The 130,917-nt window shown below is 39.6% G+C and overlaps 1 protein-coding gene and 1 long non-coding RNA gene across 2 annotated transcripts; both read right to left on the bottom strand.

Annotated features, from left to right (window-relative positions):
* Positions 1 to 9,309: 9,309 nt before the first annotated feature.
* TRHR (thyrotropin releasing hormone receptor) lies at positions 9,310 to 62,894 on the bottom strand. Its single transcript, XM_070382827.1, has 4 exons — positions 62,806 to 62,894; positions 55,481 to 55,699; positions 54,091 to 54,964; positions 9,310 to 10,397 (listed from the first exon to the last, which is right to left on the bottom strand). Exons 3-4 carry the CDS (start codon positions 54,877 to 54,879, stop codon positions 9,990 to 9,992), a joined length of 1,197 nt encoding a protein of 398 aa, XP_070238928.1. The 5' UTR covers positions 54,880 to 54,964; positions 55,481 to 55,699; positions 62,806 to 62,894; the 3' UTR covers positions 9,310 to 9,989.
* Positions 62,895 to 78,303: 15,409 nt separating this feature from the next.
* On the bottom strand, positions 78,304 to 98,667 carry LOC138990748 (uncharacterized). The gene is made up of 3 exons (XR_011466849.1): positions 98,580 to 98,667; positions 97,041 to 97,155; positions 78,304 to 78,413 (listed from the first exon to the last, which is right to left on the bottom strand). It is a non-coding gene; the product is annotated as an uncharacterized lncRNA (long non-coding RNA).
* Positions 98,668 to 130,917: the final 32,250 nt, after the last annotated feature.

Raw genomic sequence — 130,917 nt, 5'->3', positions numbered from 1 at the left:
TTTTAGAATTACAATGCTTACAAGGCAAATAGTGTAATATAGCTTCTATACATAATAAAAAAAGCTGACCTATATGTGTTTTAACTCTATATTCTAGTGTATAGGTGAATATTTCCTCAAATATAAGCACATGTAGGTCCTTGACTTCCTTTACTTTTCCTTTCCTTGGAGCTTTATTGGTGGTGGCAAATATTAAAAGACAGCCTGCCGCTTTAATCTCCCATGAAATGGACTTCGGATGCATATCCTTAATATCCAGAGCGTTACTCTAAAAGTTATTTGTATCTTCCTGGGCTCATTTATCTTATTTCTCTCCCATGAACTGTCTTTCCTTTAACTGCCTAAATCAAACATATCCTTGAAAGAAGTCCTGTGTTCTCTGCACAGTCCTCCTTAATGACTCCAAGTGCCAAAGATGCCACTTTTCCTCTGAAGAATTCAACTGTTTGTAATCTGAAATCACACAATTTGGCTTCCAAATATTTATTCTGTATTTCTTACATTTCCATGTTAATATGTTATCACTAGACTGTAATCTTCTTGAGGGCAGAGGCAATGTATCAGTCTTAAATTATTAAATTAGGATGTGGAAGTGCCATTGAAATTGCCAAGCACTATGCACATGTAAGAAATTGTTCAACTCTCATGTAGCACACTTAATGTAGTACCTTTCACTGAGCTGGGCGATGGATGCATGGCCTGGGTGCTCAGTCATGTCCCGCTCTTTGTGACCCCATGGACTATAGCACACCAGGCTTCTCTGTCCATAGGATTTTCCAGGCCAGAATACTGGTTTGCCATTTCCTACTCCAGGGAATCTTACTGACCCAGGGATTGAACACATTTCTCTTGTATCTCCTGCATTACAGGCAGATTCTTTACCGCTGGCATCACCTGGGAAGCCCCAAGAGCTGTTTAAAAAATAAAAACCAGGTAGAACTAGTTCTCTTATTGTGTAAACAAATCTAGAGGCAAATTGGACATCAGCAGAAAATTTTAAAATGTATTTCATAGCTTGGAATTCATTGGTTCATTCCTACATTTAACACTTCGGGACATTATCCAAGTTTAGATGATTCGTGGAATACAACAATGATAGATGTATTCTCGAAGAGTTTTTCACATAGTTTGTTTTTTAAGAATTATGATAAATAAGAGCCTTGAAGATCTCCATTGGGGACATGACTCAATGGCTTTCTTTTTATAAAGTGTATTTTATTATTAATGTTTTCAGGTGTGGTCAGAGGACCACAGGCTCCAAAATTACCTAATAAATAAGAATTTGGGGGCAAGGTCAAATAAAGCACATTTTAAGATAAGCTTTCAGATAATTCTTATGTATATTAAAGTGGGAGTAGTTTCTTATTCTTGGCTAAGGAATAAACATTTAGCCTCCTTATTAGGGCATTTTGGGTCATCTCAGGAATACAGATGTTCTTACTAGCTTCTGAATTAAGAACTGTGGTTAAATGAAAGCTTACTCTACTGCCACGCTATATTCTTTTCTGGAGAGTCTCCATCTTTATCAATATCAGTCCATAACATTCTTGAGAAAGTTCATCTGCTCTTTTTTGCAAGTCAGAGAATAGCCACATGGACAAGAACCAAGGCCATTGTTCTGTGAGGAATGAAATAATCGTGCATGGGTGTGGCTTCGGGCTCAAGTAGGTTGCAGGAGCTTTAGCCAACTGAATTGCTTATCCCATTCATTTAACTTGTATAATTTTCTAAGTGCTCCTATTTCCATTATATCAGTTGAGAATGTGTAGTATGGACTTGACACAGATGCTCCTCCACAAGGATATACAGGTGATTTTGCCGTGGATTTGCAGTTTATTGGCCATAAAACTGTTTTTGTTTTCTTGCAGGATCCAGATTTGACAGCTCTCACAATGTGTTGTTCCAAGTGAACCATCTCATCCAGATTTTTAATTTTTCCAGACGTAATTTCTAAAATATAAATCAGTCACCTCATATTGAATTTGCCATAAATGTGCTCGGTGTAGAAGAATGTAAACAGGTCTGAAAACATTGTCTACAAACATTCTTGGCAACTCTTTTCAAAGAGATTGCTTGAATATTAAAATCAGAACCATATGATTTAGTTTATATTAGAATAGTCCATTTGGTTCTAATCATCTCCATAACAAAACTATTCCCCAATGGGCATTCTTGTAAATGAACTTTTCTGCTGAATAATTTGAGATTATAGACCAAACATAAAAACAAAAATATTACAGGGCCATATCTAAACTTTTCCCCCTTGTGATCAATGAAGTTAAGAACTACATTAATCAATACTTCCAGTTATAGTTCATAAAATAGAATCACAACCTAAATGATCCTAATTGCTTCTTTAAAACACTTCTGATGTCTCTAATTCATAGTCTAAATATTGCCAAACTGTTTCATCTTGAGATAATATCATATTGCTTTGTCATGGAAGTCAATATAGTTTCCTCATTGGGTTGTGAAATTCTTAGAAATGGGAAAAGCCTTTTATTTTCTTAAATTTCTGTGGCAGTTCATCACATGTGGAGTTTTCTTTTATTTGTTTCTCAATGAAGCCCTGAAATGCCTTACCTCTACTTTAATCTGTGAGGGAAAAATCTATATCAAACAGCTCAACTCTGTACATGACTCCCCACCATGAAACTGAGGACATAACTTAAATAGAAAATTTAGAAGCATCTGTTTTTCCACAGTTTGAACATGACTTTATGAAACAGAAGTATTCAGAGCAATAAGATATATATTTATATATACATACATATATTTGAAAGATTTGAATATATATCTTTGATACACTTTTACTTAAGACAGTTCATGTCCAGGTTTAGGCTTCAATGAAGTCAGATATAACTGACTGCTCTGAGGAAAACCATTATTTGTGGAAGGAGAAGAGTTTGATGTGGGAGGTGGAGAAGGAGAGAAGAATGTATCTATTACTACAGAATACAGTAAGACTTCTTCATGTGTATTACACTAAAAACACACTTGGCCAAATCTTGGTTCTGATGGTCATTTACTATGGACAACTACAGATAAACAGAAAACAAATTGCTAAAGATGTTCATCCTCTGCTTCTTCCAAGGAGAACAAGTAATTCAAACGCTAGAAATAAATGTTCTTAGAACCTGGATGGACTGATTGTCTGTGGTGACTCCATAACTTACACCCAGTTCTCTTAGTCCATGAAAAAACATTCCAACTCTTTTGTGAGTTGCAGTTGAGAGATGTAAATAATGTTGAATATATTATTTACAGAATTCATAGAGCCATGGGCAAACTATTTAAAATTTCTTTTTTTCCTCCAAAAATTAATCTCTTCCCCCTTCTTTCATGTCTATATATTTAACACAGTTTAGAGTGATGTATCTCTTCATGGACCACAGCCTTGTTGTGGCAAAGAGCCATGTGTAGCTCAATGAAACTATGAGCCATGCCACGCAGGGCCACCCAAGATGGATGAGTCAGAGTGAAGAGCTCTGACAAAACATGATCCATTGGAGGAGGAAATGGCAACTCACTCCAGTATTCTTGCCATGACAACCACATGACACTATGAAAAGACAGAAAGATATGATACTTGAAGATGAGCGCCCACCTCCTGCCACATGATCAGGTGTCCAAGGTGCTACTGGGAATGAGCAGAGGCCAATTATTAATACAAAAAGCTCCAGAAAGAATGAAATGGCTGGGCCAAAGCAGAAACGATGCTTAGTTGTGGATGGGTCTGGTGCTGTAAAGAACAATATTGCATAGGAACCTGGAATGTGAGGTCCATGAATCAAGGTCAATTGGGTGTGGTCAGGCAGGAAATGGTAAGACTGAACCCTGACAACTTAGGAGTCATTGAACTAAACGGATATGAATGGACAGATTTACTTCAGATGACCATTATAGCTACAACTGTGGGCAAGAATCCCTTAGAAGAAAGGGAGTAGCCCTCATAGTCAACAAAAGAGTCTGAAATGCAGTGCTTGGGTGCAATCTCAAAAATGACAGAGTTATTTCAGTTCATTTACAAGGCAAATCATTCAACATCACAGTAATCCAACTCTATGCCCCAACCACTGATGAAAGAAGCTGAAGTTGAACGGTTCCATGAAGACCTACAACCCCTTCTATGATGAACAACAAAAAAAGATGTCCTTTTCATCTTAGGGGATTGGAATACAAAAGTAGGAAGTCAAGATATAATCCTAATAACAGGCAAATTTGGATTTGGAGTGCAAAATGAAGCAGAACAAAGGTGAACAGAGTTTTGTCAAGAGAACACACTGGTCATAGCAAACACCGTCTTCCAACAACCCAAGGGATGACTCTACATATGGACATCACCAGATGGTCAATACTGAAATCGGACTGATTATGTTCTTTGTATCCACAGATGGAGAAGGTCTATACAGTCAGCAAAAACAAGACTAGGAGCTGACTATGGCTCAAATCATAAGGTCCATACTGCAAAATTCAGGCTTAAGTTGAAGAAAGAAAAACTACTAGGCCATTCAGGTACGACCTAAATCAAACCTCTTACAATTATACAGTGGAGGTGATGCATAGATTCAAAGGATTAGATCTGGTAGACAGAGTGTCTGAAGAACTATGGACAAGAGCTTAATAACACTGTGCAAGAGGCAGTAGCCAAAACCATTCCTGAGAAAAAGAAATTCAAGAAGGAAATGTAGTTGTCTGAAGAGACTTTATAAATGGCTGAGGAAAGAAGAAAAGTGAAAGGCAAGGAAGAAAGGGAAAGATATATCCAACTGAGTGCAGAGTTCTAGAGAATAGCAAGGAGAGATAAGAAAGCCTTCTTAAATGAACAATGCAAAGAAATAGAGGAAAAATTAGAATGGGAAAGACTAGAGATCTCTTCAAGAATATTGGAGATATCATGGGAACATTTCATTTAAGGATGGACACAAAAGGACAGAAATGGTAAGGACCTAACAGAAGCAGAAGACATTAAGAAGAAGTGGCAAGAATACACAGAAGTATACAAAAAAGGTCTTAATGACCTGAATAGCCATGATGGTGTGGTCATTCACCTAGAGCCAGACATCCTGGAGAGTGAGGTCAAGTGGGCTTTAGGAAGCATTACTATGAGCAAAACTAGTGGAGGTGACAGAGTTCCAGCAGATCTATTTAAAATCCTAAAAGTTGATGCTGTTAGAGTGCTACAGTCAATATGTCAGAAAATTTGGAAAACTCAGCAGTGGCCACAGGACTGGAAAAGGTCAGCTTTCATTCAAATCCCAAAGAAGGGTAATGCCAACGAATGTTTAAAATACAGCATAATTGTGCTCATTTTACCCGCTAGCAAGGTTATCTTCAAAATCCTTCACGCTAGACTTCTGTGAACTGAGAACTTCCAAATATAAAAGCTGGGTTTTGAAAAGGCATAGGAACCAGAGATCAAACTCTCAACATTTGTTGGATCATGGAGAAAGCAATGGAGTTTCAGAGAAACAACTACTTCTGCTTCACTGACTAAGCTAAAGCCTTTGACTATGTGGATCACAAAAAAACTGTGGAAAATTCTTCAAGAGATGGGAATATCTGAGCATCTTATCTGCCTCTTGAGAAACCTGTATGCACGTCAGTTAGAACCGGACAATGGACTGGTTCAAAATTGTGAAAGGAGTACATCAAGGCTGTATATTGTCACCCTTATATTTAACTTCTATGCAGAGTACATCATTTGAAATGCCAGGCTGGATGAATCCCAGGCTGGAATCAAGATTGCTGGGAGAAATATCAACAATTTCATATATGCAGATGATACTACTCTAATGGCAGAAAGAGAAGAGACACTAAAGAGCCTCTTGATGAGAGTGAAAGAGGAGAGTGAAAAAGTTGGCTTGAAACTCAAAATCAAAAAACCTAAGATCATGGCATCTGGTCCCATCTCCTCATGGCCAATAGGAGAAAAAGTGAAAGCAGTGACAGATTTTATTTTCTTGGTCTCCAAAATTCTATGAACAGTGACTGCAGCCATGAAATTAAAAGACACTTGCTCCTTGGAAAGAAAGCTATGACAAACCCAGACAGTATATCAAAAAAGCAGAGACATCACTTTGCTGATGAAGGTCCCTCTAGTCAAAGCTATGGTTTTTCCAGTAGTCATGTACAGATGTGAGAGTTGGACCATAAAGAAGGCTGAGTGCTGAAGAACTGATGCTTTTGAACTGTGGTGTTGGAGAAGACTCTTGAGAGATCCTTGGACTGCAAGGAGATCCAACCAGTCAATCCGTAAGGATATCAATCCTGAATATTCATTGGAAGGACTGATGCTAAAGCTGAAGCTCCAATACTTTGGCTACCTGATTCAAAGAACTGACTCATTGGAAAAGACCCTGATGCTGGGAAAGACTGAAGGCAGGAGGAGAAGAGGGCAGCAGAGGATGAGACAATTAGATAGCATTACTGACTCAATGGACATGCATTTGAGCAAAACTCCGGGAGATAGTGGACAGAGGAGCCTGGTATGCTACAGTCCCTGGGGTCACAAAGAGCCAGACATGACAGACACTGAACAACAATAACAACGGTGATGTAACTCTGATTCTTTGAGTAGTTGAAAACCGTGTGGATTCGGCATTACTAAGATATGTCTTCATTGTCATTTCATTATAAAAATGAAACAATTCAAGTATCCATTTAGTATTGAGTTACACTTGTTTTATGACTGTAGTTTCCTTTGATTCAACTAATTGTTTAGCTCAAAGCAGCCATTTGTTTTGCTTTATTGTCAAGTTACATTGTTTTATGCATTTGGGTTGTTTAAGAATAATTGTAGAGTTTACACTTTTCTCATTTCTCTTCATCATTTAGAATATTTATGTTGGAGAGAAGTTCTAGAAATATAATACTGATGGAGAAGTCTGAAGTGGAAATTTATGTCTGCTTGTTTTATTAATCATTTGTGCCCTTTACTTAATTACCTTAGGTGCAAGATCTAACCAAAGACACTCAGCAATTAATGGTATCAGAAGTAATAAAATAACTCAAGGAATTTTATTAGGTGAGGCCTTAATAACATTACTTCACTCCATCAATTTTTAATGTAGCTTTTTATTTTTCATTTGATCGTTTGTTAACTTTTGGTTATTTAAGGCAATATTTTTGATTTAGTACAGTGTAATAAAGAATACCTTAAAAAGTTAGATTGCTGCTGCTACTGCTGCTGCTAAGTCGCTTCAGTCGTGTCCAACTCTGTGCGACCCCATAGATGGCAGCCCACCAGGCTCCCCTGTCCCTGGGATTCTCCAGGCAAGAACACTGGAGTGGGTTGCCATTTCCTTCTCCAATGCATGAAAGTGAAAAGTGAAAGTGAAGATGCTCAGTTGTGTCCGACTCTTAGTGACCCCGTGGACTGCAGCCTACCAGGCTCCCCTGTCCATGGGATTTTCCAGGCAAGAGTACTGGAGTGGGGTGCCATTGCCTTCTCCGAAAAAGTTAGCCTGATGCTGTGTAAACCCAAATATCTATTGGATATTGCATGGGAACATTTAACTTCATAATGGCATTTGTTTTAGAGTGGAAACACTATGAACTGTGTTTTTCATAATGGCATTTGCTTTAGAATTGAAACACTATGAACTGTGTTCTTTTGAATTTCCCATGTGGTCTAAAACTAACAGATTATTAGCAAATAACTTTTTAAGCATTAAAACAAAAACTGAGCCCATATATTAGGGTTCCAAAGATAGGAAGAGTATATTATATTCTGTGACTAACATATAAAACTAATCATAATATTTTTCAACATCTAATTATTATCATTCTGCAAAGTAGATATATATTTTTATTACTTATGCCATCAGGTCACAAGAATGTTAATCATCATGCTAGCTTGAAAAAAAAGGAAAAGAAAAAAAAAGACATTTCGTCATTTTCTCTCCCTAACATTTACACAGTTTAGGCAATTAATCCCTGATCCCTGGTCTTATCATAAGAAAATCACAGCTGTAGTGAGACTGTGATGAAGACAATGTTGATTAAATATCTACTAGCATGCCTGAGACGTAGTAGATGTTCAAAGACAGTAGTTCTTTCCTGTTATCAAAAAAGCCTAGCATGTTACAACCCCCTGTGTTAAGTAACTTATGGAACTACAAGCATGTGTTCGTATGCACCCACACACATGCGTGTGTGATGTGGGGTTGGGTCACTCTAGTGCTCTATCTATACGATTCCAAATTCAGTCTTTAATCCAGGATGAAAAGTCAGTTAAAATAGATTTCTTCGTGTCATGCATATAGATTTTTAGGGCATTTTCTATAAATGTTTGCTTGCATTTTTTTACTGCCACAGTGACAGGATAAGAATGTTTTCATGGAGTAGATGAGGCCAATTTTCACCAAAGCATATTCGGGGTTGAGGTTTTAGATGGCAGAGTCTCCATGAAGTGGCATTTAAAAGCTGAAGTTTCCAAAACTGAGTCACATATTCCTCAAAACAAGGTATTTGTGTGGGTAATGCTCATTAGCAATAGGTTTCAGAAAAAAGTCACAAGGTAGGGATATACCCTGGAGAGGGAAAATGCCATTCTTTGCGGGCACTTAAAAGTGCCCAGTACTTTTCAACCCAATCATTAAAATTCAGCTATTCCTGAATCAACACTGAGGGCCATTTTGACACTGGGAGATACTGATTAGCCAGATCTTAGTAGATGAGTCAACCGAAAGGGATTAAAGCAGGACCTGAGAGATTCATATTTACATCTCTCTAATAATCACGGAATAGAAGAGCAGGCCTAAGTTGTAACTGTGAAGACATATTAACAGTGAGATGAAATCAATTTTAGCTCTATTGAACATAAAGCTGACAAAATTTTTCATTGCTTTGATTTAGAATCTGTAAACAAAGCATCACAATCACAAGCATTTGGGAAAAGAAAGAAAAGAAGAACCCATAAAAGACAAGCAGGAAAGACACTTGCAGACAAGTTAAAATCCAGTGACTACTATGCTCAGTGGGGTCTTCATCTGGAAGTGTAAAAGTCAGTCTTTGGTCACTTAGCATAGCAACTGAGCTTTTGAGAATGTTTCAGACTTTTAAGCTAGATTCAGCTAGAAGGATTTGCTTGACATGGCTCAGTAGTTTATACATGGGAATGGTCAAAAATAGGATTTTCTTCCTTAAAAGTTTCAGAGGAAAAAGTAAAACCTTGCACTTGTCTTGGTTATACTTTTCAATATTGATTATGTGTCTGTATCTTCACAGTTATTTAATCTAGTTATTTCTCCTGTCTTACCCATCATTTTGAAGGCTTGAAGAGTATAGAACCGGACTTATTTAAATATCAAATATATATGTATTCTCAATTAGTAATTTTGGTTATGTTGAGGTTTTGGTTATTTATACTAAAGCTGAATGATGACCATCTACTTTGTAAAATATAAAAAAATCAACTCAGAATTTTATAGGCATTATGACATTTTTCAAGCAGTGAATATATTTGTCTGAAATCTCACTTTCACTCAACAAATAAAATGTTTTTTTCTATATTTCACTGTAGTTTCAGATATTCATGAAGACAGCACTGTACATTATTAAAATTAAATGCTAAATGAAAACATTAAAATTTTTTATGTTGCCAAATTCTCAAATGTATAAATAATCTGGAGGGGGTGATAAAATACATTTGATAAAGTTATACTGAATAGGTAAATCGATGCCTTGATTTTATCTAAAATTCACAGCCCCAGAATATACAGTGAAACGTCACTAAATGGCAAGTTTCCACCATCTGGATCTTTCACAGATCTGCTCAATTTTTTTTATGATGTATATTTTTTGATATGAGAATGAAACAGAATCATTCTCACGGGATAGAGTACCTTGGGCCAGGATTTATTAGAGCATCGGCAAAGAATTTGTCTGCTCTGTCGTCACATACGCGTATTGGCTGTTTCCTCTCTTGGGTTGATAACTGCACAGATTCTCATTTTCTTTATCATCCATTTTCTCTACTCTATCAATCAACTTTGGTTGAAGGTTATTTCAGAAGCCAAGCAGGTGTCATCAAAAGACACCTTTGTGGCAGACAAGTAAGTGTCAGTGACGGTGACGTCATCCAGCTCTGTGCTGAAACGGTCGGACTCCTTGATGACGCTGTAACTTAGGGCCACGCTGTAGTTAGCCGGTTTCTCCACTGGCTTCTGCTTACAGTTGCAGAGCTTTCTGAAGGCCGCACGAAATTTCTGGGACATGAGATTGTAAATCACTGGGTTGATGGCACTGTTGAGATAAATGCAAATTCTGCAAAAGAGCAAGAACCAATTTTCTTGGAAAGGGCTGGAGAGAAATGAGTTGACAACCACAAGGGTTCTGTAGGGCATCCATAAAAGGGCAAACAGGATGACAACCACTGCCAGCATCTTGGTGACCTATGGAGAAACAGAAATGCAGTGCAAATACAAATTAAAACAAAACAGGACCAAAGTATGAAAATAAGACGACTCCCTCTCTGCCCTCATCCAAACTTTAGTCCCAAGGCAAGGACTTGGGTGAGGGCAGTTTATTTGGGAGATGAACCCAGGGAGCAGGATTAAAGGCACAGAGGACAGAGTGACAGAGGAGGAAAAGCCAAAATAAGGTGTATTTTTGACAGCTCCCACTGTGGAAAATTTTGGGTCAAGTGATATATTTGGATTATTTGTCCAGCTTGGGAGGCATTTATTCACCAACTGCCCTTTGTTGAGAGGTGCCTTATTTAAATTGCCCTGTACCTCCAGGATTCTCCTGCCTGGAAACTTCTGGGGGCTTTAAAGAGAACCTTGAGGTAGAGAAGACCGAGAGACAGTCAGAGGACCATGGATAAAGTGCAATGTTCTCTGCGAGCAGGGACCACCCCCGATAGCCATGGAGTCACGGCTGAAATCCCAGTCTAAGAATATGACTCAAGGCATGAGAAGTGTCTGCAGTAAGCATTAGGAGACCTTGGATCCAATCCCATCTTTACTCACCTTTTCTTCAAGAGCAACACTTTACATATTTTAAAATCAGTTTTCAGTTATCTTTAGTCCCTTGCAGTGTTTGAAAAAGTTCAGCTTCCTCAGCCCAGACTTTCTAGATATTCTGAACTTGAAAATACTTAAAATAGGAGGGACTGATGCTTCCTCCTTTAACCTCCCAGCTGCTTTTCTGAAGCCCCCACTGCCAGCCTCTAGCTTGTTCTGGCATCAAGAGAGATCCCACTGTGTAGAAATAAGGATTCCACAGCTAGACATCTACTCTGTTATTAGTATCCACTATAAATTCAGCTCCTTGTAGTTAATACTGATGACAAAATCCATCTTACTCTTCTCTGTTAGAATGCCTTCCTTTTCCCCACTAGTACTCTTTCTGATTCTGGGGCTATGTCTTACCCTTTAACCATATCTTGTCCACCCCAGGCACTACTACAAATCCTGCATTGTGGGGGTAATGCTGTACTCTTGCTGTTATTCTATAGCAGTTGTCTTCTTTCTGAGCTTTCCAAATACCCTTTGCTGTAGAACTTCTAATTTTTATCTGACTCTGTGTGACCCCATTGACTGTAGCCTGTCAGGCTCCTCTGTCCATGGAATTCTACAGGCCAGTGTACTAGAGTGGGTAGCCGTTCCCTTCTCCAAGGGATCTTCCCAACCCAGGGATCGAACCCAGGTTTCCTGCATTGCAGGCAGATTCTTCACCATCTGAACCACCAGGGAAGCCCACTTAGGGACACGCATAGCCTTTGTAGCTTTTTGAACCACTAATATCTTTTTTTTTTTTTAGCTCCTACAACTTCTCTGCAACGGTACCTAAGTGCTATCTATCCACCCAGTCTGAAGTTACTCCATGGCTTCCAGGGCCATTTGATCACTTTCTTGAAGCTCTCTCTGCCCTTGAAGAATGTCCCCCAAGCCCTCCTGCTCTACCTCACGCCCTGGGTGATCACTGTTCACTGTTCTACCGACTCGGTGCTGGTAGGATAATTACATTTTATATTTGGCTTACTGGGGCACAGAAGTTGTTCAGTAGAAAGTGATATTCCCATTGACTAATATGATACCAAGTAAAACATTCCAGAGATCCTGCCTTCTTTCAGAGATAAGGAGGATCTATTCAGACAAGAGGTTAGTGGAAGCCTGCTTTTTCTTAAGATGACATTGAAGATTAGGAGGAAATACTTTAATTGATCCTAGGAAATTAAAAGCTTAATTCAGTGATAAATATTCTGAGCTTTGGAAGGAACCATAGTAATTATCATCTTTGTCATCATCGTCATCACTCACATCTCTGCTTTGTCCACTGCCTGGTACTTCAGGTTCTCTGACATCAGGCCACTGCTTCACACTTGCCAACATCCTTCCACTCCTTGCCAAGGACTGAGCATCCTATATTTGAGCCCCTGGCTTAATTTACAGTTGGAATGCCAGCATTACATTTGAGTCTTTATAACGGTCTCTCATAAAGATATGTAAACATGATCTTATTTAATGCTTATTAATGTGTAAGCTAGTATTTTGCATCTGAAGAAATTGAGGTTTAGAGAGTCTATGTGATTGTCTAAAGACACATAGCTAGAAAAGGACAGCCATGATTCAAGCTAAGTCTGCTTAAGCCAAAGCCCATGCTCTTTTCTTTATAGTTTTCTCTCACTGTGAGACTCATTTTCATTAATGAGATTTCTACTATGTTATCCCCATATGGTGCCAAAAACATTCAACTACTTCTAAGTATAATTCCAACTAACTTATTGCTGCTAAATTTCTGAACTTTAAGACTGAATTTTATCTGTTCATTTTTTCCCTACAAAATTTTCGGGTAAAACACTAAATCCGCATTTAATATCTTCCTACATGTTTTGACTTAATGTGAGTGCGGGAGCAACTTCCATCATCTTAGAGGAAAGCAGTCAGATTTTAGGTTGGCACCTCTGCCGTGTGTTCCCCATGTATACTCTGGCATCACTCCCCACACTTCTTATTTCAGTGAGTTGTATTTGACCACCTGTCCAATAGACGGTGAACTTTCTTCAGGACATGAGTAAAGTTTGTTCATTTCTCCTTCTTTGGGGATTTAATTCAGTATGTGACATAAGAGAGGGCTTCTTAGGTGGCTCAGTAGGTAAAGAATCCACCTGCAAAGCAGGAGATGCCAGCAGATGTGGGTTCAATCCCTGGGTCAGGAAGATCCACTGGAGAAGGAAATGACAACTCCAGAATACTCCAAGAATACTCCAATATTTTTGCCTGGGAAATCCCAAGGACAGAAGAGCCTGGTGGGCTACGGTCCATGGGATCGCAAATAGTCAGACACGACTGAGCGCACAGACACACGCACACGTGTGACATAAGATAGCCCTCAATAAATGCTGAATAAATTCAGATATAGAAATAAGTATTTCAAAACATGTAAACATGATCCTTTTCTGTGTTTTAACACTCCAAAGTATTGGTAGAGAATTTTTGTAAACACTTAATTTTTTTAACATTAAAAATCCCTTTTAAATAGAGATTAGTTAATTAGTAAAATGAATCCTTAATACATTTCAACTTTTTGTTTGAAATATATTTTTAAAAATTTTAAGGTGAGTGGAATGCAACAAATACAATGATGTTTCTATGACTGACCCAGAGGAAAAAATGTCCCCAGTGGGCTGATAGAGAATACATTTTATTTCACTCAGAACTATTTTAGTCAATTCCAAATATCTCTAGTTGCATTTAATCACTTTCTAAAATGTTCACAAGTGTTTAGTGTAGCCCTAGCTTGGATTTTAACAGTTTCTTAATATAGGAGCAAACACCTAGAAAGGAAATGTCCTGGAGACTGTCTTTCATACCCAATTAATTTCGCTGTTGGTTTTACTTCTGTTGTGATTCTAAATAAGTGACAAAAATGCAAATTTGAAAATATCTTTGGGCCATTGTTTGTGTGTGTGTTATTTTATTTTTTAATTAATTTATTTATTTTAATTGGAGGCTGATTACTTTACAATATTGTAGTAGACCATTGTTTTTAAGCCCTGACATTTTGCTGGGGAAGTGCATGGGATATGCAATGAGTTAGAAGATTACTTCTTTATAGAAGCCTCTTCCCCAGGACCTACTGGTCTTTGAGAAATAGCATGAAACAGTTTTCAGGGGGAAATGATCTTATCATATATTTTTGATTGGGAAGGAATTTATTTATCCATTTATTTCAGGAGATTCATTTGCATTCCTACAGGTACCAGCTAATCTTCTGGCTCTTAAGGATTTGACAGTAATCCAGAGACACATTGCCAGTGGCTTCATTTATTTTACGATCTGATATAATGCGATCAATGCTAAGAGAGAGGAAAGTTTTGGTTCTGTGACAGCCCTTGATCTGGATTTGAGGTTGAGGATTGGTGAGTAAGGGTTTGGTGTCAGTGATAGTTAAGACAAAATCTGAAGGTAAAGAGAGACAGGACAAGTGTTACTGCAGAGATTGGGTGTGTGTGACAAGCTGGAGGCATGAGATAGTGAGGCATGGCATGAGGACCAGAAGTAATTTAGTGTGCAAGTTTCAACTGCAGACCATGGAAGGAAGTGGAGTGACCTCTTTCTCTAGGAAGCTTGTGGAAACCACTACAAAAGCCATCATTTTCTGTGGGGTACTTGGTATACCCTCTGTTAGGACAGCTGCCAAAGGAGATGCAGTGTTGAGTCCTAAAAACATCAGCTTCATGGAGCTAAGAAGTCAATGAAGAAACAGGCAGCCATTTTTGCAGAGTATATTGAGGACCAGGAAAAGAGGTCATAAGAATCAGTTAAGTAAAACATAGTGTTTAGCTTGGGAAGCTGCCTACAGAGGCGGTTGAGGAGAGGAGGGTGGGAACAGGAGGGTCTAAACTGGGCAGGCCTCTGTCCTTGGCCACATGGTGAACGGCTGTTTTTTTCATGTGGACCAGCTTGAAACTTTAAAATCAAGCCCTGGCTATAGATATTTTGGGCTTCCCTGGTGGCTCAGATAGTAAAGAATCTGTCTGACAATGCTGGAGACAGGGGTTTGATCCCTGGGTCAGGAAGATTCCCTGGAGAAGGGAAAGACTACCCATTCTAGTATTCTTGCCTGGAGAATCCTATGGGTAGAGGAACCTGGCGGGCTACAGTCCATGGGGTCACAAAGAGTCAGACATGACTGAGCTACTAAGCACACATGCATGAAACCTGCCCCATTAGCCCAACAGATGTTTTACTCTTTCAATATTTAATTATATGGAATAAGTGGCATATTGTTCTCACAAGGAAGTTTTAACTCAATCCTCAAAACCTCATTTTGTTATCTTTATAACATCTCTAGATAAAAACTTTATTCAGGCATTTCTTTTCTTCCTTTAAAATTTTTTTAAACAAAGATGTGAACTGGATAGGTGTCTATCTGATTGTCAAGGTTGAGAGTACAGCTCCTTGAATGCATTCAAGCTTAACTGCATATATGTGCTGCCTGTGAAAAGCCAGAGGCTAACTAGGTTCTCTATTCTAGACTGCTGAAGAAACTTGTTTTCCTAACTACCATCTCTAGTACTAGTAATATGACTCTTACTATAAGTTCTAAAGCTATTAGCTAACATTTGTATCTTGCCTTTAAGAAAACAGTGCTAGATTTATAGAAAAAGTCACAGTGTCCAAATACTCGACATCAAAGTTCCACTATTACTAAGACCTTACACTAGTCTGGTGCATTTACTTCTTTGTCACAATTAATGACAATTCTTACACAGAATTAGCTAACTCCATACTTTATACAGATTTCATGCCCTTTTTTCTGTTCCAGGATCCCATGCAGGATATAACATTATATTTAGTCATTATGTCTCCTCAGGTTCCTCTGGGCTGTGACCATTTCTCTAACTTTCCTTCGTTTGATGTTCTTGATAGTTTTGAGGAGTATTACTGGTGAGGCATTTTATAGAATATCCTTCAGCTTGAATTTGGATGATGTTTTCCTCATGGTTGAAGTGAAGTTATGGAGTTTTTAGAGGAAGGCCACAGAGGTTAACTGCCATTCTTGATACAACATATCAGAGGAACAGGTTACCAACTGGACTTGTGACTGATGACATTAAATTGTACATTGCTTAATAGGATATAATTTACACACAATTAAGTTCACCCACTTAAAGTGTACAGTTCAAGGGTTTTGCAACCATTATCACAATCTAATTTTAGGACATTTTTATCATCCCAAAAAGAAACTCTATACCTATTAACAGTCACTCTCTACCTTCCCCCATCCTTCCCAGGCACTAATATACTTTATATTTTCATAGATTTGCCTATTTGAACATCTCATATAACTGGGATCATGTAGTCTTTTGTGTCTGACTGGTGTCTTCCATTTAGCATAATGTTTTTTAAGGTTCATCCGTGTTGTGGCATGTATCAGTACTTCATTTCTTTTATTGCTGAATAATTCCATCCTATGTATATACCACATTTTATTTATCCACTTCTGATAAGTTATTACTATAATGCCTAGTAAAAAGTACTAACTGATTTTACAGATCAGGACTCAAGGAAGTGAAAGAGCAAAGACAAAATATACACAGTTAAAACAACCCTCTTAGACTATTTTTGTAAACTTGGAGACCAACTACAAGACAGAAAAGCCTGAGTAAGAGGAAATAAGTATTTCTGGAGAAAAGCATTATTTATTTATGCAAATAAAAACTTTCATTTATTAGGCAAGCCTATTTGGAGTGGGTTCAAGGGAAGATGGAAAAAATGGATAAGGTTATAAGCATATCTTTTGAGAGTTTTTCTGGGAAAAGGAATAGAAAAGCACAAGGGCTATCAGAGGGGGATGAAGAATCAATTTTTTTTAAGAGACGAGAGACATTACAGCATCTTCGTTTGCTTAGGGAACAGTCCTCATGGAGAGGGGAAATGCTATGATCCAGACGGAGAAAGAAGACAATCGGAAGAGCTATGTTCTTGAATAGGGAACAGAGTCCAGTGCAGAAGTGGTATGGTTGACCTCTTCTCAAATGTAGACACAAAATTACTTTTTCAATATCTATTTTTTTGTTGTTGTTCTTAGCTGTACTTAATCTAAATGATCAAGATCTTCCAGGGGAAAAAATGCCACTTTCTTGTCAATACCCTGAATCCTGAGTGTGTTGTTCTTAGCTGTACTTGATCTAAATGTTCAAGATCTTCCAGGGAAAAAAATGCCACTTCTTGTCAACACCCTGAATCCTGAGTGAAGTCCTGATAGCAGTTAATTGCTTAATTTTTTGAAATTAACAAAATACTTTCATTTCCATTTTCTGTTTGTGTCTCAGTGAGATCTGTGGAACAGGTGTTATTATTCCCATTTCATTGATGAATGGTAACTGAGCTCAGAGAAGCAAAGTAATAAGGTCATACAGCTCACATATAAAAGCAAAGCTAGTTATTAAACTAAGGTCTGTTGAAAGTGATTGTCTCATTTTCTTTCAGATAATTACAAAAATCAATATATATGGCAAGCTGAAGCCTTCTAATTGCTGTAAATAAAGTTTATGAAGTATTTGAAAGGATAATATTGTGAAGGACAGGGAAGCCTGGCGTGCTGCAGTCCACGGGGTCACAAAGAGTTGGATCAACCCAGCTACTGAACAAGAATGTCAGCAGGAATTAGTGGTAGCCCTGAAATTATATATGATTTTTGCCCCAAATTGGAGCGTTACATTTAGGAAGTACTGATTAGGGAAAAATTGTCATAACAAGGCAGACAAGAATCCTTCATACTAATGTATTTCCTAGGGAAAAAACAAACAAGAAAATTTTAAATGCAAAAGTAATAAAATTACATAAAAAATAAAATGGAAATGTCTGTCTTTTGGGGTTATAGCCCAATTATGAGGATCTGGTTATATAAAATCTGAGGAAATTTTGATTAATCAATGATTAGTTTATTAGTCCATCTAGGAAGTCATGGGCAATTTATCAATATCTCAGAGTACTCTGGGAGATTTAGTTGAAACTCTTGTACTGATAAAGAAAAATTTTTTTCTGATTTTTGATTCTGTATACAGTTCAGAAAAAAATCCTGTGCTTGGCCATGGGTCTTGCTATTATCCAGACACTCCCTCCTGGTAGATAAAGGGTGTGACACGGTCCTTCTGCCTGTGGGTGAGGGACAAAGTACAGTGGGCCTCTGGCATCTTGGTTTCACCTCTGAGCTCTGAGGAGACTGGACAGGTCACGTGACATGTTTGAACCTCACATTCTGAGCCAGTAAATAGACAATCTGGCTTTCTTTCCAAATCTCTCCAATTTGAACATTCCACGCAAATCTAACTTACATGCTACTAATGATGAGACAATATTAGACATGTTTGTGATCATTTTCACATGACTGGGTTTTGTTATTGGGGGTTATGCAGCCAGGCAAAGGGAAACAGCCCCTGGGGCATATGTATCCCTCCATTCAGTTCCTAACCACAGTGATTGTTGATACTCATCTTAATCGCTGCATTCAGAGAGGTGATGCAGTTTCTTGAAGTGTTGAAGAAATGACTAGAATTTATTTTAATATCCTGTAGCTAACTAAGAACACAGTGCTTCTCCAGACTCAGGACCCTGGCTTCTAGACCTACTATTGTTTCTCTTCGAAAGTTCATTATAACTGAAGTATTGTTGGAGACATGGCATTATAGAAAGATACAGGTGTCACTTGGAGAAGAAAGCAAATAATTGAATCCTTTTTCAGGAGTACTGTTAAGCTAAAAACTGAATCTATAGAAGTTTTAAAAAGAATGGTTAGACAAAAATTACTTAATAAAAGGCCCACTTAAACACTTAGCTGTCATTTAGTGGCAGACTATCTAAATTGCAGGGCAATTTGAAAAATCTTTCTTAGAACTGAAAAGGTAAAGTCATATAACAGGAGATGACAACCACATCAGCAAATGTATTTGAAGAATATTTACCACTTTTCTTTTATAATGAATGATTATCAAGAGCATAGTAACAGGTAACTTTAACTTAAATAAGCTCTTTATCAGGTTGGATCTCACATTCTATAATGCTAAAGTTCTGTTTTAAGCTTCATGAATAAAGTAAATCAACAACTAACTTCCGTAGGATTGTACGACAGGTTGGAAGAACACATGCCTGTGATGCAATGTGTTCATGCACAGCTGAATTATTACTGAGTAAATATTTTTTGAAAATGTTAAAATATAATTGTGGAGGTCTGTGTGGGGGTCAGTCAGTCAGTTCAGTCGCTCAGTCGTGTCCAACTCTTTGCAACCCCATGAATCGCAGCACACCAGGCCTCCCTGTCCATCGCCAACTCTCGGAGTTCACTCAAACTCATGTCCATCGAGTCGGTGATGTCATCCAGCCATCTCATCCTCTGTCGTCCCCTTCTCCTCCTGCCCCCAATCCCTCCCAGCATCAGGTTCTTTTCCAATGAGTCAACTCTTCACATGAGGTGGTCAAAGTACTGGAGTTTCAGCTTTAGCATCGGTCCTTCCAAAGGTAGTGGGGGTAGGGCACTTTAAATTAGCAAAGTGCTCTAGTTCTTGCGCTTCTGGCTGGAATACTCTTATTTCCAGAAGTGTACTTCCTCTGGACACATTTGTTGGTTAATGGATATAAAAGTTAGCCTTTAATCTTCTAATGCCATTCTTTGAAGGGTAACAATACGTTCTGTGTTTGGAACTTATCCCATTCTCCGGTATAGCTGCATATTAACAAAATGTTCTGTTACTGGGAATATTTTTCCTCCCAGATGACCTGTGATCAATGTGATTGATGATCCTTTGCATTTCGTGACATTAATTGGCACAGTGGAAGGAAAAACTTGACTAGACAATTATGCAAATCTGAATTTAGCCAAGCCTCAACACTGACTGGGGGCCCCTGGGATTTTCCACTTTCGGCCTGTTCTGCTTTGTTTTGACTTACTGTCTTCACAGACAGTTTAAAAAAGACAGTTATCCTCAATGTGGATGTTTCATATCTTGGAGTGAGATCATTGATGGGATTTAAAAACTGAATGATGGGGCCAGAGAAGGGGTTGGAATCAACTCTAAGTCAGCAAAAGTATAATAAAAGTGAATAAAGTCTGAGTGGTGATTCATGGTGGAGAGGTTGTGGACAGCCGTAACCTGTGTTGTGGATTACTTGCAGATTTCTTGACAAGAAGCCACACAGGGATGCTAAGGCTTAGGCTTCTTGACTCCACCTGTCAAGTACTGTATCTAAATGTTCCACTCAGAGTAGTCATTCTGGTAAGAATTTTGAAGAGTTTTGGGGCTCTACTCTGATTTTAAAGGTCCATGAAAGTATTAGCAGGGGTTCCCAGTAGAGACACTGTGGATGTCTTTGGTGATGGCTATGGGTGGAGAAGGAGAAATTAAGTGAAAATAAAAAAATGGTGATACAAGACTTTTCAAGTGTGGTATATCCAGGGAAATTGAAGAAAAGTTTTTTTCTTCAGTGTTCTATGGGTGTTGAGGACTTCCTCAGCTCTTTTGAGCAGAGCTGTTTCCTGAGTGAGATGATTGTGGGGACAGAAAACCAGACTCTGCATCCCAGGGGCGCTGCGTGTGCCAGCAGAGCCTCGAGTTGGCCCTCTGTGGGGGAGATCCGAGAGCAGCGGTGACAGTTGGTGTCACAGGGTGGCACACCTCTGTGTGTAACACGATGTGGCCTTTCTGCTGTGACTCCTCCAGTTCTCCAGGATAATCACTGAGCATCACCAAATCCCAAGTGTGAGTCACCTCTTGTGGAGAATATTCAACACTCTGCACCCAGCTTTGATGTGGGATGAACCCTCAAAGTTTGTACTTTCTCTCAAGAGCAAAGATAGGGAAAGGCATGGACTCATTAAGAGTGGGAAAAAAAGGTGGAAGGTTGAGCTGTTCCAGTTAGTAGGGCCAGGGCTCAGGGCAAAACTATACCAATGCCTCTCAGGGTGAGAGAGACCTGAGTGGTTGTAAGCCTCACTTTCTGAGAATCTCTGAGAGGCTGTGTGAGGAGGTAACTGTGCAGTATTTCTTCACATGCTTCAATCTGGAATGAAGAAAACTGGATGAAAATGAAAGGTATTCCAATCTAGCAAAAGGAATTGGCAGATGAAAGAGAGGAAGAGAATGAAGATGTATGAAGTGCCTACTGTGTAGCAGGCAATGTGCTTGGCACTTTCTTCACAACTGCCTTACTTTACCTGCGTTTTATAAAGGATAAGACTGACGCTGAGAAAAGTCATACACTAAAGAATACAGCCACACTTTAAGGAGATGTATGTTTGGCTTGAAAATCTCCTTATCCTCTTTAATATAATGCCTAGAATTTGGAGAAGAAATATTTTTTTTCCCCTAAAGTTTGCAAAAAACAAAAGAATCCAAATGAATGAATGAATGAAAGTTGCTCAGTCATGGCCGACTCTTTGAGACCTCATGGACTATACAGTCCATGGAATTCTCCAGGCCAGAATACTGGAGTGGGTAGGCTTTCCCTTCTTCAGGGGATCTTCCCAACCCAGGGATTGAACCCAGGTCTCCTGCATTGTAGGCGGCTTCTTTACCAGCTGAGCCACAAGGGAAGCCTCAGAATACTGGAGTGGGTAGTCTATCCCTTCTCCAGCAGATCCGCCCAATCCAGGAATTGAACCAGGATCTCCTGCATTGAAGGCGGATTCTTTACCAACTGAGCTATAAGGGAAGCCAAATTAAACAAACAAACAAAAAACCCAAAACCTGTGCTTAAAGGTTGGAACTGATGAAGGCTCTATGTGCAGAAGAGTAGGGAGAATGAAAAACTAATTCTTAAGGGAACCCTCCTTCACTGTTGGTAGGATTGCAAACTGGTGTAGCCATTGTGGAAAACAGAATGGCAGTTCCTCGAAAAACTAAAAATAGTTACTATATGATCCAGCAGTCCTAGCGATTTGGGGCATATATCCAGAAAAGATGAAAACTCTATTTCCAAAAGATACATGCCCTCCACTCTTCATAGCTGCACTATTTACAATAGCCAAGACATGGAAGCAAACTAAGTGTCCAATAACAAGTGGATGGATAAGAAAATGTGGTATATAATACACATGGATTATGACCCAGCCATGAAAAAGAATGAAACAATGCCATCTGCAGCAACATGGATGGATTTAGAGATTATCATACTAAGTAAAGTAAGCCAATAGAGAAAGACAAATACCATATTATATCACTTCTATATTATGTAGAATCTAAAATATGATACAAATGAACTTATTTATGAAACAGAAATAGACTCACAGATATAAAGAACAAATTTATACTTACCAAAGCGTTAGGGAGGAATAAACTGGTAGTTTGGGATTAGCAGATATAAACTATTATATATAAAATAGATAAACAGCAAGATTCTACTGTACAGCACAGAGAACTATATTCTGTATCTGATAATGAGCCATAGCGGAATAGAATATGAAACAGAATGTATATGTTCTTCAATATATATTCTTTATATATCAGAATCACTTTGCTGTACACCAGAAACTAACACAACTTTGTAAATCAGCTATACCTCAATTTAAAAAAAGAGCCCAGATAAGGTTTAAAAAAAAAAAAAAAAAACAAAACTAATTCTTAGTGCTATCCAGGGTTTATCAGCACTTAACAAAGATATTCATATTCATACTGTGATACCAAGTCCTGATGGAACATATTTTTGGAATGTTTCTGATTTCAGGCTCTTCTGCTAAGAGTAGAAAGCAGCTGTGTGCTAGGTAACCTTTGCAGCTAGACCTGAGGATTAGCTGCAAAGCTTGCCACAGTACTAGCAACTATTGTAGGGGGAGGTTTGGGTATTGATAACCGTACATGCGGAAAAGCAGGCCTCCCTCCTGTTGCTTGGATGTTTTCTTGCTCACAGGAGGTGGATATTTGGAAACATGCTGGGAAGGGAAAAGCTCAGCTGGCACAATTGGGATTCAAATTATAATGACATCTCAGTTTAGAAAATAAAATGTCAGTGAATTCTTTTATGAGGCATGCTTGAACAATGCACCAGTTCATCTGCCATGGGTTGAGTGTCCTAATTGGTCTTTTCTGAGTGTTTTCTCTTCCAGGTGAATTACTGGTGAATGGCTAAGCACGTGGAAAAGCTTATCTTAATAAGTCCTACTTTGGTTTCCTTACCTTTGTGCCGAGGGTGTGTTTATGCGACATTAGAAATTCTGCATGAGGCATCTTGGCTGGGTCTTAACTGGGAATCCAGTTACGAGCTATCTCACTTCTATGAAGATATCGATCCTTTCTGAAGAAGAGATTCCCAATCTTATTTCCCTCATGCTTCTCTGGCCCCATACGGGTGACACTGTAGACTGTAATACAGACAAGTGATCCCTCAGCTGCTCACCTGGCAGGGATGGGAAATCAATGAGAATGTCTTAAAATGTAAAGTGTGAGTGATGGAGGGGAAGAGAGGTGGTCTCTAAATAGCAATAAAGCTCTCAGGACTGCCAAACTTTGGGCATTTTGTTGTCTTGTTCTAAAGGTATTGGACAAAGTCCCTGATTACAGGGCGGATGGCACCTGAAAGGCAGCCAACTCCTTCTCTACCTGTTTTCCTCCCTGGAGAGACAGCCCGCACCAGGCTTGGGCCCCTCAGAGTTACAGTTACTTACCTAGCCATCCCAGAAGAGCCCACAGCGACAGCCAAAACGGGGGAGGTATAGCCATTTTCATTGACTCTAACTTTCTGATATGTTAAACATGGGACTTAGAGTGAGAATCAGAAGATATGGTTTGAAATTTTAGCTTCACTAGTCATTACCATTCAAAGCTTTCTGAGCCTTGGTGTCTGCATGTAATATAAGAAAATGTATGTTTGAAGATTAATTGCAAGGAGGTCATGGAAACAAGTTGTAACATATACTATACCTTCCTAACATAAGGGGATGTTGTATTCCTTATCCTAACTTGAAATCTGCATCCTTGGTAAGGGTTGCTAGTTTTATCACCAGGTGTTAACCTAACTTGACCTTCCCAGGTGGCCAAGTGGTAAAGAACTTGCCTGCCAAGCAAGAGACACAGATTTGATCCCTGGGTCAGGAAGATCCCCTGGAGGAGGAAATGGCAACCCACTGCAGTATTCTTGCTTGAAGAATCTCATGGACAGAGGAGCCTGGCAGGCTATAGTCCATGGGGTCACACAGAGTTGGACATGACTTAGCAACTTAACAATAACAGCAGTTAACCTAACTGAATGGAGTCACTTTACATTTATCTGCTTTTTGTCTATTTGACTAGAAACCCAAATGAATCTACAAATCTATGAGGCAAACTATGGCATACTGGCCCTGTGCTATGAGGCCCATGCTGTCGCCACAGATTATTACATCTTTAGAGTCCTTTTTCAATGACATTGCCCAGGAAGTGCTGGTATAGTGGTTAAGAGAACAGGTTATGAAGCCAGATATAGCTGGATTCTGATTCTAGTTCTGCCTCTTTCTAACTGTGGGTCACTGAGCAAGACATCCCAGGCTTCTAAGCCTCAGTTTACTCAACTGTGAAATGGAAGTAAGTATAAAGAATGAATGAAATTATTTACATACAGGACCAGCAGTCCTGAATAAACAACAGCTAATTTTACAATTAGAGTGGTGAGATTTCCCATGTCTTAAGCATAATGCAGGGGGCTTTATTGAGTTATTTTATAGTATTTATGAGGTAGGTATTCTCTTTATAGATGAAGAGACAGAGATCCAGAGAAGTCAATATTTTTAGAGAGAGTGGTTAGTACTAACCCTTCCTTAAGTCACTTCCATCTCTCCCTGTTTATTTCCTCTGTACTAATAATCACATTCTGGAAGGATTCTGTTGCTTCATTTGGTTGTTTATTTTAAACTAAACAAATAACAAAACCTCCTTAGAATGATGATGGCTCCTTGAGCATTGCTGTTCTACCTTACATGCAAAGAACAACACGAATGTCTCCACCTGGTAGGCGCCATAAATGTTCAGGAAAGAAAGGACTACATAAATAAAGAAAAAAATCACTAATGCTATTCCACGTGGAATCCATGGAGTTCCACATGGTTGTTTGATACTTCTAGCCCTAATTGCAGATGTCATTCTTATTTTGGATTTCTTTCTTTCCTGGTCCACAAGGTCTTGGTGGTGGGAATAACGTGAGTACATATTTTTATCTCTAGCTCCTCAGGCAAGGTTTGGCATCAAAAAAAAAAAAAAAAAAAACACTTGAAATTAAAAACTAAAATCAGTGTATAAAGATTCAGTGTCCAAGAGAAAGATGATAGATCCAACTGGAATTACGCTGAAGAAAAATTTTCGGGGAATAGTCTGTAGAATTAAAGAAATGTTGGATATGTGGTTATGAAGAACTTAGGAAATGTAAAGAGCTAAAGAGATGCTAACTCAGTATGATTCATGCTGAGTTCATTTCCCATTACTGGATGTTGATTGATACTCTGCTAATGTTCACCAAAGTAAGGTGAAGGTTGCCTCCAAAAGATATAAATCTCATTTTGACAGCCATTCTTGTTCTGTCTTATCTCCTGCTGTCAAAGTTAGTCATCTGTGGTTTCTTTGTCACTTATGAAACTGTAGAAAACTGTTTCTTTAGATGTCATTCTGCATCTTAACTTTGCATGTTTAGAGCCTATTGAAATCAAAGATTCTCCCATGGAACAGGCTCAGCATGTTCTTTAAGGGGATACAGAGTCAAGATGAAGGAGGAAATATGCTAACTGCTAACTTAGCCTGTCTGTGATAAGCTTGAACTTTTCAGCTTTGAGTAATTTTGTGGAATTCAAACATACTTATTTACTAAGTATCTATCACTTATTTTTTAACATCTGCCATTTACCAGTGCCGAGTTGGTGATGGACAGGGAGGCCTGGTGTGCTGCAATTCACGGGGTCGCAAAGAGTCGGACACAACTGAGCGACTGAACTGAACTGAACTGATACTAGATATATAGGGGCTTTCCCGGTGGCTTAGTGGAAAAGAATCCACCTGCAATACAGGAGATGCATGAGACACAGGTTCGATCCCTGGGTTGGGAAGATCCCCTGGAGTAGGGCATGGCAACCCACTCCAGTATTCTTGCCTGGAGAATCCCATAGACAGAAGAGCCTGGTGGGCTACAGTCCATAGGGTCTCAAAGAGTCAGACATGATTGACATGACTTAGCATGCTTACTAAATATATTATTGTTTTAAAGATAAACTTTTAAATAGGAATAGTGTAGGGGTCAGCAATCTTTCACTATAAAGGGCAAGAGAGTAAGCGTTTTAGCCTTTTTGGGCCATACAGTCTCTGTCTCAGCTGCTTACCCTTACTACTGTAACACAAAAGCAGCCATAAACAGCACCCAAATGACCAGCACTGCTGTGTTTCATTAAAACATCATTTAGAAAAGCAAGCAGCAGAACTAGATTTGGCACTTGACTGTACCAGCAACTGAAGAGTTGAACACTTGAAATAAAACATCAAATGGCATATGGCCTATTCCAAATTATTGTTGTAATTTATGACTAATTTTTTTAAAGTTCTTCATCTAATTATTGATGAGCTTATGAGAAATATTAACCAAATAATGCTGGCTCTCAGCTCATGAACCAAAGATTTAATTTAAAATTTGATGTCTCTTATGACAAAGGTCCATATAGTCAAAGCTATGATTTTTCCAATAGTCATGTATGGATGCGAGAGTTGGACCATAAAGAAGGTTGAGTGCCAAAGAATTGATGTTTTTGAATTGTGGTGTTGGAGAAGACTCTTGAGAGTCCCTTGGACTGCAAGGAGATCCAACCAGTCAATCTTGGAGGAAATCAACCCTGAATATTCATTAGAAAGACTGATGCTGAAGCTAAAGCTCCAATACTTGAGCCACCTGATGTGAAGAGCTAATTCCTTAGAAAAGACCCTGATGCTGGGAAACACTGAGGGCAGGAGGAGAAGGGGGTGACAGAGGATGAGATGGTTAGATGGCATCAATGATTCAATGGACATGAGTCTGAGCTAACTTGAGGAGATGGTGAAGGACAGGGAAGCATGGTGTGCTACCGTTCATGGAGTCTTAAAGAGTAATACATGACTTAGCAACAGGACAACAACAACAGAATCATGGTTAGCATTACCTCTCTAAAAAATATCACCTAGAAAATGTAATGTTAGCACTGTATTTTGGGGACTTCCCTGTTGGTCCAGTGGCTAAGACTCCTTGCTCCCAATACCGGGGTTCTGGGTTTGTTCCCTGGTTAGGGAACTAGATCCCACATGCCTTAAGGAAGTTAGAAGATCCTACTTGCTGCAGCTAAGACCTGGTGCAGCCAAATAAATAAATAAAATTAAGCATTAACCACCCCAACCCCCCCCCCCAAAAAAAAAAAACAACACTGTACTTTCAATAATCCTGGGAGTTACTTTTCCAGAAGATATGCACTCTCATGGGTGATTAAGTCAGGAGCTGTAGAAACCATCCCAGGAGCCAGTTGGAGGAGATGCATTTACACATTGATTAGTAGTTGGCCCTCCTGTCCCTGAGCAAGCCAGTCCTTTGGTTTTTATACAAAACTCCTAATTTACTAATGCCAAAGACTCCTCTTTTACAGCAGTTTCTCTGTGTTGGTGTCTTGGCCCCTCCACTTACCAGCTGTTAGACTTTGGGCCCTATTGGCACTATTTATGAGTCTCAGTTTTCTCTTTAGTGAAATGATGAAAAAAAATTTTACCTAACTCCCAGGGTTTTTGTGTGAATACATGAGACAATGTATATCAAGTGCTAATGCTAGTGGTTGGGATATAGCAAATGCTAGAGAAGCAAAAGCTGTTTTTAAAACTAATACAGAAAACATTCCTTACTATGAATCAAGTCCTGTTCTGTCAGGAAGCATTTAACAGGAGGCTTCCTGTGTGCTGTTTTGGATCTGTCAGGAACCCTCTGTTCCTTATTAATTCCTGAATACTCAGGAATTAAGAGGAGAGGCAAGCCTCTTCCAGGGCAGAGGAATTCAGGCATTTCCTTCGTTAGTTTTTCAATATGGTGATAAGTATCCTCTTCCTTCTTATGAACCATACGGTAAAAGTGATTGTTTACAACTCTCTCTCTCTTTAATATGGATCACCTATGTTTTGTAAGTCTGGAATTTTAATCTTTATCTTTATTGAGAATAACTACCTTGTAAGACAGTATAAATACTCACACCATGTTAATTAAAACACCTTTGCTCCATCAGAGCTTTGGTCCCGTGTCTTGCTTTCTCTCTCTCTCTCTCTCTCTCTCAATCAGGCTACTTCTTTGGGCGCAGAGTCCCTCTGGGTTCACTTTTCTGCCCGGGCTTTTAAGACCCTCTGGTGAAGGGCCCTAAAGAGGGCACCTGAGGCCTTCGTGAACAGAGCAAGCCCCATGTCAGGGACTTTATTGGTTTTCTGCATAAACCAAGGAATATCAGCCTCATTCTCTCTCCTTTACTTTCTTATCGTCGACTCCAGACCACCAGGTTCTGGTCCATTAAAGGACCTCAACACTATTCTAAGTGCTTCATTTACATATTAGCTCTTTTGATCTTGACAATAGTTTTATGAGGAAGGTACTCTCATCTCCCTTGTGGCTCAGAAGATAAAGAATCTGCCTACAATGCGGGAGACCTGGGTTTGATCCCTATATCAGGAAGATCCCCTGGGGAAGGGAATGGCACCCCACTCCAGTATTCTTGCCTGGGAAATCCCACCGACAGAGGAGCCTGGTGGCTACAGACCATGGGATCACAAAGAGTTGGACATGACTGAGCGACTAACATTTTCTTTCTCTCTTTCCACTTACCAGTGGAAAACTGGGATTTGATTCAGGCAGTTTGTCCCAATCTTCCTTTTAACCACTCTGGCTTCCACCAAAAAAACGGAAGTCTCTTATTCTGTCCTAAAAATTGTTTCTTCTTCCCGGTTGAGAAGGACAAGTAGAGATTGTCATACTTTAGTTTAGAAAATGAAGGCCTGGCGTGCTGCGATTCATGGGGTCGCAAAGAGTCGGACACGACTGAGCGACTGAACTGAACTGAACTGAACACTATTTGGACACAGAAATGTTTATCACAAACCCCCCTTAATCAATGGCCTACCTAGAGGTCTTTATTTCCACCACTGAGAAATATTTCAATTCTGAATTAGAACATAGAATACATTTCCTTTTGGAATAAGTGTTATACAAGTTTATGAAATATAATTAAATAGTATCACTAATGCTATACTTCCTGCGCATAAAAGCCAAATGACTAATGTAGGCCAGCCTGTTTTAACATTTCATCGCCGGGGAAAAAACCCTGTTGTTTCAGGCGTTGATTTACAAATGACATTGACTAATGCCTGCATATAGAATCAAAACAACACTACTCTCTAAAAATGGTCTATTTATTTGATTCCTCTGATTGTCCTGTTTAAAATCATACCCCTCCTATTTCAGCGTTTCATATTCTCCTTATCTGCTTAATTTTTCTCTACATTGTGATATATCACAATCCGATATACTACGTGCATTTATTTATATACTAAGTAAGTGAGTGAAGTTGCTCAGTCGTGTCAGACTCTTTGCAATCCCACAGACTGTCACCTACCAGGCTTCTCCATCCATGGAATTTTCCAGGCAGGAGTACTGGAGTGAGTTGGCATTTCCTTCTCAGGGGATCTTCCCAACCCAGGGATTGAACCTGGGTCGCCCGCACTGCAGGCAGACGCTTTACCATCTGAGCCACCAGGGAAGCCCTATTTATATGCTATGTGTATTTATTCCCTGATTCTAACCCCGCTCCTTAGATGTAAGGTCTATGGGTCTGCTGTAAAAGAGAAGTCTTTGATCTTAGTAAATTAGTTGTCTTATTTACTCATCACATTTCTCAAGGTTTTTTCACCTTGATTCTGAAGGTCTAAACAGTGTCTAGAACACTCAATCAGGTATTCAACAAATTTTACCTATCAATAATATTACTTACCAGAAAGGTTAATAAACCACTACCTAGGCAAGTGGGACAGACTACTTGCCTGGTTACATTGGTGGCAGGAAGATATGACAAGTGGCCTGGGGGCATGATACTAATTGAAGAATCTAAGGTAGCATTGAAGGCAAGAGGAGAAGGGGACAACAGAGGATGAGATGGTTGGATGGCATCACCGACTCAATGGACATGAGTTTGTGTAAACTCTGGGAGTTGATGATGGACAGGGAGGCCTGGTGTACTGCAGTTCATGGGGTTGCAAAGAGTCAGACACGACTGAGTGACTGAACTGAAGGTAGCGTTATATACACAGTGACTCTGGACCTCAACTGGGGAGGCTTTGAGGAGGGTTGTAAGAATCTCTTGGAATTTTTAGAACCCTCCAGGCTCCTGGAGAGCTGGTAAAGTTGCCTTCCCTTTAGAATTTGTGTTGGGATGTGCTTCTGCTATTGAAGGGGAAATGTCCTGCTTTTTAGGGGTTTTGAAACCCAGTAGGACGGTATGAGGCTCCTGGGCACAAAAGTCTTTCTGGGCCCCCATTTCTTGTTTTCAGGAAAAGGGCTTCATCTAACCTCCATGATCGTCCTTGAGTTCCTACAGGCCGATTCAAACAGGTGCTAATCAGGGAAGGAAGGAGATGCAGAGACAGACAGGAGCACACAAGAAACAGTAGTGCAGCCTTGGGGCAGGGTCTTGGTTCCCCCTCAAGGGATACACATAACAATATCTTTGAGCTGTGTTGAAGATATTAAAACTCCTACCAGGTGAAAGAAGTTAACTGTATGCTGTCCACAAGCACACAGACCCCCAACCAGTTGGAACCCCCAAAAAATAAAGCTATTTTTTTCTGTGTGTGAAGTTGCTTCAGTTGTATCTAACTCTTTGTAACCCTATAGACCAGAGCCCACCAGGCTCCTCTGTCCATGGGATTCTCCAAGCAAGAATACTGGAGTGGGTTGCCATTCCCTTCTCTAGGGGATCTTCCCAACCCAGGGAGTAAACCTGCTTCTCTTACATCCTGCATTAGCAGGCAGGTTCTTTACCATTAGCACCACCTCACCCAAAAGTCTGTCTCTGAGACTCAAATTGGTACAGGCTGAATTTTGGCTACAGACTTGGAGTGGAAAAAAGGTTGATAAATTTACAATACATTATTAAGATATCCTGGCTTCCCTGGTGGCTCAATGGTAAAAAAATCTGCCTGGCATTGCAGGAGATGTGGGTTTGATCCCTGGGTTGGGAAGATCCCCTGGAGGAGGGCATGGCAACCCATTCCAGTATTCTTGCCTGGAAAATCCCATGGACAGAGGAGCCTGGTGGGCTACAGTCCATTGGGTTGCAAAGAGTTGGACGCAACTGAAGTGAATGAGCACACGCATTAAGATATAGTATGTTCAAATCTTTATGATGATGATGGTAAACATGGAACACATACGAAATATAGGCTAGTTAGTACATAGGGAAATCAGTCCTTATTACAGAGGCTTATGTGTACACTACTTTCCCTGGCACTGCTACATAACTGTTTACCAAGATGTTTTACCTCTAAAAGCAGAAACTTCTATTTCTCTTTAGGGAAAATGGTTTTGTGAATTTTAGCCTTGCTAATCACCATGATTCATTTTCATGATAAAATTACTGGTGTTTTTGAATGAATATTTTATATTCCTCCATGTTACTAAATAACTTTACTCTATCCCTAATATTTGGGGCTTCCCTGGTGTCTCAGCTGTAAAGAATCCAACTGCCAAAGCAGGAGACACAGGCTCAATCCCTGGGTCAGGAAGATCCCCTGGAGAAGGAAACGGCAACCCATTCCAGTATTCTTGCCTGGGAAATCCCATGGACAGAGAAACCTGCCAGGCTACAGTCCATGGGTTGCAAAACAGTCAGAGATGATTTAGAGACTAAATAACAACAACTATCCTTAATAATGGGATTGTATTGGGTCAGTTTAGCTGAGGCAGGAAGGTGGCCTTATTGAATAGAATCCTAATAGCTTTTCTCTGTAACTCTTCAAAAAAAGATAGCAGCAGCATCTGAAAGTGGGTCTACATTTGCAAAACTTGAAGGGCGACCAAGAGTTTCTTAATAGCCATTAAAAATTATTTGAGAAGATAATCCATACTATCTCAGCCTAGAAATGTCTCTCTTTTGAATAAGTTTAATAAGATTGTGAGGTTTTTTTCTTTGTGTATGCCTTAGTCTTCATGATTAAAAAAAAAAGTTCCAAAGTGCTTTTTCTATTTGTGGTTTATGCATGGATAATTATCTATTTTAAAGCATGTTTAGAAGGGGACCATAAGTCTGATGTGATTTAAAAACCTCTTTTAATTAATTTTTCTGAGGATTTGGGTGGAGTTGGGGAGGAGCCAGCAACAGAAGCTTTTATTCATTAGCTTAAAAGCCATGGTGAATAACAGCAGTTCCCACCTGTCTGAATTTGGGTCTGCATTGGATTTTGAGTGGCTGGCACAGGCTTCTTGAGATGGGAGAGCTCCTCTGAGAAATAAACAAACTTTCTGCATGATGCTAAAGTGTAAAGTGTAGCACTGATAGAAAAAAGTGTCGTTATGTGAAGCCTCTCTGGTTTTGCCTTTAGCATCTCAAGGGTCTCAGCGAGGCACAAGAACCCAGTATACTTGCATTTGAACAAGAAGGGTCAAGCACCCTTGATCGTGTGGATCCCTGTTTATTAAGGGTGTCTGTACTTCATTATACCCTCTTTCTTTGAGATAAAGTCAATAGCAAAGTTAAAGCCAAGGACTGTGTGCAAAATGGAGTGTGTTGGTTTTGTCTCAAGGCTAATCATCTTTAAGTGTGTTTCCAAAATCCTCCAAAGATAAACTGGACAAATGCCATGTGATATTGCTTATATATGGGATCTAAAAAAAAAAAAAAAGTACAAATGAACTTATTTACAAAACAGAAGTCACACTTGTTGAAAACAAACTTATGGTTACCAAGGAATAGGGGCAGTGAGAATTTGGGAGATTGTGATTGACATATACACACCAAGGAGCTTTGTAAGGCGCTCAGCCATGTTCAACTCTGTGACCCCGTGGACTGTAGCTTGCCAGGCTCCTCTGTCCATGGGATTTCCCAGGAAAGAATACTGGAGTGGGTTGCCATTCCCTTCTCCAGGGGATCTTCCGGACCCAGGGAGTAAACCTGCATCTCTGAAGTTTCCTGCAATGGCAGGCAGATTCTTTACCACCAGCACCACCTGGGAAATCCATACACATTACTATATATAAAATAGAGAACTAATAAGAACTTTTGTGTGGCACAGGGAACTCTGTACTCTTTAATGATTTATATGAGAAAAGAATCTAAGCAAAAGGGTGGGCATGTGTATATGTGTAACTGGTTCCCTTTTTTGTACACCTGACACTAACACAGAGTTGTAAATCAACTATACTTTAATAAAAACTCAGAAGTATCAATAAAAACTCGGAAGTATATAAAGTGGAAACAGCCAAGATGCTTGAGGGGAGAGAAAAACAGACTGAACACTAGGCACGTCAGCTGAGGATGCTGATAAAGGAGAGGTGAGGAAGGAGTTACTGCCCACGAACTCATCCTGTCCACAATGTTTTTGATGAAGGGGTTTATCAAGGCACCTGGCTCCTATCAATATGGAGGCAGAGCTTCCCATGGCAATTTTGGTAAATGTGAAAATCCCTGCCCTGTGGCAATGCGTCACGTTTGGTCTGATCTGACTCTTTGTCTTAAGATCTTTGCCTCAGTGAAAGGGAATGGAGTGCTAAATGTGAAATTGTACCCGTTGTGGGGGTGTCCCTTGCTGCAACTGAAGGGAAACAAACCTTGAGGACAAAGAAATGGCTCCTCTAAACAGGGCAGCGTGAGTAAAGACCTCTGCTTGTCCAAACAAAGGGATGGGTTTTCCTAATTTGCTGGAGATGTTTATTGGGAATAAGTCTTAGAAGAGGCCCACTGCAAGTATTCAGATGTCATGAAGAAATCAGACCGCCTGTAATTTACTATTGGGCTTCCCTGTGGCTCAGTGGTAAAGAATCCTCCTGCCAATGCAGCAGACATGGGTTCAGTCCCTGGGTCAGGTAGATCCCTTGGAGAAGGAAATGGCAACCCACTCCAGTATTCTTACCTGGGAAATCCCATGGACAGAGGAGCCTGGTGGGCTACAGTCCATGGGGTCTCAAAAGAGTCAGACACGACTTAGTGACTAAACGGCAGGAACAATTTTCTAGTGCTCTGGTTCACCTTTTCTAAACAAGAATGCGACTGAATCCTGTTCCTGCTCTCCCTGCCACTGACCTTTCCCATTTTCCACAATGAACTTCGTGGGAACTTTCCCATGTTCCCTCTCTCTGCCATTGCTTGTTCATTCTCAGTTGATACTGTCCATCCCATTACTGAGAAAATACAGACCAGCTTGTGAGAACTCTCTACTTCCTGCCCCAGCACTTAAAACTCATGCAACATGGTCATCATCTCTTTTTTTTTGTATCTTATTCATTCCTTCTTTCATTCATTCATTTATCCATTTATTTATTTAATGAACACCAATGGGATACTTTTATGTGCCATACATAGTGCTAGGTGCTGTAAATGGGTCAGTGAATTAGACACAGACCCTGCTGACAAGGGAAACAAGGATGCCCCTTTCCTCTCTAAGTCTGAGAGCTTTGCCTACACTCTTTATGGTTTCCTTTTTTGCATCCTCAGAAACTGGGCTCTACCAATACTTGGACTGGCTTGTGTATCTACAAATAAATCCTCCCATTCAACTACCTCTTTCCCATTATGATTTAAACAGGCTCGGGGTTCTTCATCTTAAGAAATAAAATACAAGTAAAACAATTATAAAAATACCCCATCTTGTTTCTCACTGTCATTATTGTCTGTCACAGTCAAGCTTAGGATGGCTGTTCATTCTCTCTTTCCAGTTTTCTTCATCTCATCAACTTATTCACCAACTGCATGAGATCTGATTTATTCTTCTTCCCTACACTTTTGTGGAAATGCTACTCACAAAGATTACCAATACCTATTTTAGGTGATTATTCAGTTCTTATCTTTGTCTCTTTTATTGATCCGTTATTGAAAGTTCTCTCCTTTGGCTTCTGTGACTCTACTTCCCCTATTCTTTTTTCTTCCTCTTTGGAAGTGGCTCAGATGGTAAAGCATCTGCTTGCAGTGCGGGAGACCCGGGTACGAGCTGTGGGTTGGGAAGATCCCCTGGAGAAGGAAATGGCAACCCATTCCAGTACTCTTGACTGGAAAATTCCGTGGACTGAGGAGCCTGGTAGGCTACAGTCCATGGGGTCACAAAGAGTCGGACATGACTGAGCGACCTCACTTCACTTCACTTCTGTTAATTTCATAGGCTGTTCATCCTAGCCTTCCTATAATTCAAGCTACTCCAGGGTATCTTTTCAATTCCACAAAATTTCCTCCTATAATTACACTTACTCCAGAGCCTTCCAAAACCTGATTTGTTCTCAAATCTATATCTTTGGGTCAGATGTTTATTCGAGCTCTAATTCCGTGGTTTTGACTGTGCCTGTGTATTCTATCGGCACTTCAAACACAATGAAGGCAGAACTGAATTTAACACGTTCACCCTCCTTGAAATATGTTCCTCCACTAATTGTCTTCATTTAGACAAATCACACTATTCAATTAATAATAATATTTATTATTTTCATGGTCCAGGCACTCACATGGGCATGAGATCCAGAATGCAGACTCTCAACTGTCACACCACTTTTTATCTCAGTGGTTCAAGTGTTGGAGTCATTTCTCTCCCCTTTTCTACATACCTAGATCTATCAAGTCTATGGATTCTATTTCAAATATATCTTACTATTTTCACTGCTATTTCCCTCAGTGTATTAGGCCTTTGCAGAATTACTCAGATTATCTCACTCATATCATTCAGCATTCTCCTAACTAATGTCTTTGACTTTGGTCTAATCTTTTGCCAACTGAAAACAGTGATCATCCTCAAGCATAAATTTAACTATAATACACCTTGCCTTACAGTCTTCCAATGACTTTTCATAGCCTTTAGAATATTGTCCAAATTCTCAGTATCCTGTGAAAGTGTTAGCCACTCAATCTTGTGTCTGGCTCTTTGCAACCCCATGGACTGCAGCCTGCCAGGCTCCTCTATCCATGGAATTGTCCAGGCAAGAATACTGGAGTGGGTTGCCATTCCCTTCTCCAGGGGATCTTCCTGACCCAGAGATAGAACCTGGGTCTCCTGTACTGCAGGCAGATTCTTTACAATCTGAGCCACCAGGGAAGCCTTCTCAGTATCCTAGACTAAGACTTCATTCCTGGTTGTCTCCACTTTTGTTGCTCGGGCTTAGTGAGCTATGTCAGTTCTTTGGACTGATTCTGTTCTTTCTGGACCCCTGGCCTTCACCTCTATGGTTACCTTTGCATAAGTCACCTTCTTTACCTTCTTCACCTACACAGCTTCCATTAATTTCCATCATCCATTTAATTTAGGAATTTTCTTTTCCAGAAAGCCTTTTTGATGCTCACCTTTCCCCAAAACTACCTGGATCAGGTAACACTAATCGGTGCTTCCCCCCATGATGACACTTGTTCCTTTATGGCGTTAGTGACCAGTTTACTTTCTTGTTTTTCCTTTTAGACTATGATATTTTTGTGAGTGGGAACTCCTGTTCATGTGTATATCCTAGTGCCTAACTCAGTGCCTGACATACAGTAGGTATTCAACTGAATCATAAATGAGTAGATGCACATCTGTCCTTGTGTCAGTCACTTAGTCATGTCTGACTCCTTGTGACCCCATGGACTGTAGTCCACCAGGCTCCTCTGTCTGTGGGATTTTCTAGGCAAGAATACTGGAGTGGATTGGCATTTCCTTCTCCAGGGGATCTTCCTGACCCGGGGACTGAACCTTAATCCCACTATTTTCCCATTCCATATAATAATGAACTTGAAGGGATTATAAAAATTGAACAAAGCCATCCTTAATTCCAGGATAATACCTCCACTGTGGACTGCAGTTGGTTTATACAAAAGTATTGACTCGATTGCTCTTAACTTCTTCAGAGACATGCCTAATGGATTTGTAAAGAAACTCCTGGTGGTTCATTCTAGCACTTTATAATACCTAGTTAAATATTTCTTCTGTAAATTCATCCTGAATCCGAGTCCCTTTCTATCTTTTCCCCGTAGAACAAAACTGTCTCCGTGCACTCTTCTCTGACTCTTCCCTCAGATTTTTCTACATGCGAAGTATTGCAAATGTTTGTCAGGCAGAATCAGTCACAAAGCTGAGCTCTCATCAGAGGAACCATGGCAGGATGTCAGTCCTGCACATGGGGCTTTAGTCACTTGACTCTACAAATGATCTTTAAAGATCCATGGGGTGCTCTGCATTTACTCTGCCTCTTTCCTTTCTCACTCTCCCAGTGGTGCCACCACTCTCCTTATCTTCCCAGCTAAGAGCTGCTGCCTGCAGAAAGGATGCTGAATTCTCCCATGGTCATAAATCCCCATAAAACTCAAACAACAAAGGCACAGATTGGAAAGGCATAGGATGCTTTACTTACTTGCAGCTAATTTATAATTATGCTCAGGCAATTTATCCAAGGGATATAGATTTTGGCTCAAAGTCACCTGTGTTGTTTATAAAAGGTTGTACTATTTTCTTTTCCAAAATAATATTATCTATTTTTATTGCAACTAAATATGGATGTCAGGTGCTTTACATTATTCATCCTATTCCATGAGCACATATATTTAGCTTTGTTTAATCTTCAGAGCTAATTTAATTTTTAGTTTATTCAAGTTCTTTTTAGGTGCCTCCCATGCAGCTCTGAAGAGCTGTGTCTGACTCTAGCATCAAGGCCATGACTTCCCAGTTTTAGATAAATCCACTGGTTTATTTAAATGAAACTTCTCACTCTTCTTGGCTCATTCATATTTCTTTACTTTCCCTTGTAACTGGAATCACCCACTACAAATATGACTTTGGCCCTCTGGCTGTTCCAAGGAGGGGAATTGTGTGTTTTTTTAATCTCTAGCAAAGAACCCAACCCTCTTCTAGCCTCTTAAATGCAGTCATTGCTCCAGAACTTGGATTTTGTCCATCTGTCCTTCCCTTAAAAAAAATTCACCTCTAGTCAGAGTCAGAATCAAGACGGTGGAGTAGGAAGATTCTGAGCTCACCCCTTCCCAGAGATGCTCCACAACTACATACACAGCAATCGTCTCTGAGGACAACCTGAAGACGAGCAGAAAAGCTTCTCTACAACTCAGGACATAAGGAAAGGGCCATGCTGAGATGGGTAGGAGGGGCCGAGATGCGGTCCAGTCAGAACCCCCACCCTCAGGACAGTGATCCACAAGTGAGAGGGACACAATGTTCATGGAGAACCCCCTCCCCAACCCTGAGGAGTGAGGGGTCTGAGCTTTTCCTTGGGCTCCCCAGCCCCAGGAGTCCTGCACTGGGAAGATGATTTCCCCCCCATAACATCTAGCTTTGAAACCCAGAGGGGCTTATGTCCAGGAGAGCTGGAGGGCTGTGGGGAAACTGAGATTTCACTCTTGCACATAAACCTATTCCCTCTGAGTCCCAGCACACAGGTAGCAGCTTGAAAAGAACCTGGGCCTTACACAGAGGAGATCACTGACATAGGGACAGGTGCCACAGGTACGGGGGTTCTGGTGGCACTTTCTCTGGGGATGAAAGCACTGGTGGGTCCCAGATTTCTTTCACTCTCTTTCACCTAGCTGGCTCAGGGCTGGCACACACCATGCCTGTCCCACTCCATCACCTGAGCTAAAGCCGTGTCCTGGTAGCTAAAGCAGCTACCCTATCCTGGTGTCCCCTGGGACCCATCTCACCCAACCCACCTGTCTCATCTGGCCCCTCCAAAGTGGCTCCTGACCCCCCTACCTATTCAGTTCAGTTCAGTCAGCCTTAAAAAAGAATAATACCTTGCCATTTGTAATTTGTGGATGGACCAGAGGGTAAATATATACTAAGTGAAGTAAGTGGGACAGAGAGACAAATACTGTATGATTTCACTTACACAGGCACATCTCAGAGTAATTGTGAGCTTGGTTCTAGACCATAGCAATAAAGGGAATATCACAATAAAGCAAGTTACATGTATTTTTTGCTTTCCCAGGGCATATAAAAGTTATGTTTACACTATACTGTGGTCTATTAAGTGCATAAAAGCATTTTGTCTAAAATAAACCAATATACATACTTTAATTAATTCTTTATTGCTAAAAAATGCTATCATCCAATAGTACGGGATTGCCACAAAATTTCAATTTGCAAAAATTGCAATACCTATGAAGTGTGATAAAATAAACTGTGTTTGTATGTGAAATCTAAAAAACCAAACAATCAAATCAAATAAAAACAAACTCATAGATAACAGAGAACAAACTGGTGGTTAGCAAGGGATAGGGTGATGGGGTGTTGGGTGAAGTAAGTAAAGAGAATTAAGAAGTATAAATTTCTAGTTATAAAAATAAATGTCATGGAGATAATTACAATAGTAACTTTGTATGGTGACAGAAGGTTAGCAGACTTGTCATGGTGATCAATTCATAATGTATATAAATGCTGAATCACTCATGTTGTACATCTGAAATGAATATAATGTTAACTGTAGTGCAATAAAAAGAATAGAAAGAAAGAAACTGAAGTCGATCAGTCATGTCTGACTCTTTGCAACCCCATGGACTGTAGCCTACCAGGTTCCTCCGTCCATGGGATTTTTGAGGCAAGAATACTGGAGTGGGTTGCCATTTCCTTCTCCAGGAGATCTTCCTGACCCAGGAATTGAACCTGGGTCTCCTGCATTGTAGGCAGATGCTTTACCATCTGAGCCACCAGGCAAATATACAAATAAATTCAATCCTAGTCATACTTGCTTTCTATTATTCTACTGGTTTGTAAATGCACATATCTGTTCCTGACTACTCACTTAGAGTCTAACTTTTTCCAAATCCTAAATACTTACAATCTAAAATTTCCATATCCTTATTGTAAGCTAAAGATTTCTGACAATGTTTTTTAACATCTGTCCTTTAAGATTTCTTTCAACAAAGCACACAATCTGGTGGGAGAGACATGTGAACAAATGGCTCCAGCAATGTGGTGCATGCGGGTCCTCATCAGACCTGTTACTTCCCATTCACCCTCTCACAGATCAGCTTTCAGAGCAGGCTTTCCTTCCCTCCAGGGGCAGGGATTGGTGCTTGTCCTTCTGTCTGTAGCACTCTGTTCTTGCACCTGTTTGGAATGCTTGCTGCGGGGAGAGTATGTACACTGGCTTGAGGGAAGGAGAGAGTGTGGCCAGATAAAGGACACTGCTTGTGAAAGGGTATGCTGGGGACAGAAAGGAGATGAGCTGGAGGAAGTAAGCAGGGGGCAGAATTTAGCTGTCCCAGTGTGATAACACCTTGGATGTAAACCTATAGGAAATGAGGGTATTGGAAGGCTCGGGCAGCATAGCGATGCTATCTAGTGTGTGTTTTAGCTCATTCTAGCAGCACCCTGGGGGCTGAATTGGAAGAGGTCAACCAAGAGGCAGGGGAGTGGTTAGGAAGGAAGCTTATGCAATGGTTTGTCCAGGCAGAGAGACTGGCCTCCTGGTCTCCAGTGCAGAGAGGACATGATGAGGCTGGAATTAGGGAAACAGCATTAGAGAGAAGAAGGTGGGTGCTGGGGGGATTTCAGAGGAAAAAAATTCCAGGTGTGATGACTTGGAGAGCAGACTTGTGGAAATTTACGCAAGAGGAGGGCATTTACAGCCCAGAAAAAGGGAACTGATGATGGCCCTGTACATGGATGAAAGTGAAAGTTGCTCAGTTGTGTCCAACTCTGCGACCCTATGGACTATACTGTTCATGGAATTCTCCAGGCCAGAATATTGGAGTGGGTAGCCTTTCCCTTCTCCAGGGGATCTTCCCAACCCAGGGATCAAACCCAGGTCTCCCACATTTCAGGCGGATTCTTTACCAGCTGAACCAAATACCGGAGTGGATAGCCTATCCCTTCTCCAGGGGATCTTCCAGATCCAGGAATTGAACTGGGGTCTCCTGCATTGCAGGCAGATTCTTTACCAACTGAGCTGTCAGGAACATGGATAGGCAGGGGTTAATGAGGGCCCACTGGAAGGGAAACTCCGAAGCTGCACCCTGTGGAATGTGACTTCCTTGGTGCTGTTCACCAGCCTGATGGGGGACTTGGGAAGGCAGGCGCCAGTGGGGGCCCTGTGCTTGGCTTTCTGGCCTCACTGATCCAGCCCCAGCTTGCAGGTCCTCCGCATTTATTTCCCATAAACTTTTGGCTCACATCTAGCTAATTGCATTACTACTCCTCAGACAGAGCATGCTTTATAATAAAATTCTGGGCTTTTTCTCCCATTGATAATACCATCAGATCCTTCTCATCTCCCTCCTTTATCTGGAATGACCTCTTTCCGCTCAGTCTCTTTAATGTGGCCCAAACCTCCAGCTCCAGGAAACCCTCACTGATCTCTTCTTTGATTTTTCTCGTACTCTATGGTTGAAATGGAGCAGGTGAGATGGGTTAAAATCTTGGCTTTGACACAACTGGCACATCAACTTTGTATTCCTATGCCTCCAAGTCCTCTTTTACAGTTAGTTCCTACTCAGGATTCTGGTGATGATATATTGAATCAGTTCATATAAACTTAATGTGCTTACTATATTTCTTTCTGGGCATAGAGCAGAAGACTGAGAAATACTTACTAATTTGATCTTATGAATATGCTGCTAGGTAAGCCTGGAAGATCTATCTACTATGACCTCTAAACTTTGTCTTCTTCAGGAATGAATTACTAGTCTAAAATTTTTGCTATTTCATGAATAAGGTGGGGATAAACAATATTCTAATTATGACATGTAATGTAAGTATAGTAAATAAGAATTATGGAATGCTTATTATGTACTAGGCATTTCCTCACAGCAACCCTATGAGTGGGTATCATTAGTATCCCATGTTACCCTTGAACAAACAAGTATTATGAAGTAAAATAACTTATCCAGTTAGAGAGACAGGATGTAGAATTGAACTTACATTTTTTGACTCCAGAGGTCATGCTGGACTCTGCCTTTGGGTAGATGTTCAGCCTATGGGATTCCTTGCTCTAATGCAGCCTGAACTGGGACCTTGAGCTTTTCAGAGAGGTGGGAGGTATTGACGGTGGGGAGGGCTTTACAGGTGGGAAAAATGACACCAGCAAGGTTGCAAAGTTAAATGAGCTTGGTATACACGGGAGAATCTAGTGGACACACCTGCAGCTATGAAGAAGGAATAAATATAGGTAAAGGCCATTCATCCTCTTGTATTCTGTGCCATGCTTCCTAACACCACTGCCTGTCCACTCATTCCAGCTGAAAATCTGGGACTCGATTTAGGAACTTCTTCCTTTGTCATTTGACAAATTAGTAGTTAAATCCCACTGATTTTGCTCTATACATCCATCCTAGCCTTCTCTACTTACATCTTAATGCAAGTCTTTGCTTTCTTGCTTGGATTCCAAAAGTGTCATTTCTGTTTCTCAGGTTATAGGCTGGATTCATTGTAAAATTTCATGAGTAAAGTTTCCAAAAGTCAAATCCAGTTTGCCACTGTCCTTGTTAGAGTCCTTCAGTGGTTCCCTGGTGCCTTAGAACCAAATTTAGATATTTTTAGTGACACACAGGGCCTTCCAAAGTCTTACCCTGGGCTCTGTTTGGCTATGTAAATGACTAATCCTGCTGGTTTCATGTAAGCCTGGTGAATGCCTACTTGTTTTTCAAAAGTGCAGTGACTCTTCCCTGTTGGGGGGTGCTGCTCTCCAGCATCATGTGCGGTGTTCACCACTCCTTGTGTCTCTTCTGCACATTGTACAGCCTAACTTTGTATTTTCCTACTGTTTTGTTCAACTCCTGTGTACGAGACAGCAAAAGAGACACTGATGTATAGATCAGTCTTATGGACTCTGTGGGAGAGGGAGAGGGTGGGGAGATTTGGGAGAATAGCATTGAAACATGTGTAATATCATGTATGAGACGAGTCGCCAGTCCAGGTTCGATGCACGATACTGGATGCTTGGGGCTGGTGCACTGGGATGACCCAGAGGGAGGGTATGGGGAGGGAGGAGGGAGGAGGGTTCAGGATGGGGAACACAGGTATACCTGTGGTGGATTCATTTTGATATTTGGAAAAACTAATACAATATTGTAAAGTTTAAAAATAAAATAAAATTTAAATTAAAATAAATAAATAAAATAAAATAAAAATGAAAAAAAAATAAAAAGTTATAGTTGATGTACAATATTATATAAGCTACAGGTATACCATATAGTGATTCATAATTTTAAAGGTAGCAGAGACATCACTTTGCCAATAAAGGTCTGCAAATCAAAGCTATGGTTTTTCCAGTAGTCATGTATAGATGTGAGAGTTGGACCATAAAGAAGGCTGAGCACTGAAGAATTGATGCTTTTGAACTGTGGTGCTGGAGAAGACTTTTGAGAGTCCCATGGACAGCTTAGAGATCAATCAATCCTAAAGGAAATCAACCCTGAATATTCACTGGGAGGACTGATGCTGAAGCTGGAACTCCAGTACTTTGGCCATCTGATGTGAAGAGCTGACTCATTGGAAAATACCCTGACACTGGGAAAGATTGAAGGCAAGAAGAGAAGAGGGCAGCAGAGGATGAAATGGTTGGTTGGAATCATCGACTTCGTGGACATGAGTTTGAGCAAACTCTGGGAGATGGTGAAGGGCAAGGAAGCCTGGTGTGCTGCAGTCCATGGAGTCTATACACAGAGTGGGACACAACTAAGCGACTGAACAACAACAACAGTTATTATAAAGTATCATCTATATTCCTGTGCTGTACAATATCTTTGTAGATTATTTTATACATAGTAGTCTGTGCCTCTTAATCCCCTAATCCTAACTGGCCCCCCTTCCTTTCCTCCTACCACTGGTAACTGCTAGTTTGTTCTCTGTATCTGTGTCTGTTTCTTTTTTTGTTATATTCACTAGTTTGTTTTATTTTTTAGATTCCACATATAAGTGGTATCATACAGTATCTGTCTTTCTCTGACTTATTTTACTTAGCATAATACTCTCCAAGTCTATCCACGTTGTTGCAAACTGCAAAATTTCATTCTTTTTCATGGCCGAGCAGTAGTCCATTGTATAGATGTACCATATCCTCTTTATCTCTTCAACTGTTGGTAGACGCTTAGGTTGCTTCCATATATTAGCAATTGTAAATAATTATTCTATGAACATTAGGGTACATGCATCTTTTCAAATTAGTGTTTTTATTTTTTCACACCTGTCAGAATGGCTATCATCAAAAACACCACAAATAACAAATGTTGGCAAGGATGGAAAGAAAAGGAAACCCTCGTGCACTGTTGGTGGGAATGCATGTTGGCACGGCCACAGTGGAAAACAGTATGGAGGTTTCTCAAGAAAACTAAAAATAGAGTTATTATATGATCCAGTCCTGGTTATATATCTGAAAAATCAAAAATACCACTCAAACTGCTTTTGAATTGTGATACAGAAAGTTCCACAAGACAGCGACTATTATTTGTTCTCCAGAGTAATGCCTGGCATGAGATTGGTGCTCAGTAATTGTTCATTGAATTAAAGAAATAATGGCTGAACAAAGCAAGAAAAAAGATGAAAAGGTCAGATTTTAGAGGGCTTTGAAAGCCAGTCAGGGGAAATTGGGGTTATTTCTCTTTGAAATAAGATGATGTGTGCAAATTGTTTTTGGAAAATTAGTCACAGAGGAGCACTCAGATTTATTCTCATCTTAGTACTTTTGCTCACATTGTTTCCTTCCCTAAGTTGCCATCCCTCTGCATCTCTGCATATTCTGTCCAGTGTAGTTCACTTATTGGGAAGGATATTTGAAAGGCTTGTTGGAAAGCCAACAGGACTTTGTATAAAAAGTAAATTATGATTTGAGTATGCCATGTTTCTAAGTCAGCCTGTTCTGTCTGAAAGTGGGGAATCCTCAAATTCTTATCTACCAACAAACTCACTATTATTCTAGCTGGTTGCTAGTTTTGCTATTTTATAATTCAAAAGACAGTCAATAAAAGAAAATAAATTTTAATTAAAACCAGAGAAGGATATGGAATGGCAAACAATACTTTTTCAGGGAGCAAAATAGAGTGCTGGACTTGACTTAGTCTCAGCTATGCATGTATGTACTCTTTTCAGTTCAGTTCAGTTCAGTCGCTCAGTCGTGTCCGAAAACAACAGAATGGGAAAGACTAGAGATCTCTTCAAGAAAATTAGAGATACCAAGGGAACATTTCACGCAAAGACGGGCCCGATAAAGGACAAAAATGGTATGGACCTAACAGAAGCAAAAGATATTAAGAAGAGGTGGCAAGAATACACAGAAGAACTGTACAAAAAAGATCTTCACGACCAAGAAAATCACAATGGTGTGATCACTCACCTAGAGCCAGACATCCTGGAATGTGAAGTCAAGTGGGCCTTAGAAAGCATCACTATGAACAAAGCTAGTGGAGGTGATGGAATTCCAGTTGAGCTATTTCAAATCCTGAAAGATGATGCTGTGAAAGTGCTGCACTCAATATGCCAGCAAATTTGGAAAACTCAGCAGTGGCCACAGGACGGGAAAAGGTCGGTTTTCATTCCAATCCCAAAGAAAGGCAATGCCAAAGAATGCTCAAACTACCGCACAATTGCACTCATCTAACACGCTAGTAAAATAATGCTCAAAATTCTCCAAGCCAGGCTTCAGCAATATGTGAATCATGAACTTCCAGATGTTCAAGCTGGTTTTAGAAAAGGCAGAAGAACCAGAGATCAAATTGCCAACATTCACTGGATCATGGGAAAAGCAAGAGAGCTCCAGAAAAACATCTATTTCTGCTTTATTGACTATGCCAAAGCCTTTGACTGTGTGGATCACAATAAACTGTGGGAAATTCTGAACGAGATGGGAATACCAGACCACCTGACCTGCCTCTTGAGAAACCTATATGCAGGTCAAGAAGCAACAGTTAGAACTGGACATAGAACAACAGACTGGTTCCAAATAGGAAAAGGAGTACGTCAAGGCTGTATATTGTCACCCTGCTTATTTTACTTATATGCAGAGTACATCATGTGCTCTTTTACAATTCATTTATTGTGTATGATACACATGCACACACATACACAGAAGTGTATTGATCAACATTTAACAACTGGCTCTCCACAAAAAAGGGAGGGGCCCTGAAATGTCATATTTTCTGATTTCTACAAATTAGTACTCCAATCATGACCAATTTTAAGCAACCAGTATAAAGTCACTGAATGTAGATTTGTGAAGAAATGCTAGCCACCCACTCTTGCAAAGCTTGTATTCCCTGGCTGCAACACATGACCTGCCATATATTCTTTGGGGAGCTGCTGCATACCAAGTTCAGTGCTGAGGGCACTGGGAATAAGGGCCCTACCCTTACAGACGTTAGTGGCAATGGGAAGACCAACAGGTAACAATTATGATACATAAGAATTACTAAACCAGAAGTAAATACAAATTACTGTGGAAACAGGTAGAATACCTAACATAATTATTATAGCTAGGCATTCAGTTATATAGATCTGCTTGAGAAATGCAGGGAAGGCTTGATGGGGTGCATGGGGGGGCACCATTTGATCTGAGACTTGGAAGATAATTGGGAGCTTGCCAGATGAAATGTTTTGCAGCTGAGAGAAAGTAGCAAGTTCAGAGAACTACAAATAATTCAGTACTGCTGGGGTATAAAGTATACATTAGGAGAGCCATAAGCGATAAAGTTAAAACATATAAAGGAGTCAGGATCACATTTGTTATGCTAAGAGGTTTAAACTCTAGGCTTCAGGGAACTACAAAAAGCATTTCAATAACATACTTGTGTATTAGAGAAACCTCCTGGTGAGCAGTGTGCAGGATGACCTAGGAGATGGTGGAATGGGAGAGGCTTGGTGAGGTATGTCCTGAAATGGAGCAGATAAGAAATGGTGACTAGGGCAATGGCCGTGTGAGGGAGTAGGTCAAACATGAGAGTTTAGGAGCTAGAATCACTAGCATCTGGTTATCACTTGGGGTGGGTAGATAGGACAGAAAAGTGCTATAAGGCCTCCTAGATTTGTGGTCTGGGAATCTAAAATAGGAAAGAAGAAAAGTGATATGGATTTATGAAGGAAATAAATGGATTTAGATGTAGTCATATTGGATTTGATGTACTTACATGATGTCCAAAAACCAGGTAGGTGTATGGGTCAGATGTCTTTGCAAGAGCTGTGTCCTGGGCTCTCATAGGCAGGAGTTGTAACCTTGGGTGTGGATGTAAGTAGGTGGAGTGACAAAGGTCAGGGCTGGGAAAGAGCAACCACAGTCTGGTTCAGGCTTCCCTCCATAGAGAATGCCCTTCCATTGTCCCACTTCATGCTACTAGACTATTCTCTCCCTGGACGTGCCCAGTCTTCCCCTATTTACTACTCTCTCAGTTGAACTTTCTTCCTTTTCTCTCTGTTCTCCTTATTGCTGCTTTGAGACATTCCACCCATCTTCACAGGCCCAGATCAATGCCACGTACCCCACTGAGCCTTCCTCCACTCTTTCCCAGCTTTTCTCCTCCAGGATGCTGTGTCCTCTATTCTAAAGCATAATAGTCTACTCAGAATTATTTGTGCACACGGCCAATAGTGAGCCCCTAGAAGGTGAAGAGTTTGCTTTTAAATGTCCTGATGGCCTCTATATCTAGGAGTGTTAGGTGCTTCTGGGGTTATGAATGAATGTTTCATTAAACTGGGGAGGATATTGAATCTTCCCCAATACTGGACTTCCCTGGTGGCTCAGATGGTAAAGAATCTGCCTGATATGCAGAAGACCCAGGTTCAATCCCTAGGAGGGAAAGATCCCCTGGAGAAGGGAACGGCAACTCACTCCAGTATTCTTGCCTGGAGAATTCCATGGACAGAGGAGCCTGGTGGTCTACAATAGGGTTTCAGAGTCAGACATGACTGAGTGACTAACACTTTCACTGTTTTCACTTTTCTTTGAATAGAAAATGATCTACCATAAAATTCTGCTTAATGTTGGCCTAGCTTTAACTTTACACCTTTCACCTTCCCCTAACTCGTAACAAAAGTAAAGGAGACTAAGAACATGGGTACGGCCCAGCCTTCATCTGTCTGGAACTTGGACTGTTTGCAATTTGAAGAATTCACAAGAGAATGCATAAAGAAATATAATTTTTTATTTTCAAGGTTAGCTGATTTTAAGGGGCTTTTTGGTATGTGGTCAAATTGAGAATTCTGTAGGAGTGCAGGTTTTTCTTTTTTGTAGGCATATAGAAAAATTTATTTTTCTCTACCAGTGAAATTATAACTCAAAGCTGCAAGTATAAAATTGGGAATAAACAATGTGTGTTCATCTAACCAAAGGGCACAAAACATGAAACTGCACTTTCAATGAATCAATTTATGGCAGAAGGAGTTTTTCCTTATATAGGATGTGAATTAGAAAATGGAACACTTTTCTTTAATAATAAAAAAATAAGATGGCACACTTAGATATCTGTGTGCTAAATGCAAAAATTGCACTCCCCCCTTGCCCATCTTAGAGATCTTTATATTATTAAGAATATAGTTGGGCCCAGACAAATAGAGCAAATAAGACAATTACAAATGAAAGATGGACCTGTGAGAATAGTACAAAAACACTCCCAGTAAACTTGAGAAACCTCTGATTTAGGCCTAATGCTGAAGAGTTTGGGATCATTAATTTGCCTTTTGAGGTTAATCATTGTTTAGCCCACCCACACAACTTGAGGGATTTCATGTTTGCAAATGTCAGCCCTATGGCCACTATTATGCCTCTTTTCCTTTGTGTTCTGTTTTTCTTGTTCAGGGTTTCTTCTTTAAAAAGGTAAGAGTTGGAGGGAGGCAGGGGAGAAGAGACACATTTAAGCCCCTTGTCTACCCAAGTTCATCATTTTCCATGAGCACAGCCTACTCAGATTGCTCCGTCAGAGTCGGAGTCGGGAGACTGCAGAGGGCGTGGAGGTCACTGGGAAGGACAGGGACGTGGGAAGGGTAGCTGATGGTACAGGTGAGCAGAGACGAGCCATGGATTTTGTCTGATGCCTCTCATTTGATTCAAGTCACTCCATGAGGAATTGTTGGTTTCATTTTATTAATGAGAAAACGGAGGCTGAGAAAAACTGACTCACAATCTTATCCATTTTCTTTTACTCTGTGCTATTCTTGGGAATATTAATTTCAACATTTTGTGTAAAAGCAGCATGTAAGGTTATATATCTATGAAGTGAAGCGAAGTGAAGTTGCTCAGTCGTGTCCAACTTTTCCCTACCCCATGGACTGTAGCCTGCCAGGTTCCTCTATCCATGGGATTTTCCAGGCAAGAATACTGGCGTGTGTTGCCATTTTCTTCTCCAGGGGCTCTTCCCGATCCAGGGATTGAACCCGAGTCTCCCACATTGCAGGAGGATTCTTTTCCAGCTGAGCCACAAGGGAAGCCCAAGAATACTGGAGTGGGTAGCCTATCCCTTCTCCAGGGGGTCTTCCCTGCCTAGGAATTGAACCTGGGTCTCCTGTATTGCAGGCAGATTCTTTACCAACTGAGCTATCAGGGAATCAGCAGTATATCTATCTATCTATCTATATATCATATGTCATCAATATATATATATATCTATATATTGACTATTGGAGAAGGCAATGGCACCCCACTCCAGTACTCTTGCCTGGAAAATCCCATGGATGGAGGAACCTGGTAGGCTGCAGTCCATGGGGTCGCTAAGAGTTGGACACGACTGAGCGACTTCACTTTCACTTTTCACTTTCATGCATTGGAGAAGGAAATGGCAACCCACTCCAGTGTTCTTGCCTGGAGAATCTCAGGTGGGCTGCCGTCTCTGGGGTCGCACAGAGTTGGACACGACTGAAGTGACTTAGCATAGCATAGCATATATTGACTATAATGATATAAAATAAAATCAAGCAAAAATGAGAAAAATATTACTAAATGCTAATATATTATGGTTTTGAGAGGTAGGATACAGGATGCTTTTTTTCTTATGCCTTGTGTTCTATGTTTTCCATAATATATGATTGCTTTTCTATCATCCACAGAAATAATAGCAACAACAGCAACAAATAAAGGGCATGTATTTCTTTAAAAGGAAGACTGCTTTTGTCTCTTGGGTTACCAACGTTCCTCTTGGGAAGGTAGAAGGCTTTTAAGAAATTTATAGAAACAAAGACCGTTTGACCTTTTAAAAACTTGTCCAGTCAAACAAAACCCATAATGAAAAATTTGCACAACTCTTGGAGTTTCTATTCAGACTAGGTTACACAGTTCCCCACTAGCTATACTGTTTAAAAAAAAAGTACATTCGAGTGACTCAACTGAAAATGAAACTGGTAGCCTGATCTATAAAATAGTCTGCATATCCCTGTGTCCTATGGAAAGCAAATATTTGAATTCAATGTGTTTATTCACAGTGTTGTCCTTCAGCAAGATACTCCTGTGTCTCCAAAATGCCAAAAGATCCAATCAATTCCTCAGCCAATGATAAAGACATTTTATCTATACAATGCTGAACACTTGAATTGACTGAACAGAGAGAGATCTTTTGGTATTGTGTAGATGGAGCTGGAATGTGACAATGTGATCATTTAAACTAGGGCTCCAGCATCAAAACAACCAATTGTAAAGCAAAAGATGTAGTCTATCAGATAATTCTTTTGTCTACACAACTCCAAGCTATTATTTAGAGTAATTTGTTTTATCGACTTGACCAAATATTTAGTTGAATCTGAATAACAGAAAGAAAGAAGATTCTGGCCTGAGTTTTCTGCATCAGAAATATAAGTTAAAAGTAAACAAATCAGCAAACACAAACCTCACACGTGTCCCTCACATATAAATATTCTTTATATTTCCTCTAACATGTAGTTCTAAGCTCTGCACATTTGACTTTAATTACTTGTTAGAAAGACCTGGTCCAGACAGAATATTTATTAAAATGTAAATTAAACTTGCCCCAAAGAAAAAATGTGCAGAAAAAATAGTAGAATCAAATCCTGGGGCTAGAGGAGGTAGAGGTTAGAATCTTTTCAAGATTTAAGAAAAGAACCATTTCAGAAGAGGAAAAAGCCAGACCAAAGGGTCACTGATTTTGGACAAAACTGACTGCCCTTCATGGCTCTCATTCCATTCATCGGGAGACACCTCTGTTCTTCCAGACTCAGAACCGTCAAACTGTCCCCTCTTCATCTTTTGTATCTGACATGTTCACATCTCACCTCCTCTTTCTTTGCAACTCCTCTCTGGTTCACACCTTACTTTAAATTCTCCTGATAGAGAATCTTGCTACAATACTTCATGCCTAAATTACTACCAACAGCTTGAAAAGTGGTCCTTCTTCAAAAGTGGAGGCAGAGTCTCAGCCTCCAAGCCTGCCTCATCCACAGCTGTCAGATTTATTGTCCCCAAACACCACTTTCCTCACTGCTGCTTCCTGCTCACCACTCACACTCTTGGTTGCTCCTGCACTAAGTTCAAACTTCTTCCTTTGCCTGATATTTGGGATCCTCCACAACCCTTTCTCTCATTCTTCTCTCTCTCTTTCTCTCTCTCTCTCACAGATATACATATACACTAGCAATCCAATCTTACTTTCTGCTGTTCCTTCAAAGACTTCATTTTAATCAACCAAGTCACTGCTGTGTGTGCTTAGTCACTCAGTCATGTCTGACTCTTTGCAGCCCTATGGACTGTAAACTGCCAGGCTCCTCTGTCCGTGGGGATTCTCCAGGCAAGAACTGGAGTAGGTTGCCATGCCCTCCTCCAGGGGATCTTCCCAACCCAGGGATTGAACTCAGGACTCCCACATAGTAGGCAGATTCTTTACCATTTGAGCCACCAGGGAACCAAATCACTGCATACTCTAAAAATTCCCCCATAGTACCCTATCCTGGTCCCCTCTCCAAATCCATACCATTCTCTTTCCAGCCATATCCTCATGACAACCCTAAATCCTCTGAACACAATTCCAAATGCCCTAATTATTAAAAGTTCAAGAAGTTGCCAAATCCTATACACACCTGTTCAACCAATGATCTTTGTTTAAATGGTGCATTATAGTTTAAAGAATAAATCTATTTCCCTTAGAGTTGCCAACATATTAACAGACTCAGAATGAGGCTAATTAAACACTCAGATGAACCAACTTTAGGTGTCCTTCATCAGGTATTTCATTGAACCTTACACCAATTCTGGTTGCTATTTATCCTCATGCTTAAAGATGAGGAAACTGAGGCTCAGAGAGTTCTGCTTACCCAAGGTCATACATCCAAGATTATTAGAACCCTAGAATTTTAAAGCCCAGGGTTTTTTGGAGCCTTTGGCTTTTTGTTTTACTACTCGGCCTCTTTGAGGACAGCCTATCTGTTAACAGCTTTGAAATATGAGTGTGAACATGTAACACAATTAGCAATTTAAAGCACATTATTAATGCTGATAGGTACTAATGACTGTAATTGAAAGGGAAGAGATTAAACCAGACAAACAATTTTTTAGAATTTATAACAAGAATATAAATGAGTCTAATGAATGAATTTACTTCCTGACCTTCTTTGCTACAGACATTAACCCATGTTTAGTCTCTAATTGAGATGTACATATTCTTTACTGTCTTATTGTATTTGTTAATGTTTGCCTTGGCAGATGGCCAACAGACCTCTCTGAGTTTCCCTTAATCAAATTTTGGGTAATAGATGGCCAAATATGCCTTGTATTAGGTAGCACTGCTAGATCCAAAGCAACAGAAATCTAAGAGCTGGCAATAGTTTCTCAAGTCTTCCCTTTTATCATCTAGGCACCTTTAATAATACATGTTATATAAATCAAATGTCGTGATATAATTTAAAATGTTGTATATATTTCTTTTTAGTGATAGTTCATTATTCATTTCATGCATGCCTAAAACACCACTATTTATTAGTAACTTACTTCACTATGTGCCCAACATTCAATACAATTCTTCATATTTCAGCCAATCCAGAGATTAGGAAGTGATAGTATGAATGATTCACCTGCATACTTTAAAAAGTACACTCAGTTTCTGTTTATGTACATAGGAAGAACTAAATGCCTACAGGATCAAAAAAAAAGAAAGAGAATTCAACCTGTTTGAATGAGCAAGTCTTGCTGATCACCTGTTCTTTTTTTCTGTTTAACAAAGAAAAGGATCTGAAAGCCAAGTTCCTAGATGACTTAGGTGTGTAACTATAGGTAAGTGTGCACATGATATAAAGTATTCCTGCACTGTCTTACAAACTACACCTACTGAAACACAGTTACACTTCACTCATATGAAACCACTGTTCAACAGTAACTGCCTGAGCATTCAGGTGATCTGAAACATAGCTATGCTTAATAGGAAAAAGACGTGTGAAGAATGCAGTCATTCTTTGTCACAAATTAAGCTTGGTGTTAAGCCCTTTTATCAGAACACTTCCTGAGCAGAGTGCACTGTGAGCCTGTACATGCCAGGATATTTTGTAGGGAGCTGAAGGAGAAAGTGATAGAATCTTTCTCCACTAAGACTGAAGAAAAAAAAAAAAAAGTCCAGGAACCCTTCTCAGTTTCAGTATTGTTTTGACTCATCTTTTCTCAAACTATCTTGTCAGATATTTGTCAGACGATAGAGTTCTTCAAAATATCCAGCTGCTACCTATAGAAACCAGAAATGGCCTAAATATATTGATAACATTTCTCAGAGGGGCACACCATTTTAAAGGTAGAATTCTAGGGTTTCGGTTTCTATTTCCTTATATTTTAATTGCACACAAACTGGTACCTGCTGGTGTGCTGTCAACATTTCCCCATCTATTTTTAGATTCTCAGTTGTTTTAGAGATGGATTTAATATGTAAAGCAGAGGCTTACACCAGTGAAACGCTTGTATGATTGTGTTTTAGTTTTGCCACCAGCTAAGTAGGGCAAAGTTGATCCTATCTCACAAGGAACTCTCTCCCACATTTTCTCTGTGAACTTGGACGCTCAGATTTGCTTACCTGCTTCCTTGAAGATACTGTGCTGTTGAAATATCTATTAGAGGTCTTTGAATTCAAATTCTTATTCTGATGAGTCGAGTCATTTTTCCACATGTTAGAGTTTTCTTTAGGATCTGAAGGAATGGGATTTAAGAAGAGGATCCTAGCTATGAATCCGTAGAGGACAGTGGCTAGGATCATTGGCACAACATAAAAGACACCAAAGTCCATTAGGTAAATAGGTGAGTAGTAATTCCTGGAGATCTTGTAGCCACAGGACACTACGATAGCATCTTTATAGGTGCTAATATTGAGATCCAGCAGGAAGAACCAGAGCATACAGTAAATGGATGTGAAAGCCCAGACAAAGATGATTATCTTTTTGGCTCTGGAAAATGTGCAGAGAAACTGGGCTTTGATGGGGTGACAGATCGCTATGTACCGCTCAATGGTAAAGGCTGTGATTGAGCAAGAGGATGCATTAATGCCCAAGTACTGGAGGTAAGTAATGCAGAGACATCCAACGTAGCCGTAGACCCAGGAACCGTAGATGCTGTCCGTTATGTTGGGGAGGCCTGCGGCCACCAGGACCATGAGATCAGCTACTGCTAGACTCACCAGGTAGCAGTTTGTGGGGGTCCTCATGTGCTTGGTCCTCATGACCACCAGAACTACCATGATGTTGCCCACAATGCCCAGACCACAAATAATGAGCACAAGTAAGATGGTGACCACTTGGTATTCGAGGGCCACCACAGCTCGAGGCTGAAGCTGTGTTTGGTTCAGTTCACTTCCTGTCTCGTTTTCCATCTTTAGTGGCTTGAGGTTTCTCTGGAACACTTCTCAACACATCTTCCTTCCGGCGCCCTGCCTTTACCACACTGGTTCTCTCCCCCTGTGAAGAGTTATAGTCCATATTCATTCACAGGGTCACAATCACTTACAGGTAATTCTCATGTTCTCTCATATCACCTCCCATTTTTCTCCAGTAATAGGGCTCATTTGTACTCCTGAAAACTCCTTTTATTGCAATCTAGTATAGGATGGAGTAACAGTTTTGACCACCTTACAATAAGAGGGACTGTTTTTTTCTTAATGGACAAAAATGCTCAAGAAAAGAAACACAGAAAATGCTCCCTGTTTTGAAAGCATCCTCAATAGGGGGAAAAAAAGAAACAATATCAGCTACCTGAAAAATAAATACAAAGAAATCTTTCAGATGCTTGGGGAAAGTAAAATAAGAAAAAGATACTGGGTGGGAGGCTGGGGGTGGCGGGGAGCCAAAAGCTTGACAGAAAATTAGCATCTGCCTCCTTGGCTCTCAAAGGGTGAGATCCCTCTGCTACAAAATAACAAGCCTCCCCAGGCCCCCTGCCCTGCAGACCCAACAGAGAATAATTTCTCCTCTTACCTTTTGCTCTGTAGCGCTGCCCCTTCTTCCAGGTAGATGGAGCGGTAATAAGCCTGAGTTTCCAACCTTGCAGAAAGCCTCCTCCACTTTGGCAGGGAGACCACTTAGCAGGGCTCCGTCTTCAGAACTGCGGTTCCTCTAAACCCTCACAGCCTTTTCCAACTGATGACAGACCATACAGCCGCAGCAGAAGCAGCAGCAGGAGCAGCAGCAGAGAGCCTGGCAAATCATAGATCGTCCCCTAATGAGAACACGCTCAGCTCTCCGTCTCCCCCCTCCCCTCTAACACACCCGCCCCACACTCACATTCACACACGCCAGTCAGTCCTCACTGATTCATGATTTCCCCTCTGAGGATTTTCTTATAAATGTGCTAACGATATAGTTGTAATCTGGAAGGCTGATGGTGCCAGCCAGGGGGTTTGAAGCAGCTGGTCTTATAGTTGTTTATAGTCTAAGTTCTAGGGAAACTCAGGCACCTGCGTAAAGTCCTGGGTAAAGTCCCACTCCCCTGTGGGATAGGACTTAGGGAGAGCGAAGCCATCTCAGTCCAGACACAGCCCTGAAAGACTGAAATATCTGTCTGGGCAGAGAGCACACTTTTTTCTCTATGATAGAAACCTGAGGACTATTTCTCTGGTGAACCAGTGAGGTCGGCTCCCTTCTCTCATGGTATATGAATGGAGAATGAGTTAAGACTGATTTTAAACCATTTCAGCTGCAATCTTCTGAGGCTTATACAGATTATTTTTTTTTAACCCATTTGAGATAAGAACATTGATTTAAACCTACATATGATCTGTGAACTTTGTTTTTCAACTCTGTTTTAGCATCACTTACTAGAATCTTTCTAACTGCTCTGGATACCTCTCCCCTCTTCACCCACCCTCTGGACTACAGCCACATGTACCACTCAGCAAGGTTCTGTGTCAATTTATTTCTAGGTAGAAAACATACCCAGTGGAAATCTGAACTGAGGCCACTCTGATAACACACCTCTGAAACAGACTATATAAGCCATCTTTTTTAGAAAAGTGTACTTCGGCTTGATTTTTATTTCTCTAAAGTAGCCCAGGAAACAGTGGAAACAGTGACAGACTATTTTTTGGGCTCCAAAATCACTGCAGATGGTGACTGCAGCCATGAAATTAAATAGACGCTTGCTCCTTGGAAGAAAAGTTATGACCAACATAGACAGCTTATTAAAAAGTAGAGACATTACTTTTCCAACATAAGTCTGTCTAGTCAAAGCTATGGTTTTTCCAATAGTCATGTATGGATGTGAGAGTTGGACCATAAAGAAAGCTGAGCACCAAAGAATTGATGCTTTTGAACTGTGGTGTTGGAGAAGACTCTTGAGAGTCCCTTGGAGTGCAAAGAGCTCCAAACAGTCCATCCTAAAGGAAATGAGCCCTGAATATTCATTGGAAGGACTGATTTTGAAACTGAAACTCCAATACTTTGGCCACCTGATGCAAAGAACTGATTCATTTGAAAAGACCCTGATGCTGGGAAAGATTGAGGGCAGGAGGAGAAGGGGATGACAGAGCATGAGATGGTTGGATGGCATCATCGACTCAATGGGACTGAGTTTGAGCAAACTCCAGGAGTTGGCGATGGACAAGGAGGCCTGTTGTGCTGCAGTCCATGGGGTCACAAAGACTTGGACATGACTGAGCAGCTGAACTGAACTGAACTGAACTGAAAGTAGCCCATGGGCTAATCTTTATACTTTTTAATGGAATCTCAGAAAATATGTCTTCCTTCTCTCAGAACCAAGTGAATGCACCAAATGTTAATGTCTGTCCACTTTTATTTCATACTGACAACGAAAAGCAGCCCTTAACTTAATTCCCCATATGGTGAACAGGTTGATTCTCCATTTTGGGAAGTGTAGATATTCTTTTTTCTAGAAGATGTCAATGGAAGGACAGATTTGGAGTAGACAGGACCATGGAGGTATCAGAACCATGTTCAGGGCTAGGTAACAATGGGATGAAGGTGAAGCTTGGATGACGCTGCATGAATTCCACCCTCGGAACCATTGAGGGCTCCTTGAGTATCTAACTTCTCCTTCCAAATCATCCAGAGTTACAAATTAGTGACGTATGACCCAGATTCAGGTTTCAGAAAGGTATGGTTTGGCCTGTACAATGTAGGCTCAAAGGTAGACTATTTAGACAATTTCTCAATATTGAAATGGAAATCAGTTCAGTTCAGCCGCTCAGTCGTGTCTGACTCTTTGGGACCCCATGAACCGCAGCACGCCAGGCCTCCCTGTCCATCACCAACTCCCGGAGTCCACCCAAACCCATGTCCATTGAGTCAGTGATGCCATCCAGCCATCTCATTCTCTGTCGTCCCCTTCTCCTCCTGCCCCCAATCCCTCCCAGCATCAGGGTCTTTTCAAATGAGTCAGCTCTTCACATCAGATGGCCAAAGTATTGAAGTTTCAACTTCAGCATCAGTCCTTCCAGTGAACACCCACAACTGATCTCCTTTAGGATGGACTGGCTGGATCTCCATACAGTCCAAGGGACTCTCAAGAGTGTTCTCCAACACCACAGTTCAAAAGCATCAATTCTTCTGTATGGATGTGAGAGTTGGACTATAAAGAAATGGAGATATTGCATACTAAATCTAGATTTCTACGTCTCATAAACATGGAAAGATCTGGCAACCAAGAGTCCATATTCCTGCTAGAAATAATAACCATTGAGTATTGTTGTGGGTAGCAGTTTGTGAGGTATAGGATGTGTCCTTTCCTAATTTCCTCCCTCTTTTCTGTCACATGCCAGCTTCACTCAGTATCACACATACCTGGCCTCTTTGTCTTCCTTTACCCAGGATAGGATTTCTGTCCACATTCTAGTTTGTTTGACCAGCTGATTTAGCAGACTGGAAAAAGGGTGCCATCTTTACTTCCCTCCCTGCCCTCGGGGACAGAGATTACTCTGACTACCTTGTTCCTGGTGGAATCCTCTCCATTTTGGAATAAAAAAATGCCACCACCTCCAATCTGAAAGACCTCTTGAAAAGTCACACTTTATAAAACACTTCTTCCCGTCTCCCTGTCCCCAAGATTTTAGTCAGCTTTCAGGCCTCCTTAAAAGTGTGAAACTTCACTTCAATTCTTACATGTGGGTAGTAAAGACAAAGGGATATCCATCTACAAGCTGTCTGCCTTGGCAACTCCATCTCCCGGTAAATCTGATCACATCCTTCAGCATTTCTATGCAAGGACGCCATTCTGAGTCTCCATTTTGTCTCTATTCATTTTTTAGAGCTTAATTGTTAAGCACTTACTACCACCAGGAGAAGGGGACGACAGAGGATGAGATGGTTGGATGGCATCACTGACTCAGTGGACATGAGTTTGAGTAAACTCTGGGAGTTGGTGATGGACAGGGAGGCCTGGCATGCTGTAGTCCATGGGGTCGCAGAGTCGGACACGACTGAGTGACTGAACTGACTGATTGACTGACGCACCAGGAACCTAGTACATAACATTTTGTTTTACCTTCAGATATGTTGTGGTCTGTGTGTCACACAGAGTCGGACACGACTGAAGTGACTTAGCAGCAGCAGCATGTTGTGGTCTACTGGGAGAAACCGACTCACCAACGGTTACAGATATGCACAGATCTGTCGAGCGGGTTTAGGTTGTGAAGGGAAAGCATTCATAGGTGGTGGGGGCAACGGGCTGAGGGGCCAGAGCGGACTTCTGAGGCCAAGTAACACCTGAGCACAGTCTGAAAGAGAAGCACAGCTTCTTTTTGAAAGGTGGGCTGAGTGAAGCTATTCTGACTGGAGGAGATAGAATATATAAGGCCCAGCTGTGTAAGATGGCAAGGATTGTGTGTGTGTGGGTGGGGGGTGTGGGAAAGTAACTCTATAATTCTGCTTTGGCCGTGAGGTGTATGAGCTGGTATGAGACAACCACTGATGACCAACAGGCAGCTTTTGTACTAAGGAGGCTCCCACCTCTGACTTGGATCATCGTCAGCTCATCCTTCCCTCCCTCATAACTAGCTCTTTCACCTCTGCAGAGGCCAGACTTCTGCCTTCCCCATCCCAGACTTGCCGTCCATTATAGTCCTGTCTGTTTTCAGTCTAATTCATGTCCTTTGCAAAATTGTATTTTCAAAGTATCTGTGATTTTATAACAGAGGTTTATTATTTGTAAACCTCAGTTAGATAATATCTAATAAATATTCCCATGTGTAAAGAATAGCACAAAATAGTGTACAGCTAGACTACACAGCTGGGTTGACATTTTCCCTATACTAGCTTAAATTCTGGAGAAGGCAATGGCACCCCACTCCAGTACTCTTGCCTGGAAAATCCCATGGATGGAGGAGCCTGGTGGGCTCCAGTCCATGGGGTCGCTAAGAGTCGGACATGACTGAGCGACTTCACTTTCACTTTTCACTTTCATGCATTGGAGAATGAAATGGCAACCCACTCCAGTATTCTTGCCTGGAGAATCCCAGGGCAGAGGAGCCTAGTGGGCTGCCGTCTATGGGGTTGCACAGAGTCGGACACGACTGAAGTGACTTAGCAGCAGCTTAAATTCTAACCAGCTCTGACTTTCCTGTCTTTTGAGTAATTCTGACTAGAGAAAAATGCATCCTTTGAAAACTGTCCAGTGGCATCTGTTTTGAAACAAGGGCAAGTCGTGGCTACAGCATGTAGACTGGTGCACGCACTTCTCATCATCCACTTTCAGTTTGCCCTGTGTCCTCTGAGCTTTCAGTCTTGCCCTGTTTCTCTGAGCTTTAGCCAGGCAGGCCTTCTCACTCACTTGGCTGGCATCAGTAAAAATGAGCATCACACTTACAGGCTCCTTTATAAGAATGTCCTTGGACTTCAAGCTGGGCCTTTTTTTTTTTTTTTTTTGCTTGGACACAGACTTGACCTTTGAGTTTAAGGAAAGATTTAGCACTTCTACTTCCCACCCTTGGCATTCCCAACCAGACAGCTTGCTCTCAGTGTCTGGCTACCCCAGGAAACCATCTGCTTGGCCAAGTCTCTGTCCTTGGGACACAGTGGCTGAATGGTTCCACACATGCTTCGTTCTACACAAGGGGAATTCTACAAGAATTCTACACAAGAGGAATTTAGGAAAATCCTATGCTGGCCTCTGACAGTGATCTCAGCTGTCTAGGTAGTAGGTGACTGTCTTTTGGTTGTCATGAACCCATTAGTAGAAAGATGATTAGTTATGCCATCTTAAATGTTAGCATGCATCTGGATCTCCAGGGCAGTGTGTTAACTGGGTAACACCATCCCCAAGCTGCTGTTTCAGTAGCTTGAGGGTGGAACCTGAGCATATGCATTTACTATAAACTCCAAGTAATGGGACACTGCTTGTCTGTGTACCACAGTTTGAGTAACGCTGTGCAGTACAATCTAGGTCAGTGATTCTTGTGTGGGAGGTGGGAACAATGATGAATCTGAATCACCTGGAGAGAGTTTTAAAAATGTACATGTCAGCTTAGCTCTCTTAATTATTTTGAGTTTTGGTATATTTCCTCAAATTGGACGAGGGCTTGAGAAAGAGACTGGGGTTCTGGACAAAAGCAACTGACTTGTTCTGCTCCTCTGTATCTATCATTCCCTCTCATCTCTACCGTCATATCTGGAGCTTGGTTCAGCAGATGGGGGATTGTTGGGAAAGAGAATATCTGTGTTCACCGTGGTCAAGTGGCCCTGGGGTCAGAGATACTACCGAGCATCCAGCTAGGTCCATGGTTTGCAGGACCCTGGCCAGGGTGAAGGGAGGGTAAAATTTAAGGGGTTGCCAACAACCTCACTAATTAATACCATTAATATTTTAATGTAATATTTTAAAAATTAAAGTTTATACAAAAAGTCTATGATGAATAAAATATCAACATTTTAAATAGAGACAGAATCATCATTATTATTATGAATTGTCCCTTTCACCTCAGGTTCCAAGTATGGATTCTTTACTTAAATTTTGATCTCTTGTTTACTCTGGATTATTTTGCATTCATTTTGAGTTTTAAAAAAACATTGCATTAAATCTATATCCTGATTATTGTTTTTTTGGAGTCCCCTGAAACTTTGTACCCTCCCTTGCTTCTGTCTATTCATCCCTGGTTGAATTTCAGAATCACCTGGAGAGTTTTAAAAAGTATAGATACTCAGGTCCCTTTCCCAGATATTCTTATTTAATTAGGCAGGAAGTGAAGCCTAAACTTTGGTATGTATAGTGATGATTAAGAACCACTGAACTACACCGAAAAACCGCTGGTCTCTGGAGAGGCGGGGGTAGGGGTACATGGGGGTCCAAGCTGCGGGAGTGCCAGGGAGGTGAAGTAAACTAGATACAGGTAACCCGCCAAGCTGTGGAAAGGGTGACGACATCAGAAAACGCTGGCAACAGAACACTGGCATAGACTCTGGTTCCTGAGAGAAACTGTATAACTGTGCAGGTTGCTTGGTTTAGAAGAACAGAGTGAGGTGCAGGCTATCAAGCTGAGACCCAGACGTAAAGACCTGGTCACTGGGATTGGGGTAGAAGATCTGGGTTCAGGAAGTAGCAAAAAAGGTCAACTCAGGATTTGATGCTGAGTCATCTAGATACTAAGCTAAGTATCCTTCAAAATTTCTTCTATTCAGGAATAAGCTTTATCACAGAGCCTGGGGTAGAAGAAGGCACTTGGCAAACTTGATAGAGATGTCAAAATTTATTTTGGCTGAAATTTATATATTAGCTAGAGAAGACTGTTAACTCTTGATCAACAAAGAAAAGTACTTTATGAAATGGAATTATGAGTTGTGTTTGTGCTCATTGAAAAAGGCACAGAATCTGAGAGGCAAAAGTAAGTTGCATAGTAATAAAGTGTATTTTTTTTTTTTTTTCCGCTGAACTTTGTTGGCTCAGCGGTGAAGAATCCACCTGCAATGCAGATGTATGTTTGATCCCTGGGTCAGGGAGATTCTCTGGAGAAGGAAACAGCAACCCGCTCCAGTATTCTTGCCTGGGAAATTCCATGGACAGAGGAGCCTGGTGGGATACAGTCCATGGGGTCACAAAAGAACTGGACATGACTGAGTGACCAAACCACCATCACAACAACAATGTGTATCTTAGGCACAGGTGCACTGCCTTTCTATTTCTCAACCATATATCCTCTTATATTTCCATTCCCTAGTGTCCACATTTGTGGGGAAAATAAGATCTTAGATTTTAAAATGAAGTACAGTAGAAGTCAACCTAAAAATATTCTTTTTTAAAAAGTAGAAACACATACATACACATAGCTTCTTACCCTCTGCAGTCTACCATTTGTTACCTGGTTGAGTGAAACATGTTCAGGAAGAGTTAACATCAGTTACTAAAATTTCCCAAAGCATCATGGCCTGCACAAAAGATTGAAGAGTGAGAATTTTAATCAAAACTTCTAAGCTTGTAAATCAACTATACTTCAATAAAAATAAATTTAAAAGTTCATATAATATAAAAAAGTTATTGCAATTAAGTTTTTATAAAATTCCATTTTGTAAGCTGAATATGGCTTACTCTGGCTGCTAGGAATTTCAAGTCCAAGTCTATATCCTTACATAAATAGTTGTGTAAGACTTTACCAATAAAATGCCTTTTTTTTTTTGCTAACTAAGTCTATCAACTTTGTATTTGACTTTCAGTCCCTCTTCTGCTCTTATTTATTATGTCAGACAAACAGATATAGACATATAATACTGCTTCCCAGCTAAGTATATACCATTTAAAAATAAATTTTATTGAGATACAATTTATGTAAAATAATTCACTTCAGCTGTAGAGTTTTATGAATTATTGCAAATACATAAAACTTTGTAACAACCACCATAATTGAGATACAGAAAACATCACTACCACAAAATGTTTCCTATGTTCCTTCCCATTCAATTCTGTATCCTCTGAATAATTCTTAGTTCAGATAAATATTGGTCGGCTTTCTATTTCTAGACTATATTTAACTTTTGAAGAGCTTTATATAAGTGCACAAAACACAGAAATTATATAAGTGGAATTATATAGTATGTACTCTTATATACACATAAATCAGCTTTTTATACTTACCCATTTTGTTGCATGAATCAGTGGTTTGTCCCCTTTTATTGCTACAGTATTCCATTGTATGGCTATATGAATATATCATATTTTATCCAATCACCTGTGGATATTTCAGTTGTTTTCAAGTTTTGATAATTATGAGCAAAACTTCTATACATAGCATGCAAATACAAGGTCTGTGAAAACATTTTGTCGTTTTTCCTGGATAAGAATTACCAAATTCCAAGAGTGAAACTGTTGGGACATAAATGTAATAGATGTTTACATTTCTAAGAAATCACCAAATATCTTCCAAAATGATTGCATCATTTGCATATGAATTTGCATGTTTTATTTTCATACAAACCTACATAATGGCTACCAGTAAAAAATTCAAAGCTTCAAGAAAGTAACTGTATACATTTAGGGTGAACTCTGCTTTATGCATTTGTGTCCCTCAGTATGCAGCAGAGAAAATATGTAGACTACACAGAAAAGGCAGTTCATGAACAATAAAAATTTGGCATGTAAATGAATGAATGAATTTTCCCAAATGATTGACTTAAAATATAATTCATAGAACAGATATGATGAATAAATGACACAATATGTATCAAGTACTCTGTCCAGTACTTGGCTCATACTAGAAGTTTAGTATATTTATTATTCTATAAATGCAATGTGCTCATGGAAAATAAAACTGGTATCATTAAATTTGCTAGAACACCACATACCACCTTTAAAATTTCTAAGTTATAAAATATGTCTTACTGTATCCAATGGGGTTTTTTAGTGGCTAAGATATATTTCCATGGGGGCTCCTAGTACTATATTACTTTTATTCTTCTAAAACTGAGTAAATGTGAAATACAACATTAAATGCTTTCATGCCTCTGTAATTTTATTAATGAATTAACAAAATGCAAGCATTTGCTCAATCACCATAATTATGTCTATAACAAATGAGAGAATTTATAGAATCAAAATTCTTACCGATGCTTTTGAAATTATAACGATTGTGATAAAGAACCTTAAAAAAAATGATTTGTTTTAGTTGTCAGGAATTGTTGGCTTGGAATACTGAAACTGTATATATAATAATTTTTTCTAAAGGAAGGAAGAGAGTAAGTAGTTAAGAATAAAATCTAGTTGCCTAATTACTAGGTTGCAGGGGCAGCTAGCTATTTGTTGTTACTGATGTAATCATCTGAGAGCAGTGATGTGCAGAAGGGACCACATCTCCCTTTGGAAAGCTTTCCTGATACTTCCACAGGTGGCTCCAACCTCTGGAGAAGTGGTGGGGCTTGTTGGGAGTGATGGAGATAGGAAACAGGGGTTTGTTTGAAGGAGATAAGTGAGATCTGCCAAAAATCAAAAGTATAGCATCTTAGAGAATCAAAGGCCACCTCAATACTGGAACTGATTTTTTTTTTTTTTAAAGAGAGGCATTAATGTGGAACAAATATTCAGTTTGTGAAGTCATCATAGCAATTTCCTCTAAGGTGAGACATTTCTGAAGTATTTTATTATAATTTTTCTTAAACTTTCCAGTCTTCTGAGAAATCCCTTTCAAAGAAGAATGGCAGGAAAGAAGTGTGGTGAATGAATTAAAAGGCAACATTACCGAGGGATTTCTCACCTTCACTGAAGAGGTGCATTTGTCCATCCACCTGTTCATCCGTTCACACTTGTTAAATGTTCCCTTACTGAGTGCCAGTTATTTGACAGGCTCTCTGCCAGCCACTATAGACAGAAATGTGAATATGAAAAGCACAGAGGAGCTCCCAGCCTAGGAGGGGTGACTCATGCAAACTGCCAGTGATAATGCAGTGTGCTTGTTGTTGCTGTTCAGTCATTAAGTTGTGTGTGACTCTTTGTGACCCCATGGACTGTAGCATGCCAGGCTTCCCTGCCCTTCACTATCTCCTGGAGTATGCTCAGATTCATGTCCATTGAGTTGATGATGCTATCTAACCATCTCATCCTCTGCTGCCCCCTTCTCTTTTTGCCTTCAATCTTTTCCAGCATCAGGGTGTCAGCTGCTATAATTGAGCCGTGCACGCGTTTTAAAAGGTGGACAACGTTAGGAGTGATTAATTCTATGTGAAATGGTGTGGCGTAAACTCATAAGACCAAGGAGAAGTTCAACAGGACTCAGATCCAGGAGAAATTAAAAAAAGCTATAAACTGTTGGATAAATAGCCCCTGACCAACGAGCTAGGATACAGGGAAGGTATCAAGCATGGAAAGTTGTCAGTGGACAGCAGGAGGTGCCACGTTTCTCTCTGAGGTCGTCCCATGGTGAACACTACTCTATGACACACACATGCTGTACTTGACTCTAGAAGGTGTGAGGTACATGGTGATGATGTAAAATTCACATCTTACTGTGAGTCTGGGCCAAAGAGTTTGAAAGCCACTCTGATGAAGAGAAGATGTGCAACTCCAGCATCCTAGCATCCCTGGGCAAAGGCACTAGCTTTGTAGACCTTCCAGCCTCTTGGCAGTCACAGCCAGTGTTAATGTTCAGGTTACTTCTGAGTTTTAGCCAAATGATTTAGTCAATTTAAGAATGAAAGAGAAAGGTAAGTGTATGCAAAAGAGTAAGATGTCAGTCTTCAAGGGCACAAAACACAGAAATTAAATCTTTACTTGTGCACCTCCTTATTCGAAGCATTGTGGGGAGCAAAGATAAAGAAAACAGGGTCCCATGTTCCCAAATGGTTTATAGCCCAATGGGTGAGACAAGCAAACACAAGTTATGAGTTACAATATGACCTTGTAAGTTCAACAACAGAAATGTGAAGAAGCACAGTGAGCTGCTCAGTTGTACATAAGAGCGGCCATCAGCTTGGCCAGGAAGATGAAGAAAGTTCATGGAGGAGTCGGTCCTGGACCTGAAACTCGAGAGCAGGAAGAGGAGAGAAGGTTTCAGCTGAGGCAAGAATGTGTCTAACAAAGTGAAGGGGTGGGAGGGTGGAGCATGTATGTAGAACTATGGGTTGTTCCACCTTACTCGCGACCACATTTCCTAGTAATAAGAATGTCTTTGGGAATCAGCATTCTATTTCTTCTTTCCTACAACATCCTAACAGTTGAAGACATGCTGAACCTTACCAAAATAGCTGTATTCTCCTAGGCTGCATTGTGTATGTGTAATTGAATACTAATGCAGCCAGAAAAAGAAAATTTCTACAATATTATGCCTATCCCTAAAAAATTCTGGCTGAATCAGCTTACCTAAGGGCTTAATGTACCTCAAAGATAGAACCCGAATTGACTGATCTTTTGCCTTCTGTGGGAGATGCTACAGGCAGCAACTTTCCTGGGTTTTGTCTCAGATAGGTTAGGGCAAGTGTTTGCCTCCTCTCCAGGGCAGAACAAGCCCTGGGGTTATCTTCTCCTCATCCTAGACAGACGGTTTTAACAACTTGTTTCAACAAGCAACATTAGCTTCTGGCAAACCAGGTTCAGCTTAATATGTAGTGATCTAGTGTCATTTTTAAAAATAATTAGTTCCATGCTCAGAGGAGCAGAGAGGCAAGGTGTGTGCGTAATGGAAAGGAAAGCCAGGAGTGTCCCATACATCAGCTGGATGATCCTGGACAATTTATTTCAATTCTCTGAGCCTCAGTTTCCTCATTTTTAAAATGAAGGTGTGGGAATAATTGACATGTTCTGATTTTAAATGTTTGATTTTTGAGGGTATTTTAGACTCTTCTTGAGAATCAAAAGAAACAATGTTTAAGGTTCAAGTAGCCCAGAGTCTTATTACAGCGTCTCTCCTATCCTGACATCTGGAGGGAACCAAAACGGAAAAAGTGGCTTTTCTCTCTGCAGTTGGATAAAGCTGTCCTCTGGACCCAGGCTGGGAAGTGAGACCCTCTGCTTGTGCCCCTGATATTTAATCCCATCAGTAAAACTGCATTTACTGGCAGCCTGCAAGGCTCTCTATCTGGCTTACCTCAGCGTGGAAAATGTCTAGGTTCTTGTGCACCACACACAAGGCCACTTGCTTGCGGAGACTGCAGAGGCTAAGAGCTGCATAAGGGAACAGAGCAGAAAACCCATATGATGTCAAAGATTCAAGCTCTTGGGGACCTGTAAACCCACTATACACATGCAGATGAATCCCCTTGAGAGTATAGGGTAATATCCCCTCTTTGGTGATAATCATTATATTTACTTTCTTTGCTTTCTCTTCTTGTGGCATGCATATTAATACAAGAGAAGACCAAAGCTCTGCGGATCTAATAATGTATATTTTAGGGATCTTTTGTTGAAAATTCACCTCTTTTATAGGTTACTTCCTTGACTGTGGTTAAGAAAATGCCAAATCCTGCTCCTGTCCTGTTGCTATAGCGATTATGAGAGATAAAAGCCACGCATGAAGTATTCAGGTGCAATTTTTATCAAACTAATGTTTAAATTAAACATGGATTTTAATTTATTTATTAAAATATTTGAAATCCGGTGAACACAGAGGCTGAAGCACTACTTTCCCAATTACCTCTGCCTTTCCCTTGATTGCTAGTTCATGCACACAGGTGCTTGCAGCGAGTGACTCGCTTGCATTTTCTTATTCTCAGGCAAGAACCACTGAGCCACGGTGAAGGCAGTTGAGTGACTGACTCAGCAGAAGGGACCATCTTTTTTCTTTTTCTTTTTGCACTAGTGATGGGGGCCATATAATTAATTTTAAATATTTAAAAATGCTTCTTTCCCTTCCCACTTGAGTTAGTCTCTCAGTTGCATCCGACTCTTTGCGATCCCATGGACTGCAGCTGACGAAGCTCCTCTGTCCGTGGGATTTCCCTGGCAAGAATACTGGAGTGGTTTGCCATTTCCTTCTCCAGGGGATCTTCCCAACCCAGGGATCAAACCCAGGCCTCCTGCACTGTAGGCAAATTCCTTGCCAACTGAGCTATAGGGAAGCCCACTTAAACACTGGTTCAGTTTTCAGTTCAGTTCAGTCACTCAGTCGTGTCCGATTCTTTGCGACCCCATGAATCGCAGCACGCCAGGCCTCCCTGTCCATCACCAACTCCCGGAGTTCACTCAGACTCACGTCCATTGAGTCACTGATGCCATCCAGCCATCTCATCCTCTGTCATCCCCTTCTTCTCCTGCCCCCAATCCCTCCCAGCATCAGAGTCTTTTCCAATGAGTCAACTCTTCACATGAGGTGGCCAAAGTACTAGAGTTTCAGCTTTAGCATCATTCCTTCCAAAGAAATCCCAGGGCTGATCTCCTTCAGAATGGACTGGTTGGATCTCCTTGCAGTCCAAGGGACTCTCAAGAGTCTTCTCCAACACCACAGTTCAAAAGCATCAATTCTTTGGCGCTCAGCCTTCTTCACAGTCCAACTCTTGCATCCATACATGACCACAGGAAAAACCATAGCCTTGACTAGATGGACCTTTGTTGGCAAAGTAATGTCTCTGCTTTTGAATAGGCTATCTAGGTTGGTCATAACTTTTCTTCCAAGGAGTAAGCATCTTTTAATTTCATGGCTGCAGTCACCATCTGCAGTGATTTTGGAGCCCCCCAAAATAAAGTCTGACACTGTTTCCACTGTTTCCCCATCTATTTCCCATGAAATGATGGGACCAAACAGTTTTAAAGTCACAGTAACTATGCTTTGGAAACTTGATTTTGTTTCTAGTTCCATGCCCCCATCAAGATTTGCTGATTATGCCATGTTTATGTTTCTAACCATATATTTCAAGACAGAATAAGTGAACCTACTGGTGTTAGGTCATAAATGTGGTCCTGTGTCAACTTCACACACAGGAGCAAGATTGGAGAATGAAACAGACGGCAGTAGGTGGCATGGAAGCTTTGCTTCGACAGCAGGTTGTCGCTTGGATATGGCAAATTTGGAAATTCATCCCCAGCCCCTTGCTCCATATCACATAGATGCTTTTGCCTTTGTAGGCCATACAACCTCTGTTGTAACTGCTCACTTGTGCTCTCATAGCATGAAAGGAGTCATAGGCAATATATAAGTGAATATGCATGGCTGTGTTCCAATCAAACTTTTGTTTATAAACAATCAAACCTGAATTTCATGTGTCACAAAACATTATACTCCTTTTGATTTTTTCCCCAAACATTTAAAAATGTAAAAACTATTCTTAGCTTATGGCCACTGAAATAACAGGCCGTGGGCTGATCTGGCTAGCAGGCTACTCTTTGCCAACCCCTAGCACGGAATGTTAAGACGGTGGAATCTGGGGTTAGATTGTCTTTGAATTCTAGACTCTTCCATTTTACCTGTTTTACCTTAAGTTATTAACTCCTCCCTGTCTTGGTTTCTTCGTGTGTACAGTGAAGTTGGTAATAGTACCTAGTTGTGGAGTTCTTAAGGTTTAAGTAGGGGGTAGATAGAGAATGATTAGAACTGTTCTTAACACAGTAGGAACTCACTGATAGGAGTAATTAGCATCCACATAGGACCTTGGGGAACTGGGGGAGATGCTGTAACCTGGTGGGATGGGACAAAGTCAGTTGTAAGATCTGATATCCATGGAAAGAGCCAGCATGACTTCCAGTGAGAGTACAATCGTCCCTCCTCTCTTCTGCAGTCACCAAGGCAAGAAGGCTGCCTTTCACTCACCTGCCTGGCCACCATCTATGGCCCATTTATGATAAATGCTTCTCTGTGGAAACAGCTGTTGGTGCTTTGCATGCCGGCACCTTCTGTCACATACAATTTAATCATTTTTATTTGCCTTCCACAGCACTTTCTAAGTGTTGACACGGTCATTTCAGGACTGGTCTCATCATTTTCGGATATTATGATGGCCATTTTTTATGCCTCATAAATCCAGAGAGGCAGGTTCTGCTGAATATCACACAGCTGTTGGGCAGCAGAGAGCGCCCTCCCAGAGTTGTCCATGACAATACAGAGTTGTTTTTACGATGTTTGCCATGTCTCTCCTCATTTAACTGTTTCCATTTATTTCTGGTTCCTGATCCTTTAGGCGAGCTTAGAGCTGAGGAATTTTTGTTTTGAGAGGGAGGAATTTTTTTTTTTTAATATCTGGAAGTTATCCTTCTGATGATTTTTCTTTTTTTGATGATGGTTTTCAAATTGTGAAAGTCAGTTTTCCCCAGAGACCAAACCATAATGAGAATTTTTCAGTCACTGAATCATGTCTGACTCTTTGCAACTTCATGGACTGCAGTACACCAGGCCTTCACTATCTCCTGGAATTTGTCCAAGTTCATATCTATTGAATTGGTGATGCTATCCAACCATCTCATCCTCTGCCACCCTCTTGTCCTTTTGTCTTCAATCCTTCTGAATTAACTTTATTTTAAAGACACAAGCCATAGAAGAAATGATGTACCTTAATATTCTAACTTAGGAAAATCCAGGTGTCAATTTGGAGAATTTCATAATGGAGACCACTGACAACAGATTTTATTGTTTCTTAAAAATGGTGTCAGACATTTTCTATGATTAATGTTTTTATGTGTGTGATTCATATGAAAATTTTCTTAGGGGGAGTCTACTGAGTTGTGTTGTAATTTGTTCTGTTTCAAAAAAATATTCATTCAAATAGTAAAAACCTGGGTTCTGGAGTCAGTTCTAATCCTGGCCCCATCATTTACTACTTTGTGACTCTAAATGAGCTATTTATGCTCCCTTTGCTCAACTTTCTTCTCTGTAAAAAATGGGGGAGGGCGGTAATAGTCATGCCTATCTCACAGAATTGTAAAGAATAAAAGTCATAATTCATAAAAAGTGCTTAGACTGTTTCCTAGCACAAAATAAGAATTCAAGAAATGTTAGCCCTTTTTACTCTTTAATTAGTCATTAGGGAGTTCATTTGTCCCTGGTATGCTTAGACCTTGGCCCTGTTGACCTGAAAGAAATACAGTGTCACATATTTTTCCGGCAAAGATGGGCTTATTCAAGATCAGCAGAGAATTGCAATTCAGGCTCTGCAAGCATGGCAAGACACAAGCCAAGCACCCACAGGGTAAGGGAAAGAGCATGTTTTTATAGAGGGAAAAAGAAGATGGGAGGGCTGCAGTAAACACAGAATCCATGGCTGTTCATTGACTGAGTTGTTGCCAGGAAAGAAGAGTCTTTCTTCTTCCTCTTGGGCTCTGCTATCCTCACAGGGTGTGGGAGCTCCCTCTTCTGGTCTCTCAACTCTTATTTTACAGAGGTTTCTGTTTATTAATTTTTTACAGCCCCCTTTACTTACCCATCTGTGTGACCTTGGGCAATTTGCTGTACTTCTCTGAGTCTCAGACATCTCATCTGTAACACAGAGATAATAAGTAATTACCTCATGTTGTTGGTGTGAAGAGGAAATGAGTTAATATAGCTGAAGCATTTAATCAAGATCTGACACAAAGGAATTGTTTAACAGTGTTGAAGTTAAGTGAAAAGTCACTCAGTTGTGTCTAACTCTCCATGGAATTCTCCAGGCCAGAATAAGCCAGGTCAGTGGGTTCCCTTCCCCAGGGGATCTTCCCAACCCAGGGATCGAACCCAGGTCTCCAGCATTGTGGGCGGATTCTTTACCAGCTGATCCACAAGGGAAGCCCCAAAATGCTGGAATGAGTAGCCTATTCCTTTTCCAGTGGATCTTCCTGACCCAGGAATCGAACTGGGGTCTCCTGCATTGCAGATGGATTCTTTACCAACTGAGCTATCCAAGTTTAACAGTATTAGGTCTTATCATATTTGTAATTTTAAGCTTCTATTCATGTTCTGAAAGTCAAAATATAATATCATGCCAGACACAAAAGTGCTCTTCACATCTTGTGCAACTTGCAGGACTCCTAGAAATTTTCCCTTGAACTCCCTACAGTGAGTTCATACCGAGCATCTCAACAATTTTTTAAGGAAATTTTCTCAATGCATCAGATTAACACTTTGAAACAGGAGAAAAAAGCAAATAATAGGAATAAAGGAAAAGTGACAGTTGAAATCTATTTCAAAAATACACCCCAAAATAGTCTTTCATCTAGGATTTGAAAGAATTCTGTTTTGTGCATTAAGGTTTCCCTTCAGTCTGATTCAAGCTCATGATATGAGTGACTTTCAGGTACTGCTCGTACAATGCTCATAATCAGAAAGAAGTGTTATACATGAGGCATATGCAGGAATGTCCTTCCTGAAAGCAAATGTTCCTCTTGAAGAAGAGTGAAGGGAACAGCCATGGCCAAGGCCAGCCACACCAGCACATCCAGCCTGTGATCATGTGTTGCAAAGTGCCTAAACAGACAACCAAGAACCCACTTGAACTCTTCAAATCCTAGTCTACCTGAAAATAAAGAAAAATATTTCTGATCAGTATTAATATTTTCCATAGCTATTCACAAGTCTGAATTCACATACTCGTGCAAAACCCCAAATGCAAATGAACATTTCAAAAGCACATGGACAGTTTTCTGGCCAGCATGCTTGATCAGGACAGTAGTGTCCTGGGCTCTCGTGAGTCCTGGAGCCCAAGGGACCCATCCACACTAGGCTTTGTGGCTAGAGCAGATGGCAGTCTTATTTCTACATGGCGGTTTGGGGATAACCATTCTGTTCTTAATGGAGAATAAAAAGAGATTTAATAAATTCAGTAAAGGCTGTAATTAAATAATTTGAAAATCTTTAAAACTATCCAATAACTGATTCTACTTTTTCAATTTGTTCCCTCAAACTAAATTTGACCTGTCAAGCTGACTCAACTTTATGTATATTGGATTATTGAAGGGAAGAAGTAAAATAAAATCATTCCAAAGCATAGAGCTTAGACTGCATAGTCGTGAAGGCAAGCTAATGAGAATCTAGAGATTGCCTTAAATTTCTCAGGAATCACGGTTACTACAGTTCATGGGGTTGCAAAGAGTCAGATACAATTTAGTGACTAAACAACAATAGCAACAAATTTTTGATTTGTCTTTAAACCAGGAATGCTAATTTAGAAATGCCTTCTTCTGCTCTTTATTTACATTATTGAGACTCTGTAATTTTTAAAAGATGTAAAACAGTAATTACAAAGCTGCTACATTTTTTTTTACATTTTTATTTTTATAAAAACAGGAAGTACTTGGTTGTTCAGATTTAACTGAATTGCTTAAGACTATTTTGTGAGTCTTAATTTGCCAAATTCAGACTTAAATTGAAGAAAGTAGGGAAAACCAGTAGACCATTCAGGTATGACCTAAATCAAATCCCTTATGATTATACAGTGGAAGTGAGAAATAGATTCAAGGGCCTAGATCTGATAGATAGAGTACCTGATGAACTATGGAATGAGGTTCGTGACATTGTACAGGAGACAGGGATCAAGACCATCCCCATGGAAAAGAAAGGCAAAAAAGCAAAATGACTGTCTGGGGAGGCCTTACAAATAGCTGTGAAAAGAAGAGAAGCAAAAAGCAAAGGAGAAAAGGAAAGATATAAACATCTGAATGCAGAGTTCCAAAGAATAGCGAGATAAGAAAGCCTTCTTCAGTGATCAATGCAAAGAAATAGAGGAAAACAACAGAATGGGAAAGACTAGAGATCTCTTCAAGAAAATCAGAGATACCAAAGGAACATTTCATGCAAAGATGAGCTCGATAAAGGACAGAAATGGTATGGCCCTAACACAAACAGAAGATATTAAGAAGAGATGGCAAGAATACACAGAAGAACTGTACAAAAAAGATCTTCACAACCCAGATAATCACGATGGTGTGATCACTGACCTAGAGCCAGACATCCTGGAATGTGAAGTCAAGTGGGCCTTAGAAGGCATCACTACGAACAAAGCTAGTGGAGGTAATGGAATTCCAATTGAGCTATTCCAAATCCTGAAAGATGATGCTGTGAAAGTGCTGCACTCAATATGCCAGCAAATTTGGAAAACTCAGCAGTGGCCACAGGACTGGAAAAGGTCAGTTTTCATTCCAATCCCAAAGAAAGACAATGCCAAAGAATGCTCAAACTACTGCACAATTGCACTCATCTCACACGCTAGTAAAGTAATGCTCAAAATTCTCCAAGCCTGGCTTCAGCAATACGTGAACCGTGAACTTCCTGATGTTCAAGCTGGTTTTAGAAAAGGCAGAGGAGCTAGAGATCAAATTGCCAACATCCGCTGGATCATGGAAAAAGCAAGAGAGTTCCAGGAAAACATCTATTTCTGCTTTATTGACTATGCCAAAGCCTTTGACTATGTGGATCACAATCAACTGTGAAAAATTCTGAAAGAGATGGGAATACCAGACCACCTGATCTGCCTCTTGAGAAATTTGTATGCAGGTCAGGAAGCAACAGTTAGAACTGGACATGGAACAACAGACTGGTTCCAAATAGGAAAAGGAGTATGTCAAGGCTGTATATTGTCACCCTGTTTATTTAACTTATATGCAGAGTACATCATGAGAAATGCTGGACTGGAAGAAACACAAGCTGGAATCAAGATTGCTGGGAGAAATATCAACAACCTCAGATATGCAGATGACACCACCCTTATGGCAGAAAGTGAAGAGGAACTCAAAAGCCTCTTGAGGAAAGTGAAAGTGGAGAGTGAAAAAGTTGGCTTAAAGCTCAACATTCAGAAAACGAAGATCATGGCATCTGGTCCCATCACTTCATGGGAAATAGATGGGGAAACAGTGGAAACAGTGTCAGACTTTATTTTTCTGGGCTCCAAAATTAGTGCAGATGGTGACTGCAGCCATGAAATTAAAAGACGCTTACTCCTTGGAAGGAAAGTTATGACCAACCTAGATAGCATATTCAAAAGCAGAGACATTACTTTGCCAACAAATGTTCATCTAGTCAAGGCTATGGTTTTTCCTGTGGTCATGTATGGATGTGAGAGTTGGACTATGAAGAAGGCTGAGCACTGAAGAATTGATGCTTTTGAACTGTGGTGTTGGAGAAGACTCTTGAGAGTCCCTTGGACTGCAAGGAGATCCAACCAGTCCATTCTGAAGGAGGTCAGTCCTGGGATTTCTTTGGAAGGAATGATATTAAAGCTGAAACTCCAGTACTTTGGCCACCTCATGAGAAGAGTTGACTCATTGGAAAAGACTCTGATGCTGGGAGGGATTGGGGGCAGGAGGAGAAGGGGACGACAGAGGATGAGATGGCTGGATGGCATCACTGACTCGATGGATGTGAGTCTCAGTGAACTCCAGGATTTGGTGATGGACAGGGTGGCCTGGCGTGCTGTGACTCATGGGGTCGCAAAGAGTAGGACATGACTGAGAGACTGATCTGATCTGATCTCATCTGATTTTGTGAGGTAAAAACAGAAGTTTAAGGTTTGTGCTTATTTGTTTGCCATTACCATATTCCTCTTCTGGTTGCTCCCATGGATCTTACTCCCACAGTTAAAATTACTTAAACCCCAACTGAAGCTTCAGTCCTGCCTTAGGCCCTGTGATGTGGAGCTGTATTTAGTCCCTCCCTTTGCTGGTGAGAAAACTAAGACAAGGGGATGGTAAGAAACTCACCCAGGATTGTCTAGTGCATCTGGAGCGCAGCTTGGATTTGAACTTGGGGGCTCTGTCCTCAGAGCCTGGGCTCTTAATCATATTCTCTGGGTCTTCCCAAGGCCTAACTTGGAGAACAGACTCATTCTTCGGGTCTTTCTTTAACAAAGCAGGACGGAAAAAAAGAAGCACGCATGAAAGTGGCAAAACAAAACAAAACCCCACAAAAATCAAGGAATGAAAAAAATTGGTACAATCTCTGTTGAATTCTAAAATATGAACTCCCAAACTGTTTGGAACTGTAGCAGCCACCATGCTTGCCTTCTGACCCCAAGGCACTTTGAAGGGATATGGCATTCCCTGGGATGCATAAATGCCACCACATTTGTGAGACATTAGTCTATGACACTGTAGTCACACTTTATATATAGTAATTAGCAGGGCTAAGTGACAAGCAAATTTTGACAAACCAACTTTCTCTCTCTCTCTCTCTCTCTCTTTAAAATGCCTGAGGGAGATGGCAGTAAAAGCAAAGATAGAACATTATATTGGTTTCATTAAGGTTATGCTTTGTCTGGTAAAACTTTCTTAATAATAAAGACAAAAATGTTTGATGAAGTGTTTTTGATCAGGTGGATGAATAATTATCTTTGGTGGCTGGGTAGTTCAAGCTCACATGCTGTGATATTAAATAGACACCAATTCTGTGACCAAAGTCAAGCTTGCATAGCTTCCTCTATTTCTGCAGGTCCTCAGAATTCTTACCAAATTTTTCTTCTTAGAGCCCCTTCCTTCTATTAACTACAAAAATGCACTCTGGTAAACTAATGAACCCCTGTACTCTCCAAAACTTCCATGGTGGGAAAGCTGTGGAGAGAATCGCCTGTTAACGCAGGAGATACAAGAAATGTGGATTTGATCCCTGGGGCAGGAAGATCCCCTGGAGAAGGAAATGGCAATCCACTCCAGCATTCTTGCCTGGGAAATCCCATGGACAGAGGAGCCTGGCAAGCTATAGTCCTTGAGGTCACAAAGAATCAGACATGGCTTAACGACTAAACAGCAGCAACAAAACTCTTCACAATCTGGTTCATACGATGGTTTCATGTGGATCTCGATATGCCAGCCCATCTACAGCCCTGTCTGAATCAGTCTCCAGTTTCTGTGGTGCCAGGCACCTGTGTTCCCACTGAGTCTAACACTTTGCACAACTTTCAAGTAATTAACGTTCCATGAGTTTGATGGAAATATTTGGGTTTCTGTATTATCTCCACTGCTTCAGCTTAAGAGTTTGAGAACTTTCTTTGTAATAATCATATTGTAACTGTAGAGCTCCAAATGTCTTTGTCAAAAACTTTGAATGAAGTCACCTACCACAAAATTAGCGGTTGTAAAGCCCACCATTATACTTGATAATATTCTCAACCCTAGGGAGGAAAGCTATATCTAGTCTTGGTTAGTATGCTTTGTGTAAGGAGAATTTCTTCTTAGAAATTGTGGCAGAAAATGCTATTTGCTTCCCCATATTCATTTTCCCTTGAACAACATGCTTAGCTCTGGGCTATGATTCTCAACTTTTGTTGAAGCTCTGAGATACAAGTGGAAATGGCTTTTCAGAATTTCTAGGAAAGTTTCAAGAAAGCTGTAAGGGATCTGGGAGATAAGCTCTTTGAGTTTTATTTCTTCCTGAAAAGTAAGTGTGATGGTTGGAGATCTAGAAGCTTTCACGGGTCATAAAGTAACTTGGAAGATGCTAAGACTTATTGATAGAAAAAGCCTGGATTTCTGATGACCATGGACAGACCAGCTCTAGACCTTTTGCTTTTTCTGTGAGAAAGAAATAAATTTTATTTTATTTAAGACATGATTTTGTTTGTTTGCTTTGGTTAAAATTTGCAGACAAATGCATTTCTAACCAAGAGAGAAGTTAAGTGAATATCTAATTAAATTTTAAGTGGCATGGTATAGCGAGAAGTTAATAGGAATTCAGCAGTACTGTCATTATCTTTATAAAAGAAAGAAACATTTTTCCTCAAGTTTCTAGTCTGAATTAGGGTGGATTGTTAATAACTGACAAAGCAGGAATGCAACTCAAAGTTTTCATGACCAATTAATTGGACAATATGAAAGTAAGCTTTGTAATGTGCCGGCTTGCCCAGGGTAAGCTATATTTCTGATTCCCTTTTCTGTACATTTGTAGACTAGGGGGGCCACCAGAAAGAACCTGTAGGGTATGTGGAAGACAGGAGTGAAGCCGAAGCTATTCTGTAACTTACACAATGTGTCACATACCTGCTAGTTCAAGTCATCATTGTGAGGCAGCCGCCGGGCCGACAGCTACTCCCCTGCCTCTGGATCCTTTTTCAGTGTCTCTGAATCCTGGACCAGGCTTGTGCATTCAACTCCATGATGAAAGGCCTAGATTTTTTGTAGATACCCACACCATCAAGGTCAAAGGCAATAGGAAATGATATAGGCTTCAGTTCTTTGTGGATTCCAAGTTATATTTATAGATTCCAACTTTTTTGGGGTCTCCCACTTTATCTCCATCTTCCCATCCTGATTGGCTAATGAGTGGACTTCGAGCTCTAACATCAGATGCAAAGACAAAAACCTTAGAGGGACCCACTTAATTTGCTCTCACAAATGTAGAAGGTCAAGTCCCTCTGACAAATCCCTTCATATTATGGGTTCCTCTAGTGCTTCTGTTTATCTGATTGAATCTCAACTGATGCAGTGATATCAATATAATTAGTATCAGTACATTTCCAAAATAGCCTGAAATTTAAGAAGAATAAGTAAATGAAAGGTGGACCAATTAGGGATGAAATATGAAATATAGAATATAATTAGACAGAAGTAGAAAAGGAGTCCTGAATGCCATTCTTGATTTCATTAATTAATTCAACAAATATTTATTAGGTGACATATAAGTGTTCTAAATTAAAACAATGGGCAACATATTTGGTCCTTGCCAACCTGATACCTGCTCTGGGAACTAGTGATACAGCCATGAGCCTGACAAATACCCCTGTCCTCATGAAGCTTACATTCAAGTTGGTTGAGGCAACCAATAAACATATAAATACATTAACTAAAGATGCATATTTTGTGTCATAATAAGTGAAACAAAAAAACCAAGTAGAGGTAATAAGCCCTTCATTGCATGGTGGGAAGTAGCAAGGATTTAGAGATAATATGGGCAGTGTGGCTGACCCATGGTAGAGCTCTCATAAACTACAGTTTTTGTTGTTGGCCTTATTAGAGTTGTGGCATTCCATATACATATACATATATATATATGTAATCTAAAAAATACAACAAACTAGTGAGTGACTATAACAAAAAGGAAGCAGACTGGCAGATATAAAGAACAAACTAGTGGTGAGTGGCGGGGAGAGAGGAGGAGGGAGGGGCAGACAGAGGCAGGGGAGTGAGAGGCACAAACCACTAGGTATAAAACCAGCTGCAAGGATATGTGGTACAACCCAGGAACAGAGTCAGTATTTTATAATGACTATAAATGGAGTACAGCCTTTAACAATTGTGGAACACTGTACTATACACCTACAACATATAATATTGTATAGCACTTACACTTTATTTATTTATTTTTTTAAGTTTTTTTAAATTTTATTTTATTTTTAAACTTTACATAATTGTATTAGTTTTGCCAAATATGAAAATGAATCCGCCACAGGTATACATGTGTTTATACTTTAATTAAAATTTTTTTTAAAAAAGAAGGGGGAAGATGTGATAAAAATCCATGGAAGGGGAGTCATTAGAACTCAGTAGTAACTGATGACTCTTTGTTTAAAGGAGGACAGAGTAAAGGGATTTGAATTTTGGCCTCCAGAATATGAGGAATTTAAACAAAATAAAGAAATAGTTCTCCTATTGGTACAATAGTAAAAGAAAACCTTCATTAATGAAGAGAACCAAACAGGATAAAGCTGTCTGGAATGTGGCAAGAAGAGTGTATATGAGCAAAGGGAGGAATGTGAGAACCTCCATGAGGTCAACCCAGGGTACACTGCCAAATCTGGGTCTCTGAAGAGCCCTAATAAGAAATTTAAACAAGGTGAAAATGGACTGATTGAATCACTTTTGTTTGGAGAGACTCAACTTCAAGCCTGTATAACATCATGATCTCCTGATTCTTGGATGATGCTTCCGCTGGTGTCTGGACTGGGCCTTGAAGGAAATCAGGAAGGCAGCCTGAGTGTGGTGTGGCTCAGCTGAATCGTGGCCCTGGGGCAATGGAATAATATGTGAGACTGGACATGGGCACCAAGCTTTGTATCTGCCTTGTAGGCTTCCCTGAAGCCATGCACCCTCCTGAGTAGTTGTTCCCATTTGCCCTTAATAAATAAATAAACAAGGTGGAAGAAAGGGAAAAGATTGAATTACTGTCTTTAAGACACTCATTTTTCCAATAAAGAAAACTCAGTGGTAGGTGCTATGTTGTTAAAAGAATTAAAGAAAATGTTCAGCAATTAATAAAACCAAATGAGATATGATGGGCTTCATTTCAGCAGGAGATATAATAATGATAATTGCACTTTCAATAATTGTACAGAGCAAGAAATCACTGATCATTTCCCCTTGTGTGGTAAAAGTTGACTCTCACCGCAGAACTAGAGAGGGAGTAGGGGAGGGTGGGACAGCAGCGCTGGCAGAGCCTGAGTGGAGCTGGGGGCTGCTCTCCCCGGGTGTCACCATAACCACAGATGATACTGACAGGTGTCTGAGTGAGACATCCTCAGTGATACTCACTTTTTTACTGAATTATGTGGAAACCAATTCTTCAGCTTTCTAATGGAGAAACTATTGATGTCCTGGTAACGTCTTTGAAGACAAGCTATGGAAAGGGTTTGAAGCACTGAGGAATCAAATTATTAACTCAAATAGTCAGAATGGAAGACACTGAGATAGAGACAGAGGCTGTTTTCACTGACCCTGGTACGTAACTGAAATGTCAAAAGTGCTGATGCTCAAATTGGGAAGAGAAGTTACTGAAGACTAAACACATTAAAAACCTGGAAATGACTTGGGACTAAGGTTTTCAACAGGCAAACCTACTAAGCTTAGATTAGAACCTCTCCTTGAGTTAAAGGGAGAGACTAAGCACAGTATTCTTTAGAATAGCCTTGCTTGACACTGACTCTGGGCCCCTACCCAAAAGCATTTATAATACCCAATACCCTCTCTGAGGGCAGTAACTACCTTTATTCAATAGCTTGTTCTTAGTGCCTAGCTTTGTGATTTACTGACAGTCATAGAATGGTAAAATACTGATACTTTTTAGAACGCTTGCATTGTGCCAGGAATTGTTCTATACTCTTCTCCGTATCCAACCACGTGGTCCTCATAACAGTCCCATGCGGGAGGTGCGATTATTATTCCCATTTTACAGACGCAGGGATATATGCATGGTGAGGCTACGTAACGGGCTTAAGGTCATACAACTCATAAAGGGATGGTCAGAAATAAGTTTTCAGAAGCTTGGTGCCTACCAAGCATGTCATTCAGCTTATGGAAAAATGGTCATCCTAGAAAAATGTCTTTTATAAGTATATGTGAAATTCTCACTGGCAAGAGCAGTACTTAAAACAATCTCTTCTGACTTTTCCTTTTTGAGCTGAGAAGATATTTGTAGTTCAAATGTTAAAAGGATGGTTTGGGTTCTCTCATGACAGAGTATTCTAATACCAGAAGAGATGTGAATTCTTACTACTGTATTGACTAAGCATAAAATAAAGTTGCTTATAGATATTTTATGCTAAACATAAAATAAAGCTGGATATGAAATATCTCTATGAAAGAACAACACTTTCACGTATAACACTTCATTTTAACTTCTGAATTTTAGTAACCGTCATGAATTCATAGGAGTACCATTTAGTACTAAATTTTAAGAAAAGATAACATATATAAAATTTTCTTCATCAAGACTCTGTCTGTATAACCATTACTATATTTGACCTTCATAACAGCCCTAATATAATGAAGACCAATATTTCAATTTCTTTATATAAATGACAACCTTGCATGTTTGATTGACTTGCTGAAATCACAGGATGGAAGGCAAAACAGGATATTATCGGAAAGCTGCAATTCTGAGTCCAATGCCATTTTCATGGCCCTTCATTTTCTAATGGTTTGGAATATTTTAAAAACAGTTGCAATGCATTTGTTCAACATGAATGATGCAGAAATACCAAGCGTCCCAATTTTTCTGGGATCAAGGAGCTCTGTGGGCATGGGCCTTTCAGTGCTTAAATCTAGAAAGTCTCCAAAAAGCTGGAACTACTGGGTTACCTTCTGTAAATCTAGTTGTTCATATAATTCAGAAGAAACTGAAACAACAGTTGCTGGCTTTAATGGCCACATGTATTTCTAGGGGAAAAAAAAATGGAAAGATTAGCATACCATTAGGTGGGCTGTGACTAAAAGTGAATTAATAAATAAATGAGAATATTATCCACATTAAAAGCTGGGAGAAAAACATGTGGCAAAGAGTGAATGCTCCTCTTTCAACTCATTCAAAACACATAATCATAAATGTAGGGGCATGGAAAAGCTTTGAGTAGAGGGAAGTTGGTGACGAGTGAGTGAAATATTGTTCAGAGGACAAATCCATGTGACAGTTCTACCTCCTCACCCGTTTTCTTGAAAAAAGCTATAATTTATTCTGTACATTATTCTTTTTTGAAAGGAATTTTGTTGAGGTAGATTTTCCATATAGTCAAAGGTTTTTGACTATATGGTTTTTCAGTAGTTTCAAAGGTTTTTCCAGTAGTCAGGTATGGCTGTGAGAATTGGACCCTAAAGAAGGCTGAGTGCTGAAGAATTGATGTCTTTCAATAATTGGAAAAAGGGAGAGGCTAAAGGTGAATTTATTATAGCAATAGCTAAATTCCTGTAGAAAGGTTCCTTATGATAATTGATATTCAAGATGAAGTGAGAGAATGTTCTCTGCCTTTGTGATTATATAAAGAGCTATTGGTGCCATTTTTTCCCTGTAAAATGACATTTAAAAATGAACCATTATAAACAGAGCAAGTATATTCATTCTGGATCTCTTCTGTTCAGAGTACTTTACATAGACTTTTTTACACAAACGGGTAATGCAAGACATTTTCCCATGACAATGAAGTAGCCTCTTTATTCTGAAGGAAAGAATAATACTTATGGGTGAGTACTAGAAATAAAGTGAAAATATTAGTCACTCAGTCGTGTCTGACTCTTTGCAACCCCATGGATTGTAGCTCACCAGGCTCCTCTGTCTATGGAATTCTCCAGGCAAGAATACTGGAGTGAGTTGCCATTTCCTTCTATAGGGGTCTTCCCAAACCAGGGATTGAACCGAGGTCTCCTGCATTGCAGGCAGATTCTTTATCATCTGAGCCACCAGGGCAGACCCAACTAGAATTAAAGTTGCTACATATTTCAAGCCACTAACTTCATGTTTTTAAGTGCTTATATAGGACTTGAACTCTGTGGGTTTGTAAGACAGAACAGAAGTTTTGGAGTTGGACAGACTTGGATTCAAATTCTGGTTGCTCCTGGTTGTGTCACTGGTTAAGTTTTTGCCTTCATTTTCTTTATCTGCAAAATGAAGGTGATGAAACCAACCTATCTAACTCAAAGAAGTTTGAGAATTAAACTAAAATCATGAAACTTAAAAAATCTCATAGATAGTAGGCATATATTCATTCCATAGGCCTCTCATGAAGTTTCCTAAAAGTCTTAGACTTTTTATGGCCTCAAAATAGAGCAAAACTGATTAGTATTATTAGTAAGGAGAAGTCTGTCAAAGTTTCCTGTGCCTCTGAACTTAAATGTGTCTGCTACACAGACCATCAACTAGAATGTGCTGTTCCATCCTTGGACAGATTCTAATTTGCTAAAAGAAAATGTTTTACATTATAGGTTTCATTCAAATAGACTTTGATTCTAGCACTACTTGCATGACTACCAGTCTAGCCAGACCCTCTGATTTTTATTTGCTTCTTAAGAGTTAATCAGGAAATAGTCCCACACAAGCTCAGACCTGGCAGAGTTAAGGTCCTGGCTAGTATGAATTAAGGCTGAGACATTAAGAAAAAATTTACAGTTAAAATATGTTCTCATAGATTAAAATGAATAAATGTTGACCTTGACGATTTATCTTCTTGCATGTTTTTCCACAGGTTGAGCACATCCTGTCTGATCTTACAACAATAGTCATTGTACTCATCCTGATAAGTTACTGTTTCTACGTTATTCACCCTGCACACTGTGGAGCTGTCATTCTCCCATGGACTTGACGGACTGCTCAGGGCCAAGTCTGTGACTCAGCTATGGCAACCGCATGAGCTGTCATGACGTACATTTTGCATTTTAGCACTCTTTCTAGTAGCATTTTATGTCCTTTGTTTCTTCCTTTTGCTCTGCTTTAATCTATGCTATCTAAGTATTTTATGTAACTTTGCAAGCCACAGTCAATCTTTTCTGGAATGAGATTGTATATAAATAGATTGGTAATCAGGAAGTAAGTGGGTAGGTTATTTCCCTAAAGTGCTAATATGTCCATTTGGTTCTCTCCTTGAAATACCTTATAAATAACACAGCAAAATAACTCCCAGCTTACCCCTTGATATATCTTATAATTTGAAGAGAAAGATTTAGTTATCTTAGTTGCTCGGATCCCTACACCAATACAAAGAGATTGAAATAATTCTGCAACTGATCCTCTGTCTTTTCTAAAGTAAGCCTGTGATTTAAATCACAAATTTTCTCTTAAATATCAACAAGAAGGAACATTTATGGTCTATACTTTAAACATTCATTCATGCTAATTTTATTTGCTTCATAAAGATGATGAGACTTGGTTGCACTTTAAAAAGTTATGCAAGTGAAACTACAAAAATATATTTTAAAAATCCATGACAAATCTTATTCATTAATTAAATAGGTCACGTGTTGAGCAGTACATGTCAAATACTGTTTGCAGAACTGTGGATGCAGCAGTGAACAAGACAAAACTCTTCCCTGCGATGCTTTTAAGAACAGCTGTATCAAAGTAGGGGCTCTATGAGCCAAGCTCAGCAGCAAACGGAACAAATTTATAGTAACACTGTCTTATTGAGTTTGATCCATGAGCTTTAATACTAAACATATATAGTATTTTAAAAGAGATTAATACTTTTAATACTTTTTAAAATACTATTAATACTTTAATAGTATTTTACCTAACAGGAGAGAAATCATAGAACACTCAACTAGTTTTGAAGACAGAGTCTGATAGATCAAGAAGATGAAGTTGACTCATATTGGCTTGAATTCCTTTTGAAAAGTCATAGGCCTGGAAGTGGTGTCATGACGTTTTTCTTTAAGTGTGTACGTGGGGGGTTTATACTTCTCTTGAGGGTGACTGTGAAAGCAGAATGAAAAATTAACACTGGTAGAAACCAGTACATCCTGGAGTGGGTCAAGGTTGAGGAAACATCTATAAGCAAGGAATAAAGATAAAACTTGGGGTTAAAGTCTAGTCAACAAGAATTTGCCAGAGGTTAAAATATGGTGGTGGTGTCAGAAATTGCTGATTGCTAAAAAAACAAACCAAACCAAACCCTTGCACTTATTCCCACTCCATCTGCTGTTTTATGTCTTCTTCCCTTTTCTAAACCTGCTCTTCTGTCTGGAATTGTATCCTCCCCTATCCTTCTAAACTCATCATCTTGTAAACTCATCTTATATCAGAACTTTCCCTGGTAACCTGGGTTGAATGAAATGCTCTTTATCAGTTCTCATACTACCCTGTACCTACTTCTATTATTTCTTTGACCATATTACGTATGAAATTCTCCTTTGAAGTGTCTGTAGCCCTCACTAGACTAAGAGGTTCTCTGATAGTCTGAACTACAACTTATTTCATTCTTCTTAGTACCAACTACTTTAGGTGTTAAAAACGATTTACTGAGTTAAACTGAATTGAATCAGGCAAGCAATAAAAATTTAGGGAACATGAAGACACTCATACTATGGATCATGTACTCAAATAGCCTCGGGCCTGACAGATAATATAAATAAACAAGCACAGGTTCTATCTAAGGGGAATGACTATTTAAATCCAGACAGCTGTTGCCATGTAGGAGTACAGCCATTATTGCCATATTGGAGGTTTTGGAGAAACCGGAAGTCTCCACTTTTTAATATAAACATTCCTATCTTAGATCCTAATGGCAATGCTGCTGCTAAGTCATTTCAGTAGTGTCCGACTCTGCGCAACCCCATAGACGGCAGCCCACAAGCCTCCCCCATCCCTGGGATTCTCCAGGCAAGAACACTGGAGTGGGTTGCCATTTCCTTCTCCAATGCATGAAAGTGAAAAGTGAAAGTGAAGTCGCTCAGTTGTGTCTGACTCTTCCCGACCCCATGAACTGCAGCCCTCCCGCTCTTCCGTCCATGGGACTTTCCAGGCAAGAGTACTGGAGTGGGTTGCCATTGGGTAAAGAACCTACCTGCCAATGCAGGAGATGTAAGAGACTTGGGTTTGATCTCTGAGTCGTGAAGATCCCCTGAAGAAGGGAATGGCAACCCATTGCAGTATTCTTGCCTGGAGAATCCCATGGACAGAGGAGCCTGGTGGGCTACAGTCCATAGGGTCACAGAGTCAGACACGCCTGAAGCAACTTAGCACACAATGCCTTCTAAGATCACTATCTTATCACTTGCTGGATTGTTGGAAGGAGGTCTGAGGTCTCAGCAAAGGATCCAAGGAAGTGGTAGGGAGGCATTAGGAGACTTTAGTAGCAGCTGTTTATTGCTCTGTGTAGAAATATTAAGTGGCACAAGGATAGAAGTTAAGAAAGGGATTATCTTTGTTTCAAAAAATTACCTTGGTGGAATGTTTTGACAGAGTTTGGGTGCTCTTTTGTTAAGTAATGGAGAAAGAGATAGCTAAACTATTCTATGTGAGAAATCAGCATGAAACTGAATTTGAGCCAAGGAAGAAATTAGAGGGCAAGTGAAGAAAAAAGAGAACGAGGATGCACAGAGTCATTGCCTGAAATCTGTGGGCAAGGGTGGTCATTGAAGAATGCCTGGTGGCATGGCAATAAAAGGACATCTGAATAGGGATGTATAATATTACAATTTAAATTGGTTATTGTACTAAAGTAGTGTATGAAATGCCTTCTGAGAATAGTTTTGGGAGAAATAGTATAAAAGGAGGTATGTTCTATGTCTGGGATTTTACAGACAAGAGAGAAGAGAACAGTCATTGGAAGTAAGATGTGAGTGAGTTTGAGAACTCATAGGTGCAGAAATTCAAATGCAGGCACCAGAGGAAATGTGAGCTCTCAAGGATCCCTTTGAATTTGGTGTGTATGGGGGAAAGGGAATGCAACATTTTATAAAGATTTAACTAAATATTAGAAAACAGCATAGTTCCAGCTGACATTTGGATCCCATGTACCTGGAATGCATAATTACATTATGCAGTGGTAGCTTCTATTTGGAGAAGGCAATGGCACCGCACTCCAGTACTCTTGCCTGGAAAATCCCATGGATGGAGGAACCTGGCGGGCTACAGTCCATGGGGTCGCTAAGAGTCGGACATGACAGAGCGACTTCACTTTCACTTTTCACTTTCATGCATTGGAGAAGGAAATGGCAACCCACTCCTGTGTTCTTGCCTGGAGAATCCCAGGGCAGAGGAACTAGTGGGCTGCCGTCTATGGGGTCACACAGAGTTGGACACGACTGAAGCGACTTAGCAGCAGCAGCAGCTTCTATTTTAACCACCAATTCTTTTTAAGGATTGCTAGCATCTCTGTTGTCAGACATGATTGAATCTGTCTCAGTCTTGCTTCCCAATTTCTTCTCCTGTGTCACTCTGCTCATTTCAAATTCTGTGCTCCTCGTATCTTCAGGCTCCCTGGTTCTTGTAGGTTATATGGGTTCTTTGTTGCCATTTGTGTTTACCTGAAGTCTAGCAGTTCTGGTACATGGGCTTTCTAAGTTCATCGAAGGGTACTATCTGATTCATCTATTGCTGCTACTATTCATATTTTTTTTACTTTAATTTTCTCTTTCATATCTGTACATTCTACATGGTGCTAATACTGATGTGACCAGGATCTAATTCTGCCCTTTTAGGGGCAAATGACTAAGATCATGGGCTTCTGGGTCAGATCATCTGGATTAAAAATCTTGGTTCCACCACTTACATTAAGTTACTAGACATCTCTGTGCCTTGGTGCCCCTCTTCTATAACACATTTAATGGGATTCTTATTTTAAAAGGTTCTTGTTTTAATTTTAGAATCATAGAATTCGATTAATTTTGATGATTGATTTATGTCCCACTCTCATTACTACTCCACTCAAGGTCATTTTGAACCATTTCCCTAGGAGGAACACTCATGAAGTCACAACAAGAAATATTAAGACTAGAGCATTGAAAATAGCTAATATGTGTCTTTCCTATCTCATACCTCTTTTTTCTTATCTAAGACAACTACTATCCCAAATGTATTTATCATTCTCCTTTACTTGTAGTATATTTCTTTTTTAAAATTTATTTTTAACTGGAGGATAACTGCTTTACGTGTTGTGTTTGTTTCTGCCGTACAACAATTGGACCCAACCACAACTGTACATATATCCTTGTCTCTTGAACCTCCCTCCCCCTTGTGGCATATTTCTATCATCTCTATTCATCAAAAATTTTTAACCATTTTAAAATTTATAAAAAGAAAATATGAAGATGTACATAACCTTCTGTGATTTATTTTTTCACTTACAATTTTATTGCCAATATTTATTAGTAAACTCGTGTCCAGGTGGAGCTCATTTGTTTGGATCTTTTAATTTTGTTCTATAAGCATACCACAAGAACACAATTCATCCATTCCCCTTTCAATTTTATTGTTTGTAGGTTTTTGCCTGTATATGACAGGGTTGCTATGAACATGTCTGTACAGGTTTCTTGATGAAAGTTTCTTTTAGGCTCATACCTGGGAGGAGAATTGCTGGGTCAAGGGCTATGTTCAGCTTCACAAGATACGGCTGCACTGATTTCCCAAAGTACTGAAGCATTTGCAGCTGATATCGGGTATAGTGTAAGGAGGAATTCAGTTTCATATGTCCCCTTAATGGACAGCTCCATGTGTTGAAAATCCAAATGATCTGGCTTGCTACCTTTTCCACATATGTATCAAAGTTCCACATGTTGTGGGTGAGTCTCAATCTATATATTGACCAGCTTTTCTCTTCCTCTACCAAGACATAGTTACTACAGTTCCAAAGTGAGGCTGGATAGTTTGCACCCTTTATTCTTCCCTTCCTCTCATGAATATGTGTGTCTCTTTATCTATTTCATTCTTCTTCAATGTCTTTGGATGATGTCTATAAATTTCCCAAAATGTTTTTACATCTTTTGTTCAGGTTTAACTCTGTATCTTTGATGTTTTGATTGATATTTTAAAGAGAAGTTTTTTAATTAAATTGTCTAAATTTTTCCTGGTATAGAGAAATGAATATCTAACTTTGTAACTTCTTTCACTATTTCTAGTAAATTATCTGTAGACTATTTTGGGTTTCCTATGTAAATGATAATGCCTTCAATAATATCTATTTTTTTATTTTCAAATCTTATCATCTTAGTTTCTATTTTTCTTGCTCTAAGCCCTCCAATAAAGTGCTAGTAGAAGTTATAACAATGGACATCTTCATCTATTTTTCTCATTTTAGGTGATGTTTACTATGGAGTATGTTGTTGTTGTTTAGGTACCCATTATTATTATATTACACTGAGGGTTTATTTTGAATTTATGTTCAATTTTATCATCTTATTACTGGGTCTTTAAAAAAGGTCCTAAGACTTTTTCTCCTTTAATCTGTTAATTTGGCAAATTACATTTATAAAGTTTACAACACTAATCATCTTTGCATTCCTGGAATGTATCCAAGTTATCCATTGACCATTATCCATTGACTTTTATGTACTGTATCATTACAGCTATTAACATTTTGCTTAGGATGCTTTGCGTTTATGATCATGAGAAAAATGAGCTTGCTTTCCCTTTCTTGTTTGGCTCCCACTCACTGTTCACAGAATGAATTTAGGAGTATTTCATCTTTCTATTCTCTAAAAGAGTTTCAGGAAGATTGCGCTGATTGGAAGCTTAGAAATTTTATTGCACTTGCCTGTGAAACTCAGTGAAACTAGTGGTGCAAGGGGGGATTCTGCTAAATGTTTAACATAGAGCTTTTGGTTGGGGTAAGAGGTCGGGTGGCTGCTCTGTAGTGTCTGACAATTTCCATGGTGTAAATTCTCCCATCATTCTTCCTATTCAGCCACCAGGCAAGCCCCTTTACTTCCAAGGAAACTGTTAGCTGTTCAGTTGTGTCTGAATCTTTGTGACCTCATGGACTGTAGCCTGCCAGGCTACTCTCTCAGTAGAATTCTCTAGGCAAAAATAGTGGAGTGGGTAGCCATTTCCTTCTCCAGGGGAGCTTACTCCAGGGAATGAACCTCGGTGACTTCCATTTCAGGCAGATTCTTTATAGTCTGAGCCACCAAGGAAGCCCTTCTTCCATGAATGAAAGTCACTCAGTTATGTCCAACTTTTTGTGACCCCATGGACTATACAGTCCATGGAATTCTCCAGGCCAGAATACTGGAGTGGGTAGCTTTTCCCTTCTCCAGGGAATCTTCCCAACCCAGGGATCAAACCCAGGTCTCCTGCATCGCGGGCAGATTCTTTACCAGCTGAGCCACAAGGGAAGCCCCAAAATACTGGAGTGGGTAGTGTAGTCCTTCTCCAGAGTATCTTCCTGACCCAGGAATCGAACTCGGGTTTCCGGCATTGCAGGTGGATTCTTTACCAACTGAGCAATCAGGAAGCCCTGTTTCCGCTATTATCACAGGGTGTGAGAGCTCCTTCTTCTAGTCTCCCAATACTACTTAATTGAGGTTTCTGTTTATTAATTTTTACTATTAATATTTTACATTAACTTTTCATAAATTAATATGCACATCATTTATAAAATAATATTTTATAATAAATTAATAGTAACTTATAAAATTAGTAAATATTCACTGAACATTCTGTTCTGGCCACTAGGACAAGCAGTACTCTAGGTACCAGGAAAATAGCATGAACAAAACAAACACAGATTTTCCAGTTTAATTTTTTATCCATTCTGTTTCAGGAAAAGAAAATCATGCATTCTTTGACCCATCTTAAGAGAAAAGTATAGTAACTTTTAATAAGCTGCACAACTTGCCTTAGCCCCACCATCAAAGCTGCTCCTGAGCCTATTTCTCCTGCCTTCCAGATTTCCAGAGACAAAGGTCATGTATCAGTCTACTTTGTCCCTAATAGCAAAGGCTCTCTTGTCCCTAATAGCAAAGGCTCTCCGAGTGGTCTTGTTGAACCGTCTCCCTAACCATCTCTAGATCCCTGGACTTGTTTTGAGGGGGCCTGGAGCCACCCGTCATTCTTACTTAAAGGAAGAGGGGCTGGGGCTCAAAAGGTGCATTTTGCTAAAGAAACCTCCTCACAAAATCTTCTTTCTCACCTACGTGCTCTTGCACTCTCTTTCATTGTCTTTTTGTAAATAAGAGTTTGTTTTTAGTGTTGTAAAACCAGCTTTTATCCGGCTGTTTCCTACAAATCTCTGCATACAATCAGTCTCTTGAACTACCCCAGTATTTTACGCAGTATTTCTGGCCTGCCTGCTAAACCAGAATGCCTGGGTTTAAACTGGAATCTGAGACCCATGGCAGTGAGATAGTGAACAAGCTACGTGGCCTTTTTGTACCTCAGTTTCTTCATCTAAAGAATGGGGTATATAGAAGCTCCTGCCTCACATCTTTATTATGGGTTTTAAAATAGAACAGAGAACAGAACTGTAAGCCTTTGTTGTATCTATAACCTTTTCCTATGTCTCATTTGAAACTTTCAAATTGGTATCTTGTTGCTTTATTCTATTTCCCCTTAACCTTTTTATTCTCCTATCCTTAGATTGATTGGGATTCAAGTCCATCCAAGTCATTCATCCATACCTAAGCTTCTAGTGATGATGACATTCTCACACATAAAAGATTTTCCCTCTTTCCTGCTCACTATGTACTATTCCTATAATTATGAAAAATGAGGCTTTTCATCAATTTTTTCCCTAAGCTGTCTGAAAAATCAACTTCTAAACTATTACCAAGCAAGCAAGAGAGTATGGTAATCATTTTTCTTTTTTAGTGGCAGCTGGAAATTAGGGCTTTCTAGGGGAGGAATTTAGTAGCAACTGTCAATGCTGGTTTATTTTGTCTTTCAAGCAGGTAATTTTTCAGTGATAGTGAGTGACACTTTTTGAAGTTAGGGTAATTATTTCTTACGATTTTGATGATGGCTGTGAATAAGACTCCATTCTCAATTTGTGGTGTATTCAAGGAAACACATCTTTATTTAATTGCTTTTCTCTGATTTTTCAAGAGTTATAATAGTTGAACTCTGAGTTCACAATAAGATCACTGGAATCATAATTCAAATAATGTGAAATTGCACCACTGATTTCTTGATGCAAGGCCTCTTAAATAACAATGTAACAAAATTCAAGATTTTACCTACTTCAGATTTCAGTTGCCAGAAGAGTACTTTGCATCTTTCTTTACTGAAGGTCATAGAAGCTTTGAATATTCTCCAGTGGAGATCAAGCCAGATTGTAATTCACAGAACTTTAGGTAGGTTTCGAGAGCAGAAAAATTCCCAGCTATAAAAAAAGTAGGAAAACAACTTCTCTATGGAATTGAAACCTCATCTATCTCAGCAGAAAAAGATTAAAGCTCTTTTTTGGGAAACGGTTCTTCACATAGTAAAAACGATTAGCCAAAATATTTTTTCTCGATTAGTTTTTATTAACCAAACAACTGGTTTCATGAATTCTTCTTTCCTTGCTTGTTTGAATTTAGTTGGTTGCTTAAATTATTCAAATCTATCAGCTGTTTTGCATTATGAGAACCAACAACTCCTAAATGTATTCCACTAGATGCTGATCCAAGGGGATGTCCATTCATTCATTCAATGTTTATTTATTGAGCACCCGCTATGTGCTGGGGATATATGTTGTGGATAAAAAAGCAGATAATCAAAACAGAAAAGATCTATGATCACATCTAGTAGGGCAGATGTGAATTAAACATATAAACAAATAATTCCACATCTTCATGTAGCGAATATTATACTATGAAGAAAAACATGAGGAGGTAAACAAGAGGCTAAAGGACAGAGGAAAATCTTATTGTTTTAAATATGATATTTTATATAGAAAGGTAAGAATTTTCTGAGAAAGTGATAGCTGAGTGGCAATCAGAATGGAGTAAGTGTGAAAGGCATAGAAATACCTGGGGAAGAATACTGCAAGAAGAATAATAGCAATGCAAAGGGTCCTAAGGCAAAAGAGTATCTGACATAGTCTAGAGAGAACAAGGTTTTCAGTGTGGCCTGAGGAGGTGCATGCTAGACAGATATTGATAGAGGTGAGAGACCAGATTGTACAGGACCCTGGGCACCTCAGTCAGGACTCTGATTTCCATGCTGAGTTGATGTGAAGCCATTGGAGATGTTTGAGTGTGTGTATGAGACATAACTGGATTTATGCTTTAAAAAATATCCCTTGATTAATAAATGAAAATCATATGGTAGGTTTGGGGGTGAGGGGTAGGATATTAATAGTATTTTTTTTAAGACTTCAGTGGTCAAAAAAGTTTTGGAAACACTACATTAAACAAAAATTTAAGGGATTTTTTCTTAGGGTCTTAATATCTTGTGTATCTCAAACTGTGTGATGGAATATGCAACATTCCCAACTTTAACCACAGAAATAGTTTTTTCAGGGAACTTTTTGAGACATTAGTGTTCAGAGACATCACGTAGGATGAGGCTGATGCAGACATCACTAAATAAATCATCTCTCTTATGAGAAACATAAACATTCGCAAAGAGAGCTGAAAGAGAAGTTTTCTGTCAGAGTAATTCACAAGTTCTCCTGTGACCTTAATTCCTGACCCTGATGAGACTGTTTCCTGCAAGGCATTGTTAGAGTAGGTTTCTCTTTTCTTTCCTTTTTTTGAGCTCCGTGCTGCGAATTAGGGCACTGAATATGATTCTAAATCTTTACACAGCCTTGGTCCATGCCTGTTAGTGCCCAGCTTTTGATCATACATCCACATTTCTCCATTCACTAAAGGAATTGGTATGCAGCAGATTCTCATATCAGTGGAAAGAGGGGTCAGGCTTCTTATGGAATGGCTGGTTTTTAATGGGCAGGAGAATCATGGATTTGTTGAGAGAAATGTTATGCCCTTTTGGGTAGAATGTCACCTCAAAGATAAAGTTAGTCACAGTGGGAAGCACAGTCATTATTTTAAAAGTGGCTCTTTAGCTAATGGAAACACTATAGTCATGGAGACCTTAGATTTTCCTTACCTCCATGACACAGTATGTGTGTTTCTTAATTATCTATGGAAGCAAATTTAATACCCAGCTGTGTCATTATTTGTCACATTTGAATGTCTCTGAATAGATACTGGCAAAATTTCAGCCAATTTTCCTTATGACTTTGTTAAAATATTTTTAAAGGTTAATTGTCAAATCTTTGGTGGGGAAAATCTTTCAAAAGGTTGAGTTTCCAAAGTGAGTAATAGGTCTTTCTCTTATCTAAAAACATTTGCTTAAGGGGGTGTGGGGGCTTCCCAGGAGACTCAGTGGGTAAAGAATTCACCTGCAATGCAGGAGATGGAGGAGACATGGGTTCGATCCCTGGGTTAGGAAGATCTCCTGGAGGACAGCATGGCAACCCATTCCAGTGTTCTTGCCTGGAGAAGCCCATGGACAGGGGAGACTGGCTGGCTACAGGGTCACAAAGAGTTGGATGTGACTGAAGTGACTGAGCCCACATGCACGCAAGGAGGTTTTGGGTTTGCTTTGTAGGAGGTTTGGTCACATGGAAAATGAAAAGGGAGATTAGACATACAAAAGAGCAGAGTGAAATAACCCTCTCCTTAGGAGGAGAGGGAGCCCAGAGCAAACAGAATGAACACAGTGTTGTCCTGCAGGGCTTTGAAATCAGGCAATCAGCCACTGGAACCCTGACTTTGCCACTTTCCAGGTGGGTTTTTGTTTTGCTTTTTTTTAAAAAAACATTTTGAGCCTCCATTTTCTCTTCTAATAAAGAGGTGGTGATTGCTCCTTGATGGGGCTGTTGTGTGGACAAGTCAAGATGATACATGTCAACTCATTTTTCTCTCTCCCTGGATGGAGTTTTGTTTTCAGCACTGTGCCAACTGTGACGCAAAACTTCACTCCTTACATTCACTAGAAGGAAACCACTCCAAAATGTTAGTGGCCAGTGTGTATTTTACTAAAGATTTGGGGCTAAAGTTGAGGTGGGCATTCTTGTGATACAGGACATAGCATGTCACTCCAAAACTTATAGCTACTAGTTATCTTTTGCTCAGTGGATAGAGACTGCTAATTGTCACATTATACCCATTCTTCCCTTCTTCTTTTAGCAACAGAAGCCTCCAACTTTTAGCTGAGAACATAGCTGTCTGGAAAGGATTGCATAATCTTGGCCTCCCTTGCAATCCACTGGTGACTAAGTAAACCAAGTTAGGTGTGTGTGGTATGAATAACGATACATACAACTGCCAGGGTCATCTTCTCAATAAAGTTTCTTGTCTTGGACTCTTTCCTATTTCCTGTGACCTAAAGAATACTGACAACTCAAACCACCTTAGAAACCACACGTGTTTGAACTAGTAAATGTTAGCAAAATAAACCATCTGATTTAGGCCACTATATTTTGAGGTCTTCAGGTTAGAGCAACTTATCCTAATTCTCTTCTGTATTCTAATTATACATAGACCAGTTCTGAGCCTCAGATCTTTCTCTCCCATTATTCTCCAGGGCCTGACTTTCCAGGCTATAGTCTCCCTCTGGATCTGATGTTCCCATCTCACTCTCTCTCACTCCTTCTCATGTAGTTCAATTTAACTTTTTTCCATCCCCTTCAAACATCTGTCCCCAGGCTTTTTTTTTCTTCTTCTGTATACAAGGGCCCCACCAGTCACCAGAGTGTATCTTTTTGGAAAGTATAAGAGGATTATAAATCACAAATGATATTTTCCCATGTTATAAATGGAAAATCCACAAATAGAACCTGGCAGGTAACAGGTGCTCAGTGACTTCCCATTTAGGCCTTTGCCTCCTCCAGGAGTTGACACTAGTCCTGGGACAAACAGGGAAGATTTAAAGACCTACTGTGGTGTTATAACCCTGCTACAGATTAAAACTGAGCCCTGGGAAAAATCCAGATCAGTGGTAACCTAGGCCATGTTTAGACATCTTAGGAATGTTTTGGGTGAAAGAAAACCTCTGTGAATCCTAAACCTGGTTGATAATCTAAAGGTTAAAAAAATGTACAGATTCCAGGGTCCTACTACTGGAAAGTCAGATTCTATAGGTTTACTTCGGGGTCAGGAAATCAGTGTTGTAAGCATCCATATCAGGTAATTTCGATGCAGCCATTTAGCTGGTGCATGGACTAAAACGTTAGATATCATGAATCTAGGACTTTGAAAAATTAAGGTAGTTCAGGAGAGGCAAATGTCAGGTAATGTTCATTTCCATTAATCTTTCCCCCACAACTCTTAGCTTCCCTGATAACACCAGAAAAGATTAGAGTGATAATTCAGCCATAGCATAAGGAATCTGAAATATTTCCAAAGACTTCAAATGATGGGTCAGATATAACTCTCAAGTTCAGCTACATATGGCCAAGGAGTACAATGTGTTTTGAGCACATCTAAGTGAACATCACAATTTGGCCTGATACACAACAGAAAGTGCCAATGAAAGACAAAGGGAGAATAACAGGAAATGGGAACACATCTGTTTGGAGGCCCAGCTACCTATATGCTAGCTTTGGCAAACCCTGTATACTTTGTCCTGCCAATGAAGCTGCTGACAAGGAAAGTTGAAACACTGACCTCATATGGCTGGGATCAGCACCAGTAATGCCACTGTATGTATTAGGCCTTCAAAATAGTTCTGGAGGTTGAGCTGGGGCTCAGCTTGGCAGCCCTGAGCCACAGAGATCATTACCTATAATGGAAATTATGCATGTTTATTTTTGAGATGACTTATTTTGAAAATGTTCATGACCTAGAGCTCTAGCTCTTGGATACAGAAAATAAATTCGACATTTAACTTAAATGCAGTACTTTCAAACAGAAAAATGGGTGATAACATTTCAGAGTCTAAACATTATGCAGCAGATGCTAAAGGCCAGAAGAATGTGTTAAAGGGAAAAATGCTGGGGATCAGGGAATTGGAGGCAAGGAAGAGGTCTTTGGAGGCCCTCTTTCCCACCCTCTGCAAGGAAAGGGGAGCCTCTGGGTTTTCTCCCACTCCTGACCCTCTCCCCCACAGTGAGGATAATGGGAGGAGGGGCCAGAGGCTGCAGAGACAATGTGGAGAGGGCCTTCACCACAAGACCAGGGACATGCGACTTTCATCTCTTTGTATATTTAGTTTAAAGGAACATCAAGAGACATCATTTATAATGTAAAAGTCCAAGATTTAATTACATTTAACTTAATAGAAGCATTTATACAACCTTCTGATGCAACTTTTGGATGTAGTTGTATTGAACTGTCATGAGAACAAGAGCTATTATTCAAAAGGCTCATACTCTAGATTAGCACATTGGGTTAAGCAATTTACTGAGATGTCCAGACATGAAGAAGAAATTATTTTCTCTTATTTTAACAGAAATACATTTCCAGCACTTTGGATTATCTTCAGGGCCTCAAGTGTTTGGAGAATCCCAACACCTACCAAGAGACCTGTGCCAATTCAAAAGATCCTGTTAGCCCGTTTTTTTGTGACAGAGTAGGTCTTAGGTTGCGAGCAGGGGGAGGGAAAATGTCTTTGTGTTCTACATGTCTGAGGAGCATTTCTTCTGGATAATCCTGTCATATAGACTTTCTCATCTTTATCCTATTCCTCTTGTTTTCCTGCTCTCCCTCACCTGATATTATATTTCTTATTCCCTAGCAAGTTTCCAGTAGTAAAGGCTTATTGAACCCCTACTTTGTATCAGGTTTTATACTTGGTGAGTCACACACATACATTTAGTTAGTACTTCAAACACCTCTAACTAAGTGATATTATCCCCATTTTACAAATGAAGAAATTGTTACTCAGAAAGGATACTGAGATTAAAATAATGAAACTAGTCAATGTCAGAGCTGGAACTTGAATCTATGTATTCTAATTGCAATCTGGGGCTTCCCTTGTAGCTCAGCTGGTAAAGAATCTGCGTGCAATGTGGGAGACCCCGGTTCAATTTCTGGGTCAGGAAGATCCCCTGGAGAAGGGATAGGCTACCCACTCCAGTATTCTTGGGCTTCCCTTTTAGTTCAGCTAGTAAAGAATCCACCTGCAGTGCAGGAGACCTGGGTTTGATCCCTGGGTTGGGAAAAGCCCCTGGAGAAAGAAATGGCAACTCACACCAGTATTCTTACCTGGAAAATCCCATGGATAGAGGAGCCTGGCAGGTTACAGTCCATGAGGTTGCAAAAAGTTGGACACAACTGAGCAACTTTCACTTACTCACTCAATTGCACTCCAGTGGTATTTCCGTTATGTTATGCTGCTCTGCCAACATGAAAGCAGACACTTGGAACTTAAGCACTTGAATTTTTGAACTAAATGAATCCCAGAGCATATCTGAATTCAACTCGATAGGATGGCATTTGGTGAAAGGATTGGGATACACAGACCGTAGAGTATAGTATTAAATTCAAGTCCTTTAAAGAATTTTAAAAAGCAGAGACATTACTTCGCCAACAAAAGTCTGCATAGTCAAAGCTATTGTTTTTCCAGTAGTCATGTATGGATGTGAGAGTAGGACCATAAAGAAGGCTGAGCACCAAAGAATTGATACTCTCAAACTGTGGTGTTGGAGAAGACTCTTGAGAGTCCCTTGGACTGCAAGGAGATCAAACCAGTTCATCCTAAAGGAAATCAACCTTGAATATTCATTGGAAGGACTGATGTTGAAGCTGAAGCTCCAACATTTTGGCCACCTGATGAGAAGATCTGACTCATTTGAAAAGACCCTGCTGCTGGGAAAGATTGAGGGCAGGTGGAGAAGGGGATGACAGAGGACAAGATGGTTGGGTGGCATCACTTACTCAATGGACATGAGTTTGAGCAAGCTCTGGGAGATGGTGATAGACAGGGAAGCCTGGCATGTTGCAGTCCATGGAGTAGCAAAGAGCTGGATGTGACTGAGCAACTGAACAACAATAAAGAGGGAAAAGAACTTCCCTAAACAGAGCGTGCTCAATTTCCCAGGGGACAATGACATGAAATAAAAACATTATCTTTACCAACTTGCACCCATGCTAATATGGTCTTAGAAATCCATGTTATGATGTAACCTCTCAGTACAATAGTATTACCACCAGTTATAAATTCATTTTGATGGGGAAAGAAATATTTAGTTGCTACTACTGAGTTCTTGTTCTGACTCTTTAAAGCTATGTAGTTTTGGCAAATCTCAATGTCTCAAAGCTATTGCTTAGAGTTACCTATAAAATGAGCATTTATAGTGCTAGCCAGGCCAATCCTCCTATCCATGTTCAGTGCTAGAGTATATAGTCTTTGGATTGGGCTTCCCTGATAGCTCAGTTGGTAAAGAGTCTGCCTGCAATGCAGGAGACACCAGTTCGATTCCTGAGTTGGGAAGATCTGCTAGAGAAGGGATAGGCTACCCACTCCAGTATTCTTGGGCTTCTCTTGGGGCCCAGCTGGTAACGAATCCTCCTCCAATGCGGGAGACCTGGGTTCGATTCCTGGGGGCTGTGTCTGCGTGTCTACCAGAGTACTTGGCACCATAGAGAGACCCCTCTTCATTGAATTGATGTAGTTAAAATATGTTAATGAATATGAAAATAACTTGCAAACTATAAAGGGAGTTAAAAGCTTTTTATTAGTAAGATTTTATTTTAGAATAGCTTTTGATTTACTTAAAAAAAAAAACCAACAACTGTGATTTTAGTACATAGAGTTCCCAATACCTCCCTCCAGTTTCTTGTGTTATTAAATCTTACACTAGTACAGTACATTTGTTACTATTAATGAACCAACTGATGAACCAATACATTATACCCAACTAAAGTCTGTATTTTATTACTATTTCCTTAGTTGTTTTGCTTTGTAATGTCCTTTTTCTTGTTCCCTGTTCTAGGATCTCACCCATGGTACTATAACATTTAGCCATTATGACTCTTTAGGCTCCTTTCGACTGAGACAGTTTTCAGACTTTGCTTATTTTTGATGACCTTGACAGCTTTAGTTGAGTATTTTGCAGAATGTCCCTCGATAGGGATTTCTCATGAAATTGGGGTTGTACGTTTTGGGAGGAAGACTGAAGAGGTAAAGTACCATCTTCATCACGTCATATCAAGGGTACAGACTAACAACACTACTCATCCCTGTTGGTGTTAACCTCCGCCACCTGGCTGATGTAGTGTATGTCAGGCTTTGCCGCCATAAAGTTACTCGCTTCATACTGTGTTCTTTGGAAGGAAGTCACTATGAGCAGCTGGTACTTGAGTAGTTGGGTATTATGTTCCATGTCCTTGAGGGTGAGTGCTGACAATTTATTTGGATTCTTCTTCATGGGAAATTTGTCTCCTTGCTCCCACTTACTTATTTATTCAATCGTTTACTTAAATCAATATAGACTATGGATATTTATTTTATATTTTGGGCCATGATACAGTACTATTTTGTTGTGTTGTTCAAATGTAATTAACATTACTATTAATATTATTATCAAGCAAAATCCATAGTAGACTAGTATTCTGCTGAATTTTAGTAGGTTGTCAGAAAGCTGATTGTGGAGCTCAAGATTTGTGCCTATTTTGTTCACTTCTGTACCTAGTGCATGGCTTATGCTATGTCCTTATTAATACTTTTAGAATTAAAATCTAAAATACAGTACTGAGTTACTGTCATCGATTATAAAGACCATGGGTAAACAGATCTGTTGTTTCAGGATTATACCCAGGATCATAGATGTTTGGTAGCCATTTAAACAATTTGCAAATTTATCATTGGATCCCTGAATGTCCTTTCCTTGCCCACACCACAATCTCACATAATCACAGCTGGAGAAGAAAATGCTACTCTTTAATGAATTCCCAACTGTGGGTACCATAGAGAAACATCACATGTAACACTAAGAAGGCTCATGCATTCCCTGACATTCTCTGTTAACATATGACCAGCATGGTTCTCTCCAGACAGGCTCTGAAGCAGAATGCAATCACATGGTTGAAATAATGAGCAGTCTGTAGAAGGAAGCAAAGCCCTGCTTCTTATCTGCCTGCAAAGCTCCTTCATCTATCACTTACACCCAGTCAGTTTGAATTTGGAGCAGGCGCCTTCATCTGTGTACCCTGCCATGCTCTGTTAGAGAATGAACCTTGAAGTTCCAACTGGTGCCAGCTAGAACAACACAAGCATCGAGAGAAGTGGACTACACCCCCCTGGTGGTGTTCCACAGTGGATATTTGTCTGCAGCCAGGGACAAGTCCAAGTGTTGGCTCTAATTTATAGCGTCTGGCAGTTTCTACTCCCAGGATCTTAGCCAAAGCCAAGCTCTCTCCCTCTGTCTGTCTTTATCCATCTCATTTCTCAGTTAATATTTTGAAGTATTCTTCATGAATCCCTAAATGTGCCTTTTGGAACTTGACTATAATCCTCCCAGCATCTGTTACACATTATTTCTAAATCATGATTTTGCCAAATTCTGGTTCTTTCTGGAGCAGAAAAATAAGGAGTTGAGTTCTAATTCTGTCATTCATGGGCCAGTCATTGAACCTCTTGAGCCAATTTCCTTATCTTTATGGGGGAATAAAATAATACCTACTTGAACAAGATGCTTTTGTGAGGATCAGAACTGATTATATAAAAGTATTAGCCCATAGCAGAGGCTAAGTAAGTGGTAAACATTTGTTTATCTGAAAGTGTACAGGGAACTCTTTTTATGGTGTTAATGCAATAATACACTAATGAGAAAACCAAATGGGAAATATATATTAGAAAATGATTCTTCAGGAATTATTCATATCCCTTGTTGATAGGTGGTTGAGCAGGTTATTGAGCTGATTTGGCCAGTTTATTACTTGAAGGCCATTTCTCTGATGATGGTTGGGAATTTTCCAATTAATGAATTCTTTGGGGCAGAGGAAAATTGAACAAGTTGAACCAGGAACGTGACTCACCTCAGATATGGTCAATAGTGGGAAACACAGATTGTTTTTGGATTTCACCTTAAAGCCTGAAATGAATGAAAGCAGGCAGTAGAGGCGTCAGTGGGTCTCTGCAAGGACAGACAGTGAGCCAGCAAAGCAAACCTGAGCTCAGGGACCCATAAGAGAATATAGAACACAAGGGAAGGAGCAAAGCCAAGAACCCAATCCAGTGGAGGTGAAACCTGGCCAGGTAACCAGGAGGAGGACTGAGGTCTTGGTAATAAAAAGGAGTGGTTAAGGATTTACTCCCATTCTAAACATTTCTAAAACAAATGATCATTTTTAGGGGTGCATTTTATCAATTTCCTTTATCCACACCACTGCACCTGCAAATCTACTCTATTAGCTTGTTTTGCTCCTGCTCCTGAATGAAATTTTAGATTGGTTCCACAGCTTCTGTGCTAGTTCTAAAGTGTGACACGAAGAGTGTTAATTCTTAAGATAAACTGTCCAATATAAACTAATGTTAGACTTTTAAACCTTCAGTTTAAAGCTTGTATTCTCTACTCCAGCCCATCTGATGGGCTCAACTCTGGCTAGTGGCCTGTAGTGAGAAGGCAGCATGGTCAGCTGCTTCTCCTCCATTTCCCAAGACTACCTGGCTGTTTTCTGCTCTCATTCATAATTCTGTGTCAAAGGCTGGAAGGGAAGAGGAGGGGCTGCAGCATGGAGGAGAAAAGGAGTGGGGGTGTTTGAGGGCATAGTCTCACCCATCACTTATGCCTTCCAGGATGTCAGCTACCTAATCATTCTTTAGTGATCGGTACTTTTCTGGGTATTTGGTGTCCTTCTCCTTGTCCTCTGCGGGGCTCCACAGTTCTCTTGATGTAGGCAATTCCTCCACAGGCTGGCTGCTCTGCCTTGTAGGTGGATCAACACACCAACCCCCACTTCGTCCCTGCCCCCTGGGAGTTACCAGGATATTCAAGCCCAATTTCTGTCATAGGACTGTTCACATCAGTCTTACTGTTCGGGAGGTGTAGTCAGCTTTGAGGGAAGCCCATTTTACTGCAGCCTGGGTATCCCTGGCCAGCCTTCCATCTTTAGGCTTTGATTTTTCTGGATACTTGGTGGCTAAGTCTTGGAGTGACTCCTTTGAAATTACCCTCACATGGCTTGAGAACAGCAGTGGCAGTGAAGTCAGGCAACAATCTCACAACTCTCCTCTAAAGAAATCATCTCCACAGCTCTTTAAATCAATCTCATCACACCCATTCCTTCCATACCCCCTGGATATAAGCAATGGGCTCAGCATCACAAAATTGGAGTCCACATCTCCTGGAAGGTCAGGCCTAGATGGTCAGGTGCTTATTGTTCATGGTGTCTGGATGTTGACCAACACTCAAAAATCATAGGAAAGTCACATCCAACACCTGGTTACCCAGATTTCTAAATTCTTTAGAATTTTCCTGTCATGCTGCCGTCTTAGCTGCTGTTCTTGCATTTCCCTGTGGGGATTTTCAAGGGGCTTGACAGCTTCTCACACGCAATCTAAACTTCTGAGAATTCATTATAGCTTCATAGTTAAAAGTACAGGGCTATTTTTCATGTTCAGTTAATGAACCCTACCCTTTATTTCTTATCTAATACAAACTATTTAGATCTTTCTGTGCCATGCTTTCAATGTTTGTTTTTTTTTTTTTTTGGCTATGCCATGCAGCAAGCAGGATCTTAGTTCCCTGACCAGGGATCAAACCCATGCCCCCTGCAGTGGAAGCATGGTGTCTTAACCGCTGGACCACCAGGGAAGTTCTGCTTTCAACATTTTTGAATGGGCATAATACTTAACTCACTGGATTTTTGTGAAGATTAAACTAAACCCTGGTTGTAAAGTACTGACCACAGTGCTTTGAAAATTTTCACTTCATGAAATAGATCAACCTGTTTAAAAGAAGGCTCTTTTTGTGAAAATCTGTGGAGAATTAAAGCAGGGTTCATTTTATGTACCGGAGGTTTTGGCTCAAAAGTACCCTTCTCTAGTAGAACAGAAGCAAAGTCATCTTGATGTATGTATGACTTAGATACTATGCCTTGGTGAAAAATCAGAATAAATCAGAGATATTTTGACAGATCAATCTGCTTTATAGTGTTCGTGTGTTTATACATATTGAATGGGGATCTTCCCAGGTGGCACAGTGGTTAAGAATCCACCTGCCAATGCAGGAGAGTAGCCTGGTGGGCTATAGTCCATGGGGTCACAGAGTCAGACACGACTGAGCACGCATATATATTGAATACATATGCTGTGCTATGCTTAGTTGCTCAGTCATGTCGGACTGTGCCACACCAAGGACTGCAGCCCACCAGGCTCCTCTGTCCTTGGGGATTCTCCAGGCAAGCATACTGGAGTGAGTTGCCATGCCCTCCTCCAGGGGATCTTCCTGACCCAGGGATCGAACCCAGGTCTCCCACATTGCAGGAGGATTCTTTACCATCTGAGCCACAGGGAAGTCCATTGGGGGAAATATATATATACATACACACACACACACACATACATAAAATTATATAATACAATTGTACACAAGATATATAATACTACAACCATATATGTAGTCCATGGGGTCTCAAAGAGTCAGACATGACTGAGCGACTGAACTGAACTGAACAACCATATATATGTGATATATATACATATATATATATATATGGCTTTAAATAATCAACTCTTGTCTCTCTACAGTCGATGAAGTGTTTGAAGCAATGATAATTACATGCCACAAGGCAGCCCCTCTGTGATCTAGTAGGAAATTATTTTGGGAAAACAAGGCCTGTGGTTAGACGCATCAGAGCTGAGAGCCTGAGGGAAAAGCTTCAGTGTTTACATTTTGATCACAGTTGCTGTACCAACTGTGAAATTTTTCTTCAGATTCAGTCTTTAAGAATATTCTATGAGATTTTACTAAATAGACTGAAAAGTTTCACATACAATATTTCTAAAGAGGCCTCATCAATAAACCCTGTTGCCCTAACTTTCATAGTCATGAATGTAGCTTCCTAAATTCTGTTTTAGGAAGGCCACACGCCCAGTAGGCCTCTGTACCCCGTCTCGGTCACCAGCAGGTATACCTAAAATAACCTAGAGTGGACTTTGAAGTTCTTTTTTAAGAATCCAATTCTCAGCATTCATTTTTTTAATCTCTAGTTTTTGAGGTATTAGTCTAAACATATGGAAACCAGCTGCATTTAAGAATGGTCTAAAATAACATTAATTAGACCTGAATAATAGGCACCCAGTTGTGATTCAGTTGAGAAATTATATAGCTAACAGGTTAAAAGAGAGTTAATGAGTTCAAGTCAGTTCTTTGAGTGGAAACATTAACTACTGAGTTCAATTTGGTATATTACTGTAATCAGAAAAAAGCATTAACACAGTAAAATTGGTCCAAAATACCTTTTTACAGGCATATTCTGAGTTACCATGTTCCTCCAGATGAACAGGATTTTAATGGGCAACACCAGCACTCTAAAAGGAACCCTTAAGGACAGGGACAATTGTGGGACTCAATTTACATGTGTATGAGATTCAGGATTTCAACTAAATATTGCAACACTAGCTTATCTTGTAATATGGTTGAATTCCAATCCTTGTGAGTTATTTAAAACCAAGTAGTTAAAACACTTCTGTTTTTTGGTTGTTTTTTCAATATTTTCTTTTGACACCAGTTCTATTCTATGGGAGGTCCAGAGTTAGTCCTAGAAAAGACAGAACCTGGAGGAAACCACCTCTGTGCTCCCTCTTGCAACCTCCCTCATAGTATAAACTTGCTTCGTACAGAGGCAAGTGCTTAAAAATATCTCTGGAATTGGGAAAACAAGGAAGAAGTAAAAAAACATGAAAGGTGAGACAGGAGGAAATCGGAAGAGGAATTTTCATCACCTGTCTGTGATGGGTACTTGGAAGGATGAGTAATAGAGTGGATGGATGGATAGATCTGCCTTTCTCCATATCCTGAAGTCTATCCCAACAGGTCAGGTAACACTTAGGGTGTGTCTTCTTATCAAAGAGGCTGGACACAACCGTCCTAATTAATCACAGAAACAAAAGGAGCATGACTGTCCCTGGGGGGCAAAACAAAAGACCTGTTTAAATTTAAAATCCTAGGCTATATGGGATTTGTGTGACTGTGAGAAAATTTATCAATATCTCTGAACTTCAATTGTATCCAGTGTCAAGTGGGTAATTAATATTTATACTAAACATGGTTTTGTTAGAATTCAATGAGAAAATATACACTAGAAATTTACAGATAAAGAGTGAATATTTGGACACGTCATGTATTACATTCAATAGTTCACAGGAGGTTTCTTCAATATAGAAGATCCAGTGGAAGGTTCAAAGATAGGGATACCCAGGTTCAATAATCATTATAAACATTTTAGAAACATGTACAGGCTCTGTATCTTCTATGCAAATTTGGCTGCACCAAAGAAAGTTCATCCAGCCCTGATGGCCACTGAATAATCAAATACATTTATTCATTCAAAAATATGTATTGGATGGACTATTCTGTGGCAGAAACTATGCTAGGTTCTACGTATTTAATTAATGCCCCTGTTCAGTCACTTCAGTTGTGCCCAGGCCAAGGTAAGCTTATGTACAGGATTTATTCTGTCACAATTGTTTAAATGATACCAATTAAGACAAGTAGTTCCAGAATTCAAGCTTTGTTTGCACTTCCAGATTAAATATGTGATGCAGCCAGGTATTAAAAAACAAGGATTGGTGGGAACTGTGGCACACCAGGGAACTCAAATCAGACCTAAAGACAGTCAAGTTCATATTAACTAGAAATAAACTCTCCTCCCCAAATAATAAGATGGCAGCACACTGAACTGGCCTGATGATTCTAAGTTCATGGTTTTCTATTGTATGGTCGGTTATAGACTCTGTGACAGAGAAGATTTTGCAAATTCTAACATGCTACTGCATGCTAAGTTTGCTGCTTTTAATTGTTCTAGCACTGATAGATGGCAGAGATATCTAAAGATAAGAACAATGTGAGTCACCTCTTTTCAAGTTCCACTTCAAATCAGAGAAGAGAGAAGCCAGGAACAGGTTTGTCTCTAATTGAGGTTAGCAGGTAGAACTATACTCTTTTCGATAAAACTCATCAGAAACCCAGTAGGGCGCCTGTTCTTAGCCACAGCATTGAGGCCTCTTGGCAGTGATATAAAGAAACAAATGATAAGTCACTTTTCTGGCCTGAATAACAGCAACATAGGATGGCCACCAGCCGCTCCTAAGAACCCACACACTTGTGGGCTGTGCCAGTTCTCGTGAAAAGCATGTCAAGCACTTTGGTGGACAAACATCCATTTGGAACTGTTTCCTTAGACGAAAAAACAAGTAGAATTTAATTTCTTGTCCGGGAATAGATTCTGTGGTAGTTGGTAATAGCATCGACAGAACTAGTAAAGGCAAACATGCATATAATCATCAATGCTATTCAAGGGCTAAGTGCATGTAATGACCTGACCAGAGATAATATATATGTTTTATTTGTTCAAGTAAAGTTTCCTATAAGAGGCAGAAATTCTCATTGTGGAATGTTAATACCACAATACTTCCTGTCCTGTTAATAAGATTCCAATTTTTTTTGATACATTGTGTTCCTATGAAAAAATATTGAGGACTTTTATGACCCGCAATGACTTTTGGGAATTTCCACTGAATGTCCTGAAGATCCCTCAAACTTTATATTCTGTATCTCTCTCATTTCCTATTCCAGTTAATGTCATTTTTAAGTATCCAGTCTCCCAAGCTACAAACTTTAAATTTAGTCACAGTTTTTTCTCTTTCCCACATATCTAATTGGTCATAAACATTTACTTCATTGTTACAATTATTCATCAGAAGTGTATTCTGAATCTCAACTATGTGCTCCATCTTCTTTACCACTTTTCTAGGTCAGATTCACATCACTTCACATTTGGAATTTTTGGAAAGCTTTTCCTTTTATTCCTAAGTACATATTGACAACTGGACTTTAAATATTGTGTAAACAGTTGTGATGGAATACCATAAATCACACAAAATGTCAGGTGATAAAGGGAAAAAGCTTCTGGGCGCTGAAGCTGACCTAGCCCATTCAGTGAAGTTTTAGTGTTGCAAGTGGTTGACCTGGAGCTTACAATATGACTGTGATGTTGTTGTTTTTTTCTGTATCTACTGATTGACATTCTATGTAGGGAAGGGCTTTCTCTTTTCTCCCATTGATTTTTTTTTAATGGTTTCTTTCTTTTCAACAGTATGGGCTCATGGATTCTTATTTTATTCAATTCAAAATTAATTTTATCCAATTTATAAGCTGTTAGTCTAATGAGTTATTCTGACTCTTCAAGCTGGCACCTGTGTCCTTTGACATGTCTCCATCATTCTTTGAGCTGACTGAGTCTTGGAGGACAGGGGGAGAGAAAAATGAGTATACTTGTTTCCCTCCTCTCGTTTCTCTTGGCTGCTCGGTGGTGCTGGGAGTGACTAAGATTCTCCAAAATCAGAGTTTCCATCAACAGCCCCTCTTCAGTGATCCCAGCTCTCAACAGAGCTCTAACACCTTTTCCTTATTTGTCCCCTCAGGCCTATGAGCCGTAAGTGATTCCAAATAGTGCCAGTTCCCACGCGCCTCAGAATTATGTGTGGTTCCCTTCACCCTGCCACACCTCAGTTAGAAAGCCTCTCCCCACTTCCCAGCTGGGTGCGCCATCTGTTGCCTTCTGGGACCCTGCCTGGTGAAACTGTAGAGGGCAGGGAGTTAGTGTCCCGAGGTGACAGAGGACATCCTTACCCAACATAGAAGAGATGCCTGTGGTCTCAAGACAACTGTGGTGGGGTGTTTGTCTGCTAGGTTTTAGGTCAAGGCTATGGCTAATTTAATAAAATTGCCTTAGAAAGGTTTCCCATGCTTTTCTGGAAACTGAGTACTGTATGAATTTTATCATGATAAGTATTTGCTCTTTGGAAAAAATCATGATAAGTATTTGCCCTCAAGTATCTGGATTGAGTGTTTTTTGGAAGCAATTTTAAAAAAGGTTTTAAATACTTATGTTTTTGTTATAGCCTTTTCCTCAATTTTAGTCAAATTTTGTATATGTACTTTTCTTTCATAAATGTCCATTTAAATATTCAAATATATAAGCGTGGGCAATATATAGTTCATTTTCAACACACTTAAACACATTGATCGGCTCCTCTATTTCAAGTAATGATATTATCTATATCTAGATTTTTCCTCTTTTCCCCATTTTTTGGCCATATTGTGTGACATGCAGGATCTTAGTTCCCCAACCATGGACTGAACCCATGCCCCATGAAGTAGAAGCATGGTGTCTTAATCACTGGACAGCCAGAGAAGTCCCCTTCCTCTTTTCATTGGGTTTCTTGAATTTGTGTATTTGAGGAAGTTTTACATCCTCTGGGTTTACATTAAGTTATTTATCTGTTTTCATATTCCTTTATTCACATTTTATCTTTAAACTTTCCATAGTCTTGCTTTCTTCACTTTTTATTCTATTTCTTAATCTTCAAAATGACCAGTATTTTCATGTACTTTTGTAAAAATTGCAAAACCTATTTGTTTCCAAAATCTAAAAAAGCTGTCATATAAAATAAAACACAAATAAGGCCCAAATCATGTGTAATCCCAACAATGAAATTTAACATTTTAGTATATGTCCTTTTAGTATAATTTTTCTGTATGAGTATGTCAATATAATTTGATTTTTGGTTTGTTTTTTATTTTTACAAAATTCAGAAAAGGTTGTACATGAATAGAATATTTATAACCTGCTCTTTTTCACTAATGGTAGAGTGGGAAGAGGGGTCCATACTATTAAATATTATTTCAAAACAATTTTCATTATTTCAAAACAAATTTACATATTTTCACACTTAATCCAATTTCTTATCTCTTATTATTAGTTATATTATTTTAAAAACTCACATATTAAAAATAACATTTCAGTAACTATCACTATCATATTTCACAGTTGGTATGTATTTTACACTTATTAACAAATTACTCCACTCTCAAAGAAGGTATGCAAAAAGCCCATTTGACCCAACCTCATGAAGATGTTGTCCTTTTAAACTATTATAATTTTAAACTTAGCACTATTTAATTAGTGCTAATTAAATTGATTTCAAGTTTAATATTCAGTTACAGTTCTCCTACATTGAACTGTGTTCATGTGTTATACCCATTTTCTCTTTTAATGTTGGTGCTCTATGTTTCAGTTCAGTTCAGTTAGTTCAGTCGCTCAGTTGTGTCCGACTCTTTGCGACCCCGTGAATCGCAGCACGCCAGGCCTCCCTGTCCATCACCAACTCCCGGAGTTCACTTAGACTCAGTCCATCGAGTCAGTGATGCCATCCAGCCATCTCATCCTCTGTCGTCCCCTTCTCCTCTTGCCCCCAATCCCTCCCAGCATCAGAGTTTTTTCCAATGAGTCAACTCTTCGCACGAGGTGGCCAAAGTACTGGAGTTTCAGCTTTAGCATCATTCCTTCCAAAGAAATCCCAGGGCTGATCTCCTTCAGAATGTTTAGTGGAGGGTTAACTATTTGTTATATATGTTTCAAATATTTTTCTCAAGGTATTGTTTTCCTCTTTCACTTTGTTATGTTGCTTTTGATGAAGTTTTACATTTTTTGATTGTTTCTTACTCTTCATTTTATTTTTTGCCTATATTGCACATATTCTGTTTGTTCTGTTTCTATGGAGTACTCTGACAAATATGTGCATTAAAAGACATGAAGATGAGTTCTTCTCTGCATCACTTTTTAATTAAAATTTATTTTTAATTGAGGGATAATTGCTTTACAATGTTGTATTGGTTTCTTCCATATATCAACATGAATTAGCCATAGGCATACATAGGTCCCCTCCCTCTTTAATCTCCCTTCCACCTTCCACCCCATCCCATCCCTTTACAGAGCATCGGGTTTGAGCCCCATGCTTCATACAGCAAATTCCCACTGGCTATCTATTTTATATATGGCACAGTATATGTTTTAATGCCACTCTCAATTAATCCCATCCACTTCCTTCCCCACTGTGTCCATAAGTGTTCTCTAAATCTGCGTCTCTATTGTTGCCCTGCAAATAGGTTCATCAGTTTGAACTAGACTCTAGATTCCATATACATGCATTAATATACAATATTTGTTTCTCTCTTTCTGCCTTACTTCACTTTGTATAACAGGCTCTAGTTTCATCCACTTATTGGAACTGACTCAAATATGTTCCTTTTTAAGGCTGAGTAATAGTCCATTGTGCATATGCAGCACAACTTCTTTATCCATTCATCTGTCAGTGGACGTTTAGGTTGTTTCCATGCCCTAGCTATTGTAAACAGTGTTGCTATGAGCATTGAGATACATGTGTCTTTCTCAACTATGGTTTTCTCAGGGTATATGCCCAGTAGTGGGATTGCTGGGTCATATGGTAGTTTTACTCCTAGTTTTTTAAGGAATCACCATACCGTCTTCCATAGTGGCTGTATCAATTTACATTCCCATCAAACAACAGTGCAAGAGGGTTCCCTTTTCTCCACACCCTCTCTAGCATTTATTGTTTCTAGATTTTTTGATGATGGCCATTCTGACCAGTGTGAGGTGATACCTCATTGTAGCTTTGATTTGCATTTCTCTAATAATTAGTGATGTTCTTCATGTGTTTATTAGCCATCTGTATGTCTTCTTTGGAGAAATGTCTAAGTCTTCTTTCCACTTTGTGATTGGGCTGTTTGTTTTTCTGGTATTGAGCTGCATAAGCAGCTTGTATATTTTGGAGATTAATCCTCTGTGAATTGTTTCATTTGCTATTATTTTCTCCCAATCTGAGGGCTGTCTTTTCACCTTGTTTGTAGTTGTACTTGCTGTGCAATAAAGCTTTAAGTTTAATTAGGTACCACTTGTTAATTTTTGTTTTTATTTTCATTATTATAGGAAGTGGGTTGTAGAGGATCTTGCTGTGATTTATGTCAAGGAGTATTCTGTCTGTTTTCCTTTAAGAGTTTTATAGTTTCTGGTCTTACATATAGGTCTTTCATCCATTTAGAGTTTATCTTTTTGTATGGTGTTAGAAGTATTCTAATTTCATTCTTTCACATGTAGATGTCCACTTTTCCCAGGACCACTTATTGAAGAGACTATCTTTTCTTCATTGTATATTCTTTCCTCTTTGTCAAAGATAAGGTGTCCAGTAGGTGTGTGGGTTTTTCTCTAGGCTTTCTATCTTTTCCACTGGTCTATATTTCTGTTTTTGTTTCTCTGCATTACTTCAAAAACTTTATTGTATAATCTTTCAGATTTAGATCTACAATTCCTATAGAATTGACTTACTATTTTGTCTTTAAAAATTTAATATTAAATTAGTAAATATTCATATGATATAACAGATGGCATCTTTGTAGTGATTTATTGTAGTAAGTATCTAAAATGCTTTACTATTAAAAACTGGTTTCATCTGTTTGAAAGAACTATTAAAAAAATTCTGTTAAGAGAGTATTATTGGATTTTAAAATTACTGAATTGTTTTTGAGATACTGAATTTTATTAAATAATATTTTACCCTGTATTGAAATATCAATAGTCTTATGATTTTCACTTACTTCTATATTACATTAATAATTTTTTTTTAAGTTACCATTACCATTTCTTGATTTATTATTTTCATCATAATTATTCTGCTAGACTTAATGTTAAGACTCTGATTAGCCTTTATTCTTATGTTAGATTGCCTAGGGGAATTTTTGAAATTAAGGACATATTCTATTAATCACAAAAAGAGGAAAAGTAAGTGACTAAGTTCTCAATTAGTTTTTTTTCTTCTTTAATAATCTATGAATATAAAGCCATAGATTTTATCCTGAATATTGCTTTGGACACATCCCATACTATTTTTTTGGGAGTGTCCATTAATGACATATTCTAAATGATCTATAATATACTGATCCAAGAATAATTTGAAATAGTGTTTAAAATTTTTAACTATCTTTTATTTGGCCAGTTATATTTCAAGCTTTAGTACTTTGTGATTATAGAATGTTTTCACACTTTGCTTTTGCAATTGAGGTTATTTTTATGACTTACTGTTAATTATTGTAACTGTCATGCTTTTTTAGGAAAAATGTATATAGTCTTTGTGTTTTCAAAGTTAGATAATAGGTAAGTCGGTCATTATTTATAGTGTTCAAAATTACATTACTCATTTGCCAACAGTTACTTGCCTATTTGATCAGTTAAAGTCTGAAGAAAATATATAAATTTTAATATTTTTGGTTGTGGAGTAAAGGGAACTCTCCCTACATTGTTAGTGGGATTGTATATTGGTTCACTCACTATGGAGAACAGTATGGATGTTTCACAAAAAAGCAGGGTTACCATATGATCCAGCAATCCCACTCCTGAGCACATATTTGGAAAAGATGAAAACTCTAATTCAAAAAGATGCATACACCTCAGTCTTCACAGCAGCACTGTTTACAAGATCCAAGACATGGAAGCAAGCTAAGTGTTCATCAACAGATGAATTGATAAAGAAGCTCTGGTATATATATGCAATGGAATATTACTCAGCCATCAAAAGAATGAAACAACACCATTTGCAGCAATATGGATGGACCTAGAGATCCTTGTACTAAGAGAACTCAGAAAAAGACAAATGCATACGACATTACTTACATGTAGAATCTAAAATACGACATAAACGAACTTGGTTATGAAACGAAAACAGACTCATAACAGACTCATGCTACTAAAGAGGAAAGAGGCTGAGAGAGGGATAAACTAGGAGTTTGGAATAACAATATAGACTACTACATATAAAATATTATAGGTAAGCAATAAGGTCCTATGTTTAGCACAGGGAACTATAGTCAATATGCTGTAGTAAGTCATAATGGAAAAGAATAATGAAATAATATAAATACTAAAAGAATATGAATGCATGTGTGTATATACATATACATATATATACACACATATATATTTAGCTGAACCACTTTGCTGTACACCAGAAACTAACACAACTTTGCAAATCAACTACACTTTAAGAAAAAAGTTATCTTTTGTTTATATCTTTCCTTTTCTCCTTTGCTTTTCGCTTCTCTTCTTTTCACAGCTATTTGTAAGGCCTCCCCAGACAGCCATTTTGCTTTTTTGCATTTCTTTTCCATGGGGATGGTCTTGATCCCTGTCTCCTGTACAATGTCATGAACCTCATTCCATAGTTCATCAGGCACTCTGTCTATCAGATCTAGGCCCTTAAATCTATTTCTCACTTCCACTGTATAATCATAAGGGATTTGCTTTAGGTCACACCTGAATGGTCTAGAGGTTTACCCTACTTTCTTCAATTTCAGTCTGAATTTGGCAATAAGGAGTTCATGGTCTGAGCCACAGTCAGCTCCTGGTCTTGTTTTTGCTAACTGTATAGAGCTTCTCCATCTTTGGCTGCAAAGAATATAATCAATGTGATTTCAGTGTTGACCATCGGGTGAAGTCCATGTATAGAGTCTTCTCTTGTGTTGTTGGAAGAGGGTGTTTGTTATGACCAGTGCATTTTCTTGGCAAAACTCTATTAGTCTTTGCCCTGCTTCATTCCGTATTCCAAGGCCAAATTTGCCTGTTACTCCAGGTGTTTCTTGACTTCCTACTTTTGCATTCCAGTCCCGTATAATGAAAAGGACATCTTTTTTGGGTGTTAGTTCTAAAAGGTCTTGTAGGTCTTCATAGAACTGTTCAACTTCAGCTTCTTCAGCATTACTGGTTGGGGCGTAGACTTGGATTACTGTGATATTGAATGGTTTGCCTTGGAAACGAACAGAGATCATTCTGTCGTTTTTTAGATTGCATCCAAGTACTGCATTTCGGACTCTTTTGTTGACCATGATGGCTACTCCATTTCTTCTGACGGATTCCTGCCTGCAGTAGTAGATATAATAGTCATCTGAGTTAAATTCACCTATTCCAGTCCATTTCAGTTCGCTGATTCCTAGAATGTCGACATTCACTCTTGCCATCTCTTGTTTGACCACTTCCAATTTGCCTTGATTCATGGACCTGACATTCCAGGTTATACAATATTGCTCTTTACAGCATCGGACCTTGCTTCTATCACCAGTCACATCCACAGCTGGGTATTGTTTTTGCTTTGTCTCCATCCCTTCATTTTTTCTGGAGTTATTTCTCCACTGATCTCCAGTAGCATATTGGGCACCTACTGACCTGGGGAGTTTCTCTTTCAGTATCCTATCATTTTGCCTTTCAATAACCTCAGATATGCAGATGACACTACCCTTATGGCAGAAAGTGAAGAGGAACTAAAAAGTCTCTTGATGAAGGTGAAAGTGGAGAGTGAAAAAGTTAGCTTAAAGCTCAACATTCAGAAAATGAAGATCATGGCATCCCGTCCCACCACTTCATGGGAAATAGATGGGGAAACAGTGGAAACAGTGTCAGACTTTATTTTTCTGGGCTCCAAAATCACTGCAGATGGTGACTGCAGCCATGAAATTAAAAGACGCTTACTCCTTGGAAGGAAAGTTATGAACCTAGATAGCATATTCAAAAGCAAAGACATTACTTTGCCAACAAAGGTTCATCTAGTCAAGGCTATGGTTTTTCCTGTGGTCATGTATGGATGCGAGAGTTGGACTGTGAAGAAGGCTGAGCACCGAAGAATTGATGCTTTTGAACTGTGGTGTTGGAGAAGACTCTTGAGAGTCCCCTGGACTGCAAGGAAATCCAACCAGTCCATTCTGAAGGAGGTCAGTCCTGGCTGTTCTTTGGAAGGAATGATGCTAAAGCTGAAACTCCAGTACTTTGGTCACCTCATGCGAAGAGTTGACTCATTGGAAAAGACTCTGATGCTGGGAGGGGTTGGGGGCAAGAGGAGAAGGGGACGACAGAGGATGAGATGGCTGGGTGGCATCACTGACTCGATGGACGTGAGTCTGAGTGAACTCCAGAAGTTGGTGATGGACAGGGAAGCCTGGCGTGCTGCGATTCATGGGGTCGCAAAGAGTCGGACACGACTGAGCGACTGATCTGATCTGATCTGATCTTTTGTTTATACTGACACTTCCTATTTAAATTCAGAACCAGTTTCTCCTTAATCTCATCAATCTTACTAACAATCTCATCTATCTCATTCTGGGGGTGCAGAAATTTATGTTCTAAATAGTTATTCACTTGTTTTACCCCCAAATATACACACAAAAGCTTCAGAACAATAATAATGACACCACCCCATGAATATGGCCACCAGAAAAAGCTTATTTTTTTTTTCTAAATTATATTTGTACTTTGCTTATATTCCGCTAGGGATATACAGTTCAGTGTGTGACTTTCAAAATCATTTGGAAAGGTTCATCTCTGTGTACTTATGCTACCAAATGGTTAGACAATGAGTTTCACTTGTTCAATATCCCCTTTACTTTTAGGGAAATTTATGTAATGTTAAAAATAATTATGCATACTATCAAATGATGTCAAGCTAAAATCAATATAACAAGCTAGCATCTTTCACTGTTGATGTTATCATCTTTCTTCTACAATAAATATTAACAAAAAGATTATCAGCTTTTTTCATTTTAAAAATAAATTTATGTGAATAGTACATATATATATGTATATAAGATATATGTATATGTGCATATATGTGTGTGCATATTATCCCTCCATCTTTTTAAGACAAATTGTACTCCATATGCACTTTTCATCACTTTGCTCTTGTCATGTAACATCACTTTTTGCATTTTTTACTTCTATTTGATCTTCCATGTATGACTGACAGTGAATTTTATAAAACTAATTTTTATTTTTCAAATTCAGGCCTTTCTTCAACTTAGGAGAATTTCCTTCTAAGAGGCATTTGTATTTTTTTCTTGTGGGGTTCTATTAGGTTTTAAAAAATATCTGTACTAGTATACATAGGAGGAATTTCTATTCTCTGCCTCTATCTCTCTCTCCTCACTTTTAAATCATGATTGAAAGAATTCTTTTCCTCTTTCTGGAAAGCATGAATCCCCAAAGATAGAGCTGCTTTTCCTCAGAGATATTTATGCCCTTTCCTGGAGTAAATTCTGATACTGCTACTGAGAGAAACCAGTTGAGTGACTCCTACATATTCAGCAAATGTGGAAATACTCACATAGATACAAGAAGATAAAACTAAGACACAGATGTGTAGCAAAAATAAATAGTTCTCTTTTCTTACTTCTGGTGACAGTATAAGTCATCATAATTATTATCCATGAAGCAAAGACAAAGAGAAAACGGAAGACAGCCCAGGAACACAAACACACAATTGTTTGCAAGACTGAAAACTGACACCATCTACAAAAGGCTTATTGAATGGACACAGATGACTCTCAAGAATCTTGTCTCCTGCCCAAGACTTTACTGCATAGTGAGTGCAAACAGTGCAACTGGTATTTGAAACTTAAGATGTATAAAATGGATAGGAAACAAAGATATATTGTAGAGCCATTGGTTTGTAATGACTTTAAATGGAATGTGATCTGTAAAAATACTGAATCATTATGTTGTACATCTGAAATCAATATTATACTGTAAATCAACTATCAGTTCAGTTTAGCTCAGTTGCTCAGTCGTGTCCAACTCTTTTCGACCCCATGGACTGCACCACACCAGGCCTCCCTGTCCATCACCAGCTTCTGGAGTTTATTCAAACTCATGTCCATCGAGTCAGTGATGTCATCCAACCACCTCATCCTTTGTCATCCCCTTCTCCTCCCGCCCTCAATCTTTCCCAGCACCAGGGTCTTTTCAAATGAGTCAGCTCTTTGAATCAGGTGGCCAAACTACTGGAGTTTCAGCTTCAATATCAGTCCTTCCAATGAATATTTAGGACTGATTTCCTTTAGGATAGACTGGTTGGATCTCCTTGCAGTTCAAGGGACTCTCAAGAATCTTCTCCAACACCACAGTTCAAAAGCATCAATTTTTTGGTGCTCAGCTTTCTTTATGGTCCAACTCTCATATCCATACATGACTACTGGAAAAACCATAGCTTTGACTAGATGGACCTTTGTTGGAAAAGTAATGCCTCTGCTTTTTAATATGCTGTCTAGGTTGGTCATAACTTTTCTTCCAAGGAGTGTCTTTTTATTTCATGGCTGCAGTCACCATCTGCAGTGATTTTGGAGCCCCCAAAAATAAAGTCTGCCACTGTTTCCATTGTTTCCCCATCTATTTGCCATGAAGTGATGGGACCAGATGCCATGATCAACTATACTTCAATTAAAAAATAAAGAAATCTAGGGAATGTTTAGTATATATTAAACTTGTCACACATTTATTGTCTATTAAGTATTCAGACAGAGAAAATTAAAAAGACTTCTATTTTTTCTTTTATAGGTACAGGAGGAAAGAAAGAAAGCTTGTATAACTTGGTCAAGGCCATAATGAAATCCTGTGACTTGGAGAATCTGAAATAACATCTTTCTTGAGCCTCATCTTGTGCTTTAACCACAAAGTAACACTAGATTCTTTATAAACTACACCTACTGGCAGTCCCATAGGTAATCTCAGCAATATTTTGGCAGAAATGTAGTTCTTTCTTGAGGAGCTATCACTCTGAGTTTTATTTGTTCTTTTCCTTAGTGGTACATCGGATCACATGTAGTTAGCTGCATTGTAGCTTACTGATTTTAGTTTCCCTTGTCTAGATGCCTTCTCTTCTTTTTCCCTTTCCTCTAACAAAGTTTAAATGAAACTTAACATTTCCAAGCATAAATATGTACAACACTGACTTCTAAATGCTGATTTGCTAAAATAATTCCTTTCTAAATTCTACAATCATTATGTAATGGAGTAGATGTGGAGATAAAGAAATAAAGAGTTTATTAAAGGCAAATAAGACATATATCTTAGAGTTTATTTCACAGGATAACCTTATATGTGAAATTATTACATCAGGATGGCCCATTAGAACTGCATAACTCTTGATCAGGGAGTATAATGTAATCTTGGGGCTGAGGAAACTTCAGAGAACCCATAATCCCCTAAAATTGACCGTAAAACTTTTGCATGTGTGTTGTTTTCTGGAAATAAGGTCCATGGAGCTCTTGAAAATTTCAAAGGGGCTTGTGGCCTCCTCCCTAACCTCCAGATGAGAATATCTCTATAGAAGAAAACTAAACATGTCATCAAAAATTTTAAATTTGCTATGGAAAAGTTGCTGTGTAGAGTCAAATATTTTTATTTGGTTGTCATAATCTAAGATGAGTATATTATTGTGAATTTCTATTTCTTATTTGAATGGTAATTGCCATTCTTTAAATGTCTATTGCTTTAAATATTTTATCTCCAAATCCTCATAGATTTCTCCAAGGTAGATATTATTCATCTCACTTTACAATTGGGAAATGAAGTCTTCAAAAGTCTAAGGAACTTATACAGTAGATAACTGGTAGAAGCTCTATTTGACTACAAAGCCTGCATATATTTTATTATTTTTTTTTTAATTCAAAAGGCAGTGACAGTCGGTCCTTGTTGGTTTTCCATTTTAAATACAGCAGTGTGTATATGTCTATCCCAAACTCCCTAACTATTCCTGACCTCTATCTTCCACCTTTTTTCACCTGTCTCAACAACCATAAGTTCTTTCTGTAAGTCTGTGAGTCTGTCTCTATCTTATAAGTGTATAAGTTCATTTGTATAATTTCTTTTTAGATTACACAGATAAGGACCCTACTGTACAGCACAAGGAATTCTGCTCAATGTTATGTGGCAGCCTGGATGGGAAGGGAGTGTGGGGCAGAATGGATACATATATAAGTATGGCTGAATCCCTTTGCTGTCCACTTGAAATTACTACAAGATTGTTAATTGGCTATACTTCAATATAAAATACAGACTTCTTAAGAACAGGCAGTGACATCTCTTGTTTTATTGAGCAAGAGATGTCTTGCTTGCTTTACTGTGTGTCTTACTTGTTTTACTGTATCAGATCATAAGCTAAAAGCTTTTCAGTTGTTGGCTTTTAATTTTCATAAATAAGTAAGACGACAATCTTACTTATTTCATCTGTAAGATGATAATCACTCTTCTTAGTTAAGAGATGACTGCACTGAAACTAGTGAGTTCCCAACAATTTGAAACAGGCAGAACGGGGTTCAAATTTAAATATATACTCAATGACATGAAGTGAAGTGAAGTGAAAGTTGCTCAGTTGTGTCAGACTCTTTGTGATCCCATGGACTGTACAGTCCATAGAATTCTCCAGGTCAGAATACTGGAGTGGGTAGCCATCCCCTTCTCTAGGGATCTTTACAACCTAGAGATTGAACCCAGGTTTCCCACATTGCAGGTGGATTCTTTACCAGCTCAGCCACCAGGGAAGCCCAAGAAGACTGGAGTGGGTAGCCTATTACTTCTTCAGGGGATCTTCCAGACCCAGGAATCAAACCAGGGTCTCCTGCATTGCAGGTAGATTCTTTACCAGCTGAGCTACCAGGGAAGCCCTATATACTTAATACCATCTTCAAATTGATTGCCTGGATGAGTTAGGAGTGTATTCAGACGCAACTTCCAGAGAGTATTTAAACAAATAAGGGCTTCTCCTCTTGTAACAGGAAGTCTGGAGAACAGCAACTTGGTGCTGATACAGAGGCTAGAGGATATTCATCAGTAAACTGGGCTCATCCATTCTTCTCATTCTATCATAATTACTACGCAGCTTTCATTCAGGAAAGACAGCAGCTTTACCTCCAGGCTTACATTCTTACTCAGCCCAGAAAAAGGTGGAAATACAAAGAGAAAAGTGAAAAAAGGCTTTTCCTCAAGAGAATTAATTTGGGAAGAAGAACACCCTAGGGAACATCTTAGTAACTGCTGCTGCTGCTGCTGCTAAATTGCTTCAGTCGTGTCTGACTCTGTGTGACCCCATAGATGGCAGCCCACCAGGCTCCCCCGTCCCTGGGATTCTCCAGGCAAGAATACTGGAGTGGGTTGCCATTTCCTTCTCCAATGCATGAAAGTAAAAAGTGAAAGTGAAGTCACTCAGTTGTGTCCGACTCTTAGCAACCCCTCTTAGTCTGACTCTTAGGACTGCAGCCTGCCAGGCTCCTCTGTCCATGGGATTTTCCAGGCAAGAGTACTGGAGTGGGGTGCCATTCCCTTCTCCTAGTAGTTAGTAATAGCTAGAAGCAAGGCTGAGAGATGATGGACTGTGAGTTAGGTACACATTGTTTCCCTGTACTAAGTCTGGATCTATATGTAAAGAAGAGTAATGGAATTGGAAAGGAAACCAGGGGGTGTGCTAAATGACTCCTTTTTCACCTTGGTGAAATTTTGGTGACCTTATTCAGTTTCTATAGAGAAAACACTAATTTAGAAGATGCAGGGTCTGAATGACAAAACTGAGTAATTACTAAACCATAGGATCTATTCTGGAATATTACGATTCAGCTATAAAAAAAGGATTAATAGATATGGTTCCTGATTTCATACATTTTAAGGCTTTGTGAGAAAAGTATTCAGAATGTATAGAAGAATAACAAGTGCTGCCAAAACAGAAATATTTTGTTGAAAATAAATGATTATGGGAACCTAACCTATTTTTAGTGGTAAAAAAATGAGACCTAAAAGATGAATAAGATTTTGTAAGTCTAGACCTAGGGAAGACAAGAGGGTTTCAAGCAGAAGAAACAGTGTCTAAGAAACAGTTGTGGAAGAGGACAAAAATATAATACACTGAATGCATGGAGAAAATACAATGCATTAAAAAGTTGAAGGAAGGAGTCACAAGAAAAAGAGAGAAGAACTAGAGAGAAAGAAGTTAGATTATGATGGGCTTCTGTGAGATGTTTAGGCTTCAGAGACTTAAACTAAGGTCAATGAGAAGCCAAGGAAACAATTTAAATATGAGTGATACATGACTGAATCTTTATCAATCAATCACTCTGCTTGCCAGTAGACAGTGGAATGCAGGGAGATGACAGGCATGCTATTATTCAGTAATGAGAGTATGAACACTTTGATTAGTGTGAAAACAGTGGCACCGAAGAAAGTGGGTGGATTCCTGTGATATTATAGGTAGCAGGATCTACCTATTAGGGCCATGGATTGGATGTTAAGAGCAGAGGAATAAGGAGACTCGGGTTTGTGGCTTAAGTAACTGGATGACAATAATAAATTGGTAAGAATGACAGATTGGTAAGCTTGGAAGGGATCATTTAGTTCAACATCAATAATTTATAGATGAAAACTTGAAGCCAGAATGTGAAGAAACTTTCATAACAATTGTTTTTCAGTGAATGAATCAGATGAATTCTTTTACCAAAATTTATTGAGCACTTTTGATTCCCCACCCCGTCCCCCGCGCCGCCCCCTCCCTCCCCCGCCCCGCCCCGCCCCCCGCAGGCTTCCCTGGTAGCTCAGTCGGTAAAGAATCTGCCTGAATGCAGGAGACCCGGGTTCAATCCCCGGGTCAGGAAGATACTCTGGAGAAGGAAATGGCAAACCACTCCAATATCCTTGCCTGGAAAATCCCATGGACAGAGGAGTCTGCAGTCCATGGAGTCTCAAAGAGTTGGGTATGACTGAGCGAGTAAGACATGATTTTTCAGACCCTTTGCTTAGAACCTGAGAGTGCGGACAGAACAATGAGATTTGGTTCCTGTTCAACCTTGCACAGTTCAAACCCAGGTTAATTTCAGCCCAGTGTATTGTCCATGCCATTGTTTCTTCCTTCTTGAGCATTTATATAATCTATGGTATTTTATCCATCTTTAAATTAATATTTTTTGAGAAAAATTATTTTACCACTTTAAATCTGCAGAATTCTGCTTAATGTCACTTAAAATCTCACCAACACTTCTCCATATTGAGTATGCGAATAGTCTTTTAAAACACAACCTTTTGCTAATATTATTTTGGTCTGCTAGTTGTATAGGTCTATCTGCTCTATTATAGTTTAAAAAAGTTATAAGCATAATTATGTCCAAGTTCATTTGTATTGTCTCAGTGTTTAAGACAGTAAAAATAATGCTGGTTGAGGATTTAATTTTTTAGGATTCGGGATACCAACTCCAAAGTTGTTATTCTGATTTTTGAATGCTTTATAAGAAGGAGTTTAAAATTAAAACATTAAGTTTTTAAAATGTTTCATGAATATTTTGAAAACTAGATGTTCTAAAGTATGGATTTTATTTCATACTTTGGTGCTTATTCTGTTTATCTCTCATGCAATGTATTTCCCCAGAAAACCAGGGAAAGGTTTCCTTGACAACCATAAAAATAGATAAGCACTTTTAATCTTGAGGTATGTGTTGCAACCAACAGTGATTTTTTTTTTTGAGTGTTATAATTGACTTTATGCCATGAAAATTTGTGTGCCTTCAATAAGGGAGTTTTCCTGGGAAATAAATTCACAGAGCCCTTGACTGTCATATTATTTTACATTATATGCTATATCATTACAAGGGGTTAGTTTTTAAATGGCTTCAAAAACAAATAGTGGACACTAAACCTAACTAAATGAGTTGTGGATCGAGAAAGAATGTGTGATTTCCTTTATTTTCAAATATAACTCTTTTTTTTTGCATTCTACTTCAGAGTACACTTTAAAGGACTGAACTTAAATTTTATTTATAGCTTAATTTTGAACTTTTAACCAAAAACCTCCAACAGTAAGATTATACAATGATAGAATCACCTGCCTCTGGAGGTACTGAGTTCCAATCACTACATAAATTGAATGACAAGATTGAATTATTAGTATATAGCAATTATTAGTACATAGTAAATGCAATAGTGTAGAATCCTGGTAAATAGTGCTCATAAAAAGTAATAGTAAAAGTGATGATGGTGATGGTGATAGTAATAGTAGTAATATATAGTATTTATCATCATTATTATAATTACCTGAGATGGTCTATTGTAGAGGAGGTTCTATTGACGAGAGGTTCGCTAAGATTTATATCTTTAAATTATGTAAATGAATGTTAAGAACTTCTCAATGAATAGTTTCTTCTTTCTAGATTACTTGACTAGAACTTTAAATCAACATTAATATATGAAACACTTTAAACAAAATCTTGTACTCTAAACAGAGGACTTATCTTTTACACTAATATTAGTAAATGCTATATACAGGCTTAGTGCTGCAGTCATTCTGTATGTTATACAAAAGCTGTCCCAGAGTTCAAGGCCCTGACCTCTCTGAAGGGAGATGGGACAGATTATTTCCTGGTGCTGTTTACACTTCTAGCACAGGACAGAATTGGCTTTGTTCACTATACTATTTGAGTATATAGTCCCAGAATGGTATATAGAGATTAGACAACCCACATCCAAGGAGCCGCGGCTGCTTGGGTGCAGGAGGGCCTAGAGGAGCTATCCCACATTGAAGGTCAGGAAGGGCAGTGGTGAGGAGATACCCCTCATCCAAGGTAAGGAGCAATGGCTGCGCTTTGCTGGAGCAGCCATGAAGAGATACCCCACGCCCAAGGTAAGAGAAACCCCAGTAAGATGGTAGGTGTTGCAAGAGGGCATCAGAGGGCAGACACACTGAAACCATACTCACAGAAAACTAGTCAATCTAATCACACTAGGACCACAGCCTTATCTAACTCAAAGAAACTAAGCCATGCCCGTGGGGCAACCCAAGATGGGTGGCTCATGGCGGAGAGATCTGACAGAATGTGGTCCACTGGAGAAGGGAATGGCAAACCACTTCAGTATTCTTACCTTGAGAACCCCATGAACAGTATGAAAAGGCAAAATGATAGGATACTGAACGAGGAACTACCCAGGTCAGTAGGGGCCCAATATGCTACTGGAGATCAGTGGAGAAATAACTCCAGAAAGAATGAAGGGATGGAGACAAAGCAAAAACAATACCCAGCTGTGGATGTGACTGGTGACAGAAGCAAGGTCCGATGTTGTAAAGAGCAATATTTCATAGGAACCTGGAATGTCAGGTCCATGAATCAAGGCAAATTGGAAGTGGTCAAACAAGAGATGACAAGAGTGAATGTCGACATTCTAGGAATCAGCGAACTGAAATGGACTGGAATGGGTGAACTTAACTCAGATGACCATTATATCTACTACTGCAGGCAGGAATCCCTCAGAAGAAATGGAGTAGCCATCATGGTCAACAAAAGAGTCCGAAATGCAGTACTTGGATGCAATCTCAAAAACGACAAAATGATCTCTGTTCGTTTCCAAGGCAAACCGTTCAATATCACAGTAATCCAAGTCTATGCCCCAACCAGTAACGCTGAAGAAGCTGAAGTTGAACGGTTCTATGAAGACCTACAAGACCTTTTAGAACTAACACCCAAAAAAGATGTCCTTTTCATTATACGGGACTGGAATGCAAAAGTAGGAAGTCAAGAAACACCTGGAGTAACAGGCAAATTTGGCCTTGGAATATGGAATGAAGCAGGGCAAAGACTAATAGAGCTTTGCCAAGAAAATGCACTGGTCATAACAAACACCCTCTTCCAACAACACAAGAGAAGACTCTATACATTGACATCACCCGATGGTCAACACTGAAATCACATTGATTATATTCTTTGCAGCCAAAGATGGAGAAACTCTATACAGTCAGCAAAAACAAGACCAGGAGCTGACTGTGGCTCAGACCATGAACTCCTTATTGCCAAATTCAGACTGAAATTGAAGAAAGTAGGGAAAACCACTAGACCATTCAGGTATGACCTAAATCAAATCCCTTATGATTATACAGTGGAAGTGAGAAATAGATTTAAGGGCCTAGATCTGATAGACAGAGTGCCTGATGAACTATGGAATGAGGTTCATGACATTGTACAGGAGACAGGGATCAAGACCATCCCCATGGAAAAGAAATGCAAAAAAGCAAAATGGCTGTCTGGGGAGGCCTTACAAATAGCTGTGAAAAGAAGAGAAGCGAAAAGCAAAGGAGAAAAGGAAAGACATAGACATCTGAATGCAGAGTTCCAAAGAATAGCAAGAAGAGATAAGAAAGCCTTCTTCAGCGATCAATGCAAAGAAAAAGAGGAAAACAACAGAATGGGAAAGACTAGGGATATCTTCAAGAAAATCAGAGATACCAAAGGAACATTTCATTCAAAGATGGGCTTGATAAAGGGCAGAAATGGTATGGACCTAACAGAAGCAGAAGATATTAAGAAGAGATGGCAAGAATACACAGAAGAACTGTACAAAAAAGATCTTCACGACCCAGATAATCACAATGGTGTGATCACTGACCTACAGCCAGACATCCTGGAATGTGAAGTCAAGTGGGCCTTAGAAAGCATCAATACGAACAAAGCTGGTGGAGGTGATGGAATTCCAGTTGAGCTATTTCAAATCCTGAAAGATGATGCTGCAAAATGCTGCACTCAATATGCCAGCAAATTTGGAAAACTCAGCAGTGGCCACAGTACTAGAAAAGGTCAGTTTTCATTCCAATCCCAAAGAAAGACAATGCCAAAGAATGCTCAAACTACCTCACAATTGCACTCATCTCACACGCTAGTAACGTAGTGCTCAAAATTCTCCAAGCCAGGCTTCAGCAATATGTGAACCGTGAACTTCCTGATGTTCAAGCTGGTTTTAGAAAAGGCAGAGGAACGAGAGATCAAATTGCTAACTTCTGCTGGATCATGGAAAAAGCAAGAGAGTTCCAGAAAAACATCTATTTCTGCTTTATTGACTATGCCAAAGCCTTTGACTGTGTGGATCACAATAAACTGTGGGAAATTCTGAAAGAGATGGGAATACCAGACCACCTGATCTGCCTCTTGAGAAATTTGTATGCAGGTCAGGAAGCAACAGTTAGAACTGGACATGGAACAACAGACTGGTTCCAAATAGGAAAAGGAGTTCGTCAAGGCTCTATATTGTCACCGTGTTTATTTAACTTCTATGCAGAGTACATCATGAGAAACGCTGGACTGGAGGAAACACAGGCTGGAATCAAGATTGCTGGGAGAAATATCAATAACCTCAGATATGCAGATGACACCATCCTTATGGCAGAAAGTGAAGAGGAACTCAAAAGCCTCTTGATGAAAGTGAAAGTGGAGAGTGAGAAAGTTGGCTTAAAGCTCAACATTCAGAAAATGAAGATCATGGCATCCGGTCCCATCACTTCATGGGAAATAGATGGGGAAACAGTGGAAACAAAGTCAGTCTTTATTTTTCTGGGCTCCAAAATCACTGTAGATGGTGACTGCAGCCATGAAATTAGAAGGCGCTTACTCCTTGGAAGAAAAGTTATGACCAACCTAGATAGCATATTCAAAAGCAGAAACATTACTTTGCCAACAAAGGTTTGTCTAGTCAAGGCTATGGTTTTTCCTGTGGTCATGTATGGATGTGAGAGTTGGACTGTGAAGAAGGCTGAGCACCGAAGAATTGATGCTTTTGAACTGTGGTGTTGGAGAAGACTCTTGAGAGTCTCTTGGACTGCAAGGAAATCCAACCAGTCCATTCTGAAGGAGATGAGCCCTGGGATTTCTTTGGAAGGAATGATGCTAAAGCTGAAACTCCAGTACTTTGGCCACCTCATGCGAAGAGTTGACTCATTGGAAAAGACTCTGATGCTGGGAGGGATTAAGGGCAGGAGGAGAAGGGGATGACAGAGGATGAGATGGCTGGATGGCATCACTGACTTGATGGACGTGAGTCTGAGTGAAGTCCGGGAGTTGGTGATGGACAGGGAGGCCTGGTGTGCTGCAATTCATGGGGTCACAAAGAGTCGGACATGACTGAGCGAGTAATCTGATCTGATCTGACACAAGAGATATACTGGTTAGAGTAGGCTGAACTGTTATAATAAAGTGTCCCCAAGTTCAATAATTCAAACAACTTATGAGCTTAACTCTCTGTCAATCAGTCATGCTAGGGAAGGATGGGGTGATCAATAGGTAACCAAGTACCGCCCAATCATTCAGGGAAGAGTTTTCTTCCATACTTTTTTTTCACCATCTTCTAGAGTAGTCATTGCGTGCATGGTCAAAATGGAGTTGCTGTCAAAACTACAATAAGGTATCATTTCACACCAGTTAGAGTGGCCATAATCAAAAGTCTGCAGATAATAAAGTCTGGAGAGGGTGTGGAGAAAGGGAGTCCTACACTGCCGGTGGGAGTGTAAACTGGTATAGCCGCTATGAAGAACAGTACAGAGGTTCATCAAAAAAACTAAAAAGAGAGTTACCATATGATCCAGCAATCCCACATCTGGATATACATCTGGAAAAGGTGAAAACTGTAATACAAAAAGATACGTACACCCCCACTGTTCATAGCAGCCCTATTTACAATGGCCAAGACATGGAAGCAACCTAAACGTTCATCAACAGATGGAGAGATGAAGATGTGGTATATATATCCAATGAAATGTTGCTGCTGCTAAGTCGCTTCAGTCATGTCCGACTCTGTGAGACCTCATAGACGGCCGCCCACCAGGTTCCCCGTCCCTGGGATTCTCCAGGCAAGAACATTGGAGTGGGTTGCCATTTCCTTCTCCAATGCATGAAAGTGGAAAGTGAAAGGAAGTCTCTCAGTCGTGTCTGACTCTTAGCGACCCCATGGACTGCAGCCCCCCAGGCTCCTTCATCCATGGGATTTCCCAGGCAAGAGTACTGGAGTGGGGTGCCATTGTCTTCTCCACAATGAAATGTTAGTCATAAAAAAGAATGAAACAAGGCCATTTGCCACAAAAAGAGTGGAACTAAAGATTATCATACTAAGTCAGATAAAGAAGGACCAACATCATATGATATCACTTATATGTGGAATCTAAGAAAATGATACAAATGATCTTATTTACAAAATACTAACAGACTCACAGACTTAGAGAATGAGTTATGGTCAGTGGGGGCGGAGGGAAGGAACAGAGCGGGAGGGAGGATAGTTAGGAAGTTTGTGATTGCTCTGTGCACACTGCCACATTTAAAATGGATAACCAGCAAGGATCCACTGTATAGCAAAGGGAACTCTGCCCAGTATTATATAACAACCTAAACGGGACAAGAATTAGAAAAAGGATCAGTTCAGTTCAGTCACTCAGTCATGTCCGACTCTTTGTGACCCCATGAATTGCAGCACGCCACGCCTCCCTATCCATCACCAACTTCCGGAGTTCACCCAAACCCATGTCCATCGAGTCGGTGATGCCATCCAGCCATCTCATCCTCTGTCATCCCCTCTTCCTCCTGCCCCCAATCCCTCCCAGCATCAGGGTCTTTTCCAATGAGTCAACTCTTCGTATGAGGTGGCCAAAGTACTGGAGTTTCAGCTTTAGCATCGGTCCTTCCAATGAACACCCAGGACTGATCTCCTTTAGAATGGACTGGCTGGATCTCCTTGCTGTTCAAGGGACTAAACGGATAGATACATGTATATGTATGACTGAATCACTTTACTGTACACTTGAAACTAATACAACATTGTTAATCAACTATACTCTGATATAAAATATAAAGTTTAAAAAAGAAAGAAGAACAAAAATGTCTCCACAGAGCTCACTAGCCCTTGCCAACCACATGAGGACACAATGAGAAGTCTGTAACTCAGAAAAGGACCCTCACCAGACCCTGCACTCTGATCTGAGATGCCCCGCCTCCAGAATTGAAAGCAATAAATTTCTATTGTTTCTAAGCTCAAAACAGGACAAATGAAAAACAAAGAAAAAAACAGAAACAGATTCACAAACACAGAAAACAAATGCATGGTTATCAAAGGGGAAAGAGGCGGGGAGGAATAAACTAGGAGTTTGGGATTAACAGAGCCATGCTTCTATATATAAACTAGATAAACAAGGTCATACTGTGTGGCACAGGGAACTACAATAAATATCTTGCAATAACGTATAATGGCTAAGAATCTGAAAATGAATATATGTGTGTGTGTGTATGTATATAATATATATATAAAACTGAATTGCTTTGCTGTATACAAGAAACAAACACAACATTGTAAACCAACTATACTTCAATAAAAAATTGATAATAAAAAATGGAGCTGCTGATCCAGTAGAGTTTCAGACAATGAGAAGGGCAAATAGAGCATGTAGGGGGTATACTCACTTTTCAAAGACAACAGCCAGGAAATCACACTCATCACGTTTGCTTTTACTGAAGCCGGCTTAGCCACAAGCGAATCTGAGCAATACCCCGTCGTTGGGTGGCCACAGCCTGACACTGCTATTACAATGGAGGAAGGGAGATTAGACTTTGGTGGTCCGGACTGCTAACAGTCTCTTCACAGAGGTCAGGCTTCTCCGCCAGCTATGTGATAGGATGCCTAAAAGATGAACCACAGTGGAATCTCTGTCACGGATAGACAGCTCTTTACTTGAATATCAGAATAATGTCTATTGTGTACACTTGTCAGAAATGTTCTTTCAAGGGTGCTGAAAGTGAAGGTGTTCGTTGCTCTATCATGTCCAGTTCTTTGCAACCCCATGGACTGCAGACCACCAGGGTCCTCTGTCCTTAGGATTTTCCAAGCAGAATACTGGGTGGGTTGCCACTCCCTTCTCTAAGGGATCTTCCTG

This window comes from Bos mutus, chromosome 14, assembly GCF_027580195.1.
Source record: "Bos mutus isolate GX-2022 chromosome 14, NWIPB_WYAK_1.1, whole genome shotgun sequence".
NCBI lineage: Eukaryota > Metazoa > Chordata > Mammalia > Artiodactyla > Bovidae > Bos > Bos mutus.
The sequence above is the reverse complement of the archived record's forward strand: the minus strand, read 5'-3'. Positions and strand labels throughout refer to the sequence as shown.

Excerpts from the sequence above, each read along its gene's own strand:
- TRHR (XM_070382827.1), bottom strand. The coding sequence starts at position 54,879 with ATGGAAAACGAGACAGGAAGTGAACTGAACCAAACACAGCTTCAGCCT. Across the intron at positions 10,398-54,090 it reads CAGTATCTTCAAGGAAGCAG|GTCACCAAGATGCTGGCAGT; the intron begins GTAAGCAAATCT and ends GTTTCTCCATAG.